At 38.8% G+C, this 143560-nt stretch overlaps 11 protein-coding genes and 1 pseudogene across 15 annotated transcripts in view; 4 read left to right on the top strand and 8 right to left on the bottom strand.

Moving 5' to 3' along the window:
- LOC122641160 (probable lipid-A-disaccharide synthase, mitochondrial) overlaps positions 1-404 on the bottom strand; it is a 4700-nt gene extending 4296 nt beyond the window's left edge. For both annotated transcript variants that reach the window (XM_043834496.1, XM_043834497.1), the window contains exon 1: positions 152-404. In XM_043834496.1, the coding sequence (XP_043690431.1) occupies positions 152-396 (245 nt within the window). In that variant the 5' untranslated portion in view covers positions 397-404. The remainder of the gene's footprint in view (positions 1-151) is intronic.
- Positions 405-10923: 10519 nt separating this feature from the next.
- Positions 10924-23807, top strand: LOC122641049 (GDSL esterase/lipase At4g26790). The gene is made up of 5 exons (XM_043834370.1): positions 10924-11315; positions 11432-11924; positions 13525-13715; positions 18556-18566; positions 23783-23807. The coding sequence occupies exons 1-4, from the start codon at positions 10953-10955 to the stop codon at positions 18556-18558; spliced, it is 1050 nt and encodes a 349-aa protein (XP_043690305.1). The 5' UTR covers positions 10924-10952; the 3' UTR covers positions 18559-18566; positions 23783-23807.
- Positions 23808-25329: 1522 nt separating this feature from the next.
- LOC122641050 lies at positions 25330-26020 on the top strand. The gene has a single exon (XM_043834371.1). The coding sequence runs from the start codon at positions 25370-25372 to the stop codon at positions 25994-25996; it is 627 nt and encodes a 208-aa protein (XP_043690306.1). The 5' UTR covers positions 25330-25369; the 3' UTR covers positions 25997-26020.
- Positions 26021-38443: 12423 nt separating this feature from the next.
- On the bottom strand, positions 38444-44023 carry LOC122641138 (annotated as a pseudogene).
- Positions 44024-46191: 2168 nt separating this feature from the next.
- Positions 46192-54556, bottom strand: LOC122641139 (upstream activation factor subunit UAF30). Its single transcript, XM_043834464.1, has 2 exons — positions 54290-54556; positions 46192-46508 (listed from the first exon to the last, which is right to left on the bottom strand). Exons 1-2 carry the CDS (start codon positions 54461-54463, stop codon positions 46380-46382), a joined length of 303 nt encoding a protein of 100 aa, XP_043690399.1. The 5' UTR covers positions 54464-54556; the 3' UTR covers positions 46192-46379.
- Positions 54557-77033: 22477 nt separating this feature from the next.
- LOC122640687 (uncharacterized membrane protein At1g16860) lies at positions 77034-86065 on the top strand. Its single transcript, XM_043833914.1, has 4 exons — positions 77034-77878; positions 81292-81447; positions 85043-85254; positions 85461-86065. Exons 1-4 carry the CDS (start codon positions 77114-77116, stop codon positions 85651-85653), a joined length of 1326 nt encoding a protein of 441 aa, XP_043689849.1. The 5' UTR covers positions 77034-77113; the 3' UTR covers positions 85654-86065.
- Positions 86066-87126: 1061 nt separating this feature from the next.
- LOC122641118 (EH domain-containing protein 1-like) lies at positions 87127-95899 on the bottom strand. Of its 2 annotated transcripts, none has more exons than XM_043834438.1 (16): positions 95703-95899; positions 95507-95586; positions 94796-94864; positions 94662-94719; positions 94202-94257; positions 94069-94111; positions 93919-93980; positions 90924-91037; positions 90512-90614; positions 90342-90391; positions 89211-89339; positions 88876-89127; positions 88674-88753; positions 87780-87906; positions 87511-87654; positions 87127-87333 (listed from the first exon to the last, which is right to left on the bottom strand). In XM_043834438.1, exons 1-16 carry the CDS (start codon positions 95785-95787, stop codon positions 87148-87150), a joined length of 1638 nt encoding a protein of 545 aa, XP_043690373.1. In that variant the 5' UTR covers positions 95788-95899; the 3' UTR covers positions 87127-87147. The 2 variants fall into 2 exon arrangements, with proteins under 2 accessions (XP_043690373.1, XP_043690374.1); XM_043834439.1 differs by having other exon boundaries at positions 93919-93977.
- A 10776-nt stretch (positions 95900-106675) lies between these two features.
- LOC122639365 (non-specific lipid-transfer protein A-like) lies at positions 106676-107218 on the top strand. The gene is made up of 2 exons (XM_043832200.1): positions 106676-107083; positions 107182-107218. The coding sequence occupies exons 1-2, from the start codon at positions 106713-106715 to the stop codon at positions 107186-107188; spliced, it is 378 nt and encodes a 125-aa protein (XP_043688135.1). The 5' UTR covers positions 106676-106712; the 3' UTR covers positions 107189-107218.
- Positions 107219-108796: 1578 nt separating this feature from the next.
- Positions 108797-112731, bottom strand: LOC122639364. The gene is made up of 4 exons (XM_043832199.1): positions 112301-112731; positions 111291-111740; positions 109538-109856; positions 108797-108933 (listed from the first exon to the last, which is right to left on the bottom strand). Exons 1-4 carry the CDS (start codon positions 112703-112705, stop codon positions 108797-108799), a joined length of 1311 nt encoding a protein of 436 aa, XP_043688134.1. The 5' UTR covers positions 112706-112731.
- Positions 112732-116338: 3607 nt separating this feature from the next.
- On the bottom strand, positions 116339-120233 carry LOC122640090. Its single transcript, XM_043833214.1, has 4 exons — positions 119810-120233; positions 118797-119246; positions 117199-117517; positions 116339-116475 (listed from the first exon to the last, which is right to left on the bottom strand). The coding sequence occupies exons 1-4, from the start codon at positions 120212-120214 to the stop codon at positions 116339-116341; spliced, it is 1311 nt and encodes a 436-aa protein (XP_043689149.1). The 5' UTR covers positions 120215-120233.
- A 4119-nt stretch (positions 120234-124352) lies between these two features.
- On the bottom strand, positions 124353-142880 carry LOC122640091 (protein disulfide isomerase-like 2-3). 3 transcript variants are annotated; one of them, XM_043833216.1, is made up of 10 exons: positions 142863-142880; positions 134472-134608; positions 133554-133712; positions 131912-132025; positions 127986-128143; positions 126574-126673; positions 125400-125576; positions 125164-125309; positions 124800-124946; positions 124353-124711 (listed from the first exon to the last, which is right to left on the bottom strand). In XM_043833216.1, the coding sequence occupies exons 2-10, from the start codon at positions 134598-134600 to the stop codon at positions 124537-124539; spliced, it is 1305 nt and encodes a 434-aa protein (XP_043689151.1). In that variant the 5' UTR covers positions 134601-134608; positions 142863-142880; the 3' UTR covers positions 124353-124536. The 3 variants fall into 3 exon arrangements, with proteins under 3 accessions (XP_043689151.1, XP_043689150.1, XP_043689152.1); XM_043833215.1 differs by lacking the exon at positions 142863-142880 and having other exon boundaries at positions 134472-134654; XM_043833217.1 differs by lacking the exons at positions 125400-125576; positions 142863-142880 and having other exon boundaries at positions 134472-134654.
- On the bottom strand, positions 141388-142911 carry LOC122640092 (ethylene-responsive transcription factor 3-like). Its single transcript, XM_043833218.1, has 2 exons — positions 141553-142911; positions 141388-141512 (listed from the first exon to the last, which is right to left on the bottom strand). Exon 1 carries the CDS (start codon positions 142585-142587, stop codon positions 141844-141846), a length of 744 nt encoding a protein of 247 aa, XP_043689153.1. The 5' UTR covers positions 142588-142911; the 3' UTR covers positions 141388-141512; positions 141553-141843.
- Positions 142912-143560: the final 649 nt, after the last annotated feature.

Here is a 143560-nt window from a genome sequence, read left to right as displayed (position 1 = left end):
TATCATTAGGCAAATTCCACCAAAATCCATACCTATCAATCATAAATTCTCAATTTATTAAACATAGGAAAATAAAGTTCAGACAATCCTAACCATAAGGAAAAGATGAAATTTTGAGATATCCACGCAGTGAGTGTGGATTATTACTTACCCTCCAACACCAAAAAAACGGATAGGAAAGGGAGAGAGCTTTTTAAGAGAAGCCATAAGACGAGAAGCGATGGCATCTCCAGAAACCTCTCCAGAGACAGTGAACACCCTCAGCTCTCCATCTTTAGTGGTTACATCCACTACAGCTTTGCTGCTTGAAACCGAAAGCACTCTGCAAGAGAATCTCAAAGACCTCCCACTGAACTTACTCTCCACCCTCCCAATCCCAATGGCTCTCAACATCATTTTCGAACTTATTTCTCTCTCGTCGAGATCCTGCGGGCTAATAAAGCTAATTGAATCGTCGATGCAGAAGCTCGTCCTTCCCGACCGCTGTTTCGGTCTTTCATACGCCGCCGTGACCTACAAAAGCCCTTGTATGCTCTGACGAGGTAGGGGTGAAACAGGGCCGGGTTGGGCCGGGTTTTTTAAAACCCTAGCCCAACCCTCAGTCCTCTTAGTTCAACTCAAGTCCAACCCAGCCCTAGATTGGGCTTTAGATATCTCAGCCCAGGCCCAACCCTTTTGGGCTCAGCCAGCCCAGCTCGGGCTTGATTGACCCTGATCGGGTCAGGCTGGGCCTGGTTGGCCCTGATTGATCTTGATTTTTGCCAAAGGTTAGATTGGTCTTGACTGACCTTGATTTTTGCTAAGGCCTGGTTGACCTTGACTTCCTTTATGTTTTGCCATTTACGTCGTCCTATGCATTAAAAAAATGAGACACATGTGATTAGGTATTGATTTGTTTCATACTCAATTAACTATTAGGCCTTTCTTTGGGTTAAAAAGCTTAGTCCAATCTTAAAATTGTATATATTTTCGTTCAATAGATAATTAGTCTATTTTTTTTGGGTAAATCAATTTTAATTTTATTTTTTTTGGTAGAAAACCCAATAGATAATTAGATATTAAATAGAAATTGCAAAATGTAAACAATAAATGGTAAAGAATAATCTAACACGGGGTCGGGCTGGCTTTGCCCGAGGCCTCAACCTAGGGCCTGAAAATTTCAACCGTAACTCTCCCTTAGGATTTAAAATCCAGCCCAGGCCCTATTCGGGCTCAAGGCAGGCTTGGGCCGACAGGGCCAAACTTAAACCCTTAGATGAGTCACAATCCAACCTGTCCAACCAGCCCATTACTTGAGTCTCATGTACCAACCCAAAACTTGTCTATAGTAAGGATCTTAGTTAATAAGTTCAGGAACAACAATAAAACAGGTACGGATACGTACGACAATAATACTTTTCAAAAATCCGATGTAATAAAACATATTCGAAAATCATATGATAAGTGTTTAATTCAGTCACTCAATAAACAAAAATACAGACATATATTCACTATGTAACAGACATGCAAGCAATAGTAGGGATTCATGCCAATCACAAGTTAGTGATCTGCTAGAGTATTCAGAAGCAGAAAAACTGTATTTCGTAGATAAGTTCAAGTCAACCTGCTCTGATCCCCCAATTTCTTGTGTATCGATCTTTCTCAATGTTCCTCTCCAATTGGTTCTGATTCACTCCAAGTAGAAGCTATGTAAAAGAAAATTTTGCATGTAAAAAAATCAATATTAAATGTTAGAATTTCACTTGAAATTTTTTCATATAACTTGACTTTGACCCAATAGCAAATAGGACTTTTGAAAGAATTGGTTAATGTATCAGTTTCTGATATTACATGGGTGGTGTATATGGTTTAGGCCCTTATATGTGGTTGATCCACTACCTAACCATGGCTCACATCTATTGGTGAGCCGGCAAAATAGTTGAGATTTTAAATGAAGGAGTACATGTCCTTTTTAACTTGTGCAAGCAAGTTCTTAATTTAGCAAAAAAGTACCCTTACATTGAATTTTGCCAATGTTTGCTATCGGTCATCCTAAATTCGGATAAAGGAGGAGGGCTGGTGTGTTAGGTCGTCAGCAGACATTGAAAAAAACCTCTAGCCAAACCCTTTTAATATCGATTCTAGAACCTTATATTATCAACTTATATTAAGGATTTTTATTATAAAAAAAAAAAAAAAAAAAAAAAAAAAAAAAGAGGCAATTTACACATCACCTTTGAGGTTTAACGAAAATATAATTTTACCCTCCAGTTTTGGATAATTCTGCATACCTCCCGAGGTTTACAAACGTTAACAAATACACCCAATACGTTAGTTCATGACTAACAACATTAAAAATATACTATGAACTGACAGAATTACCCTTACAATAAGGAAAAAAAAAAAAAAAAAACCAAACCTGCAACTCATCTTCCCCAAAATCGATTGGGGAAGATGAGTTGTAGGTATGGGAAATCAATTTACACCTAACCAGCCCTAAACACCACTTCAAGCTGATCAATCTCATCAATTTATAGACATGCACCATACTACCATGGGCAACACAGCAAGTCAGCAATCACCATCAAGGCCTGCTTGTAGTGCAGTGCCATCATCGGGGGCTCGACCCGCGATAGATCCGGCGAGCCTTAGCATGTTTCCATCCAATTGATCCCATCTGGCTGCTCGGATATGATCAATTAGGCCATAGTAGAGCGCCTCCCGATATAGTAGCCTCTCTGGCAGAATTATCCAAAACTGGAAGGTAAAATTATACTTTCGTTAAACCTCAGAGATGGTATGTGTAAATTACCCAAAAAAAACCTTATATTAAGGATGTCTCCCATTAAAATTACACGCCACACACATTTTTTTTTTTGTTGGTAGAACGCGCTACACACTGAGCTATTAAAGAAGAGGGTTGTGTCATTTTCTTTGTTTATGGAATAATATTTAATGGCCGTCCACAGCAACTCGGCAAGAGCAATCAAAAAGAAGTGAAGAACCATTGAAAGCTTTTAGAAAGATAAGTGGGCATGGGAAGGAAAAAAGGCAAAAATTTTCATGCACACAGTCGTGTTGAATTAAATGTAATCAGATTAGTATAAATATCAATCTAAAATGACAATTAGAAGCCTCTACACCCTTTATTTGATAGACTTGATGAAAGAATATATCGTGTACAAATACCTTCCCCAAATATAAATTTGACAAACATTAAGAATACATAAAAGGAGCCGTCATAGTCATTATCCAGGTCTTATAGAATGGTTTGGTTAAAGGAGTCATTAAGGAGATCATGACTTGCCTTAGAATTTAGTAGATATGTAGATGTTTATCTAACTAAAAATAGCATCATCATGGGATACCTTAATGAGGGTTGATGGAACCGTTTCTTAAATATTGGGAAGATAAAGGATAGAGATAGAGAGAGAGAGAGAGAGAGAGGTTGCTAGCATACCCTCCGTCATCAGCTCAGAGATACTTTTCTCATAAATAAAAGGAAATTTTTTCTCCATGTTGGTGGCATAGTAGTTCCTTTGTGTCTTTGACATCAACTCTCTCTCTCTCTCTCTCATTAGTGTGTTTTAGAGGAATCTACAAGTCACTAGCATAGAGAACCTCTCCTAGTAAATAAAGGACAGAACTCCATTGTTCGAGGGTGTGGGATGACATTGTGAGGGATCCCCTTATACGTACTCTAGGGCAACACGGTGAAGGAAAACTTCCTCACGATGCTAGAGGGCAATTTCTCTCATAATAATTTTATTATTATTTTCTCTCTCTTGCTCTGAATATATGAACCCTTGTTGACAATACCTTTTCCAAAACAGCCATTGGTGTGACATTTTGATTTTTCCCACACTAGCATCGTGCAGAACAGAACCCTCTCTAAATAAATAAAAGGAAAAAAGGTTCTTAATTACAGTGTTGATAGTGTGGGATCTTTCCCCAAACCTTCTCACATCTTTTTTTTTTTTATTGGTCTCTCACATCTTAATTGTATGGGATTCACATTGACATTCTCTCGTTTTTCTACAATCATTTGGATCTTCTACATGGTGATTGGTGTGACTTTGAAAGATTCTTTTAACTTTGACACTTGGGAAACCCTCTCCCAGTTACGGAATGAAATAAATATGAATCTTTAAAGGCAAATATATACTAGCTGAGACATAGCACATGCCAAGCCTATCTTGAGGTCCTTTAATTTTAAGGATGGGGTTCGACTGTGGTATAATTCAAACCGAATAGGGTCAGGTATCATATATAGAAAACTTAGGGACAAGGGAAAAGGGTACCAGACCTGCCCCTCCCTCACCTCTCACCATGTGCACCGGCACCGCTTATATCTTATAAGGGAAATTTAGCAGGCCCATGTATGTTAGGAGATTGGACTCAAAGTTGACGATAGTGATGAAGGCATTCATTAGGTATCGTTATGAGCCAACGTCATCAAATTCGGAATCAGAATGTAGATTGGGTCCAGTTGATTTCAATTTCGATTTCAATTATGATTTCCTACGGGGCAGTGCAAGCATCGGAGCTTGACATGTGGAAGATGTGACATCCAACGGTGCTGATGTCGAGAAGGAAAAAAAATGAGTCAATCGAGTTCGAACCGTTGGATGATTAGTGGATCAAATTCCCTTGACGGTATCATTTGCAAAAAGTAAACTAAGGCTCCAACAATCGGCCCTACTCCTAGGGTTGTTTCTTTTTCTTGCGGGTGCTTGGACCTATATTAGGGGTTTTCTAGTATTGCCCAGTACTAGCAGAGGGCATGAGACAGTATGGCTCATAGCTGATAGGATGACAGTCGTCTCATTTCCTACCCACCAGAATACTCATTAGATAGATTAGCTCAGTTGTATGTGGATGAGATAGTCAGAAATCCCAGATTCACTTTACGTTTCTGACCGACTTTACAGAGGGAGATGGGTACATAGCTCAGTTTCAGCATAGCATTCCATCCACAGAAAGATGGTCAGACAGAGAGGGCTATAAAGATGTTAGAGGACATACTGAGAGCATGTAGCTTAGACCTGAAGGGTACTTGGGACAATAATTTACCTTTGATGGAGTTCGCCTATAATAGAAGTTATCAGGCCACCACTGGTATGAGACCCAATGAGGCCCTCTATGGCTGGGAGTGCAGATCCCCCGTGTGTCGAGATGAGGTAGGCGAGACGACACTGCTAGCACCAGAGACGTTGTAGGAGGACATGAGGTCTAGATACCCCAATCTCTTTTATGAATAGCTACGTGTAAATTTCGAGGACAAAATTTTACTAAGGGGGGAGAATGTAATACCCCATACCCAGATTAAACTAATAAAATTCCTTGTTGGTACTGCCAAGTATTGGTGGGTTCGGACTTCGACAGGACCCGGAGATGGGTAAGTTTACCAAGTGTGATTTTAGAAATTTTAATATTTTAGAGATAGCATGGTGTTCAAATGGTTCAAATTTTGAGAAATTTGAAATTTTGATTTAAATGTTGTATTTCATTCAATCGAGCTATAAGTATATTATTTATTTAAAGTTAATAAAAAAAAATAATGGAAATTTCATTTGGAAATATACATAATGAAAGGACAATATCATGATGCTAGAATGGATTCATGGAACTAGAAGGATGAATTTTGGATATGTATATACAAATAGTGACAGGCGGTAGATAGATTTGTTATTTAACAGTGGCCCGCAAAGACCTGCACTCATATCTTACTCGGATTTGAGGGTGTTACAATATGGTGGGCTTGTCAACTAGTATGGTTTCAATAATACGGTACGGTATCAAAAATAGGTACCCAATATCGATACTGTACCGTATCGTTTAGCAATCCTATTTTCAATATCGCAATCGTACCGCTACGGTATGGTTTCGGCATGGTATGAAAACGATATATAAAACGGTATATATATGATATGGTTTCGATACGGTAAGAAAATGACATATATACGATACAAAAAATTGTATAAATTCGATTTTTATAAACGGTATGTATATGAAAATAGTATATAAACAATATGAAAATGGTATGCATACGATACAAAAATGGTACGGTTTCATTTTTGCATGTTTACACCCCAAAACGATACGTTTACGATATAAATTTAGTAAAACAGTACAATTTTGGTACATATCGACGATATGATCGTAAAAACCATTATCATATCATACCGTGATCAATACCGTTTGATCATATCATACCATACCATACCATACCATTTTTGCAATGGTGCGATTCAATACAATTTTGAGTGGATAGTTTTGATTTGGGTAAACGGTTTCACTTCCAGATTGACACCCTTACAACATGGTATCTAAGTCACAATATTATTGTGTACTAGTAATTTAATTCTTTTCCAAGAAACGTGGTGCGGCTGGCCAATTATCATATGAGACGTGTTTGTCTCTTTCTTCACCCACGTGAAGGAATTCCATCACTTTATAACAGTTGGATGGATGAAAATAGGGTGATAATTATGAACCTGATTCCCTCTAGTGTAGGGTGAAGACAAACTTTCTTCTTATTATATTGGATGGATTCAAAGAAAACAAAAAGTTCAGAAATGACTCCAATATTCTAATTGCGAAATAGATATGAAATCTCACTCTGCGTGGAAAAACAAAAGCCAAATCTCAAGTTTTATTCAATAACCAACTAGATCTCTCTTTCTCTCTCTAGGCTGGCTCGAGTTCTCACACGAGAACCATTCTCGCACACCTAAGGGCGCACAGATGGAATTAGGGATGAAATAGGATCGGGTTTTTAAAAACTCTAGTCCAACCTTGGGTCTTCTTAGTTCAACTCAAACCTAATCCGATCTTAGGTCGGGCTGAGATATGTCATTATAGGTCCAATCCTATTGGGCTCAGTCCAGACCAACCTGGCCCTGATTCTCCCTAATCGGGCCAGGTTGGTTCGGGTTGGCCTTGATTGACCTTGATTTTTACTAGGGCTTGATTAATGCTGATTGACCAGTCTCATGTGATTGAGTATTGATTTGTTTCATATTCAATTGACTATTAGACTTTTCTTTGAATTAAAAAATTTACTTCAATTTAAAAATTTTAAATACTTTTGTTCAATAGATAATTAGTTTTTTTTTTAATAAACCAATTGATAATTAGATACTAAACAAAACTTTACAAAATGTAACCAATAAATTGTAAAGCATAACCTAACACTGGGCCAGGTCGGGCTTGGTTTAGCCCGAAACCTCAACCTTGGCCCAACCTGACCTTGACTTCGGGCCTGAAAATTTCAATTCTAACCCACTTTTAGGGCTGAAAATTCCAGTCCAAGCCCTGTTCAGGCTCAGGGCGGACTCGAACCGACAAGACCAAACTTACATCCCTAGATGAAATTCAAGAGAGTCAGTCGCGTACGAGAACCTGAGTTGGTCTCTCTCTCTTTTTCTCTGCCTTGCTTTCTTTATGGGGCCTCATGCCCTCATGGAGGATGGAAGGGAGATAGTTACCGGTTGGAGTTGAAGTGTGAGCCACATTAAAAGAGAGGGAAACTAATGCCTCCGTTATTGTTGCATTCTCTCTCTCTCTCTCTGTCTCTCTCACAGGTCATCTAAGTCGTTTTCCAGGAACTGGGTGGCTTGTGCCCCTAATGAATACAACACCATCTCTTTCGGCGGCATCGGTGGGGGGGAAGTGGATGTTGGACTTGTGGAAGGTCCTTCGATATGTCTATGCCTGCCCTATTCTTTGCGTCTCTTTCCTCTTACTTTCACATCAAATTATACGACCCAACGGTCCAGCCTCTTCTTTTCAGTTAAGCTTTAAAAATCTCTCACCCACACAACAAAAACACATTAAAGAACAAGCTAGGTAATACTACAAATACTCTTTTAAAGGTGCTTTACTTGTCTTCCTCATAGTTTCTTATACTTGCTTTGTTTCCAAGAGTGCAACCATTTTGAATTTGGAGAAGAGACAATACTATTCCAAACAAGGTCTTAGAGATAAAGATATCGGTATGGTATCATCTTCGATGTATGAGTCGATACATATTGATATTGATAGATGACTGATACCGATACGTATCAACTGATCGGTCAAAAATTGGGTTATCTGGGCATTCCTCCTAATTGCAATGGAGGTCACCAACCTAGGCAATGGGCATTCTTGATCATCCATTAACCCCATCTAAATATGTGATATGACATTATATTAGGTATTTGATTTGGGGTTAATTTGACCATTTTAACCATTGGCAGGCATATTAAACAAGGGCCTTGTCACGACTTAATTAGGGTTTGGTACACAATGATAGTTTAAGCTTGAGTCTAGAAATCGCTATAGGTGTGTGTATTTAGAACTTAACTTCTTTTCATTGCCCTTTGCCATATTCTCAAAATTTTTGTAAGTAGGGTAAAAAGAGATTTCAAAATAATTTGAAAGAAAAACGGTTTGATTTTGAAATCGTTTAATAAACAGTTCAATTTTGGCTTCATTATATGAAACCATTTGATAAACGATTTGATTTTGATTTATACGTTTGACATCGTGAATCTAATTGAACTACACCATTTAATCGAAATTGCACCATTTAACACTCTTACTCATATTTACAACCATAACTTAGTTCCTCGTGTGTCGTTAGCAAAATTGCCGTTCACAACGTCCAGAACAACAATTTTGCAGAAGGAAAACAAAGACAGAAAAAAAAGAACAAGCACAAGATAAGATGTATATGGTTCACCCCCAAGAAAGAAGGCGACATCCACGACCGAGCAATAGAACGATTTCAATACTTCTGTGAAGCAAAAATACAAATCCTCAATCTCACATCTCTCAAAGAGATAGCAACATAATATAAGAAAACCCTAACCTAGAAAGTACAGAACTACCCCTAGAGACCCACCCGATTTGATTCAGATCAACCTAAACCAACATATGTCGAAATACACATCAAATCGAAGATCTCGACAAGCTCTAAAGGAGTCAATGCTTACAAAGCTGATGTATGCATTTTTTGGCCATTTTTACGTGTTTCGAAGACAAAACAACCTGCCAAAGAATCACCATAGCACTTTCTGGATTAAGATCAGGCTTCACCAATAACATGTGTTGTCATGATTCCACTCTAAATCGATCCTTCACCAACCTGTTGTAAGATCAACAGCACGTGGTAAAAAATTTGCAATATATGCCTACATAGATGAAAATGGCCACATCTAAAGAAGAAAAAAGTTTTTCCGTCATGGTGGGTAGGGTTGGTTGCAATATTATAGCGTACGTCAAGAATAATTTCTCAACGCAATACCCTTCTCGAAAGATTTAAGAGGTTGGAGGACCCACGTAGCAATATAGATGTGAAACACATTATACGGATCGACAAGATCCTGGTCTTGTGTATTGGACTATTGGGTGATAATATAGAATTCCTTCCCCCAAAAATTAAATAAATTAAGGAGAGAAGTTTCCTAAATGGAACTCAGGGGCCACGCCCAGAAACATTTAGGGCCGGTGGGGGCGAAAATGACTGTCCGGTGACCCACCCCCCATGAATGATGGAATTTTCGCTTCCAATGCATCAGTCAGTGCTTTCATTGACTGCCGTGTGCAAATGGCCCCTGCACTCCCATGCAGATCGAGAACAGTTCCCATAAATTAAACAGGTATAAAACAGTGTATAGGCATTTAAATGCCACAAAAATTAGTTAACCGTGTTACTTTCCAGTTTCCTTGCTTGCTGCTTCTTAATTCTTACCTGTAAAGTAAATGAACTTCATTCAATTTTATTTTTACCAGCTTCATTATTCGTTTCCAAAACTAGTTCCAGAGTTATAAGGTCTTCAGAGTCTCATAAATTAGCTGATTATCTCTCTCTCTCTCTCTCACACATTGATTTAAATCACTGTATCCATATTTTATATACATACTAGTATGGATCAGCCATATTCATCGGGCCCAGACACTTGTGTAGAGACCATGTGATCAAGTAGAGATCTCCTGCCATTTTATTTTATTATTATTATGTTTTTTCTTTTATGAAAGAAAAAATCACATATGGACCATATTGGTCAAACCACATCAGCTCGGTATCAATATCAGCTAGACCCGATATCGATATATACTACTGATAAGTTGATACAATACTGAGATTTATTTTCATGCTCTATCCCATGGTTCCAAGTATCGGTATCGTATTAATATATTGGTCAATACATATCAATATTGTCAGAGCCCGAGACTAATATGATATTGATACGGATCGGGTGCATTGACCAAAAAGTAGTTCCTTTTTGAATTACGCTTGATAGCGGCCTAATGCGGCCCAATTCCAACCGAGCCATATCAATATCGTATTGATATCAGCCAAGATGGATAAAAACACTAATATATATAACCATGGTTATAAATATTGGTATCGGGATCCATATCTGTCTTTGTCGATACTTATAAATATCAGTTGTATTGAACATGTATCGAAATTGAGTATGGCAGATGTAGAAATGGATCGGCCGATACACCCGATGATACAGGATCGAACATGTATCGATATTGAATATGGTGGATACCGATATAGATCGGCCTTATCCGAAACTGATATGTATAATCATGCATTGTCCATCTAGATCTTTATCCCCTCCAGTTCCTTGCCCTGCCTAATTCCCCAATCCCCCAACCAATGGAAATGCAATGACCACCCTACTCCTACCCGAACACTCTACCTGGATGGGGTCCACACCCCCTAATTAGAGGTAATGGGAAAGAGATAATTTTCCCTATCCATCTTTTCATTACTTTTTCTTTTTTTTTCAAAAGGATAAACAATATTATATAACAATACAGCAGCAATTAAAATTCCCAACGAACATCTACTCCATCAGGCCCCAGCTTCTCATTCTCCACCTATCTAACCTAATAATTGATCACAAACTTTTCTTATAGAAATAATGAAGGCAGCAACAAGCTTGGTAGTAGCTTCACCTTCACATAAGAAAATGAATTGTCTCTTTCTCTTTATCTTCTTAGTATTAACAGTATCAGCATTACCAATTAGCAGAGCCAAAGTACCTGCAATAATAGTCTTTGGAGACTCATCAGTGGATTCAGGAAACAATAATCACATCCAAACTATCTTGAAGAGCAATCACAATCCATATGGTCGTGATTTTCAAGGTGGCCAACCCACAGGTCGTTTCTCCAATGGTAGAATCCCTCCTGATTTCATCTCTGAAGCTTTTGGTCTCAAACCCTCCATTCCTGCTTACTTAGATCCAGAATTCACTATAAAGGATTTCGCCACCGGAGTTTGTTTCGCTTCCGCCGGAACCGGCTACGATAATTCCACCTCCAATGTCTTGGTATGTATCCATTTTGTCCCCTCATATACTTGTGATCGAGTTCGAGCTCGAGTTTTTGGGTTGGATATTTATTTACATGGTATCAGAGCAATGATGTTTGTTTTTTGTGTTCACAGAATGTGATACCATTATGGAAGGAGATAATGTACTACAAGGTGTACCAGAGAAGATTGAGGAAATATCTTGGGATGGAGAAGGCGAATTTGATATTAAAGGAAGCATTGTATTTGATAAGTATAGGAACTAATGACTTCCTCGAGAATTACTACACAATCCCCGGCGGCCGGTCATCGCAGTTCAACGTTGGTCAGTACGAGGATTTTTTGATAGGAATTGCAGAGAATTTTGTGAGGGAATTGTATAGGCTTGGAGCAAGGAAGATATCACTAAGTGGGTTAGTTCCTATGGGTTGTTTGCCTTTGGAGAGAACTACGAATGTGATGGCTGGGAATGAGTGCATTGAGAAGTACAATGATGTGGCTAAGGAATTTAATATGAAGCTTCAATGGTTGGTGCTCAGGTTAATTATGGAGCTGCCGGAGATCAAGTTGGTCTTCTCTAACCCTTACGACCTAGTTCTTGAGATCATTCAAAACCCTTCGTTTTTTGGTAACTCTCTCTCTCTCTCTCTCTCTCTCTCTCTCTCTCTCTCTCTCTCTCTGTGGCATTAGAAAAAGTAAGTTCACAGATCACAAGGGTTTGGCTCAGTGAGTCACAATCCCTGCGTGACGGCACCAGAGAGTGCGGTAGCTAGGACTGGGCCATGGCATGAATAACGAGAAGGAATGGAAGGAAAGTGAAATTAGATGACACAAATGTATAACAGTGCCTGTGACCAAAAAAAAATATGTATAATGGTACGGGTACCTATACGGATCGCCAATATTGGGTCAGATCCGGCCAGACCGTTTTGTCTCTCAAAATATTACCATTTTACCTTCTCCTATACAATCGGACTCCTCTACTTTCGTTTGCCACTACTGCCGTGTGTGCTCCACACACAAGCAAGGTGGAATATACTGTCTTACCCCTGCCCGAGTGTTTTGCCCGAACGGGGGTAAGGCGGTACTTTTTGCCACGCTTGTGTGTGGGGCACACGGTAGTATCGGGTAGGCGGAAGTAGAGGAATCGATCCTCCCCTATATGGATACCATTATTATGGGATAAAAATCCTCTATAGTACCGTCGGGTGTGCGGTGCACATCACATGGCACACATGGCCTCTGCTGTGCCTCAAGATGTGCACCGCACACCTGGCGGTACTGCAGAGGATCCTGGTCCCATTATTATGGTATAGTATCGGTATCAAGTATTAGCAATATCAATATATTACCAAAAAAAAATAGTAATACCAATACATATCAGCCGATACAATACCCATACCTCGAACTGCGTATGAAACCTAAAATAGAAACTTTTATAATTGGCAAATTTGTGTTACTAGTGCAAAGAGAGAATCTCTTCATCTATGGTGATTTGATATTATGATTGAACTCCTAAAATGGTAAAATTCATCATTAATTTTCATCCCTATTCATACCTTTATATGGTTGAATTAGGGGGTCACATCACAGGGTTGGAGAGATTCTCTCATCACTACAGGTGAGGAAAATCTTCTTCTTTGTAATTATTACCCAACATATGGCACTATGATTGTTGCTCCATTGCAACCTAGTGGTTGTGGTTTCGAGTTGGTAAACATCCTCTCCTTGAATCGGGGGAAACGTTGTGTATTTTATGACAACCCTCTCCAGACCAGGGTTTTTGGATCGATTTGTATCGGTTTGGATCAGACAGTTTTATCCCTAAATTTCAATAAAATTTGGTTTGAAGTACATTTTTACCCATGGTTAGTGCCCTTGGATCGATATCGTATCAGTATCGATCTATCAATACCAATACAAATCGTCCGACCGGATATCGATTCTAGACCATGTAGTGGCAGGAACCTCGTCCCCCAAGTATGCCACATTTATAATGCACTATGATTGGATTCCTGAAACAATGAGTTTCATCATTAACCTAATTGTTTTGGGTTGAAAATTAACCAGTGATGGTTGAGGGGTACCAACATTTTTCATATCCATCATAGGACTGACTATGCAACTTACATTTTTCACTTCTCTCTCTCTCTCTTTTGATTGTGAAAATAAAATTGTTTCTTTTATGAATGAGTGATCAAAATTGGATATATTTTTTTTTTTGACAGGATTTGAGAATGCAGCAGTGGCGTGCTGTGGAACAGGATTGTTTGAAATGGGATACTTATGTGATAGTTACAACCCCTTCACCTGTGTGGATGCCAACAAATACGTTTTCTGGGATTCCTTCCACCCTACTGAGAGAACTAGTCAAATTGTGTCTGATAATTTAATGAAGACTGTCCTTGCCCCCTTCCTAATATAATTAATTATTTGTTACTTAATAGATACATTATATTCTTATATATTAAGATCAAGGACTAGGACTTTGTCATGTCATTCTCTGTAATGTATGATACTACCCAAATAATATATATTTTGTTTATTCCTCAATGTTCCTTTCTACTCTTATTAATTAACCACAGCTCCATGAAAATTGGGGGGGAGGGGGATAATTATCACCTCCAATTCGCGTACACCTCCAATTCCTCCAATTCCTCTAATACAGGGAAGTGGACCCCACTTTAAGCAGTGTTTTTGGACAGGGGGTAGGGTGGTCATTTCCACCCCCATGTGAGGAATTGGATGGGTGGAGGGGAGGAAAAATAAATATTACTTTAATTGGAATTGGGCAATGGATTGGTCTCGATCGATTCGAAACAGGTAGGAGTTCAGCTAGAGCAAAGGAAAATGAAATGGAAAAGAAGATACATCTCTTCATATCTTAAGATGTTTGGTGTTTTTGTGTAAAGAAACTTGTAGATTTGGGGAAAACAATAAGTTTTCTTTATTTTTTTTTTTTTTTTTTTTTTCTTGTGTTTTGGTGATCCAAAGAAGAAAACAACAACTAGAAAGTGAGATTCTCTTGCCTTTTTTTTTTAATGGTTCCATTTTATTTTTATAAATTCGTCCCGAATCGAACCTCCATCAATTCCAATTTGCAGAGACAGTAATCACTTGAAATTGTAAGAGTTGTTATACCAATTCGTGGGCTATTTATTGGGTCACCACCATTGGGCTCACATGACTGAGCGTGTAAAGTGTGCCATCAAAGCGCCACATTGCTCTCGGACCATCCTCGCAAGTGCACCTTAGAATCTCTTCTAAACATAACATGTTATAAATGACCACTATCACATATAAGCCAAACAAACTCCTTCTTCACAGCCGATGTGGGACTAAAGTCCCACACCAATATTTTGAAAAATTCCAACAGAAGATACACTAGCGCTCTCTCTCTCTCTCTCTCTCTCTTCACCTGAAATGACCTCACTGTCCTCCTATGTACGAAATCGTTCCACCGTACTTCATTGGTGTGCTCCTCTAAACTACTTGCTCAAAGAACCCTCTCCTTTATTTAGAAAGGCCCTTCAAGGGTTGTCGATCCAGCTCTGAAGTAATAACAATTACTGGGCCTGGGCCTGGGCCTGGGCTTCCCTTGGTCAGTCCATTAAAACTTCAGCATCATGCATAAGCCCACAACCCATGCTTTGTTCTCTAGATAAGCAGCACCAACAGAGTCACTTGGTTCTGGTCGCCACAGGTTTAACAGCTTGACCAATTCTGATCCAAATTGGTCGTTCCAATCGATCAGGATTCCAATTTTGTTAATTCCATATTTTTATGAAAAAAAAATGACACTTATAAAGTATTTAGTATTGGGAGTGTGTGAAGAACACTTCTATAGATGTATTATTATCAAAAGGAAGAACACCTTCCTTTAATTACCTTTTGTTTTATTATCAAAAGATTTTTAGGATAGGAGCATAAAAGTGTTTTCTAAAATAAGTTGAAAGCAAAATATTAGACATATCATTATGTTATTATCAAAGGTGGCGTCGTTATGATTATTTTTCGAGCACACATGTGAATTGATACTATTACCCTCATTAAAATAACATGTATCATACTAAAAGGTCAAAAAAAAGTAAGGTTACAAGTTATTTGATAACTTGAGGGATGTTAATAAAAAAATCCCTTTAATTAATATTAAATTAGTAAGACATGAGTTTGTTTTAAAATTTTATGTGTGTATATTGTCATATTTTTGGTCCAGTATTTTTCAAATCTAAACATTTAAAACTCATATCGTTTATTTTCCCTTTTTCTTGTTATTATTGAAATGTTAGACCTTTCCATTCGAATTCTGAGTAGTTTCAAACACACTATACTGAATAGAGTTTTTTTTTTTTTTTTTTTTCTTTTGTTACTCCTGTTTTAACTATGGGTCAGACTTGAAGCGAGAGAAATTTTGGACCGAGACCTCTTGATCTACTGGATTTGATCCACCAATTGGATTAAAAAAAAAGAGAATATTTCGGACCTTCTAAAATAGGGAATGGAACTTAATGATTGCATTCACCATTTAGGAGTTCAATCATAACGTCAAATCATAATTGATGAAAAAATCTCACAAAAAACTTTCTCGAAAGTTCTTCATTGATATCTAGCAATGACAAGAAGTGACATGGAAGTTTATCGGTTGCTTCACTAATCATTAGGGAGTCGGAAATTTTTGTTCTAAAGATCTATCTGCTTCTATGAATAGTTAATTTGAGGGGATATCTTATTCCAACAGTAAAGTCAATGGGTAGTTGTAAGTTATAATTTAGACTTGACATTGAAACCTGTCTTCATCATGCATTATTAAGGTTATGGTTTGGTCCAATGTCTCTAAATTGAAGTAAGGGAAAATGTTCCGGGGGGGGGGGGGGGGGGGCCATATTCAGACAGAGTGGGGATAAGGGGCAAAATGATCATCTCGCCCCCCATAATAGGTGGAAATTCCGTTCCTGAGATGCCAACGGGTGCGTTCTAACTCATTGGCTGCCGTGCACGCATGGCTCCAGGGCTCCCAACAAAGAACGCTGTCCCTAGAAGTAAATAGATAAAGGGTTGCGATTCATTGTAAATTCCATGAAACCCTTGAATGTAGGGAATAGATTTTCTTGGTGAGTAACCTGGTAAACAAATGCTACTGACTAAGGAAATCTCCATTTATCAGCTTGGTTGTTAGTTAAACTTATGCACCTAATGGTGCCTTGAATTTTTTCATTTGGCACATGAAGTAATTTATCTTTAAGCTTTGTCCTTTTTGCAAGTGAAGAAAAATTAATTTAGAAAAAAAAATAATTTTGTAATCATGATTATATAATTAATCTAAAATATGATCAAATATATAAATTGTACTTTTCAAATCAAATCCTCAACCTTCTCATATTTTTCTATTGAATGTCTAAGGAATTTGATTGAAAAAAAAAAGTAAAAATTAGTTGCTTTGTTTAATATGCTTTTAAATTAGTTATACCATCATTAGTAGTAATAATTAAAAATTATTTTATTTTTATTTTAATTTGTCTTACCTTCCCTTCACTTCACTTCCAATAAGGTAGAACCTAATTAAATGTTTCCAACTACTTTCTTTGTTTTGCAAGCAGCAAAATTTTAAAAAATTCGAACTTAATAAATAGGTGGGCCGAACTAAGCCTATGTTTGTAAAATTTGGATCCCACCTAACTTATCACTTGATAGTGTTTCTTCTCCTTCCCCCCCCTCCCCCTCTCTCTTCGTCATCGTTGTTGTCGTCGTTGTCACCATCATCTTCTTCTTATTCTTTTCTCTGTTTCTCCCCGATGATGATAAGGGCATGCTTCATACATGTTCATTGCAGAAACCCTATCTTGCATGTCTATAACTGTCATGAGCTAGGTAGGTTAGCAAACAAAATCAATGGACACTTAGATATCAATTAACTATGTATTAAATTTTGAACTAATTTGTCTTTTTCATGTCGTGTAATATAAACTACTGAAAAAAACAAAGGAAAAAACCTCATATATAGTGAGTCATACTTTAAAATTAAAGTAACTCAATTTGACATATAACATGCCTTTGGAATTTCTTACCTATCCGATATTTAAGATGTCAAATCATATTGCTTGCAAAACCAACTAAGGGTCTTCACTTGTTGAAGTGAGATATTAGGATTAAATCTACCTTCATTAGCCCTGTTTCTTTTGTTATAAAATTTTCTTCTACGTTTGTTTATTTGTTTTTGGTCTTTTATGTGAAAACAAACAGAGTCTTAGTTAAGAAATAATTATTTTAAGAAATTTAATAATAGCTTTGTGCATTATCATCCATCATCTATCTAACTCTATTTTTTAATATTTTTGTGTCCATTGGGTAAGAGCAGGTTTTGGGTTATAAAAGGTAAGTTGGCTTAGATAAAGGCAAAAGTTCCCATGAGAATATGGGTAAGGTAAGGCAGGTAAACATACTAACATCAAACACTTCAAATTATAAACTATACTTATTTCTTGACACTTCATATAAGCCAATGGAAATGCAAGAAATAGTATTTTTATCACGCCCAAGTTGTATCTTTTGTTATGTGTGAGGAATATAGATATGAATTAATGATATTTCAACCAGTAACTTTATATTTTAAATCCAAAAGTTTCAACTAGGATTTCAAAATTTGGCCAGTCTAAATATATCTTTGTTATTTTCATTTTGTTCCTGTTTGTTTCTTTGTAAAATTTTTATCTAAATAAACAAAACAAAATCTAATATTACAAGATTTTTTTTTTCTATTACATGGAAACAAACGGAGTCTTAGTTCTAATTAAAGAGAACTTAAGAGAAAACGAATTAATATCTATTGTTTAAAAGTAATAAAATAAAGTCAAAGTTATGTGCACAATTGTCACTTCAGCTGTTATATAAGTATTGATAAAAGGCAATATGGGATTGAATTTCTATATCTTCATCGAATTGATGCAAGGTGTATGTATATACAAGAGAACAAAATCTCCTAAAGTAAGGCAATTAAAATTTACCTAAAATACAACGAGATAAGCTATACAAGGGAAGGAGATAAGTTATACAAAGGAAGGAAATGATCTCTTGAGATTGCTGGAGATCTATTGAGCTGGTCACGTGTTGTGCAAGGCCAGTGCAAGGCCAGCTCATGCAAGCTGGACGTTGAGACTCCCCCTCAAGTTGGAGCATGGAGGTCCGAAATGCCCAACTTGGACCGTAGAAACCGGAACTGCTCTCAGCTAAGGGATTTCGTGAATAAATCGGCCAACTGTGTGTGAATACAAATTTTGGCCGTTTGAAGAAATCCTTGTTGGATCTTGTCGCAGACCACATGACAGTCAATCTCAATGTGTTTCGTACGCTCATGGAAAACTGGATTGGCTGCAATGTGTAAGGCTGCTTTATTGTCACAATAGAGAGGAATGGGACCTGAATGTGAAACATCAAGATCCTGCATAAGGTAAGAAAGCCAAGTAAGTTCACAAGTTGCAACGGCCATAGCACGGTACTCCACCTTGGGGGAGGAACGTGAAACAGTAGTTTGCTTCTTCGTCTTCCAAGAGATAGGGGCAGAGCCGTTGAAGATGCAATAACCGGTAGTCGATCGACGGGTCATGGGGCAGCTGGCCCAATCAGAGTCGTAGTAGGCCTTCAGAGAAATGTCCGTTTGCTTAGGAAAAAGTATGCATTGACCTGGAGTGCCCTTTAAATAACGCAATAAACGAATGGCAGCATCATACTGTGGTTGGCGAGGTTGGTGCATTAATTGGCTCAAGATGTTGATAGTATGGACAATATCGGGCCGTGTAACAGTGAGATAGATCAAGTGACCAACCAACCGCCGATAAAAGGTATGGTCGGGGAGGGGGTCGCCCATGCTATCAAATAATTTTAAATGCTGCTCCATAAGAAAATCGGCGGGTCTGGACCCTGTCAAGCCACAATCGGTAAGTATATCTAGCGTATACTTACGTTGAGAGATGTAAATACCGCTTTTTGAGTGGGCCATTTCAAGCCCTAAAAAATATTTAGGAGTGTCCAAGTCCTTTCTATGAAAAGTTCGGCAAATGAGATCCTTAGCATGTTGGATGGATTGAACATTGGAGTCGATAATGACAATGTCATCCACATAGACAAGAACAAAAACCGATTTGCCATGTTGGTATTGAAAATATAACGAGTGGTCCGCTTTAGATTGTGTGAAACCGAAATTGACCAAGACCGTGGAAAATTTGGAGAACCAATTTCTCGAGGCTTGCTTCAGACCATATAAGGACTTCTGGAAGCGGAAAACGATGTATTCCCCCTTACGATGATAACCAGGAGGTGGGGTCATATACACTTCTTCATCAAGGTCCCCATACAAGAATGCATTATTGACATCAAGTTGATGTAAGGGCCAACTCCGTGCAGCAGCAAGAGCAAGTAAAGCACGAACAATAACTAATTTTGCAACCGTAGCAAATATATCATGATAGTCAATGCCTTCAATTTGGGTGTACCCCTTGGCAACGAGGCGGGCTTTATAACGATCAATGGAGCCGTTTGGGTGCCTTTTGAGTTTGTATACCCATTTAGACCCAATTGCCCGTTTGCCTGGGGGCAAGGGCACAAGAGACCATGTACCATTGGTTTCGAGAGCGACAATTTCAGCATGCATAGCATTACGCCAATCTGGTGATTTCATAGCTTCAGCAAAAGTAGTAGGTTCACGTATGACCTCTAAAGAGCTGAAAAAGAGAGGTGAGTAGGAGAAAACCGTGTATAGGAGAAAAATTGGGATAAGGGATGGGATGTACCTGAACCAACATTTAACGAAGATTGAACAAGGGCATTAGAAACATAGTAATCCTTTAAATAACTGGGGGGCGCGAGGGCGAGTGGGTAGGAGGGATGGTGGGGACGGTGGTGTAGGGGTGGTGAGAGTTTCAATTAGGCTGGTAGGGTCCTCAAGAGTAGAGGGTATGGGAGGGGTGAGAGGGGAGGGGGATTCAGGTATAGGTGGTTCAAGGGTTGTAAAGGGTGTGGGGATGTTCAAGTCATGGTCCGGTTGTGGTAGAGGGAGAACAGGGCAATGGGAAGTGGATGGGGTGGGTTGGTTAGCATATAGGAATATATGTTCATGAAATAGCACATCACGGGAAACATAAATGGTTTTGTTGGAGAGATAAAAAATACGATAACTTTTTTTACCAGAGGGGTACCCAACAAATATACCTGGGGATGCACGTTGATCAAATTTATGCTTACGCGTGGGATTGCGGCCAAAACAGAGGCAACCGAATTCCCGTAGATGAAACATCATGGGTTTTTTTGTCAAAGAGTATCTCATAGGGAGTTTTGTTTTGAAGAACGAGTGTGGGTAACCTGTTTATGAGATAGGCGGCAGTAAGGATGCAATCGCCCCAACAAAACAATGGCAAATGAGCTTGGAAACGTAATGCATGGGCATTATTGAGCAAGTGACGGTGTTTACGCTCCACAACACCATTTTGTTGTGGAGTGTGAACACAAATTGATTGGTGTATAATTCCAAGAGAATGAAAATATTCAAAATTGGGTGTATTGAAAAATTCTTGTGCATTATCTGAGCGGATCTGGCGGATGTGGGTATTAAATTGTGTTTTTACCATAGCAAGAAAATAATGAAGCAGAGTAGGCACTTCAGATTTGTGATGCATTAAATAAACCCAAGTACTTCTAGAAAAATCATCCACCACAATTAAAAAATCGCGGGCACCAGAAAGAGAGGAGAGATGATAGGGCCCCCAAACATCGAAGTGGATTAATTCAAAACAAAATGTACTAGAAATGTTGCTAAGGGGAAAGGAGAGGCGCAAGTGCTTTGCCAAGGGACAGACCGTGCATGTGCATTTGGTGGAAAAAGAAATATTACTGTCTAAATTCTTTAATTTTGGTGACAATAAAAAGGAAGGGTAGCCAAGGCGCCAATGCCAAAGATCAAAGTGGGAGCCTGGGGGGTGGTGACTGCAAAAGAGTATGGGGACTCCAGAAGGTAAAGTCCACCATGTTTCTTACCCGTTGCAAAAATCTTCATCGTGTGTGGGCCCTAAAATACACAAGTGTCACGAGAGAAAAAAAACAGAACAGTTAGAATTATTGGTGAGTTGGCTTAAAGATAAAAGATTAAATGTGAAAGTGGGAACATGAAACACATTGGTAAGGGTGAGGTTAGAAAAAAGGGAAATGCTACTGACATGAGCGACTTGAGCAGTAGCACCATTAGGTAGGCCAATGGTGATGGGAGAAGGGGCCTTTGTGTAAGAAGAAAAGAGGTCAAGGGTAGAAAGCATATGGTGGGTAGCACCACTATTGATTATCCATTGATTGTGAGAGAGAGTAGAAAGACAAAGTGGAGTACCTGCGAAATTTGTAAGCCATGGTATTACCAGATGGGAATAGTGCTAGCAGTTGTTGAATTTGTTCAGACATGAAACCGGTAGACGAGCTATTGGAAGGTGCAACTGGACCATCTAAAGGAGAGAGGGAAGCATTAGCGTGAGGGGATGGGGACTGGTGAGTAGAAGAACCACATCCACCCTTACCCGATCCACCATGACCACCTTTGAAACTTGGGGGATAACCATGCATCTTAAAGCATTGTGAGTCAGAATGACCATCGATGTTCCAGTGGGAGCAATGATATTTAGGGCGAGTGCTGGATTTTGATGAGCCCGGTGTGCTGGTGCTAAACATGGCTGCATTTTCTGGTTGAGAATGGCGTGACGCGGTCAATGAACGTTGGCGCTCCTCTTGAAGAAGGAGAGAATACGCCTTGTTCACCGAGGGTAAGGGATCCATCAATAAAAGTTGGCTACGAACAACGCTATAAGAGTCGTTGAGTCCTTGAAGGAAATCCATAAGAGCATCCTCATCCAAGAGTATAGTGAGAGGTGCAAGAGCAGAACAGGTGCAAGTTGGCAAAGCGCAATAGGAAGAGAGCTCATCATGCAAGGCTTTGAGGGTAGTGTAGTAGGTAGAGTCCGAGTTGGTGTCTTGGGTGAGGGTAGCAATGGCCCTGCGGATTTCGAAAATGTGGGGAGCATTCTTTTGAGAGAACTGATCAACCAAATCCTTCCAAATCTCAAAGGCATTAGTACACCATAACAGACTGTTTGCAATGGTGGGAATGGTGGAATGTATGATCCAAGAGGTGACCATACTATTGCACCGAAGCCAGGCAAAAGAATCAGGTTCAGTGGTCGGTTTAGTGATGGTTTCATTGATGAAACCAATTTTGTTCTTAGCTTGGAGGGCCATGGTAATGACACGGCTCCATGTAGGATAATTATCCCCGTTAAGAAGTTGAGTAACAAGGAGACTGTCGGGGTGGTCGGATGAGTGGAGAAAATAAGGAGATGAAGAGTCAGAGGTGGGATTGGGATTTGGAGTTTCGCCAGTCATGGTGGGGAAAACGATTCTCACAGGTCAATATTTCTCTGATACCATGATAAAAGGCAATTTGGGATTGAATTTCTATATCTTCATTGAATCGATGCAAGGTGTATTCATATACAAGAGGACAAAATCTCTTAAAGTAAGGCAATTAAAATCTACCTAAAATACAACGAGATAAGCTATACAAGGGAAGGAGATAAGTTATACAAGGGAAGGAAATGATCCCTTGAGATTGCTGGAGATCTGTTGAGCTGGTCATGTGTTGTGCAAGGCCAGCTCATGCAAGCTGGACGTTGAGAAGTATAAAGTACAACATATAATACCATTTGGGAAAATGTTCTCTGCACTAGACACATGGGAGTGGGCAAAATGACCGGCCGCCCTCTTGAATGACTGAAATAGCTGTCCCGTCCCACCCCATGTGTCTGGGCTCAAACTGCACCCCCATGCGATCCCAAGCAAAAAACATCGCCCCATACCAACTTTTACCCCTATTAGACAAATGGTAGATATGCCATATATAATCGAGCATGAAACCTAGATCCATGACATAAAAACCTTACTTGTATTTACTAGGATACCCACTCTTTTTGAGTGTATTGATAAAAAGAGAAAGGATTCTCTGAACGGAAAATTTTCCAACAAATCAGTCAGTAGGAATATTTCTATTGCCCGTAATTGTGTGGGTCGAAATGAAATAATCCCCTTCCCTATGGATTCACAAATGCACCTTTAGGTTTTAATATTTTTCAAAACATCTCTTTTAATTGGAGTGGGAATCCAAAATTCATGTTGCTTAGTAGCTCAGAGAAGCATAAATAGCACACTTTATTTTATTTTCTCATAATAAAAAAATAATAATAATAAAGAGCACACCAATGACAAAAGATAAAATCCTAGTTAGCAAAAATGTGTTTTAAACAATATTTTGCCATTTTTTACTGTTTTAAACACGTGTTCTCGTTTGTTTCTAAACATAAGGTAAAAAATGGCAACCGGCCCCCTTTTTCATTTCAATCGTGTTTACGTTTCTTTTCTTTTTTATGCAAAATTGCTTGTTGTCTGCAGCGACTCGCTTAACTGACCATCTCTCTCTCTCTCTCTCTCTAATTTCGATCAACTTGACTCTTTCATTGATGTAAAGATGACTCGAAAGACTACATTTCTTCTAATATCACTTTCATCTCAAGATCAATGCACGAACCCCGAAATTGAGCTACAAACTGATGCATCTAATGAAAAGGGTGTATTAAGCGATGACTCCCAACTTCAACTAAACATGCATCACTTCATGAGTGTGTTGTTTGTGTTGACAATAATGAACAACACCATAGTCAAACTACATTGCTCAACAAGATTTTGGACATTATGGTGTATGAATTGGAAATTGATATTGAATGATATATTTTGGATAATATTCGATGACATGTCTTGGAACTTAATTTTGGATTTTTTTTTTTGGTAAAGAATTTAATTTTGGATGTTAGAACTCTTTTAAACATTAAAAACAAGTATTCAACAAAAAATTCCTCAATTTATATGAGAATAGTGCTGTTTTTTGGATTCCAAATTTTTTTGAATATACATGTTTAAAATTCGTATTGTCTTTTTTCCATTTTTTACCGTTCTCTGTTTTTATAATCTTTTTATTTGACCGTCCATTTCTTCTTCTTTTTTTAATCGTTCCCGTTTTTGCTACAAATAAAACCATTTTATAGATAAGGGGCAGAAAAGTCATTTCATATAACGTAAAGACAGAATGAAAGTGCTAGTGTACCCTACACAGCCCTTCTGACTTGTTGTACAATCCACCATCCACCATGTATGGGAAGTTGGAACCACCAATGTACTATTTGATACTTCAAATGCGTTTGTTGAGCACTGAAGCGCACTCCGTATTTCAACCAAAAAAACAAAAGCGCACTCCGTATATTATATCCTTCGTTAGCATCTGACACGTCAGAAAAAAAAAAGTATCTAACAACAAAATTTTCTACTTCTACTATTCCTCGTTTGTTTCTCGTCGTTAGGTTGGTCCCCTGCCCTACCCTGCCCTGCCCTGCCCTGCCCTAGAAGCTTTACACTGACGTGTTTCGCTCCCACTTGCCAGTACATGTTACCCTTCTAACTTTATCAAGACGTACATGTACAATGGTACATCCTAGTACTAGAAAGTCAACTCGATGTTCTATCATTTAAACGGTTGAGATGATCTAACCTTTCAAAACTGTGTAATCAACGTAGGAGAGAAACCTCGGGATTCTCGCCTATTTTTTAAGGGATTCCTCCGTTTTTTTAAAAAAAAGAACGGAAGTGGACCCACCACCAACAATGTGGCCCCATTATTTCTTATGTTCACGGTCTTCGCTGAGAAAGATTGAACCGTTCCTATTTTGTTACCTTGGTCCAGCCGTCTAGGTAGAATAGTCTATAGATTTGGTGACCCCACACACGGCTGAGATTTTACGTTCTTTAAAGTGGGACCCTTACAAATGAACAAATCTAAGCCGTACATAAAATATCATTAATTTGTTTATTTATTTGGTAAAACTTGAAAAAATCAAAGAGAGAGATGAAATAAAAAGGCTTCAACTACCCTTCAAGGGTTTACTTCAAACCTGAGAAAAAAGAGAAGAACAGAGAGGAGAGAGATTGAGAGAATCAGCAGTGATGAAGAAGCTCTACAGGAAAGGAAAAATTCATCCATCGCCTCCCATCGTTTCTGATCATCTGGCGTTTTTACCTGCAACTCTTTTGACGCTTACGGTGGCGCTTTCTCCTGAAGAAAGAGAGGTGTTGGCTTATCTCATCTCTTGTACCGGAAACTCGTCGGACGGTAGAAAGAACGGTCAGAACCAGAAGGTTTTTGTTGCTAGTGGTAGCGGTGGTGACCATCCTGCTTCGTTTAACTGCAACTGTTTCAGGTGTTATATGAGTTTCTGGGTTCGATGGGATTCTTCACCTAACCGTCAACTCATTCACGAGATCCTTGATGGCTTCGAAGATCGGTTGCTGCAACAGAGAGTTAACCCTAAGAACAAAAGAGAGAGAAAGAAAAGAGGTGGTCACGGTTGTAACAACGATGTGAAGCATTTTGGGGAAAGTTCGGTTGCCCGGCATGAGATGGTTGAGTTGGAAGCGGTGGAGGGTGAGACTGGCGGTGGTGGTGGTGGTGGTGAGGGTGAGACTTGTGGTGGTGGTGGTGGTTGCGGAGGAGAGGAAGAGGTGGAGAAAGGATCAGTAAGGCGGTTCGTGAGTTTTATTGGGGAGAGGATTTGGGGCGTTTGGAGTCCATGAAAGAAAGAAGAGATGAATTAGATAATAGAAACAAGGTTGGTGGAGCTCTTCTGTGTTCCGTAAAATTGAGGATGTTCTTTTCTTCTTTAAATTTCTCCCAATCTTCAATCTTTCCCCTTTTGTATAGTAATTACCCTTTTTGATCATGTAAAAAAAAAAAAGGGTAATTTTGAATTAATATTAGCTTTTCGTCCAGCTTCCAGAAGGAAGTTATTATCCATGCCTTAATTCATATTTCGAATTGAAACTTGGAATGAAGATGGTCTGGTTCTTGATGCCCTTTGCAATACAATCAATAATCAACCCATCTCGGATGGATTGTTCTTCACTTCTGTTCTAATTTGTTTCTTTCTCCCTTTTTTTTGCTTCTTATTTTCTTTCCATCATATAAAAAGATGGATTTTTTTCTGTTAAAACTCTGTTTTCAGATGAAGCAAAACCTGCAACTAAATTTTTTTTTTCTTCTCCTTCTCCTTCCCCCTCAAGTCCTCAACTTCAACTTTATAAAACTTTGTTAATGGTTAGAGTCGGGAGTTAAAATCCATTTCTCCACGATCTGTGCAACATACGCACAGTTTGATCTTTAAGCTTTTGAAGTTGCCGTTGGAATTTGAAAAAGATGGGTTTGGTTATAGTGCAGTTGTTGGGGATGTTTGGAAAAGTCTGGAGGAGTGGACAGCTTTAGGCTCCATTTCCTATAAACTCCTATTTTGGAGTTCACAGTACAGGCTATGCAGTGGCAGAATCGTCGTGATTTATGATTTGAATTGAGGGCATTTTGTTCGACAAAGTGAAAAAATTAATCCTTTCTGCCTTTCTGGTCCTTGTCGCCATTAACGAGGTAGGCGAAAGAGAGAGTAAGCTCGATTAAAGCGCCACGGATGAGGGAAGTAAAGTCCCACTAAATGTGCTTCCGAGTTCAGACTTTTAAGAGAGCCAGGGACACCAAGGTCTTTTCGTTTTTCGTTTGCTGTTTGGAACTTGGAAGGGAATATACCATTAGGGTTCACTGAGTTTGCGTTTGGATGCCAAGAAAAGAAAAGAAAAGAAAAAAAAGAACAGATAAAAATGATTCAATGTCTAATGATTGTTTTATGTGTCTTATCTCTCTCTCAAATTCTTTTTCTTTTCTTTTCTTGACATCCAAATAGGGCATCAAACCCTTTCAATTAAGAAGGGTATTTTTGACTTTGTATGATAAAAGAGAAAATTTAATGATGAGACAGGAGTAATAAAATTTCTTAACTCCAACCCATCGATGAGTTAAAAGCTTAGGCTACATTAGAAATTTAGAATGCATTCTGTTTCAGAGATGCTAAAAATTAAATGCATACCAAATGCAGTCATAGTCTTAATCTGTTTTCTATTTATAGGAATTCCGGATATGGATATATTCATTATTAGTTCCAATGAACCAACATTAAATTCTGGAACATCACTTTATGGAAATTTTACCTTATTTTGGACTTTTTATTGCTTATTTTGTCAAATTACTGATACATAAATGATTACTAGATACCCAAGGAGAAGCACATGTCTCGTTAGAAATAGGAGCATATGGGCTGATAAGAGAATGGAAGGAAAATCAATTTAAAAATAAATTGTTTTTATAATTATGATTGTATAATTACTTTTAAATTGCCAAATCAAATTCATGCCAACCAAAATCATATGAGGGTAGAAATGTAAAATGATCTTTAAGGGTTGAGGATAGAGTAGCATGATATTGTCTACAATGTGCTTTAGTTTCATTTGTTTGACGGATAAAAAGGGATGTGAAACTTGTGAGGATGAGTCTCATCTGTTGTGGGTTGGGATGATACGGAAAGAAAATAATAGAATATGCATTTTGTAGTGGAGTGAGATTTAGTGGGAGAGAGAAAAAAAAGACATGGGATGAGATTCCATGAGAAAGAAAAGAAATAAGAAGAGGAGAGAAAGGCTCAAAAGTAACTTTTTCATTTGGCAAGACTTTGAAAGTATATGGGGTGGGAAAAAGACGGGTGTCACCTCACCAAACAAGAATAAATACATTTAATGAGCTTGTCTGGAAGTTTTCTCACCACATGTAAGTAAATTGTTACATTTGTGGTAATTTGTGGGAAACAAGTACAAGTTTCTCACCGCTTTTTTCTTTTTCCTCTTTTCTCTGTCAAACAAACATGGCTTAAGTTAAAATTATAGGACTGAGCTTTTCACTAACAGTGAAGAGGGAAATTCAACCACCTTATTTTCACTATTGAATTGGATAAGAGTATTTGGGACCAAATACAATGGGGGTGGGAATTTAGTAATAGAGCTCGATGTTGAGAAGTCCAATCATGAGATCGCATCAACTTATAATATTCACAACTTGTTGAACAATCTTTCTCCAAAATTATAGTTCACTCAAAAAACAATTATTTTTGAAGAGAATATAGAACCTCAAAAGGAAATTGATCAAAGGGTTAGTTTGGTTGGTGAAGTTCTTTTTTTCAAAGGAATGAAAGTGAGACTTGCCCCCTTTACGAAAAAATAGAAAGTGAGAGTTGCCCAACTGCATCGAATTTGTTTACTTGAGTGAAGTGAAGTGACTGATGAGAGGCACAAAATTTCTTTTATACAAGATATGATTTGTCTTTCATCAAACTTTTTAATTCTATCACTTTTTTTTTTTTTTAGTAAATTATTAATGGGAGAAGGTTGGGTATGCTAGCACCTTATGTGTCTATTTCTCTCTTCTCCCTTGAAGGGTAAGAGAGTCATTTCAAAGGGGGCAAATAGAAATACACAAAGGGTGCTAGCATACCCATCTCTCTCCCATTATTAATTCATAACTTTGGTTACAATAAGATTTATACTTAAATAAATGGTATCTATTTGTGGGTTTACCATATATTTAAGTGAAAATTTTATTATAACCAAAGTGGTGAGTGGCGAATTAAGAAATTGTGATCCTTTTTTTTTTTTTTTTTGCCCTCTTAAAATAGCATATTTTTTTTTCCTAATAAAAATAAATCCTATCATTTTACATAAATATTGTAGTAAATAACTTTCAATCTTTTAAAAATCATTTTTTACCTCTACATCAGGGAATAAGACAATAGACAATTAAACAGAATGATACGATTTCTTAATTTGCCACTTTGGCAACAACAAGTTGTACCTTTATATTTAGGGGAAATTATATCTCCCTCCCTTGCATTTTGCCCTAATTACACCTTTCACCCCTTGATTTTGCCCAATTACATACGATTCTCATGTAGTTTCTGATGCAACCTTGGACCTGGACCATGAAGAAGCCGCCACCTAACACCCTAAGGTTCTTTGAAGATCGGTTCGGGCCAAGGAGAGGTATGTCAGGCAAGGCCAGCCCCTGCAGGGATAGTCCATCCATTCTTTATCTTCCCAATAATTTTAAGGAAAGAAGTTGCACCTAAAAGAGGGAAGATTTGGACTGATTTGGGATTATCTCAGTTTCTAAATAAATAATGCCTAAATAAATAAATGATCAATCAACTAACTAGTATATTGGGTTGAATGAAGATTTGATTGAAGATTGGATTGAAGAGTAGATTTCTGATTGAAAGTATATTGGGTTGATTGAAGATTTGACTGAAGATTGGATTCTGATTGAAGTATTTTTGGTTGATTGAAGATTAGAGATTGGAATCTTTTCTTTCTTATCTTTTCTTCCTTATTAATACTCAACTCTAAGTCTATATATGTAATCCTCCATGATTGAATGAAGGCAGATTATGAAGTTTAATGAAAATTGCTCAGTTGAGTATTTGGAACTCTCAATTGGAGTTTTCGTTGCACTTTTGATTTTCCTGTTCGATTGATCAACTCATGGTCACGTAGGGAACGTGATTTCGATTCTCGTGATCCGTAGCTTCCAATGAGGTTGCATTATTTGGTTATCAGAGCCTAGGATTGCGAGAGCGGAAGACTATAATGGCACCTCGATGAGCTACTCGTACAGTCCCCGTTGAGGATATCAATACAAGGGAAGAAAACTTGCGCCTGCAGCAAGAAATTGTTGTCTGCTATGTGAGAATAAAGCTTTGAGAAATGAATCGAGACGTCCGAATCCGAATGAGGAGACGACCGATCCTAACTCACCTTCATCCGATGACGCACAACCTGTCCCGGAGAGGAGGCCTCACTGGAACGGGAACCAACACGGTGGAGAGCGATTAGTTGTAATGACGCCCAGGCATAGAGGTGGTCGTACAATTCCCATGGAGGACATCAACACAAGTGAAATTCATACAACCACGGATGATGTTGCAGACGAACGAATCATTGTTCAAGTCGATTTCAGTAAACCCCCAATAAACCCCCAATTTCGATGAGTACCAGGATGAGTACATCGATGAACACGGTGGTTTCGAAAGTCTTGAACTAGATTACGTTTCGAAAGCACAACATTTCTACCCGCATCACAGTGAGATCACAACCCATGATCTTCTCTCGTTTCAATGGTTCAACATTGCCAGTACGTATGATGATCCGTATTTGGCATTTATCAATTTCACATCTCTATCTCAATTTGTTCGAAATATGAGCGTTACCAAAAATCCATATTTGAACATGTCATTCATTCGAGCCGTGAGTACCTCATTTGATATTATTATCAAATCTAAAGTTGATATGCAAATTTTGTTTAATTCAATTGGAGACTACAACAATGAATTTGCTTGGTTCCAATTTGATCTCGGTGGACGACGAATACCATTTATCGAGGCAAGAGTTTGTCCTCGAACTCTTTTCAACCTAGAGGGAATGATGCAGCTCTGGACCTGGACCATAAAGAAGCAGCCAACTCACACTCTAAGGTTCTTCGAAGATCGGTTCGGGTCAAGGAGAGGCATGCCAGGCAAGGCCAGCCCCTGCAGGGATAGTCCATCCATTTTTTATCTTCCCAATAATTTTAAGGAAAAGTTGCACCTAAAAGATGGAAGATTTGGACTGATTTGGGATTATCTCAGTTTCTAAATAAATAATGCCTAAATAAATAAAAGATCAATCAGCTAGCTAGTATATTGGGTTGAATGAAGATTTGATTGAAGATTGGATTAAAGAGTGGATTTCTGATTGAAAGTATATTGGGTTGATTGAAGATTTGATTGAAGATTGGATTCTGATTGAAGTATTTTTGGTTGATTGAAGATTAGAGATTGGAATCTTTTCTTCTTTATTAATACTCAGCTCTAAGTCTATATATGTAATCCTCCATGATTGAATGAAGCCAGGTTATGAAGTTTAATGAAAATTGCTCAGTTGAGTATTTGGAACTCTCAATTGGAGTTTTCATTGCACTTTTGATTTTCTTGTTCGATTGATCAACTCATGGTCACATAGGGAATGTGATTTCGATTCTCCCAATCCGTAGCTTCCAATGAGGTTGCATTATTTGGTTATCAGAGCCTAGGATTGCGAGAGCAGAATACTATAATGGCACCCCGACGAGCTACTCGTACAGTCCCTGTTGAGGATATCAATGTAAGGGAAGAAAACTTGCGCCTGCAGCAAGAAATTACTGTCTGCGATGTGAGAATAAAGCTTTGAGAAATGAATCGAGACGTTCGAATCCGAATGAGGAGACTACCGATCCTGACTCACCTTCATCCGATGATGCACAACCTATCCCGGAGAGGAGGCCTCACCGAAACGGGAACCAACATGGTGGAGAGCGATTAGTTGTGATGACTCCCAGGCATAGAGGTGGTCATACAATTCCCGTGGAGGACATCAACACAAGTGAAATTCATATGACAACGGATGATGTTGCAGACGAACGAATCATTGTTCAGGTTGATTTCAGTAAATCCCCAATTTTCGATGAGTATCAGGATGAGTACATCGATGAACACGGTGGTTTCGAAAGTCTTGAACTAGATTACGTTTCGAAAGCACAACATTTCTGCCTGCATCACTGTGAGATCACAACCCATGATCTTCTCTCGTTTCAATGGTTTAACATTGCCATTACGTATGATGATCCGTATTTGGCATTTATCAATTTCACATCTCTATTTCAATTTGTTCGAAATATGAACGTTACCAAAAATCCATATTTGAACATGTCATTCATTCGAGCCGTGAGCACCTCATTTGATATCATTGTCAAATCTAAAGTTGATATGCAAATTTTGTTTAATTCAATTGGAGACTACAACAATGAATTTGCTTGGTTCCAATTTGATCCCGGTGGACAACGAATACCATTTATCGGGGCAAGAGTTCGTCCTCAAACTCTTTTCAACCTAGAGGGAATGATGCAGCTCTGGACCTGGACCATAAAGAAGCCACCAACTCACATTCTAAGGTTCTTCGAAGATCGGTTCGGGTCAAAGAGAGGCATGCCAGGCAAGGCCAGCCCCTGTAGGGATAGTCCATCCATTCTTTATCTTCCCAATAATTTTAAGGAAAAGTTGTACCTAAAAGAGGGAAGATTTGGATTGATTTGGGATTATCTCAGTTTCTAAATAAATAATGCCTATATAAATAAAGGATCAATCAGCTAGCTAGTATATTGGGCTGAATGAAAATTTGATTGAAGATTGGATTGAAGAGTGGATTTCTGATTGAGAGTATATTGGGTTGATTGAAGAATTGATTAAAGATTGGATTCTGATTGAAGTATTTTTGGCTGATTGAAGATTAGAGATTGGAAACTTTTCTTTTTTTTTCTTTTCTTCCTTATTCATACTCAGCTCTAAGTCTATATATGTAATCCTCCATGATTGAATGAAGGCAGATTATGAAGTTTAATGAAAATTGCCCAGTTGAGTATTTGGAACTCTCAATTGGAGTTTCCGTTGCAATTTTGATTTTCTGGTTCGATTGATCAACTCCTGGTCACGTAGGGAACGTGATTTCAATTCTCCCAATCCGTAGCTTCCAATGAGGCTGCATTGTAATTTTAATTCTGATGTTTTAGTAAAGGGTAAAATAGTCTTTTCAATACAATAACTAACAGCAGACTAACACTGTTAACCAGATGGGGCCTGGATGTAATCAGGGAAAATCCAAGGGAGAAAGGTGTAATTAGGCCATAGTACAAGGGAGGGGGATGTAATTTTCCCTTATATTTAATTTCTTGGAATAAGGTCTTGCTTTAATGGCTTAGGTGCCACGGTAAGGTTGCTCCATTATGACCAAGTGGTCACGAGTTTTGGAAACAGCCTCTCTAAAAAAGCAAGGGTAAGGTTGCATACATTATGACCCTCTCTTGATCCCGCAGTGGCGGGAGCCTCGTGCATTAGGTACACCCTTTAAAGTCTTGCTTTAATGGCTTTGGGCTTTGTGGTTAACAACTTGGTGATCGGGCAATAAATTGACTCCCTGACAAAAGAATCAAAGTAATGAAGTACCAAGGATGCAAAAGGGGCTCAGGGCTCAAGTCTATGGGAAAATTCGAGTTTCAAAATGTGTTCTAGACCCAAAATCTATTCTGAAAATACGTACCAAACACAACCTTAAAGTGAATATTTTACTTTTTTCCCTCCCGAGGCTACCATTTCAATTCAGTAACTTTAGGGATGTCTCAAATGGTTAGTTCGGTTCAGATCAAAACCAAACCAATAAGGCGATGTTTTTTTTTTTTAAATATGTATCGTTTTTTTTTTTTTTTCTCTCGATCCAAATGGTCGGTCTTATTAGCCAGTCGAAATGGCGGTTTTTATTGATTTTAAAAATCAAAACTAATATCAAACCGATAAAGAGTAAGGTAAATCAGTTTTAGGTTAGTTTCTATCGGTTCAACCGGTCCGGTCTCATTTTTTAAACCCCTAGATAATCTAAAACTCATAACAACATGGCAAACACTTCCTCTTAGGCCCTATTGTTGATTTTTTTTTTTTTTTTTTTTTTTTTTTGTCTCTCTCTTTCTTTTAAACTCCCTTTATATAAAGAAGTAAAGTAAGACCCACTACTAACTCAATAATTAGATCATGTTGTTACCTACTCAATACTCACATAATCTCATTAACAAGTGGGGCACCTTTTTTTTAAGTGCCATAAAGCATAATATATATATATATTTAATCAACTTTATTTATTCTTCCTATGGGGGAGAGGGGGAATTAGTACTACCACCATAGACACTATTATTTCTTAGTCTTTGGATGATTCTGGTTTGGAGAGCTTTTAGTATGGGTCCATGGTCTTTGGTCATTGCAGCTTTGATCAGTTGTAGCTTTACATTGAAAAATTAGCAAAGTAAGACATGACAAAGACTAGAGGACTAAGGACTTTTTCTTTGCTTTTTTTTTTTTTTGTTTTTTTTTTTCTGATTTGGCTTTCATGTCATTATATGTTCAAAGATTTTAGAGCTTGGACTAAAAGTTGAGTAGGCTTACTCATATAATTCCATTTTTGAATTATGAGTATAGCGTGTCTGACTTGGTTGTCTTGGTCTGTTTCTAGGTTTTAAAAAAAAAAGGTATCGGTATCGCATCGACTATTTATGTATCGATGGTATCGATATGATTGGAGGGTAAAATAGTAAAAAACATCAGTGATATCGATATTCTTTTACGTTAGAATGGTCCGAATCAACCTGATATAGCGATCCTATCGATATCGATATTGGCCAAGATCGATACAATATCCGATATCATATACTAAACTTTGAAAGAGATTGAGTCAATAAATACGCCTCACTTGATAAGTGTCAACACTTTGACATTACAAGTCTTATTAGCGTTGCAGACACTCTTGGCCGTCGAACAAGTTGGGCTTTTGATCGATATGAATAAGGTAGAGGGTTCCCACGATGCTAGAGTGAGAAGCTGCACCAATTAGAGGGTAGGAGATTGTTTCTTTCAGTAGGGGACCCACACTTCGTTTGAGAAAAAAGAGTGTCAGTGTCGGTCTCATGACTCATTATGTGAGAGGGCGACAAATAGATTCATTCAATTGGTGGACCCACATTTTATTTGACAAGAGAGTATCAGTGCGGACCCTATGACTCATTATGTGAGAAGGCATGGTGTTTGTGGGGAAATTTTTTTTATTATTTTTTCCTATATGAATAATGGGTTTTCTTCCCCCATTACTATATACTTTATTATTTGCAACATGGTAGTACATGGGTTAGTCAATGTGATAGAGGACGAGGCAAGCATCTCATTGGTGCAATTCCATTATAAATGAGTAGAAAAAATGGCTAAAATTACAAAAGTTTCCATTTTTATTTTATATTCATCTCCATTTGATTTTGAAGGGGCGCTGTTCTCTGTGCCGCAGCGCAGGCTGCGCCCATGCACATGGGGGTGGGCGCAATGACCACCTTGCCCCCCTGAGTGGCAGGCCCATGTGCTTGGGCGTAGCCTGCACTGTGGCACAGAAAACATTCTCCCACTTTTGAATTAGAGTTGGAGCAACTTTCCAGCTTATTATGGACTAAAATTTGGCTACTAAGAAGTATGTGTGGTCCTCTATCATATGGACTCACATGTACTGTCAAATGGCAAATAGTGAAGTATTATACTTCTCTAAGCATACTGACGCCTAGAAGAACCCATAAATAATTAATAGAACTTGACGATTTAGACCCCTATGTAGCTAATATTTTCCAAAAAATACTAAACCAATATCACAATTTTTTAATTAAATGATATAAATGGATGGATCTATATGATAGAGGACCTCACAACCATCTCATTGACAAAATTCCAAATCGAATTATTAAATAGAAAATCTATGTAAAGTTTCATAAAATTACAAGAATTTAATCTCAAAAAGAAAATTTTCAAATCCTTCAAAAAAAAAAAAAAACAAAAAAGCTAGTGCATGTTGCTATCAAACAGTTAAACCCGTAAATTACCAAATAAAACCCAGAAAAGTGATTAGGTTTGAATTTTGACACCTTCATGATTCACCTGAATTAGGAGAGTTATCATTTAGGGGGGGGGGACACTAGATTTTGCTTATCTTATAGATATGATATGTAAGGTTTCAAGTTCTAGTGGGGGTACTTGAATTGGTATAGTTTTGATTTTATCTAAAATTTCTAAAACTAGGAAAAAGGAAAACCCAAGTCCCAATCCTTAGCTTTATCGTTTGACTACCAAAAATAAAATAAAATTTTGAGTCCCATAGTGAGTTGGAGAGAGAACTTTAAGCTATTTGCTTAGAGGGGTTACTGTTTATACATATTTCAAGGTTGGGAATGTCTGGATAAAAATTCTCTGTAGTACCGGTATTTGGCGGTGCATTGTAGTGCGGTCTTGAGAGCTCAATATGTGGAAGAAGCTTTATCCAACGGTGCAAGCTCGATGCAAAGCAGTTTTTTTTTTTTTATCTTCTTGTCTTCCTTCTTGAACTCGGCACCATTGGATGTCGCATCTTCCAGGTTTCGAACTCTCAGGCCCACACTGTAGTGCACTGCATAGGATTTTTTTCTGAGAATGTCTTGGCCAACGTAGTTAGTTCTAGGTTGGCTGCCAACGTACAACCTCTTATGCCAAAACCAATTCAACTGGAAATCTGATTTTGCTTTGTGTGGTCTTTAGGAACGTTTTCAGGGTTTGAGGAATTGGGATCAGATCAGTTGAATATGTTGGGGGTGGGTTTGTCTTGTATTTTGTCGCATGGGTTTGTGGGGTGATTTCAAAGGACTATTAAAATCCTGAAGAGTCCTAGGACTTAAGGCTTAGAGGAATCGGCCCAACTTACGTGTTATCTTCATTATTGGGACCTCAACGAACTGGGGGTCTATGCGGGGGTTAAAATTTTTGTAGGACTTTTATGGGATAATTCAGGAAATTCTTTTTTTGCCTATTATTGCTACGATTGGGGCTATTAGGATTATTGAAAATTCCTTGTAAATACATAGAGGTGTGTAGACACCTTGCCGAACAACATAAATCCTTGTGTTGCAGTTGTGAGTGATTGTTTTCTCTTTTTGTTTGTTGTGTTTTTGGAATGGTGAATAGGTTTCAGTTTCTAGAGAATCGGCCAAGAATGATCCCAATTCCATGTCGATTCAGATCAGGATTTTTGGCTGATTCTTGTTGATACTTGACCGATTCAGGTTAGGGGTGTCAATTGATCAGTTCAGACCAGTTACGGCCACATTGATCCAGTCTTTGGTCTCAAACTGGGCCAAATTGAAGCTGGTCCGATAAGGTGAGAAGATCTGTTTCAGTTGGTTTCGGTTTCAACCCTGTCGGTTTTTCATGGGATTCTATTGAATTTTCTATGAGTTTCAGTTGGTCCATTCGGTTGATTTCTACCGGTTTTCACAATGAGCTCAGACCAAAGCCAGCCCGACGGGGATTTGGTTTAATTTGATCCAGGTAAATCGGTCTATTACAGTCAATCCGGACAGTTCAGGCTGAAATTTAAGACCCCTAATGTGGATCGATTCAGGTCGGAATTGGTGGCGACTGATTCAAGTACCGATTCCGATCTCTAGAACCATGATGGTCTTGATGAATTTCGGTTTGTTAGGTCCATTTCAATGAATAGTTGACAAGAATTGGCATTGAGGGTGAAGACTGAATGGCTACTGTCGATATTAGTTAGAATAAAGTTGAACTCCTGTATTCTATAGAAGCCATTGTTATTAGATGTTAGAGTGAGCCGACGGGTGAATTGGACCAGATCTATGGCCAGTCCACGGTTCAACTGGTTCAATTTTTTGGGCCAGTCCAAACCATGATTCTTGATAACTATGATAGAGACTATTTTACCCTAATGATCATGAATCATTATTACAGGTCTTGGGATAACCCATTGCTCTGTGAATAAACATCCTATATTACCGGCATGATTTGGTGAAATATGAATAAATAAATCAAAATTAAAGAACTCATTATCACGGCCATTTTGATAAGCTTAACAGTCACCTCATTGTTTGGATAAATCACGTGTCAAATTTGAAAATGAAATTCAATCAAACTATCTCTCATGTATTGACATGCATCGCTATGTATATCCATGCACGCCTATGCTACTCTGATCACTACTATTGCTCTACTATAGTATTGCTTTCCAAAACTATGTTTGGGAAAAATTTTAAATATGAGAAGGAACCTTGGGTCTACCTCTCCATAGAATTTGGGCCTCATCTGATCTGCTAGATCATAGATATTTAGGCCACTTTGATAAGGTTTATCAAGTCTGTCCTGAAAACTTTTGTCCAAGTTACAAATGGGAAGAGATTTTCTAATCGGTTAAAAGTAGGAGGCATAATGACTTTTCGATGCACATAGGGACATTACGATAACTTCGTTTAATAGGAGGAGTATTAAATGTTTTTTCCATGATGGATGTCTCCAGACCACGATGTCCTTGGTCATAAACCAAAATACTTTTCTCCTTGTTTTATAAGGGGTTATATTTAACCACACATTACCCTGCGAAAATGAGGTCCAAAGGACTCCATATGATCATCTGATCAGATCCATTAAGTATCCATAAAGACCAGCAAATGTTCACCAGAGTGAGCCCACAAAATAGAACCTTATAAATTCCTCACAATTAGATCAGGTGGTCAAAGAATTGTCAAATATTTACAGTTACAGCCTAATCAATCAACATGATAAACTACAGGATACAAAAGGCCACCTTCTACCCCCCCTACTCCATATTCAGGCATGTACAGTTATGGATGAGTTCATGGAGGAAATACAGCTTCTGAAACGATCAAGAATCACATTCTGGCTTACCAACCTTGAATGGGAAGGAAGTGGCAGGCCGTCCTTGACACACTTATCATACTTATCCAAAGCTGAAACAATGTAGCTGAAATCCGGTCGTTTTGAAGGGTTTGATGACCAGCAGCGCTTTATGAGGTTCGCAAGTGTGGGCCGACAACTACCAGGCAATGGAGGCCTTTCATTCTGCCACAAGATGGAAAAAGTGCCAAAACACAGCTTTTTTTAAGTATCCAAATGGATATAGAACCCAAACCAGGCAAGATTTCTCAATGACTGAGGGAAGAGCATATATTGGATTCCAATGTATATGATTTGTATGTAGAAGTGTGCCATGTACTAAAGGTTCCCATGAAGGAGACTGTATGATCTAGGGCCAACCTGAGCTGATGAATTATAAATGGACTCTTCTAAACAGACATGATGGAACAAGATAACTCCTATCATTCAATCAATATGATATTTTTCCATAGTATATCTCCTAAGTCACTCCCTTATCTTCTAATCCAGGCAACAATCACGAACCTTGCTCTGAGAGTGAGAGAAAGACATGTGGAGATGTGAATCATGGCACAGCACATTACTAAATGTTGATTTTAAACTTTTGATCACCCTTCCCTTGAACCTGAACTGGTAGAGATTTCTTGAAAAGATTTTTCTGGACAGCACAGATATTTTTATTGGGTTTGGAGGTAATATAGCACAAAATTATGTTAAGTAATGCATATTTAGTGGTTCTTTGTCACTGGACTTCTCTGTTTCCCTTTTTTTTTTTTTTTACACAGTAAAAGACCATTCTGTAATCTTGTCACAAGGTTGCTAATGAATTCCATTCATTGAAAAAAAAAAAAAAAGGAAAAAGAAAAAAGATTGATGATAAATTCTGGTCCCTATCAAGCCTCAAACTAACATTTAAGAATGCTCTAGCACTTCAATACTACAACAACAACAACAACAAAAACAATATTAATAATATTGCAATCTTCAAGTTGTGACACATGCTATTTTGTGATTGAGCTTGGAATTGAAAAGCAGTGTAATGCAACCTGATGGAGACAGTACAGAGTTTCCATTCAAAGTGCATATATACATACATCAAATTCTAAGATATTAAGCATAACAGCTAAAAGCAAGAAACAGAAAATGAGTCCTCTTTTCTCCTTTTGAGACGCATACTCTCTGTAAATCTCTAGTTCCTTTTGCTATTTAGAAAATGACATAATTCAAGTGAATACATTGTTGCATAGATTGTTATTATGTTATATGATTTGTTTATGCATTTCTGTTAAGGCAAAATCCAACACTTTCTGAAACATAGTAAGAACCATACTTCTTCCCCACTTATTTTACTTCACATTATCCAAAACATTTTCTTGCTCAGACAGGTCACATTGCAGAATTTTTTGTATTTTCATTGGTAATGGACCATCCAAGTTGTAAGTTGGCAGTTGAGTTATTCAAATGCCAAGGCATATTGGCTTAATCAAAGATGAACACAGCTAGGAGAACATATTGTGGCTACTATACAACTTTACTCTCCTAAAATTTTCCTAACTGAAAATATGTTATTTAGGAAAAGAGCTACACACATGTCAAAATGAGCATGTACTACTTGGCTATGGATGGGTTCAGACGACGTCTACAGGGTGAGGTCCAGACTGTGTATGATATTAGATGATTTTTGCTGATGATAGAGGGATTATTGATGAGACTACTGGGGGCAAATGCCACGTTAGAATTAAAGAGAAACAGATTGAAGAAGATTTTTTTCGCATAGAATTAGAACTGGGTGGATTAAAGGGAAAGGAGCTTTTGGAGTTGAAAATAATGGCATTGCTTTAAGGAGTTTAATGTACACCATGATCATAGCTGAGAAGGGGATGTTGAGATGTATCAGTGGCAAGGCTCTGTGTGAAATTAATGGAAGTGGGAAACTTTGGAGAAGCACCAATTGGTGACAAGATGCAGAAAATCAATTGAGATAGTTTGGCCATTTGCAAAGAAGACTAATGAATGCACCACTGGCAGAAGTTATGAGGTAAAGATCAATGACTCTGATTGATTTGCAGAGAAAATGCATAAGCAATTGAGATATATATATATTTTTTTCGTTTTTACCTTTTCAACCACAGATGCTTTCTGTGGAATTATCTGATGGCTATCAAAACCAATTCTTAAACAAACCATACAGCCAAACAATATAACATATCAGGTCTAAGGAGTCTTACTAATCATCACACCGGATGAAACTTTTCATTTAGCAGCTCAGTCTGAATGAAAAGGCATCAGACCCGAGGTTAACAACCTTCATCTTAAAGAGTAAAGCACAGATTACTTCAATGAGGAACCAATTTCATCTTACCTATCACATTTTATAGATGATAATCTGGATAACCCCCCCCCCCCACCTCACACACACACACACACACACACTGCATACACATCACATGAATAGTTTGATATTCCCAATGGCCAACCTGTCACTAACACAGCGTTATTTCTCCAAATAGTCAAAAACCAAAAAGAAACAAAATTCTGCTTTGCCAAACCAATACAATCCAACAAACAAAGAGGCACAACTAAGGTTTGGTTATTTAAAAATATGGCTGCCTTCTCTGACACAGCAAATGCTGCTTGCACGGGTGTACTTTCCTGGTATATGGTTTCTCCTTAATCATCTCTGAGGCTATCCAATGGTAAGTTCCCATGTTACCTTTCGACGCTTGGCACTGTGTTTCCAGACATGAAGTACCAAAATCTGCCACTTTGACCCGCATCTCAACATTGAGGAGTAAGTTATTGGATTTGAGGTCCCTGTGGATCACCCCTTGGGAATGAAGATACTCCATTTTTCTGGAAATGTCAAGAGCTAATCTCAAAATTGTTTCAGTTGAAAGTGAGTGGCACCTTCTTGTTAAGATACATCCTAAGAGTTCCTTGTGACATGTACTCTGTGATGATGCAGAACACAGGAGGCTTTTTCCAAGCTGCAATGAACTGTTAAGAAAAGTGGAAAGGGTATAAGAAAAGTACAATGGGTGAGGTTTGGGGAAGACGATGGTCATTGGCTTGTTAAGGGTGTTATGCAAGGGTATAAGAGTCATTTCATGTCCAAAGTATACTCTACATCATCACTTAACGTTGAGTTCCTAACGGAATCTTATTTTTTTTAAATCGAGGGGGTGTACAAGGTGGTTATTGGAAACCTCGGGTTTATTATTGTTTTAGGCAAAGTACAGGGGGTGTACACGTAATTTTCCGTTCTAGATATGATTCTGTTACTAATGATCTATTAAGATACTTCTCATAGAAATATTGGTTAAATACATCATTTTACATAATTTATACAAAGTTTTCAATCAATGTTACAAATGTATTCCTGGTCATAGTTAAACTAATTCAGGCTGGATTGTATTTGCCAACTGGAATTATATCGCTTCATTTTGGAGTTCAATAGTTTTTGATACATGAGATATCACTTCAATATGGGTATATTTTTAGTCATGACTAATATGATAATGGATAGATAGAAATAATGTCATATTCGAAATTCCCCTAATACAAACTTAAAAAATTCACCCAATGAACCCAGTTCTATTACATACGCATATTTTGGTGATGATTTGAGATGAGTGCATTCTCAAAAAACAGGTTATGTCCTAACGTATTATACGAACCAAAATGAATGGTCTCATCCCAGGAGGCAGTCCAGCTGCAGCATAAATAATGGAATTTGATATCTTATAATAATTGTATGTATTATGTCTTAAGACATGCTAGGGTTATTAAAAATACAAAAAATTTCTTGCCAAAAATATTAAAGACAGTATTTGCACTTATAATTTCTAGTTGCCATCTTAAGCATTCATATTAGCAAGAAGCAAAAAAAATTACTTGTTGATCAGAGTAGTGGAATTTTTTTTTTTTTTTTTTTTTTGGGGAAGGGGGGGTGTGGGGGAGTAGAGAAATACATAACTATTTCATTGGTTTATCCCAACAATGATTACTCTATAAAATTCTTTTGATGTGTATCACAAAGCTTGAGAGTTACTAAGTTTTAAAGGAATCAAACTTCAGAATTAGATGCTCTGGACAAAGCTATACCAGTTATTACTGAGTAAAAGAAACTACATGTTGGTCAAGCTAAGGCAATACATAAAAAAATTATCCAGTCATTCAAATTCTTCATTAAGATGAATATAACTGATATCTTCGGAGAGCAGCAATGGCAAGCACAGCAACCTACTGAAAGTACTACAAAAAACAGAGAACGACGACTGAAGTTTTCATTTTGGCAGCTTCAGTAACCTCCATAATCAGTACAACATACCCTTCCCCACGCACACACACACACTATGATCAGTTACTGAAAGCACAGCAACCTAATATCTTCAGAGAGCAGCAATGACAAGCACAGCAACCTACTGCAAGTACTACAAAAATCAGCGAACGACGACTGATATTTTCATTTTGGCGGCTTCAGTAATCTCCATAACCAGTACAACATACCCCTTCCCACACACACACAATATGATCAGATACATGATACCTATACTCCCAAACTTTGTTACCCAAGGCATATGCTGGACAATGAGATCAGTCCATGTGGAAACCCCATTAAGCATTTCCAGACTAGTTATTTTGTATAGATGAAAGAAGCAATGGTTAGAAGCAGGACAACGTTGAGAATTTTCCTTATTGTTATGTTAGTATATTCTACAAAAGACAAACACTGTAACATAAGAAATTTTCAGAAAAAAAAAATCAAAATTTTCCCATTCTCTGGAATTGGAGTGAATTCTAACCTGAACAATATTGGGATGGAAAAGACAGGAAAGCAGGGCGACTTCAGAGAGTTGAACTGCTTCTCAAGCAAATCCCGGGTCTCCTCATCCTGAATTGGAATCCTCACCATCTTCACCGCAACTGCTCTCTGTTTGTAAATTCCCCGATAGATCCAACTGGGAGCACCAGAAGCAAATTTGTTGCCAATAAAGAGCTGGGAAAGATCGGCAGTCCATTCCTCCTGGTCCTGCTTTGATGCCTCCAAGGTCTCCAGATTTTCGGAATCCAATAGCATGGACCATGATTCCAGACTATCAAATCTTTTTCTATCCAAATCTTCTGTTTCCGAAGTCAGAGTCTTTGATGAGGTAAGAGATGGGAGGGGTTTACTCCTCTCCTTCCTCAGCCGGTGTGCTCGGAAAAATGATGCTGGCATTTTTCCTGAGGAACTTACAATTTAGTTCCTGGGAATGCTCCTGAAGAATTAATAGGAGCTTCTCATCCGGGAGATTGAATTGTTTCTAGCTGCTCTAGAAACATGGGTTTTGAAGGGAAAGAGAAGTGGGAGATGGGTATTCATGGCTTCTCAGAAAAATGGGGGGAAAAAATGTGAAGTGAAGATACCCATGTAAAAAACAGATATCGATCGATCGAGAGAGAGAGAGATTTATATCCTATCTTTAAAAAAATATAGTAATAAGGAAAGGAGAAGAAATCTAAATGGGTTTTGAGCAGAAGAGATGAACATTTTCAAAATTAAAATGAAAAGGGAGAAGAAGAGATTTGGAGGTTCTTCCTTCTACAGCCTTACTTATGAGAGGTGTTAGTAAGCAGTTTTGAGAAGTGTTTCCCCATGCACCATTCATCCATAAGGATTGAGAAGATGGAGGGGTGGGTAATGAATTAAAAGCAATTGGGTTCAGTGATCTCTTGTGATTGCATGGTTCGAAAGTGTGCGTTTATTACAGAAAGAAGCTTAGAAAGGGACAGAGAGAGAGAGAGAGAGAGAGGAAGTGAAGCACTTTTTAGTATTTATTGGAACCGAATCCTTAGCTTAACTTCTTCTGCATTCGTTGACTGATTCATCCATTAAAAAGGTTTTAGTGGGCAGAGTGGAAAAGGGAGGTAGGATCATAAGCCTTACACTCTGAGCTGTTACCTTTGCCATCACCGGCTTGCTTCTGCTGCAACTGATTCTGATTGATGCCCTTTTTGTTTTCATCGGGGCAGACGAAGATTCATCAAGGAACGAATGGAGGAGAAGGACGAACTGAGTAAGAGAAAGGAAAGAACCAGCAATTCCTCTTTTTTTTTGCCGTAATTCCTTCTCGCCTCTGTTATAATTAACTGCCGTTCTCCCATTGTTTTTTCTCCTAACGGTCTTCTTAAACAGTCAGCCACGTGGCACACCGCTATTGGGAAATAGATGGTGACATGGCAATATATTGGATAATCCAATCATGTCAAATGGAATAGAATATCCATAGGTACTAACTACTAACTACTGAGGAAAGAAAGAGTGCTAGGGGTTTTCAGACTTTACAGTTTAAACTGGTCCCCTGACTGGGCTGACTCCCCCAACTCACAAGGCCACAGGCCCACAACCTAATGTAAATAGGCTTGTCTTGTGGGCCGGGCTAACCTGACCCAGAAATCGGTGACCATATTGGTCACCGCCAATATCGTACCGATACAATACAGATTGGGAAGTATCAGCCCATATCGGACATAAATTTAAAAGAAAAGACACTCCTTGACTGATACGATACCGATACCTTGATCCATGTTTCTGATCATGCTTCAGGCTTGGTTTGGTTTGGTTTGGTTGTTTGGGTTGGAGGAAGATGCAAAGCCAGGGTCTCTCAAGTTGGGTTTGGGCTAAGGATGAATGTTTGTGTAAGCTTCTGGGTGACTTCTTGGGTTTAAAAACATGCTACCAATAGGATTATAATGTTTGAAATCTTGGACTTCTCACGCTTTGTACCTTAAAGATTCAAACACTTTTATTCTATTGATATTGGATTCTTTAATCACAATTTGTGTTGCAGCAGCTCTGGCCTCCAAGCTTCAAGTATATGCTTTCCAAATCCAACTTCAAACCTCAAACTTTTGCTTGAGATTTTCTTTACCTTAGTCTCCAATCACACATTGAGGTAGTTGGACCAAACCATGACACATGGTATCAAAGCTGGACCAGAGGCATTGGGGATGTGGGTCCCCCTTATGCGGGGGCCTCAGAGATTGAACATGGGCACTACAAGACCCACATGGAGGGATGCGGGTCCTACAAGACCCACATGGAGTTGAATATTCATGTGGTAGTTTTACTTTTATCATATCTTTTCATTAAAACTCTGATGCCAACAACAAAGAAATTCAACTGCAACATGCCTTTCACTCTTTTGTGCACAATGCATCAATTGAGCATGGTTATTAGGCTAATACATATTTCACACCCAACCCAATTTTGCAAAGTTGACAACATAAATACATACTATAGCAGATTTCAACCAAAGCAATTCATTTTATTCAGAATTGCCAGAACCAACTGAGACAACCAAAGTGAACTGAAACTAGGAAAAAAAAAAAAACCTTCAATGAAATCTGCCAGACAAACGGTTAGCATTCCCTTGCCCTCTCTCTTTTTTTGCCAAAACAAACAACGAAACTTGCAATTAATTATGAGACTAAACCACCTTCATCAAATTGGAAGGAAGGTTTTAATGTCAAAGTTCACCTACCTATGGTGGTACAACCATACAATCTCTTTTGTTGTTTGTCAGACCAGAAGACAATGTTCCTATAGCAGACTACAAGTTGGTACAGCTCTTTTTGCAGTAATTCCTACCAAAACACACCAAAAGGAAACAAAAAAGTTTCTATAGATGCTTCACTATGGATATGACCTGGGAAAATGAGGTATTTAAATATCATATTAAATACAATCATTTGGGTTCTTTAGGAAAGTGGAGCTTGATCAACATGGGGAGTTCAACCAATTCCACCTGAGCCTTACCCAACAAAATACTCCTCAACTTTTCATCACAATTAACCACATTCCTGTTGTTTGGATCCTGCAATGACCCGCACACATTCCTTGTTAAGGTTTCAGCAAGTTTTAATCAAGATATGTAAGATTCACAAGCCATGAAAGAAGTGCTATAGAAGAAAAAAAAACTGAATTGTAACATTTAGAGGCAATGGAATGCAAAGAGCAACTAAACTGGGCTCCTAAAAATTTGCACAGCAATCCAAATATCATGGGCTATGTTGGACAGTGTGCCAAATCAGAATTTCCATATATCATCAAGGATTAGTTATATACCATTTTTCATCAAGGGTTAGTTACAAAGAAAAATGAACACATGCAAAGTACAGAATTGATAAAGCCAAAACTCAATGTGAACCATAATTTATCGAGTTTGATTCATCAAAGATCAATTTGACCAAAGTTTTTCTGTCATATGCATGGTAGATTTTTTTCTTGACCTACCACGGAATCACAACTGGAGAGAATGGCAGTCCTAGTGAAACCATGAAGCCACAACAGGAGCTAACAGTCGAGCTGCAGTGCCAGAGGTAAATTGAAGCACTAAAGCTATAATAGAAAGGGCCATTACCCAGTGCTGGTCCCACCTATGCGGGTTCCGGGGGGGGGGGGGGGCGAGTTTGAAGTCGATCCTAATATCTAAATATTATAATCATTAAAGCTATAATAATAAATCTCAAATATCTCCGTACTTCAAAAGTTGGGACCAGGCATAGTTGAGTTTAGCTTATTTGAGTATCTTCATACTCCAAAATCCAACATTGCTTTCCAGAAAGTACGAAGATTACCTTTAAACAGCCCTGTTTTGGAAGGGCTTCCTACATGGGCCACCCTTCTATGCCATATGGACCAATGATGTGGCAATTCTGACCGTTGGATAGAGAGAATATTATTTTCATTAGCCACGTGTCAAAATTCAGAGCCTAGTTCAATCAAATACCCTCCCGTGTATTGGCATGCTTCCTCAGGTATGTCCATGCATGTCTATGTAATGCAAACCAGTTTCCAAAATGGAAAACTATCTCACAACAGGATCCAGAACAGAGAAGCAAAACCAGAATTTGGAGAAATTTAATAACAGAACTCAGGAATCTCAGAACAAGCCAAAACTTCATTCAAATAGTCTATTCTACTAACAGAATCAGTCTACAGAATTAGTGACAAGTCTGATCATAGCATAGAAGAATCTAGTGCCACTAGAAGAGAGAATAGCAGAACTAGAACCGGAACCAATTGACTAGAAATCTCATAACTGAAAACAGAATTTCAATAATAATGTAACAGAATCTCAAACCTCAGTTTAGAGTCAAAACAGAACAGCAGCTTGCATGCTATTGCAATCAGAAAAGAGTTGAACCTTGAACAAAAATCAGATGTGTCACAGAGCATAGAGAACAGAAAATTCTAGCCTGTGATCTAGATGAAAGATAGAAAGAGAGAGAACCAGGCTAGAAATCCACCTAAGCCCCACATGGAATCCACCAAGTACGCTACTGAATCCATAGTAGTAACCACAAAATCCACAACAGCCAAAGTTTAATGAAACCGAAAGCTATATTTTATAAATTTGTATGCCTAAATGGCTGGATATATATAATATATAAACTCTGAAAATTTGACTCCCAAGTCCTAACATGATTAGAAATAGCATAAACCAACTAAGAATCAAACTAGCTACTTAATTGACCAAAAAAATATTTAAAAAACCTCATTTCCTAACTAGGATTCCAACTTGAACAAAATAATAAAGTATATCCCGTATTCCTAACTCTTACCCTTATTCTAGGTCTCATTACAATGAAAACCATTGGACGAAACATCCACCATGTAAAGAACCCAACCCAAGGCTTTTCACTAAAATAAACCAACTGTAGTGATGTATCTGCATGAATTCACCTGTATAAAAAAAAAAAAAAAACCTTTACCTTAAGTATTAAAGTGACTTAAAAATAAAAAATTATCATCCTTCAATCTGAAATAAATTTCTGGCTTATCTCGAACAATAAAAATAAGAGCAAATTAAATGCATCTCCCCTCATGTTTAAACCAATTACAGAACCAATCCCCCCCCCCTCCGGTTGTTTGAACATTTACATGGACCTCCCCTGGACTATTGTGGGGCTTACAAGTAAGCCCTGTCCGTTAAGTTGAAACTGTTAGTTGAAGCAAAACATTCATAAATGGCCATATTACCCTTCATTAATGTACTTTTACCCTTTTACCCTTATGTTACAAAACCAAACCTTAATGTACTTTTACATTTTACCCTTATATTACAAAACCCTCTTTTTTCTCCGGCATTCTGCGAACCTCCACTGTCTCTCCGGCGATCTGTGAGGGAGGAGCTCCACTCTCCATTCCGGCGATCTCAAAAAGAAGCACCGCTTCATGGATCCGAACATCAGCTACTCAAGCAAAGCCTCTACAAGTGATAGAGAAGAAAAAGTGGAATGGGAAGAAGAAACCAGGTAGCAGCTGCCAACTCCCGACATCCCTCTGAGCTTGGAAGAACCAGAAATGGCTGCAGCATATTCCCTTCTTCTCCGGTAAGCCCCATCAGATTCTTCTTCTTCTTCTACCCATCCAAAACCATCTAAACCACTTCTCCTTTCCTTCTTCTATCTTCTTTTTGCCATGACCGAACCCTCTCTTCCCCTTTGATTATCATATCCTAAAAGCCCAATTGAAAACCCATTCCCATCTCTCAAGTCTCTAACCTCCTCTCTAACTTTCTCCCAACCGAAACCCAGAATTTGCCATGACCGAACCCTCTCTTAACCTTTGATTATCTTCTCCTAAAAGTCCAATCGAAAACCCATTCCCATCTTTCAAATCTCTACCCTTTTCTATACTTTGTAAAGTTTGCAGTTTTGAGGGAAAAAGGTTTACCCCTGTTTTGATTTTAGGGTTTTATTGGTTGATTTGAGTTGTAACTTTGGACACGAAGGTTATTCTTCCCAGGTAAAATAATACAGCGAATTCAGTTTGATTATATCCTTCTTTGTTCATTCTTCTTTTCTGTTACTCTATTTCTTCACTTTTTCTTTGAAGGGGACATGTTTCAGATGGATTTTAAACTGAAGTGGATTAAGTACGTGTTCCTTTACGCTTTTACTTTCTTGATATCGGGCAATTTTAGTGATGGATTTGTGGAAGACTAACTTCTGAAATGGTCTCTCTCACTCATCTTTTAAACTCGGAATGGGTTCAATACTGACCCAGGTACACCTTTTGCCAGAGAGTTGCTGGGCAATGGGAGGTCCGTTGGAAAATTCTATCTTCTTGACCTTCGCCGGAGATGGTATGTAGCAAACCCTATTTGAAAAACGATTTGGGGATTTTAGGCTTCGAGGATGCAATAAGGGTAAAAATGGTATTAAAATTTTATCATTTTAGTTCATGATATAATAAGGGTAAATATGTCTTACATTTCAAAACTAACACCTCACTAACACCGTCAGCCTTCATGAGTATGGATGTAATTGTTGAAACAACGAGGGGTTTTCTGTTATTGATTCAAACATGAGGGGAGGTGCATGTAATTTGCTCTAAAAACCCTTCTCATTGAAGAAGTGAGCAGGTCACAGGTATTACAGATTCAATGAACCTCTTCAACAGTAGGAACAGCATCGTGATTGTTCATGACTTTATGGTGATCATTGTTTAAGTCGTTCTCAGCCATGACTTCATCTTTCATGTGGTAGATTTGACCCTCAACTTTAAGTACATCATCTTAATATGTTGGATCAGTATCATGTTTGCCACTATCAGTAAGAATCTCGGATTGTTGCTCTGCCTTAAAATCTTCAAGTATTACCTCATCTTTGTCATCCTTCTCTGATTTCTTCATCTTTATCTCCAACTGTAGGCTCTAGCTCTTGAAGTGAAGGAAAATCTTCTGCCATGCAAAGAAATTGATTTTCAACTTGAATCATTGATTCCTCTACAACTATTGTTTCCTCTTCACCTTCACAATACAAATCAAGCTTGTGTAGGAAAATTTGATTCTCCTTTGCCGGCTCATCCAAAGTGATACGCTCCTCCTCTTTAACTATTTCCTTCATTTCTTCCTTTGACAGAGCAAAGTTGAGCTTAGCATGTGCTTTAAGATTGTTGTTGTCAGACTTCCAACACTCTCCAACTTGAAAATTGAACTTTATAGATGGCTGCTTTAAATTCTCTTCAACTCAGAAGGCCTTTTTGTAGTAATCTTGTTGAAGGGAGAGCTTCCTTCACATATGTTCTGGTAGGTACTTGTTCTTCAACTCATGCTTCATCTCTTCCCATTTCCTATGTTCATGTATTCTAACTCTAAGCCTCTCGCTTCATGGATTGCTCACCATTCTTTAGCATGAGCAGTCAACCACATGCAAACAAATCCAAGCTTCCTCTCCTCTGTCAGCTTGTACCAACCAAAATATTACTCTGTACAAGCTAATCAATCAACGAATAACAGTGGGTTCATTTGTCCAATAATGTTAGGAACTTCCGGCTTCACCTACTTTTCAAAGTAGATTTTGTTACTCCCTCTTTGCTCTTTTATAACAGAGACATCTTTGGCCAATTTCAAAACCATCTCAACCAGTTAGTTAATGGAGTTTTAAGGATTACCAATATTATTGTTCCAATTTTCACCATAGTTTGCCATAGCTTTGATACCAAATAATGCAAATCAGTTTCCAATCGGAAAACTAGCTCACAACAAGAACAAAAACAGAGAAGCAAAACCAGAAAACTGAAAGCTATATTTCATAAATATGTGTGGCTAAATGGCTGGCTACATACATACATACATACATATATACATGTATATACATATTAACCCTCAAAATCTGACTCCTAACATGTGACTAAAATAGCTTAAACCAACTAATAATCAAACTACTTACTTGATCAATAAAATACTTAAAACGACTTCTATTCTAACTAGGACTCCAACTTAAACTAAATAACAAAATAAATCCCGTATTTCTAACTCCCATTTAAGTGGTCTATTTGTTAGAAAGTTAGAGAAATCGACTCTCTCTCTCTCTCTCTCTCCATCCTCTTTTCACTCTTGTTATTTTCCTTCATTACTTGAGTTTAGGGGGTATACTTGTCAATACCCTTATTTGTTATTTATATGTATATTAGGGTCTCACGGTTTGATGATTTACCAGAACCATGAGTCCATCTCTTCTCTTTGTCTGGTGGTACAATTTGTCTCTCCGTCCTCTCCTTTTCTCTTCTTCTCTCTCTCACTCTCCTTTTCTCTTGGTACTGATAGCTAGTTTATGATATTGTTCAGGATATCAGAGCGGGCTGATCAGTGAGTGCTACATCATCTCCTCTTTCTGTTTTGAAAAGAGTTTCTTTCTTTTGTGGTGAGCAGCCACCTATGCAGTCGTATTATGTAATGGAACCCTAGTTAATATCATCTTGAAAAACTAGGGTTTCCGTTGCTGTTCATATTTGGATGTTGATGAAGGCAATCGAAGACTCACTATCCTCTCCTGCAGTTGCTGGAATTTATTGAAATCAGGCCCTCTGTCTTCCTCCTGCGCAGAAGTGTTTTCTCTCCACTCTCTTGTGATGGATTTTTATCCCTAGGCTGTAATGTAGTCCTAGGTTTGAATAGTCGAACTAGGAACCAAACCAGGATCTTTTATCAAAAGGTGAATCAGATTTAGGGTAAAACCAGGAGAACAATGGGGCGAGAAATTGTATGAGGCAACCAAGAGAACAATGGGAATCCAAATATATTAGGTTAGGGATGGGAGTAATAAATCATAGATTTTGTTTGCTAAATCAATTTTATCATCAGTCCACTCTTCCAATGTCACAAATAAAACCTTTGAAATATGTTTTCCGATAGTTGATGAAGAGAACCTTGAGATCAGATTGCTTGACTGTAGAACAGCAATGCAGAATTGGAGATGCAAAGAGAACCAAAACAAACCACCCCGGCTTCGCACCGCAAGGTGTCAATCATAGTTGTCAGGGCGATAGGCAAACGAAGGCGGTTGAGGGGTGAAAAAACTTAAGGCACCCCAAAACAAACCGTCTAGGGGACGCCTTAACAACCTTGGTGTCAATCGGATCGAATACTGAATCCGTCAAACTAACTACCCGGACTTCCCACGACAAGGTGTCGATCGGATCAAACACCGATCCCACCAGCCTTGGTCAAATACAAGACAAAAATCTTCAATGGAGAAGAAGAGCAACAAAAAGCTTTTCATTAATATCAAAAATCGTGTCTAATACTTGCTCCCCGTACAACCTTATACAAAAAACTAAAAAATAGACTCCTACACTAAAAGGAAAGGCCTAACCCAATACTTAACCTATCAGGTAACCAAAACTGACTAAGAAACTGAAATAGACTCAAAGCAGAATCCTAATCCAATCTAACTAAACACTTAAAAGAAAAACTACTAAAGTCACTTAAATTGAACCACTGGTTGAACCGGTTCAATTTAAGAACAAAAACACCAAAATAAAACTAAGTATGGAACTAAAACATTTAATCCCGTATGCAACCATATTACCCATACTTTAGGTCCATAAAAGTAACCTATTACATTGACAACCCATGGGATCAAAGGCCCAACATGTATAAAACCCAAACCTAAAATTATTCCTAATAACTTATTTCGGTGATGATTGATGAATCTGCACCAAGACTCTGTCATAAGCTTTATTCAGGTCAAAAAAGATCATATGGAGATCCTTCTTGCAATCTCTAAATCTTTCCATAAGTCTCCTAAATAAGTAAATTGTTTTTGTCGTGGATCTTCTTGTTGGTTGTCCGTAATAGTAGTTTCTTGTCTCAAGTGAGTTTCAATAACCCTCTCCCATAGTTTCATAGTATGACTCTTTAGTTTTATGCATCTATAGTAATTAAAACTCTTAGTATCACTTTTATTTTTGTAAATTAGAACCACAATGCTTCTCCTTCATTCATCTGGCATTTTCCTTGTGCTCATAATCTTATTAAACAGCTTGGTTGGCCAAGATAAACCACATAATTCTAAGCTCTTCGACACTTCTATTGGAACCTCATCTGAGCCTTGTGCCTTACCTACTTTTATCCTCCTCAAAGCTTCTTTAACTTCAGACACCTTAATTTTTTGTATATATCTACAACATTTGGTGTCTTGATGGATAATGCAATCTTCAGGGACACTATTACTCAAAGTGTTTTCATTTAGTAGACTGCAGAAATAATCTTTCCACTCCTTAATGTCCTCATCTCATATTAGTATTTTACCATCTTCACTTTTAATACATCTAACAGGGTCGAAATCTCCACTCTCCCCTTCCCTTCCCTCATTTTAGCTATCTTATAGTGAATGGAATGAGTTATTCTTTCATGGGCAATGATCTCCTTAAGGGAGAGCATAATCCCTTGGGGGTTTCACGGGCATCAATGAATAGAAGTTCCGCAATATTTCAAACTTGGACGAAGAAGGTTAAATTGCAAATACCATTGTCAAAAATAACTCCATTACAATTACGTTAAAAACATGAGAGCCAAAACACATATAGAACACTATAAAGTCTCACCATCTTTTGAACCTGCAAGCCGGACTGTTATAGTTCGGGAGAGAGTTAAATACGAATGATGTCATGCATAAGAACAGAGATATTAAAGGTGGAGGGAGAGAGATGGAGAGCAGATTGATGGAAAAGCTACGGCATTCAACCGTTCGTGGACTGGAAAACAAACGGTCATATCAACGCATCTCCAAATCGTACACTAGATGAGGAAAAAAATTACTTAGCAAATGAAATAGATAGATAGTTTGTGAGAGAGAATGGAACCTGGAGATGGTTGGTCTTGATGTAGGACCAGACGCGCATGAAACAACCCAAACGGGAGATCTGAGACTGACCCACGAACTCTCGAAGTGTCGAAGGTAGATTAACCAGGTCAATGAGATTCCCCACCTTCTTCGGGTTCGCTTGAAGGGCAATTTTGGCGCGCTGCGGCAGCATCTCTCTCCTCCCTTCTGCTTTCTGCAATTTGCGTCGGAGAACGTTGCCTCCCCTTTGGGTGTTTTTGTTTGTCTACACTCTACACTTTAGACGGCGAAAGGGGACCAGCCACGCACCTACAATGCTGCCAAACCTGGACGTCTGGGTGGGCTCCGAACTTGTCACGACTCACGACAGCCTGGTCTGGTCTGATCCAAAGACCTTGTGTGTGTGTTTTTTAATTTTGGGAACTGTGTTTTTTTATTTAAGCGGGGGCAGGCAAGAATCAGTGCTAATTTTGATCCGATTCAACCAGAATCGACAATCCAATTCCAATTCTTACTGGCAAAGCGTTTTACACTGAAGTTTGCTCACATCAAGGGTATCTCTGTTCAGGGGTGTCAATTGATCGGGCTCGATCGGGTCTAACCGGGCTTAATCAAGCTTGAAGACTGCACCGTGACTGTTTATTTAGATAATCGGGCCGGGCTCGGATGGACTCGGTATATAATTTCCCCTACTCTTTAAGGAAGTGAAGGACCTCACAGGCTATGTGAGAAAACTCTTCAAAGAAAGGGTCATAAGCATACCTCTCTTTTGAAGTTGGATTGGAATCAATTTTCTGATGGATCTCATCATTCATTCTATTTCTTTGTCAATTATATGTTCTTTCATGGGATGATGGAATCACAGTATCTCTACTCAAGAGGAAAAGAGAAAGGAAAAGAGTTAAATAAGCACTCTCTCTCTCTCTCTCTCTCTCTCTCTGTTTTCTAACTTTTCAGAATAGTAGTAAGGGCTGTAACCTGTGAAGGGGGAGGAAGGACCAAAAATGGAAAGGAAATAGCTAGGGTTAGGGTTAGTAGTAGTTTAAACTGAAGTACTGGGTAGTACAGAAACAACTAGTAGTAGCTGAGAGACATGGTCTGTGATAGCCTTTTGAACTTGCACTTTGATTGGATGGTCAGTTAACACCAGCATTTGCTAGAAGGGTAGGAGCGGCGCTGTAGTTACCGTAGCGGATAAAACTCCGCCTTTTTTATCTCTCTTTTACTTTTCATTTCGTTACCTTTCCTTTAGGAACTACAATTTAGATACTAAAGGGGTTCCTTGAGTGAATGGTTTTAGGTATCGGGTATCAGCTAGATCGGTGTCAAGTATCAGGTATCAGATCGGATACAGTTGGAATCGGTATAGTATTGGTCACATATGAGATGGTTTTGCCCTCAAAGATTATTTGAATGTATTTTGATAAGTATTCCTTTTGTCCTTATCATTTTCATATCGTTCACTAATCTTGTATAGGTCAGGTATCCTTTTCAAGTCCAATCCAACATTTAAATGTCATGACTTAAGAGATTCTTTCTTTACCGTGGATGAAAAGAAACTCAATTGTGCTTCGGGCAAAAGTTCCTGCATCATTCTCACAATAAGGGGACTGAAATGGCCAAATGCCCCCCCTTCTATTTGACGCATTGTAACCCCTCCCTATTATATGCGGCCGTGCATGAAAACTATCACCCCTCCAATATTGCTACTTTCCTTATTGTCAATGGAAGAAACCCAAGTTTATCGGCCAATTATAACAATTATAATGGATTAGTAACAACGGCAAGGGCAATCTGGCTAAGGATATATCCTATCCAGTCACTGGAGAAAACTGGCTGTGAGAACGTAGAAGTTCAGCTAGATGAATGTGGGCCTGGGCTCCTCCAAAATTTTGTCTCAGCAGTCATCTCCCATGCATGGTCAGAGTTCATGGTATCGGTCTAGACTGATCCGATACTGATCTAAATCGGCATGTATCGATTGGGGGTGGACAATTTTGCCCTTGTTTTGCTTCAAATACGGGATCGATCAAAATCAGTATCGGTGGGTGCCAATACTGATCTTATCAACCGATACGACCGATCTGAGACCCCGATACCTCAAACCAAGCTCTCATGGCCATCCTAATAACCAAATGATGAACAGGGGAACCGATATGATCATAGCCACTATATATGGGAGAAGTATAGTACACCTACAGTCGGGAGTAGATGCAAGGCATAATGTACAAAAGCCATGTACAGAATTAAGTATAGATTTAAGGTTCAGATTAATGAGTAAATTAATGACTAAACGGGAGCAGACATGGTTCCCCCCCCCCCCCCCCGCCAAAAAAAAAATTCTGTGGATCCAGACAATTTAAAATGGTTTCAGTCTCGATTTTTATTATCGATTTGAGATAATAAGTACAAAAATGGTCCTTAAAATTTTCAACGATTCTTAAACAGTTTCAATCTTAGTTTTAAATGGTTTCGATTTTGCTAATTTTGACCATTTGCATTACTTTTTAAATGAGAAAAATAACGCTACCTGGTTGCGTGGCCAAAGTGGCTCATGCAACTAGACACAATACCATCCATAGCCCCGTGGAAAGTACCACCCTAGCCCCATAAAAAAATTAAAAAAATGTTAAAATCCCACCCAGGTCAATGCTTGTGCATGCTCGTTCCCATTGGCCAGTACACACATATCTGCTCTAAAGGCCCAGGCAGTGTTCTCTTGCCTTTTTAAATTTATTTAGGCCTGTTTTGGTATGATTTCTATTTCAATTTCAGGGGGTAATTTCTATTTCTGAAAATGTTTGGTTTGATTTTTACATCTTATTTCAGTGAAATAGAAATCAAGTAAAATAGAAATTCTGAAATAGGTGAGGAGCTGTTTCAGAATTTCTATTTCATTTTATTTAACACTCTTGCTCTTGAATGAGCACATGATTAATTTCATGGGCAAAGTAGTAATTTCATGTTAAAAATAAAACACCACTCTTCTTCTCTAATGGTCTCACCACCGCCACCCCATTCCCACCATTGCCACCGCCACCACTACCACTACAACCCCGTTACCACCACCACTACTACCCCGCTACCACCACCACCACCACTACCCTGCCATCATCACCACTGCCGCTGCCACTACTACCGCCACCAGCACCACCTCCACCTCCACCGCCACCACCATTGCCATTGCCACCACCACCACCGCCACTACTTCCACCACCACCACCACCACCACACCGCCATCGCCACCGCCACCATCCTTCCTAAAGAAATATAGAGAATCGATTCTCAGAATTTGAATTATCAAATGGATTTTTTTTATTCCTAAAATATTTCATATTAATACAACTAAAACAATTTCAATTTTTTGACCAAAAATCTATTTGTTGACTATTTCAAGAAATCAATCCAAAATTGAAATAGAAATCATACCAAATCAGGCCTAAGTTTTGCCGAATTTTGAACAGAAATAGTTTCTAGCCCAATTCCTTGCCCTGGCCTGATATTCACATTCACACTTGACCCATTATAAAGAACATGCCTTTTTGTTCATTAAACAAAAAATGAAAAATGAACCCTATCCCGGAAAAGTGGTTCCTGCACCAATGCCCCAGCTAATGAGAGTGTGTATGCAAGCATCAAATCAAGCAGGAGTACCAACCAACGAGAGTGTGTATGTAAGCATCAAATCAAGAAGGGTGCAATCATCATTTTACAAGCCCCTGTTTCCCTCATCTGTTTCAAAATTTCAAGGATACTTTTGTCTATAAATAAGATAATGCGTCGTCTTCCTCTCTTATAACGAATTCTTCAAAACTTAAAGAGCTCTGCTATGGCGACTACCCTATTCCTCCATTGTCTGAAGCAAGTAACTCGATGTCCACGTTTCCTCCCTTCGACCAATTCTAGAAATTCTAGAACTCGATCCCCTAGGCCCCAATCGATTACAAAGTTGCCCTCAATCGTTGTTTCCGACAGTTTAGTTTTAGCAAGCGGTAAGCTAATCTATTTTTTCCATTCCCGTTTCAATATGTAGTAGTTATTTTTGTTTTAATTGTAGTGTTTGTTATTCCAGTCGGAATACCAAGTGTCCCTATTCCCGGCATGACCGAGAGTATTATGGTGGATTGAAAGCATGACAAAAAGAGGTTAGCATCGATATCCAAAACGAGGAGATCAGCGATGACACAGGGGTTACAATAAGCAAAGATGATAGCCTATAACTGTTGATTTAGTGAATAACCGTGAGGTCAATGTGATAAACATCACCAAGTACGATGTTGAAACCATACTGTCGGAGGACGTTGTTCATCTTATTTTGAGCAAGTAGATTTGAGGGGATTTGATCTAAGTTGTCGGTTTTTGCTATGTTCCGGGGGGATTTTGTTCTTCACTTCAATGTTTGGGTGTTTTTTTTCTGAGGTTCACTCAATGATAATGTGTTAAAAGGGTTTTTGCTATTTTCTACAGGAATCTCTGTTTCGTGAAGGGTTTTTACTATTTTCTACAGTTTTGGGTTGTAAATAGTTTGTTCAAAATGGGAATTTGATGTAGTTTTGGATTTGAATCTTTGTTTCGTGCCTGGTTATTCAGTGTAGAATTGTAGGACTTGTTTAAGGAGTGTCGACCTCCTGGTTTAAATGTTTTTTATACTTTGTAGCATGATGCCAGTGGAGTGACGCCGACGGTGAGGGCTGCTTTGGAGTCGTGGGTGAGAGTTGGGAGGGCGACGGTTCCAGGCAGAGTTTTGGGGGAAGATGAGGACATTTTGGGGATAATATCTACTCACAAGGGCATTGTGGTAATTATGAGTCGATAGTATCTTCAATGTATTTAACCGAATTAAAATTCAACGAACCCTTACTTAACCTGAGTTAAAATTCAACGAAACGGAGCCTTAAAGTGCTACTTCCATGGTTAAAAAACCTGGAATTGGATTCTAGATCGTCAATTACAAATTGATTTTGATCCATTAAAATCAATCAGGGATCGTTGAAGAATCAGTCAGAATTGCCTTCATACTAGAATTTGGAATACGATTGGCCAAACTCCGGATTTTGATCCAAATCAATTGATGGAAATAAGGATTTAGTTCACGGTATCAGTTGTCGGCAAAACCAATGCTAATACCAATATCCATATCAATTAAGTATCAATAGAACCGATCCAATCCGGTTTTTTCAAACCCTAGTTATTTTGATGGGCTTTCATCTAGGCTAGGCATCAACCTGGCTGGATGGTCAAGCCCAAACCAAGGTCTAAGAGGGAAACATAGCCCAAGCCCAAACCTATTTATTGGCTTTGAGATTAATTGTCGACTCTAGTTCAATCGCTAATACCAATCTCTTATAACGAATTCCTCAAAACTCAAAGAGCTCTGCTATGGCAACTACCTTATTCCTCCATTGTCTGAAGCAAGTAGCTCGATATCCACATTTCCTCCTTTCGGCCTATTTTGGATATTCTAGAACTCGATTCCCTAGGCCCCAGCCGATTACAGAGTCATCCCTGATCGTTGTTCCCAACGGTTTAGTTTTAGCAAGCGATAAGTTAATCTACTTTTCTCATTCTCATTTCAATATGTAGTAGTTATTTTTATTTTTATTGTAGTGTTTGTTATTCCAGTCGGAATACCAAGTGTTCATATTCCCAATATGACTGGGAGTATTAGGATGGATTGGAAGCATGATGAAAAAGAGGTTAGCATCAGTATCCAAAATGATGAGATCAGCGATGACACTGGGGTTATAATAAGCGAAGATGATAGCCTCGTAACCGTTGATTTAGTGAACAACCGTGAGGTCAATGTGATAAACACCACCAAGTACAATGTTGAAACCATACCGTCGGAAGGCATTATTAATCTTGCTTTGAGCAAGTAATATTTGAGGGGGTTTGATCTAAGTTGTCGGTTTTTGCTATGTTCTTTCGATGTTTTGTTCTTCGTTTAAATGTTTGGTGTTTTTTGTTCTAATATCAATCTCTTATAACGAATTCCTCAAATCTCAAAGAGCTCTGCTATGACAACTACCCTATTCCTCCATTGTCTAAAGCAAGTAGCTCGATGTCTATGTTTCCTCTCTTCGACCGATTCTGGATATTCTAGAACTCATTCCCCTAGGCCCTAGCCGATTACAGAGTCACCCCCAATCGTTGTTCCCAACGGTTTAGTTTTAGCAAGCGGTAAGCTAATCTACTTTTTTCATTCCCACTTTAATATTTAGTAATTATTTTTGTTTTAATTGTAGTGTTTGTTATTCCAGTCGAAAAACCAAATTTTCCTATTCCTTGCATTATCGGGAGTATTATGGCGGATTGGAAGCATGACGAAAAAAAGGTTATCATCAGTATCCAAAACAAGGAGATCCGCGATGACACTGGGGTTACAATAAGCGATATGATCACCTTATAACCGTTGATTTAGTGAACAACTCTGAGATCACTATGATAAACACCACCAAGTATGATGTTGAAATCATACCCTCGGAGGGCGTTGTTCATCTTACTTTGAACAAGTAGATTTGAGGGGGTTTGATCTAAGTTGTCGATTTTTACTATGTTCATTGGGTGTTTTGTTCTTCACTTAAATGTTTGGGTGTTTTTTATTCTGATACCAATCTCTTATAACGAATTCCTTAAAACTCAAAGATCTCTGATATGGTGACTACCCAATTCCTCCATTGTCTGAAACAAATAACTCGATGTCCATGTTTTCTCCATTCGATCGGTTCTGAATATTTCAGAACTCGGTCCCTTAGACCCTAGTCGATTACAAAGTCATCACCGATGATTTAGTTTTAGTAAGAGGTAAGCTAATCTACTTTTCACATTCTCATTTCAAGATGTAGTAGCTATTTTTATTTTAATTATAGTGTTTGTTATTCCAGTCAAAAAATCAAATGTTCTTATTTTCGACATGACCAGGAGTATTATGGCAGATTTGAAACATGACGAAAAAGAGATTAGCATCGGTATCCAAAACGAGGAGATCAACGATGACACTGGGGTTACAATAAGTAAAAATGATAACCTCGTAACCATTGATTTAGTGAACAACCGTGATGTAAATGTGATAAACAACACTAAGTACGATGTTGAAACCACAACGTCAGAGGACGTTGTTCATCTAACTTTGAGCAAGTAGATTTGAGGGTATTTGATCTAAGTTGTTGGCTTTTGCTATATTCATTGGGTGTTTAATTTTTCGTTTAAATGTTTGGGTATTTTTTGTTCTGATACCAATCTCGTATAACGAATTTCTCAAAACTCAAGGAGCTCTGCTATGGCGACTATCCTATTCCTCAATTGTCTAAAGTAAGTAGCTCGATGTCCATGTTTCCTCCCTTCGACCAGATCTGGATATTCCAGAACTCGGTCCTCTAGGCCCCAGTCGATTATCGAATCACCCTCGATCGTTGTTCCTGACGGTTTAGTTTAGCAAGCCGTAAGCTAATCTACTTGTCCCATTCCTATTTTAATATGTAGTAGTTATTTTTGTTTTAATTGTAGTGTTTGTTATTCCAGTCGTAAAATCAAGTGTTCATACTCCCGGAATGATCGAGAGTATTATGACGGATTGGAAGCATGACGAAAAAGAGATTAACAATGGTATCCAAAATGAGGAGATCAGCAATGACACTAGGGTTACAATAAGCAAAGATGATAGCCTCGTAATCGTTGATTTAGTGAACAATCGTGAAGTCAATGTGATAAACACCACCAAGTACGATATTGAAATCATACCGTCGGAGGGCGTTGTTCATCTTACTTTAAGTAAGTAGATTTGAGGGGGTTAGATCTAAATTGTCGGTTTTTGCTATGTTCATTGGGTGTTTTGTTCTTCGTTTAAATGTTTGGGTGTTTTTTGTTCTGATACCAATATCTTATAACGAATTCCTCAAAACTCAAAAAGCTCTGCTATGACGACTACCCTATTCCTCTATTGTGTGAAGCAAGTAGCTTGATGTCCACGTTTTCTCCCTTTGACCGGTTCTAGATATTCCAGAACTAGGCCCCGTGAGCCCCAGCCTATTATAGAGTCTCCCCCGATCGTTATTCCCGATGGTTTTGTTTTAACAAGTAGTAAGCTAATCTATTTTTTCCATTCCCATTTTAATATTTAGTAGTTACTTTTGTTTTAATTGTAGTGTTTGTTATTCCTGTCAAAAAATCAAGTGTTTCTATTCTCGGCATGATCGGGGAGTATTACGGCGGATTGAAAGCATGATAAAAAAGTGGTTAGCATCGGTATCCAAAACGAGGAGATCAACAACAACATTGGGGTTACAATAAACGAAGATGATAGCCTTGTAACCGTTGATTTAGTGAACAACCGTGAGGTCAATATGATAAACACCACCAAGTATGATGTTGAAACCATACCGTCGGAGGGCGTTGTTCATCTTACTTTGAGCAAGTAGATTTGAGGGGGTTTGATCTAAGTTGTCGATGTTTGCTATGTTCTTTCGATGTTTTGTTCTTCGTTTAAATGTTTGGTGTTTTTTGTTCTAATATCAATCTCTTATAACGAATTCCTCAAAACTCAAAGAGCTCTGCTATGACAACTACCCTATTCCTCCATTGTCTAAAGCAAGTAGCTCGATGTCTATGTTTCCTCCCTTCGACCGATTCTGGATATTCCAGAACTCATTCCCCTAGGCCCTAGCCGATTACAGAGTAGCCCCCGATCGCTGTTCCCGACGATTTAGTTTTAGCAAGCGGTAAGCTAATCTACTTTTTCCATTCTCATTTCAATATGTAGTAGTTATTTTTGTTTTAATTGTAGTGTTTGTTATTCCAGTCAAAAAATTAAGTATTTCTATTCCCGACATGACCGAAAGTATTATGGCGGATTGGAAGCATAACGAAAAAGAGGTTAGCATTGGTATCCAAAACGAGGAGATCAGCGATGACACTAAGGTTACAATAAGCGAAGATGATAGCCTCGTAACTGTTGATTTAGTGAACAACTGTGAGGTCAATGTGATAAACACCACTAAGTACGATGTTGAAACCATACCGTCAGAGGGCATTGTTCATCTTACTTTGAGCAATTAGATTTGAGGGGTTTGATCTAAGTTGTCAGTTTTTGCTATGTTCATTGGGTGTTTTATTTTTCGTTTAAATGTTTGGATGTTTTTTGTTCTGATACCAATCTCTTATGACGAATTCCTCAAAACTCAAAGAGCTCTACTATGACGACTACCCTATTCCTCCATTGTCTGAAGCAAGTAGCTCAATATCCACGTTTCCTTCCTTTGGCCAATTCTGAATATTCCAGAACTCAGTCCACTAGGCCCCAGCCGATCACAAAGTCGTCCCCAATCGTTGTTCCCGACTGTTTAGTTTTAGCAAGCTATAAGTTAATCTATTTTTCTCATTCCCATTTCAGCATGTAGTAGTTATTTTTGTTTTAATTATAGCGTATGTTATTCTAGTCGAAAAATCAAGTGTTCTTATTCTCGGCATGACCAGGAGTATTATGGCAGATTTGAAGCATGACGAAAAAGAGGTTAGCATCGGTATCCAATACGAGGCAATCAGCTATGACACTGGGGTTATAATAAGCGAAGATGATAGCTTCGTAACTGTTGATTTAGTGAACAACCGTGTGGTTAATGTGATAAATACCACCAAGTACGATGTTGAAACCATACCATCGGAGGGCGTTGTTCATCTTACTTTGAGCAAGTAGTTTTGAGGGGGACCACACTGAACCCCAAAAATAGCTCATTGAGCTCAAAAGGTGAAATGAGGGGGACCACACTGTCCATAGTGCCGTGGATAGTGTCCCACGGCCCTGTGGAGGTCCCCCACGATAATGTTGTACGGAGCCACGCTGCCGCAGAGGATTACGACGTCAGCAGGCTGATGTCATTCACGACGTCGTGGTTGTCCTCCACGGTGCTGTGGAGGACCTATCCAGGTCAAAGGAGTGGGACACCCCCTATAAATAAGAGGGTGTCCCTCCCCTCATTTCATGGATTTTCAGGGTAGGAAGACCCTCCTAGTGTGAGATCCACCCCTTTTACCCCTAATTTTCCCTCTAGAGAGTGTCTGTTAAAGCCCGGTTCCTGAGTGTGGGTAGATCCTTCGATTAACCGTTCGATAAGAGAGCAATTTCATTCCCTCCAAGTCGTTATCTCGTTTGTGCGTGGATAACAAGAACCCCCTTATACAGCTGTTGCTCTGCACGAAGTCTGAGTAACGAAACCCATCTCATATAGTCCTTACTCTATCCGACAAGAGAGAGGCAAGCCGATCGTCCATCTCCACTTGAGCCATGGGACATCACATATTTCGTATTTGGTACATTTTCATTTATCTATTGTATTTCTTGACAGGTATCTGTCTCTTTCTTTCTTATTATTTTGGACATAATGTAGACAATTAAAGTAACTCGCTTTAGTATGCATAGTAAATGATTTTTTTTTCTTTGTCATGATTAGTGCATCATAACTTAGCTTTGCATGTTAGTATAGGAAATATTATTAAGAGAGAATATTCGAAAACAAGCATCTAGTGGAAAGACCGGTTTACCCGGGCGAGGTGGGTGCCTAATACCTTCCTACTCTCGTAACTTGACTACTTACCCTGAATTTTTTACCAGACCATATGGAATCACGTAGTCCTTTCCGCTAATCCCGGATGGGGCTACTCCCATTGGGTCCTAGGCCCTAATGCTAGGTGGCAACTCCACTTCTTTATGGCGCATGATCCCAATACCTATGATGATATGTCGGAACAATATGCCGTTATTCATCAAAACCAATCCTTATCGCCATAAGACTGAGGAACCCTCGTCCCGAGGACCGCGGTACTTACAGCTGCAATCACCAACACCTATTTACTCACTTCTAGACTAAAAACCATGGTCTTTCACTTGGTTCTTCTTCCCCTAATAATGAAAGATCATAATAGCAACAAATTACTTAATAAATTTAGAATCTGTACAAAAAATAAAGTATTTCTTTTGATGAAATAATCGTAGTAAACCAGCACTCATGGTAATCCAGCGAGGTAAGGGATTACTACTAATAGGATGTTTCTCAGGTTTTAGCATAAGTGACACTTGAGCATGCTATGTTCCAATACAGTCCAGGGCCAACAAGATCACTGATACTATCTATTTTTGTATGAATAAGTTATGACACAGGATCATCTTCCTAACTTTAATGAAAGAGACAACACTAGCTTTCTCCACTCATTTAAGGATTTGTTCAGAGATTTTGATCCGAACAGCATGCCTTACCATCTTTAGAGCAAATTGAGATCCATTAACAAGATGGTAGATTTAATACCCATTCACTATTGAACCCATCTGGGTTTAAAGGTGAACAAAGCAGGATTTGTTGAATGTTTTAACCCATCTGTACTACGCGAAGTAACTAGAACAAAGCAGGATTTTCAAACAGTTTCAAAAATGCACAAGAAAAACAGAGCAAGAGAGAGAGAGGCGAGAAACAAAGATAGAGATGAATAGATAGGGGTTTAACCCATCGTTCTCCCAAACGAGGGTTCATAGCAATAGTCGAGTCTCTGTCCTGGGGTGCTGTAATCGGTACAAGGTTTTAAATTCTTATTGTTGACATCTAAGGTTTTATAGCAGTAGGTTTTCTTTTTACAAGAAAACCTGTTCGTTCCACCATGAATGAGAGAGACAGAGAAAGAGAGAGAGAGAGATTTACCTTGAAGTAGGGAGGGACAGCAGCAGAGCTCCTCGAGCTTGAGGTGAGGACGATGACTTCAAGTGCCAACTAGAGCAATGGAGCTTCAGCGTGTGCTAAAGAGAGAGATGAGCGAGAGAGAGAGAGAGAGAGAGAGAGAGTTAGAGCTTGGGGATTTTTAGGGTTTGTTGATCGTGTGCTAAAGAGAGAGGTAGGTTGGAGTGAGCGAGAGAAGGAGATAGTAAAGAGATATCGGGTAATAGTTTTGAGTAATTGGTCCAACAAATGTAAAAACAATAAATTGTTGTTATTACAAAAATATTTTTAAGTTCAAAAATGGGTATAAATTTCAATTTTTGTTATAAAAAATTAGTGAAACAAAACAGATTTCTCAAATGTGTTTTCTGTGCTAATTGTGTTTTTGAAACATTAATAGCACAGAAACAAAACAAAATGTTGTCAAATGGTACCTCAGTTGTCGATTTTTGCTATGTTCATTGGGTGTTTTATTTTTCATTTAAATGTTTGGGTGTTTTTTGTTCTGATACCAATCTCTTATGACAAATTCCTCAAAACTCAAAGAGCTTTACTATGGCGACTACCCTATTCCTCCATTGTCTGAAGTAGGGGTGTCAATACTCAACCCGAACAAGCCCGGACCACATCGGACCGATCTCTTATTGGTTTGGATTCGGTTTGTGGATACAGAGAGCAAACGATTTTGGTTCGGTTCGGGCTAGCCCGATGGTGCACCGTTGATCTGAATCATTGGGTCCGAACCCAAACTGAATCGACCCAACCCGATAAATGAGTAAATCTAATGCCCCATTGCCCCCTAAATGCCCTAATCATAAAACTTGGAAGTTGGAAGTTGGAACCACATGGGAAAACACTTGTCAGTTTCTATTGTTTTTATTGTTCTTCTGCAATTGGATTTGGAGGCTTGTGAGCAGCTAGTAGTTGGTGAGATTCTAATTGTAAAACAACTAAGAAGAAACAAAGAGAAATCAGCAGAGAAAAGAAAAATCGCTTGTTTTTCAGAAAACTAACATAATCTGCTAATCAGGGACTCAGGGTATGAAGGGAGAGAGATCTATACCCAAAAGTCCAAAACCATAAACCCTAGTCTAGAGAGAGTTATCTAACAAAAATCCTAAGCTAAGAAGAGAGAGAGAGAGAGAGAGAGAGAGAGAGACTTACCTGCCAATGACCGTAGACTACAACAGAGATGTCGATCAACAAACTCTCCCGACTCCCTCTCTTGACAGAAGAAGGAAACGAAACAGAGTTTAGAGTGAAGACTGAGAAGGCCCTTTTTTACTCTTTTAACTTTATTTTATTAGCCTTTTAAGGATTTAGCAAATTTTTGTTTTCCCTACTTTTGATAGAATTATAGGTTTTAGCAATTAATCAGTTGGTCTTAAGTATGTCTTAACTAGTTAACTCTTAAGTATTTCAACAAAAAAAAAAAAAAATAACTCTTAAGTATGTTCAATTAACACTTAACAATATGGGCGGTTCAACAAAAAAAAAAAAAAAAAAAGGGGTACCGAACCAAATCCAAATCGATATCAATCAGTTATCATAAACCAAAACTGACATAAAAATCAAACCGCACCAAAATCAAAACCACACCGAAACCGAACATTTCTTAATGGTTTGGTTTCGATTTCTGTAAAAGTCACACCGAAATCGAAAAGCCCAAACCGAAATCGGACCGAACCGACCCATTGACACCCCTAGTCTGAAGCAAGTAGCTCGATGTCCACGTTTCCTCCCTTCGGCCAATTCTGGATATTTCAGAACTCGGTCCGCTAGGCCCCAGCCGATTACAGAGTCGCCCCCGATCGTTGTTCCCGACGGTTTAATTTTGGCAAGCGGTAAGCTAATCTACTTTTTCCATTCCCATTTCAATATGTAGTAGTTATTTTTATTTTAATTGTAGTGTTTATTATTCCAGTCGAAAAACCAAGTGTTCTTATTCCCAGCATGATCGGGAGTATTATGACGGATTGAAAGCATGACAAAAAAGAGGTTAGCATCGATATCCAAAATGTGGAGATCAGCTATGACACTGGAGTTACAATAAGCGAAGATGATAGCCTCGTAACCGTTGATTTAGTGAACAATCGTGGGGTAAATGTGATAAACACCACCAAGTACAATGTTGAAACCATACCATTGGAGGGCGTTGTTCATCTTACTTTGAGCAAGTAGATTTGTGGGGGTTTGATCTAAGTTGTCGATTTTTGCTATGTTCATTGGGTGTTTTGTTTTTCGTTTAAATGTTTGGGTATTTTTTGTTCTGATACCAATCTCTTATAACGAATTCCTCAAAACTCAAAGAGCTCTGCTATGACGACTACTTTATTCCTCCATTGTCTGAAGCAAGTAGCTCGATATCCACATTTACTCCCTTCAGATGGTTCTGGATATTCCAAAACTCGGTCCCTTAGGCCCCAGTCGATTACAGAGTCGTCCATTATCGTTGTTTCCACCGGTTTAGTTTTAGTAAGCAGTAAGCTAATCTACTTTTCCCATTCTCATTTCAATATGTAATAGTTATTTTTATTTTAATTGTAGTGTTTGTTATTCCAATCGAAAAACCAAGTGTTCCTATTCCCGACATAGCCAGGAGTATTATGGTGAATTGAAAGTATGACGAAAAAGAGGTTAGCATCGGTATCCAAAATGAGGAGATCAACGATGACACTGAGGTTACAATAAGCGAAGATGATAGCCTCGTAACCGTTGATTTAGTGAACAACCGTGAGGTCAATGTGATAAACACCACCAAGTACGATATTGAAACCATACCTTCGGAGGGCGTTGTTCATCTTACGTTGAGCAAATAGATTTGAGGGGGTTTGATCTAAGTTGTCGATTTTTGCTATGTTCAGGAGTGGTTTTATTCTTCGCTTAAATGTTTGGGTGTTTTTTGTTTGAGTTTCGCTCAATGATAATGTATTAAAAGGGTTTTTGCTATTTTTTATAGAAATCTCTGTTTATGAAGGGTTTTTACTATTTTCTACAGTTTTGGGTTGTAAATAGTTTGTTCAAAATGGGAATTTGATGTAGTTTTAGGTTTGAATCTCTGTTTCGAGCCTAGTTATTCAATGTAGAATTGCAGGATTTGTTTAAGGAGTGCCGACCTCCTGGTTTAAGTGTTTTTTATACTTTATAGCACGATGCCGGTGGAGTAACACTGGCGGTGAGGGCTGCTCTGGAGCCATGGGTGAGAGTTGGGAGGGCGACGATTCCAAGTTTTGGGGGAAGACGAGGGCATTTTGGGGATAATATCTACTCATAAGGGCATTGTGGTAATTATGAGTAGATAGCATCTTCAATGTATTTAACCAATTTAAAATTCAATGAACCCTTACTTAACCTGAGTTAAAATTCAACGAAAGGGAGCCTTAAAGTGGTACTTTCATGGTTAAAAAACCTGGAATTGGATTCTAGATCATCATTTACAAATTGATTTTGATCTATTGAAATCAATCAGGGATTGTTGAAGAATCAGTCAGCATTGCCTTCATATTAGAATTTGAAATACGATTGGCCAAACTCCGGATTTTGATCCAAATCAATTGATGAAAATAAGTATTTAGTTCACGGTATCGGTTGCCGGCAAAACCAATACTGATACCAATATCCATGTTAATTTAGTATCAATAGAATCGATCCAATCCGGTTTTTTCAAACTCTAGTTATTTTGATGGGCTTTCATTTAGGCTAGGCATCAACCCGGCTGGGTGGTCAAGCCCAAACCCAGGTCTAAGAGGGAAACATAGCCCAAGCCCAAATCTATTTATTGGCTTTGAGATTAATTGTCTGCTCTAGTCCAATCTCTGATACTAATCTCTTATAACGAATTCCTCAAAACTCAAAGAGCTCTGCTAGGGCGATTACCTTATTCCTCCATTGTCTGAAGTAAGTAGCTCAATGTCCACGTTTTCTCCCTTCGGACGATTTTGGATATTCCAGAACTCGGTCCCCTAGACCCCAATCGATTACAGAGTCACCCCCGATCGTTGTTCCGGACGGTTTAGTTTTAGCCAGCGGTAAGCTAATCTACTTTTCTCATTCCCATTTCAATATGTAGTAGTTATTTTTGTTTTAATTGTAGTGTTTGTTATTCCAGTCAGAATACCCAGTGTTCCTATTCCCGGCATGATCGAGAATACTATGACGGATTGGAAGCATGACGAAAAAGAGGTTAGCATCGGTATCCAAAATGAGGAGATCAGCGATGACATTGGATTTACAATAAGCAAAGATGATAGCCTCGTAACCGTTGATTTAGTGAACAACCGTGAGATCAATGTGATAAACACCAAGTATGATGTTGAAACCATACCGTCGGAGGAAGTTGTTCATCTTACTTTGAGCAAGTAGATTTGAAGGGGTTTGATCTAAGTTGTCGATTTTTGCTATGTTCAAGGGGGGATTTGTTATTTGCTTAAATGTTTGGGCGTTTTTGTATGAGGTTCGCTCAATGATAATGTGTTAAAAGGGTTTTTGCTATTTTCTACAGTTTTGGGTTGTAAATAGTTTGCTCGAAATGAAAATTTGATGTAGTTCTGGGTTTGAATCTCTGTTTCGTGCCTAGTTATTCAATGTAGAATTGCAGAATTTGTTTAAGGAGTGCCGACCTCCGGGTTTAAGTGTTTTTTATACATTGCAGCACGATGCCAATGGAGTGACGTCGGTGGTGAGGGCTGCTCTGGAGCCGTGGGTGAGAGTTAGGAGGGTGACGGTTCTAGCCAAAGTTTTGAGGGAAGACGAGGGCACTTTAGGGATAATATCTACTCATAAGGGCATTATGGTAATTATGAGTAGATAGTATCTTCAATGTATTTAACCAAGTTAGAATTCAACGAAACGGAGCCTTAAAGTGCTATTTCCATGGTTAAAAAAACTGGAATTGGATTCTAGATCATCCGTTACAAATTGATTTTGATCCATTGAAATCAATCAGGGATCTTTGAAGATTTCGATCCAAATCAATTGATGAAAATAAAGATTTAGTTTACGGTATCAGTTGTCGGCAAAACCAATACTGATACCAATATCCATATCAATTAAGTATCAATAGAACCAATCCAATCCGGGTTTTTCAAACCCTAGTTATTTTGATGGGCTTTCATCTAGGCTAGGCATCAACCCGGCTGGGTGGTCAAGCCCAAACCAAAGTCTAAGAGGGAAACATAGCCCAAGCCCAAACCTATTTATTGGCTTTGAGATTAATTGCCGGCTCTGGTCCAATCTGAGCAAACTTTTCAATCCCTCCAATGGGCTTGGGCCTTATCATGCTGGGATTGTTTCAATTGGATTTATTCGATGCATTGAGGGTTATCACAATAAAATAAAAAAATAAAAACAGATGAGGGAAACAGGGGCTTGTAAAATGACGATTGCACCCTTCTTGATTTGATGCCTACATACACACTCTCATTGGCTGGTACTCCCTTCTTGATTTGATGTTTGCATATACACACTCTCATTAGCTGGGGCATTGGTGCAGGAACCACTTGTCCAGGATAGAGTTCATTTTTCATTTTTTGTTTTAAAAAAAAGAGCAAATTATATGCACCCCCGGTGTTTGAAACAATAATAAAACACCCCCATGTTTAACATTTTACGTATCAGTCCCTGATGGCTTATGGTGTTAGTGGACTGTTAGTTTTTTAAATGAAAAGACCATTTTACCTCTTTATGTTAGTGACTTATTTTTAAGACCATTTTACCCTTTAATACCCTTCTTCTTCTCCAAACGTGAAAATCCCCTTCAAGTTAGGGTTTTGTTACACCGAAAAGGTCTCTGAAGGTGTAGAAGTTGCTGCCCATCTCCGGCGAACTTCCCCTGGCACCGTCACCCTCTGGAGAACTTCCCCTAGCCCAGGCACCGTCCGGCGAAGGTATGATTTACTATTTTGATCAGTCCCCCATCTCTATCTCTCTCTCTCTCTCTCTGTTCTTATTGTTGATTCAATTGTAGAATGGCATCGTTGGACTGTAGAATACACAAATGAACTCATTATTTGGGGATTTTTATGCCATTGTTTGATTGTGAATATAAAGAGTGCTATCTGGGAGTGTGTGTGGTGCTCAGCCCCTGCACCCAGACACAGGGGCATGCGAAATGACAACTACACCTCCATGGAAAGACGGAAATTCCCATGGGTGTGGTGGTCATTTCACGTGCCCCTATGTCTAAGTGCAGGGTCAGCGCATGCACCTAGGTAGTGTTCTCTTTCCCATGATTTATTATATTGTTTTTGAGAAAAATATCGCTACCCAATTATAGTTCTTGCGTCTAGACACAAGATTGTGCAAAATTACCTCTAAGCCCCCAATGAACTAAAAAATCTCATTCAATTAAATGCTCCTGCATGCAATCTTAATGGCCCCTATGTTGGTGAATGCGCTATACGATCAAACAACGATCTTTTGCCCATTGTTTTCATAAAGAGAGAGAGAGAGATAATGATTTTTTTTAAATAAAAAAAACAATGTGAGAGGATGTAGAGTACTCTGCTTGCTCAGAAAACCCTCTCCCATAGTATTATTAAGTCATTGTCACACATTGTTCAAAGTAGTATTATATTTTCATTGGACAAGGATTTCCTACGTTGGCAATGTGAAAGGATAGAAGATACATTCATTCAATAGGGGACCCAGATTTTGACTGAGGAGAGAGGATATCAACGTGGATCCACATCTCATTACATGAGAAGGGGGGAATGAATCCCCACTCTGATATCGTCCAAATCTTTTTGCCATCATCATTTTGTGAAATTTTTTGTTACACAAGGTTAAAATAGAATCTCTTCATCCACCGTGATTTAAACTTCTTTAATCAATCAATCTTAAAGAGATTCTCTATCTTACCTATAGGTGAAGGAAATAGACACACACCTACCACACTTGTACGAAAACCTTGGAAAGCGATGAGAAATACTCTCTCATATGTTATGCATGTTAACAACTTATCCGTATGGGCCCTCTTGAGTTTTGAATGAACAAAGAAGAATGATGATGGCGATAATGATCAGTTGCTAACCACTCAGTCCCAGTCACTCACGAGGTCATACAATAATAAAACACCCACTCTAAACTTAAAAACATTTTGAGAGAGAGATATCTGTTAGGGAGAATGTTCTCTGTGCAGCAATGTAGGCTACGTTCAGGCACATGGACAGTCTGTGCAGGGGGTAGGGTGATCATTGCACCCACCCCCATGTGCCGAATTCAGATCTGTTATCCACATGGGGACGGGTGGGGACAGATCTAAACCCTCCATGGGGGTGGGACCCACACCCCATGGAGGGGTAAGATCTATCACCACCCATCCCCATATGGGTAGCTGATCCGGACACCATGTGCTTGGGCGCAGCCTACACTGCAACACAGAGAACAACGTTTAACTCCTTGATTGATACGCTACATACTACATGCTCTTACTTCAAGAGAAAATCAAAGATATCAAGCCATGATTCTTGTAGTTTCTATAATCATATAAGACCCATATATAAATTAAGCCCCAAACATATTTATTATAAAATTTAATAAAAAAATTCTCTATGCAAGCAGTGGAGAATTAATCTTCCTCATATAATTAATTTAAAATGATGCTTGAAAAATTTCTCTGAGCAAGCAACGAAGAAATAACCTTCCTCATATAATTTATTCCTATGCCTCTTATTTAAAATGATGCGTTCTCCGGGCAAGAGATGTAGGATAGAAGTCTATCTCACTCTCCCCTCTCCGCCCCTATTTATGAACTACTTTGCTTTTCTCTTGCGTATCATACTTTCCTTGCTTAGAGGACTCTCTTTCGTAAACAAATTGAGGATGACGAAGGTCGTGGCCCACAAAGTTGCTATTTTTTTTTCAACTAATAAAATGATAAAAAATTGTTTGGGGAAAATGATGATCACACTGGTGGTATGATACGCCCTCTAATACACTCTCTACCCTAACGTTTAGCCTCCCTATATGAAGTATGAATTGGGAAACATCCCCCTCCCGTGCTCCCATTAGTTTGGCTCAAGAGATTCCATCTTACACCACCTAACGTATTTATTCATATTGTTTCATTATTTTTTGATAGAGGGTTCTCTAAGCAAGCAGCATAGAGGAATACATCATTGAAGTGCATTGGAAAGCATGCATAGAAGGGTAGCGATGTCATTTCATGTGAGGAGCACTATTTCAAAACTCGAAATTGAATTGATTGAATGTGATGGATCTTGATTCTGAATGTTCCACAACAGCCGATTCAAGGGTTTTTGCCCTTTTGGGATTAGATCGCTGAGTTTTCAAATCTATTGGGAGCGATTTTGATCGATTTTGATTTGATTCAAATTTAAATAAGCAAGGACCAATTCGATATCCAGTTCCAGGTTTGAAATCCTTGATGCAGTGGAAGAGAAAGAGAAGATGCTAGTGTCCCCATGGTTGCTTGAGAACATTTTCCTTCCTTCTTTTTTTAAAAGCTTGGTGAGAGTTGTCCTCTCTCTCTCTCTCTCTCTCTGTGATACAAGGATACTTTCGTCCTTATGTGGCACCTTGTCCACCTTATTTATTCCAAGCCATCTTCTTTTCATCACCGACTTGCAATCTGAATTTCCCATCATACCCTTCTATTAATAATTGACGCAGCAAAGTTGTTAATGGGGTTGTCCCACCTAGAAAAATTGGGATTTACAAAATAAGGGTCCACACTCCACACTAATCGTGTTTAGTTTGGGATTCTAGATCTAAGCAATTTTCTTTGACATTGGTCTTCAATTCTACTTTATTTACGTGATTTTTATGTCCTCCCTCTCATAGGATTTATTTAGTGGGTCCAATTGGTAGAGAGCAAGGTATCAGGTATCAAGTATCGGTATTGATATTGGTATCTATATTTGTCTCGGTCAATGTCAATACAGATTGGTTTTATCGAACTTTTTTGTGTCTAAAAATATCAATACCTTTATTTTTTCGAACCATTTTACCTTTCTTTGTAACACTACTATGGTATCAATATCATGTTGGTATTGAGAATCGATGATATTGATATGATCGATACAGCTGATACAATACCAATACCTTGAACTATGATAGAGACCCAACTTAGTTATCATATTTGTAATATGAACATACTTTTCCATATAGTTGATGAAACTTTGAAGGAATTTTATTTTTTATTCAAAAATCAATATAAGTACATCACATAAGGAGATAAATGGTTTAGAACCTTCAGGCACTTAGCTAGTTATCACACTTGATGTGTGGCCAAGGAAAATGCTAGCATATATCTTAAGATCCCAACCATACTATGGGCCCTATGTAGATGAAACTGTATTTACCCAACATTTGAAGGGCATGGCCCCTATCTTGTCATTGAAGAAGACAGGTTGGACATATTTTTTTGGTGTAGGGGGGGGGGGGTGGGGTGGGTTCCTTCCAATGGGTCCCACGCCCATTCTCTCAATCTCTCCTTTCATCTATTTTTTTTTCCCCTCTCTGTCTCTCACCATTCCTCTTCATTTAGGTCCACACCCACATATGGATTTTTTACATCTCTTCTGATCAAGTCCATGTAAGTAAAATGTTTTTTGGAACACAAGTTTTGTGCAACTGATTTGATTCTTTTGTTTTTGAATTAAGTGTCTAAATCATTTGATTAGTGCATTCAAAGCCTTGCTTTTTTATGAAGAAGGATTAAAGAATTTTTTTTTTTTAAAAAAAGAGGAAGGTTGGCTTCTGGTTCCAACAAGGTTGAAATGGCTTCCAATCTGGCACAACTATAATAATTGATTGTCACATGATAGTTATGTTAATACTCAAATTGTGGGTATTTTATGTATGTTATTATATAATGATATTTTTTAATGCTATCCACTGACATATGTTTCAAAAAAAATTGTTTTAATACCATTTCTTATTGGAGAGTAAGCCATTAAATTAAATTTGAGATGTTGTTTATGCAAATAATCTCATGCACATCCAATGGTTAAGACTAGAATGAATGTATTAGAAAATGGATAATTATAGAGAATGACCATATTAGACTGAGTATGGGATCAATTCTTTTAACCTTGTACAATAAAGGGTGGAAGCATTGTTTCAGGTATCAGACAAATATCGGATTGATCGCCCTGATTAATCCCATTTCTAGATGTCAAGGAGAAGCTGATTCTATAGTTTTAGGATTGGATCGATGGATTTTTCTTATATGAAGGGCTGATTCTAAGGTTTTTGGGAATCGATTCTAAGGTTTTTAATGATCGTAATAATGGATTTTCAAATTTGCAGAGCTGATTCTAAGGTTTTTAATGATCGAAATAATAAGTTCACATATGAGGGGTTGGTTCCAAGGTTTTAAGGATCGATTATGATAGACATGACTGAATCAACTGTGGATTCCAAGTTTAATAATGTGGGGTGGGAGTTAATGATAATATAGGAGTCCAATCAAATTGCCACATCATCCATGGGGAAGAGATTTCTCCACTCCACTATACTGATAAAAAAACACTTAGTATTATAGAAAGATAAAAGAATGCTACCTGGTTTCGTGTATCCTGCACCCAGATACAGCCCCCTTGAAATGACCACTCTACCCCTTATAAAATATAGAATCCCCTTAATAGATAGATACCCTTGCAATGTTCCCTCATTGGCTCTCATGCTGATTCTAGGTTTGAAAATCACTTATTCTTTCAACAAACTAAAAAGAAAAAAGAAAAAAAAAAAAAAAACAGAACAAGGATAAATCTGGTAATTTGAACAAATCCGCTTTCGATGTTAACAACTTAACACCTCCTCTGAGTCCCAATCGCATAGTTCGTTACAGAGTGAAAACACACAAATAGGCATTGAGTGACAAAAACTGTTACTGTTCCATCGTTTCGAGACAGAGAGACACATGCCATTATCACACAATCTGAAGCCCGTTTGCGTCATTTAGATTCTCTCTCGCTCTCTCTTCTTTCTTTCTCTTTCATTCTTTACCATCACCACCTCTCTTCCTCCTCCTGTCCTCCACCTCCTCCACCATCACAGTCACTCCCGCTCACACTTCACTCACTCACTCACTCACTCACTCACTCACTCACTTCCACAGTCTTCGCTTTCCTCTCTTTGACTCACTCTCTGCAACGACTGTGTTTTTCTAAAACTTTCTAATGGGGACTCGAATCCCATCTCACCAGCTGAGCAGTGGCTTGTACGTCTCAGGCCCACCAGAACAACACAAGGAACGCCAACCCACAATGGGGTCAAGAGCCGTACCGTATACCGGCGGCGACGTCAAGAAATCAGGCGAACTAGGCAAAATGTTCGACATAGCAGTGGTGGATTCCTCTTCCAACGCCGGTACTTCGTCTGGGTTACCTCCATCAAGGCCTTCCCGTCACTCCTCCTTCCAACACAACAGTGGATCCCTCCGATCCGCCTCCAATTCAGGTCCCATCTCCAAATCCTCTACCGGTTCAGGGCCCTTGCATCCCCAGAAGAAGTCGTCCGGTCCTATGCCTTTGCAGCCTACCGGGCTTATCACCTCCGGTCCCCTTGGGTCTTCCGGTGGAAGCACTGCTGCCGCTCGCCGCTCGGGTCAATTGGAGCCCTCCGCTTCCATGACCAAGGCTGTATACGGTGCGGCTGTCACCAATCTCACCGACGATGTGAAATTTGGGTTTAAAGTATCCAAGGCCGTAATGTGGGTTTTCGCGGTGGTGATTGCCATGGGGCTTTTAGTTGGTGGTTTTATGTGGGTTACCATTAAGAAGCCTGTGATTTTGCTGGTGGTTGCCGCCATTGTGGCCCCAGTTCTGCTCCTCTTTGTGTGGAATTATGCTCGGGGAAAGAGAGGCCTCTTGAAGTACTTGAACAGCTACCCTGATGCAGAGCTTAGAGGTGCTAAAGATGGACAGTATGTCAAGGTCACTGGGGTAAATTCTTTTTTCCCCCATGAGATTTATTTCTTTTGGTCCCAAAACAACTCGTTAAACCTGATTTTAATCTTATTCCCACGCCCCCTTGGTTAGGATCTTTATTGTTTTGCTATCTAGTATGTTTTTTTTTTTTGGTGGAATATTCTATTGTGATTTTAGTTGTCGCTACCGTCCTTGCCATTGCTTAGAGATTATAATATTTCTACTTATTGGTGTCGCTATCAATCGTGGTAGTGTTGATGTAATATAGTCTGGCTTCGTAAACAACACATAGTATGTTCACCGATTCAAAATTAGCTGTGATTGTCTCACTCTGCAATTGAGTTCCATTTTAAGGCGTTTCTTAATGCTTGCATTTCAGTGATTGTTTGATTCCAACCTTACGCAATTCAGTAAGTATTTACTGAATTGAGTTCATACCCCAACCTAAAATAATATAGTGTAAAGCGATTTAGGGAAATAAGATTTCTCTGAGTAACCCAAATACTTTCATAGGAATGTTGCTTAAGAGGTTTAGTTATTGCTTTGGATTTAGTTTGAAAACTGTAAAGGTGTTAAGTTTTGAACTTGGAAGCAGAACTGCCTCTGGTTGGATTATTTTTATATCCTTACTTTGTTACCTGCACTTATTCACATACATTTGGTGATGCTTGGTTTGTTTGTTAGTCGTTACTGAATCATAGTGAAGGTTTGGGCCCCAATGATCCACTGGTTTGTGTATCCAAAAAAATGATGCAATTCCATAGCTTGAAAATGAGGCAATAGAGCACGAATCCTGCCGCTGTGCTTCCTAAGGACATATAGTTTTGTTTTGATGATGATGAGTAGCTATCCATGAATCTGACAAAACTGCCACTTTTTGACATAAGTTTAGCTTGAAGGAACAATAACCTTTCCTGAATCACCAACAGTCCACAAGCAACATAGAAACATATTTGCATAACCCAGAATGGCAATGCTTCCATATCCATTGTGCAGTTGTAAGCCAGTAACCAATCCATTCATTGTTGTCAAGGCGTCGCCTAGGAATTCAGGTGCCTTGTGGGCGTCACCTGGCATTCAGCTCCCCACTCCAATGCCTTGGGTTGCCTAGACGCCATGACAACTATAATATCCATCACAAGTAAACGAAATGAAACTGATATGTGGATTCTACCAAATGCAGGTTTTGGGTGGGGCTTGAGTACATTTAATGTTCAAACCACATTCAGTCTTGTATCAAAATTAAAAACAGTGAAGGGTGTCAATGTAGATGTCTAGGATTCTTCCATTAATTACCAGCAAATTTATTCTATATTAATGCTCTAAAATTTTATCGCCTCAAAGGTTATGCTTGGTTTTGTTACATGTTTTGTTATGGTTACTAGAAAGTGAAGAAGAGTTCCTTTTGAATTTTCAGAACACATACTGTTATCTGCGAAAAATTAGATTTGTTTGAAGAATGGAAAGTCAAGTGACACCACAATTCGTGTGTTTTTTTTGGTTCACCCAATCCTTTTAAGAAATTATAATTTTCAAATTCCTAGCATCAGTTTTTTGGATGAGTATTAGGAATTGAATTGGTAAACTATGCTGCACTGCCACAATGCCTCATTCCCCTTGTGATGAAAACTCTTCACCTAACCCCTTCTTCCAGTTGCTTGGGAGTGAGAAACCAATTTTCTTCTTCAACAACAAAATCAACTATGCATATCTTTTGCTGAGGTCTTTTCCTTAAGAAGGGGTCTGTGGTATAGGGTTTTGGGACCCTACCTTTGGCTAGGGTGAAAGTTTTCGATTGATGGGTCTGTAAATTAAAAGGCTTCAGGTGATTAGATTTTGATAACCGGAACTCTAAAATATATTAATTCTCTCAAAGAATGATATGGCTAATATTGGGCATGGAACGAGGTCTCGCCGAGATCTCCGAGATATCTCGATTTTTTGAAGGTCCGAGACGAGTCAGAGGACGAGTTAAGGAAACAGCATCACTCGAGATCTCGGTATTATCTCAGTATCTCGGCGAGATCTCGGTATTTACATTAATTGTATGCTCTCTACTACTAAATTATGTGTAGAATAGGGCCTATTAGTACGTTGTAGCCTATCAACCTCGGGTCCGAAGTCAAACTCCTATTTGGACTGTGATATTTCAAAATCTGATAGTGCCATTGTGTTTAAATGGTCCAAAATAAGTTGTATACCAAGTTTCATGATCTAACTAGGTCAAAACCACCGAAACCTGGCTTCGAGTTCAAAAAAAAAAAAGCGCTCCAACTTGCCAAGATCGAGATCTCAGCCCAACTTGGTTTTCTGCCTGGCCAAAACCAAGCCCAAAACCAAGACCTTGAACCATGATATTGGGCCTCTATTCTAAATGATATCAGATTCATGAGATTTTGGGTTTCCTTGGGAGGTAATTTGAAGTAGTAGAAAAAAAAAAGGTAATCTAAAACATTTGTTGAATGATGCCAAAACTCAAGCAAAATGGGAAGTTTTGACCCCTGAAAATAAGGTTTGATGGAAAGTGATCAGAATGGTGTCTAAACTCAGGTGACTAAAATAAAAATAAACACAGCTCACTGTGGAGTTTAAACATTAGAGATGAACCTAAAATTGTATAACTAGACTGGAATAGGGCATACCCAGTGCACAAGGCTCCCGCCACTGCAGGGTCTGGGTAGGGTCATAATGTACGCAGCCTTACCCCTACTTTTGCAGAGAGGCTGTTTCCAGACTCGAACTCATGACCACTTGGTCACAATGGAGCAACCTTACTGTTGCACCAAGGCCCACCCTCTGTAAATATTGATTGTACTCTAGTATAGAAATGAAATAAATGTTAAGTCTAAAATGTGAAAGATACAACTTTAACCTCAGATGAGAAGATATGTCCGGAAAACTTGATGGTAGAATATTATTGAAAATTCCAATCGTTTGGTCTTCTACTGTTTTCACACCCTAGAGATCAGGGGTCTATCTTAGGACAACCAAGGTTCAAATAAACCCAAGCATGCACATTGGATTTGAAGTTGGATTTTGAGACAAGGTTTAGAGAGAATTACGCTTTTTTATTTTTTTTGGGTGGGGGGGGGGTGTGTGTGTGCAAGGGAGGAGTTTGAATTTCATTAGAAAACTATGGAGGAAATGTTTGAAGTCAAATTGGATTTAAAGGAACTTATCGAGAGGGGTGGAAAAGGATTGAAAGGAACGCTTCAATGATGACTGGTTGGTTGTCTTTGTAGTTCAAATTCTCATATTTATGCAGGAATTAACATCCTGAAGAAAACATGAACCGTCTTTACAGGGTCATTCTAAAACCAATATCTAGGCGCGAAGGTCAAGTTCTCTTTGTTGCTCTTAGTTTTGTATTCTTTCATATCAATTACAGCTCTTCTGTCCCTAGTAATGCATTGTATTTCTTTTTGTAGGTTGTTACTTGTGGCAGTATTCCCTTGGAGTCTTCTTATCAAAAGGAGTCTAGGTGTGTATATGTTTCCACAGAATTGTGTGAATATAGAGGATGGGGTGGAAAGTCTGCAAGATCAAAACATTGTCTCTTCTCGTGGGGAGTGAGGCATTTAGAGGTTAGTTCTGATGAATTACTTATGTCAAATATCTTTTTGTTTACTTAATTATAATATCTTGTTCGGGATTGGAACTATGTTGAATTATTGTATTGAGCTGAACTTTGATTGCAGAAAAACACAACTGTGCAGATTTAACCATACAACAAAGAAAATGCTTAGAAAGCAAGTATGTGCTTTGGTGGAAGAGTTATTTAACTGATCAACAATTCCAGAATTGGGTTTGATGTATGGCTTGTTGACTAGCCATCACAAGCTCTTAGATTGTGAATATGCTCACATATCAGCAGTTGAAACATGCATTTAATTGTTTCTTTTGCCTATGGAATTCTTGTGATAACACATGACATCTGTGGTTTTTTGTTGCATGGTAAAGAGCCTCCAACTCCCCCCCCCCTTAAAAAAAAAAAAAAGAACCACTGTGTGAAAGATTTAATGGCCACTTACATCGGTATAGTTGCAGAATTTCATGGTTTGCGTTTCTTATTGAAGCAATCGTTGTAATTGCTCTGGCCTGTCTTTTATTACTTTTGTCTGTGTTCTCTTCTGGTTGCTGTGGTTTGTTAGATGTTAGATTGGGATATATATTATATTAATTAGGCTGTGGCTCAATTATTTGTAATACATCATACACATATTTGTGTGACAGTGTTTTTGGCATAGTTGTTTGGATGTTGGGACACTTTTGGATTGCATAAAAAGCTAGAGATGGATTGCATAAAAAGCTAGAGATCTCACCTCTTTCTGGTCTTATCATTTTGGGGTTAGTGACGCCCAACATCTAAGAGTTTTGACTGATGGACGGGGCTACTATCCCTTGGAACTTTCTGCATTTTTATATATTTTTACAGGTTCATAGCAAATCATTTGTGAACAGTAAGGCTAAAAAAAGGCTGTAACACGGTGCAAGTCCTAGTTTCGCAGGATCTTGGGAAGGGTGGATTTGAGAGTAGGGGTTTTCAATGTGATATGCCACTTTAATGGGCCTAAAATATGGTAGGAGGTAGAAATATGGGATTTATTAATTACTTAAGCTGTTGGGTTTTTTAGAAGTTATTTTCTTTTTTTTTTAAATTGTAAAGCCTATCTTGGCTTGGGATCATGCTTGGGATTATCTTATTCCAAGTTAAGTTGGCTCCTCTTTTCTTATTGGTTGTTACTGTATTAGGTTAGTTTGGAGCTTTTCTATTGGTTAGATAATGGAAGCTCTTATTTTCTATTGGGTGAAATGATGTAAGCTCTCTCCTAAACCAACCACATGCTTTTGGAGTAGCTATAAATATAAAACCTCTAGGCCATCACTTTAATTTGAAGAAATAAATATGTTTGGCTTCTGAGTTTTGGTTCTGTGGATTCAGTGTTGTCACCTGGAGGATTCTGGATGTACTTGGTGGATTCCAAGTGAAGACTAAGGTGGATTCCTTAGTGGAAGAGTAGATTCTTAGCCTGAGGTTTAGGTTGATCTTAACTTTTTTTTATCCTTCTATCTGTTCTTTCTATCTATCAAAGCTACAGGTCATATATATATATATATATATATATATTTAACCTTTTACACCCTAGCCGAGCCTTTTTTATTCCTCAGTTTCAGATCTGTTTTGTTATTGATATCAGTTTCTTATGTGGCTTATAGAACCTATATTCTGATCTGTTATTCTGCACATTGATAGCTGCTGAAAGTCTGAATTGGTTTCTGGTTTTGGTAGCTGATTTGCTGCAATTCTGTTCTTGCCTTCATTCTTTCTTAGTGGCAGTAGGATTACTCCAAAACACAAGATTGCTGAGCTAACCCATTGACCATAATTTTGGACCCATCTAATTTGCATTGCTTAAGTTATTTGCTTTTCTCTGTTTCTGTCATAAGCCACCTTGTGATACTGTTTGAGCTAAATTCCGACTGGATTTTCCTGGTTCGAGTTTCTTCATAAAAGGCCCTCAGACTCGTACCACCTGGCAGCCAAAGCTTTTGCCATCACAGCAAGCGATGTTCCCTTGTAAAAATAGTAAGGCTTGGCTCGCCCATGAATGTTCTTTTCCTTCCCCAGGTGCTCACACCCTCCTTCCTCCCTCAGCAAAATATCTTTGACTCATAAATAAAGGAAAAAAGGAAAAGAAAGTTATGATTTATGAAAGATATATATCTAGTATTACAAGGCTATTTATGTGTCCACTTGATGAGAAGGAAGATTTTGCTTTAAGCCTCAAAGAGTTCGAATTTGTCTGGAGATATTTTTAATCCAAGATCAGGAGGGAGACAAATGATTTGACCAATGAGTGTCTAGGTTAAGAGTCCTCTATTGAGTTTCTAATTTTCAAGAGGAGTTATTTGGTGGGGGCTTAGGTGGAAAATGTGAGCTTCAACATTATAATCGTACAAACAGCACCCTAATGCTGTTGCTTTTTTTCCCCTTCTCATTTTTGGATAGCTAACAGTGAATTTTTATTGACAAAAAGTAGCTTGAGTACGAAGCATAATATAGAACAAGAAAGGCCAAAGCCTACATCACAATCAAGAGTCTTTGCTATTGGACAAGTCCTACATACAAGGAATCCCTTTTAACCTAATATTGTTATTGTGGTGTTTTTTTTCTTCAATTGATTGTATTTTAATCTTCTTGGCAGATCACTAATCAAGCTCTTAATAATTGATTATGGTAGGATGATTGCATGTAGAACCTTATATGCAATGACACAAAAAGACTCCTTATAATTTTTTAAACATGTCTAGATGTGTTTTACATGCATCAATGGACATTTTTTTTCTTTGGTGAAAAATGATTGGGGAGGGGGAAGTGACAGATTGTCAAATGGAAAAGAAAAAAAAAGAAGGGAAAAATTATATAATGATATGTACTCATGTGTGACAAGATTTAATTATACTTGCACCTAGGTGATTGCCTACTGGGAAGACAACAACAACAAAACAGCAACAAACTCAGCCTTATCCCAACTTAATGGGGTTGGCTACATGGATCCAACAACACAAAGTAAGGAAACAGATGTCTAAGCAAGAAAAGGGGGATGAAGAGATGGCCAAAATAGGGATGGGGGATGAGATGAGAAATGAGAAAAAGGGAAAATCATTAAAAAAAATGAAAGATGGAAGTAAGAGGAAGGAGGCACAGCCCTACTGGGAAGACGATAATTGTAATTTCATACGTACATATATATGCACATATGCGTATCATACACATACATTTCCTTATATCATGCATATAGATTTCCTCAAAATTATCAGTTTATTGCTCGAAAGTGAAAAAGGGCATTTGCTTTTTTCACTTCTCTTTTCCATCCATTTTTGTAATGCATTGGACGTGCCTACATTTTGCTATAATATCAGAAGCTATCTCAAAAGCTGTGTTAAGAGCCAAAGATTATTGTATTGCTGTTCTGTCAACATATAATTTAGTTACAAAATTTTGTTGCCAGGGATAAAATCTTCCAGGTATAAACTGGTTGTGTTCTGTGTAATTTCTTTTGGGGATTTTTTTAACTATGGAACAATTTTATCAAATCATGTGTATATATTGCTGCCACTAATTATTATCTCTGCAATTTTGGGGATCTTGACCAGTTTCTAATTCTCTTTAAACAGAAACATGTGGCTGATTTCTATATATCAGACTTCCAATCAGGGTTAAGAGCACTCGTGAAAGCTGGTTATGGGGCAAAGGTTGCTCCATTTGTTAAACCTGCCACTGTGGTTGATATAAAGAAGGAAAGTCAAGAGCTGTCTCCAAATTTTCTGCAATGGCTGGCTGAGCGTAACCTCTCTAGTGATGACCGCATCATGCGTCTCAAAGAAGGGTAAATTATTAGTTTTTTTTTTGTTTTTTTTTGCAATTGCAGGGTTGCAACTTGCAAGGTCTTGTCAGCACTTAAGAATAAGAACAAAAAGATTACAAAAACCATCAAATTGCTTTTCTAGTATTTTTTACCTTCCCTTTTGAGGTATCTATGCTTCCTTGCTGGTATGACTGTCTTAAATAAAGCAAGAGAATGTTCTTTGTCAGGTATATCAAAGAAGGGAATACTGTAAGTGTGATGGGAGTGGTTCAACGCCACGATAACGTGCTTATGATCATTCCACCAGCAGAGCCTATCTCCACAGGATGTCAATGGGTTCGCTGCCTTCTACCTAGCTACATAGAGGGTCTCATTTTGATGTGTGAAGAAAGTCAAAATGCTGATGTAATTCCTGTGTAAATAATTTGCTTGGCTACATATATGCCACTACAGGTGTTATCTCATCAAAAGACAGGTGGGAAACCATGCTGCCACACCACCCTGTTATCATCCATTCAGGTTTTAAGTGTATGTACAATGACCTGAAGATGCATGGCAGGAAGTCGGACCAGAATAAACGAGGACAATGTAGACAATGACTGAATATGAGAATATGGAGACTAGAAAAGAGAGAAAGTGTGAGTAGGTTCTCTTGTATTTGAACATCAGCATGCCTTTTGATTGGGTTGATTTTATGTAAAATAGATGCAGAGATGCCCAAAAGAGTTCCTCTTGTGCCAATAGTTGGTTCTGTTTCTTTTGTGACCAAAGAAAGAGGATACTCAGAAATTTTCAATTCTGGAATTGCATTGCGAAAAATTATTATTGTGATTTCTCTTGCCAGTGTTCTGAAAGAGAGGATAACTAATGGTTATATATACAAGAGGAGTGGGTTATCTGACCAAGCAGCGCAAGAGAATACATCAATGAAGTATGACAAAATGGTATCTAGAGGGTGGGGGAAAATTTACATGAATGCAGCCTCTAGTTATCGATTTAGTTTTGTTTCATAAAATTATGTGTTGATCAATTATTCGAAATATATAGGGTATTCATTTCATTTTGAGAAGATAATGTTTTTCAAAAATTTTAGTATAATTTTTGCCAAAAGAGATAGGAAACCCACCAGATGTAGCTAATGGGGCCACAGTTTAAAGGGGGAGGTTTTCATACAAGGCAGCATATGGCTGTCAAACCATATGAATCAAATAGGAGGGGTGGGAGGCATTTGAGAAGATAAAGTTTTCCAAAAATTTTAGTATAATTTTTGCCAAAAGAGATAGGAAACCCACCAGATGTAGCTAATGGGGCCACAGTTTGAAGGGGGAGGTTTTCATACAAGGCAGCTGGCTGTCAAACCATATGAATCAAATAGGAGGGGTGGGAGGCATTTGGTTATTTTGACCCCTTTTGTAAGTGGGGGGCATGATCATGCAAGCGTGTCTGGAACTTTTGCCCTAATTTGAAAGTGCATATGTGCACATCCGTACATCTACATACACTTTTCAATTATTTTTTGAAAATAAAACAAAGCAATCAAAAGAAGGTTACATACAACTCATCAATACACCACTTCGGTTACAACAAGATGCACCTATTGATAAAACACTGCACTGGAAGCTCTTGAGAAGAGAGCACCAATGTTGCATTAGATACAAAGCCACTTTAAACTTAATCTATGAGACTTAACCCATTCCCTTTTACTTTCACTGAGATATATGTAGTCATATAGACAATGCCACTCACAACATTGACTTCTAACCAGGTCCTCGGAAGTAGGTAGAAAATACACATTTGGGTAGCAAAAAACTCTAAATATACAGGACAGGAATCGACTATAGAAGCCTGTTATGGCATGAAGTTGCAGCCTTTCTCCTTTCTCTCCTTCCTCTAATCCGTTTTAACAAAAATTACTCAGCTATAGGGGTTTCTAAAGTTTTTGAGGAGGTCTGGAATGTCATAGGCCAGCATATCGTCAACGGCTTGAATCATCTTAGGCTTCAATTTCTCAAACTTATCGATATTATAACCACTCAAGGCCTCCCTGAATTGCTCAACACTTGGGAAATCTCCAGCTGGTAGATGAAACCCTCTTTGGACCTGCTTAAATAGAACACAAAGTGTAATCGAAAAACATAAAACACAAAAGAAATCAAGCACAGAATGCAACAATATAAATCGTAGATGCATCCAAGGCATGATAGCCTTGACAGTGCATGCACATGATAGACACAAACACATGTATATGGGGGTAGGATGGGGGAGAGATTTTCAGACCTTTCCAAATTCATCTTCGAGACGATCGATTAGTTTCTGTTGGGCCTTGGCTTTGCCCATCATTGCAGGCATTTCCTTTTTAAGATGGCTGATTATGTAGGCATGAATTTTAACAGCTCTCGCACGTTTTACAAATTCATTGATCTGAAATTAATTGATAGCACTACATCTCAGTTGGATTGTAAAGTAACAAAGTGACAAGAAACAGTCATATGTTTCTTCCATTTCGCAACTGAAACCACATCAAAATAAGAAAACAGGGAACATACCCGGCGATCACAAGACTTCTTCGGAATATCTTTCAAGTCCGAGAGAAGGTCATCCTGTTCTTTCTCAAAAAGTTCTGTACCGGTTGGACCAGCAACTGCTTCATTAATTGGTTTGTCATTGAATGAGCTGTTAATGCCAGTAGTTGCTAACATTAACCTTTGCATAATTTTGTTAAATAAAATCCAGGTTAAGGTGAACTCCTAATCCTTTGAAGCAGATCTTAAGAACTATTCAATCAATCTCCTTCAACAGAAACATAAGATGATAAAGAAAGTAATCCTAGTAACAGAAACATGGACTATAGAACAGTCATATGACTAGCTATGATGTATGATGCGGAATGTTGGGCAATTAAGACGCATTATACAGATAAACTCAATGTAACAAAGATTAGGATGTTGAGATGGATGAGAGGTAAAGTAAAGAATGATCATATTAGAGCTGATTTGGGAGTAGCTACAATACATGATAAGCTATGAGAAAATAGTTTGAGGTAACATGGCCATGTTCAACGGAGGCCTTTGGATGCTCCAGTACAGAGTGATTTGATTCAGATTAAAGAACTAAAAGGGCTAGGGGCAAACCTAAAATGAACTTAGGAGAAGTGGTGAGGAAAGACTTGCATAGCTTAAGTCTTGTATCAAGTATGACCTCGAATAGAGCTGATTGGAGGGTAAGGATCCATGTAGCCAACCCCATTTAGTTGGGATAAGGCTAAGTTGTTGTTGTCACCCATTAAGCAGGTTCTTCCTACTTCATTCTAGAGCTCTATAGATTGTAACAAGAGCCATGTATACTTCCCAAAAGCTGGAAATTTCCATATAACTGTGGGAACAAAGATTAATTGAATCTATTAAACATAAAATAATCTTAATGAGAGATTAAGAGCATACCCTATATAAACACGCATGACCTCAGGAGTATTCAAAACTTTACCCAATGACCACATCAACGCACCATAAACTCTCATTAGCTACAACATAGTACCATGATACAATCCAGTGATGATGTTAGAACGTTTCTACCAAGGACAACTATAGGAAAGTAACTGCCTGTCATTAAATCTGAAAAAGAATAGCAGCTAAGATGCCTTACTTGTTGAGTATCAACTTGATCTGCCTTGTTTAAAACCACACGTATCTTGTCATCATGGCCACGTAGAGATCCAATTACACGCTTGAACTCATCACTGATGTCGAGCTTATGGGGATCGAATAAAAGAAGAATCAGGTCACACTTGGAAGCAAACCATGATGTAACACCAGTAAAATCATAACTGCGTTGTGTTCTTTGCTTTTCTCCAGACAGAACTCCCGGGGTATCCACAAATGTAATGTGATCTAGTAGCTTATAACATATAAAAGAAATGTAAGTTTCTAATACAACATAAAGAAAATGTAAATAATGAGAAGTTAATAATAATAACTCACTGGATGTGGCATTTGGGAACATTGCAATTTTGATAAGAATGCGGTTCCAAATGTTGTGAGACCACTAAATGGCATATCTGCTTGAACAGCAACAGTGTTACCCGGAATAGTTCTTTCATCAGGACCTGACTGTGTTTACAAATAAAATAAGCTAATGAACAATAAAGATGTGAGCAAATTTGGCATATATATAAAATTATAATTGAAAAGGAGGGGAGGGGAGGGGAGGGGAGGGGGGGGGGGGGAGAGACATTGAAAACATTAGCTATTGCAAATCAGAAAACCATTTCAGATTTCTAACTCAAACCAGTTATACTCATTAATTTTGAAAGACTTACAAACATATTTGCACCAAGAGATTACACCCCATAAGCTCAGATGTTAAAGGAGATCACATTGGAAGAGAAACTGATGCACAGCTAAATCACCTATATGGGCTTACGTTATCAGAAATAAGCTTTGGGTTGGGTTATGTACGTGTTGGACCTTTGATCCAATGTGTTTTCATTGCAGTGGACCACTTTAATGGGCCTATAATATGGGTAGAGGCTAGGCATACGGAATTAGTTAAGTATCTTTATTTTAATTGTTGTTAAGTGTTGAGTCCCCCTAGGAGCGGGCAGGTTTTAAAAAATTATTTATCCACCCGTGTCCCCCTTTGGATAGTCCGCCGTGTTAGAGCGCCCTTGTATGATATACATATTGTTTCCTCCCTTTACTACAAGGTCGGCCTTGTAGAGGAAGAGGTTCCAACATTAACATCCTTCTTTTTTCTTTCAATGCAACAGCTCAACATCCCTAATTGAGCAATACTTGTAATTTGTTTCTCTGCTTTTTTCTTTATTACCAACATTCAGGTCCATAAACGTTACTGATCTGATAAAATTCCTTCTAGTTTTAATAGTATAGATCAGTCAAATGACACTTCACAAATCACCCTGCTCTAATTTTATTAACATCTTCAGTTCTGTTAGAGGAAGTTACCCCGCTTAAACACACACAAAGAGTGGTAAAAATAAATAAATAAGTTGAATTTTTAATCATATTGAAACAGAAAAAATATAAAATTTCTCCAATTTGAAACTTGGTAGATTAGGGATAAAAGCAATAGAGAAGTAAATTTTACGATACCATAACAACAACAAATCTGTCGGTTGTAGGCTCAGGCCCAATGTGAGCTCCTGTCAGAATTAAGGAAATGTTAAGTACAATAACTTCATTTCTTGCCCTATTCAAAGTGAAAAAGAAAAACTGAAAACTAAGAAGAAGAAAAGATGGAAAAAGTAACAAGTTTAACTTACCTGGATAACTACTTTTGAGCAAATGCTTTATAAATGTGGTTTTTCCAGTGGAATATTGACCCAAAAGCATGACCATGGGCTTAGCATCAAAATCACTATTTGTCTGCAAGTTGGATAATCAAAAGCAATTCATATAATTGATTGAAGCTTCAAAGTATAAAATATATATCTCAGCCACAAAAACATCTACCTCTTCCTCTTCCCTGAAAGGAAGACGAAAAATATAATCCTAACATCTAACTAAACAAGGACAACATGCATCTCAAAATGGCAATGGCATAGGTTGCAGCCATGCAGTGGGTCCCATGCCAATGATGGACGCATCCATAGCAAGGCTGTAATCCATGCCATTGTAATATTACATGCACAAGCTAGCATTTCCTACTAAACAAAAGAATAATAGTCCACTCACCAACAAAGGAGATACAAAATCAGAAAACCTATATGTAACCTCCAATGGCTTCAGCTTTTCAACATACAACCGCTTCAAGCCATCAGTTATTGATGTAACAGCACTTAAAGGAACCTAGACATGCATAAGGGTAACAAGAAGAGGAGGAAAAGTAAACTTCACTAAAATTAGAATAACAATAGGGAAAATGGCAACTGGAGGCAAAAATCAATCATAAGGTATGAATGAAGAAAGAATAAAGGAAACATATTTTGCTAAATGTTAAATAAAGCGAACAACTAGCTGCAAAAGCAAAGGTTATTCCTTACATGATAGAATACTGCTACAATCAAGTGTGTGATTGCCATTGTAGAGAGAAGAAACAAAGTGCATTCAAAGGGCTAGATTAGTTTAAAGAACTTCACAATCAGGTCCCAAAAAAATATAACACCAAATTCTTCATTTAATGCAAGCACACATGTTAGTAAGGTTACCACATCCTAGACAACTCCTTAGTATTGAAGAAACCATAAACCACTAAAAAGAACCAAGAACTAAGGGTGTTCATCAGTTTGGTTCTAGTTTGACAGTTCGGTTCGATTTGGTTCTTGTTGTAATTGACAGAAACCAAAACCGAACCAAAATTATTAAACATTTCAAGTTCACAAATCGAAACCGATAATTACTCAGTTTGTAACAGGTTCCGATTGTACAGTTTGTTACCGGTTCGTTGCAATTTGTTGTTGCTTTTCTGTTACACTGCTCATAATTGGTTAAATCGATTCGGTTATTCATTTTGTTCGTTTTAATCGTTTTATTCTGTTCATGATCCGTTATTTGGTTTAACAGTTTGGTTATTCGGTTTACCTGTTTTAAACCATTCTAAACAATATGAGCACAAAGGAAGGGGAAAAAGCTATTTATTGATGGCTAAAGTGAGGGAAAGGAAGAGTAGAGATCTCGGCCATGTTAAATAAAACTTAAAAGTGAAGATGGTAAAGTACTAGTAAGGATCAAGACACCACATGTCGTAGATATATACAAAAAATTAGCGTGTCTAGAGTAAAAGAAGCTTTAATGAGGATGAAAGTAGGCAAGGCACAAGGCCCAGATGAGATCCCAATAGAAGTGCGGAAGAGGCTTAGGAATCTGTAATTTATCATGGCTAACCAAGCTGTTTAATAAAGTTATGTTAACAAAGAAAATGTCAGATGAATGGAGGAGAAGCATAAGGTGATATTCAGAGTTGCAATAACTATGGAAGCATAAAACTAATGAGTCATACTATGAAATTATGAGATAGGGTTATTGAAACCCACGTGAGACAATAAACTAGTATTACAAAGAACCAATTTGGTTTTATGCCAGGAAGATCCACGACGTAAGCTATTTAACTAATTAAGAGACTTATTGAAAAATTTAGAGATTGTAAGAAGGATCTCCGAGTGGTCTTTATTGACCTAGAAAAAGCTTATGATAGAGTCCTTAGAAAGTTAATCTGGCAAGTACTTGAGAAGAAAAGTGTTTCAAGTAAATATGTGGACATAATTAAAGATATGTATAATGGTGCGGTGACAAGTATAAGAATTGTGGGGGGCCAACGTAATGAATTCCCAATTACAATTGGGTTACATCAAGGATCAACTTTAAACCCTTATTTCTTTGCGCTTATCATGGATGATTTAACCAGAGAAATTCAAGATGAGGTTCCTTGGTGTATGATTTTTGTTGATGATATTGTTTTGGTGGATGAAACAAAAGCAGGTATTAACGCCAAGTTAGAGTTATGGAGATTAACCTTGGAATCAAAAGGTTTTAAGATACGTAGAACGAAGACGGAATATACAGTGTGTAACTTTGGTTACACTAGGACGGATAATAAGGTGGTGAAAATTGATGAGAGGGAGATTCCGCAAAGTGATTATTTTAGGTATCTAGGCTCAATCATAAATAAAGAAGGTGATATAGAGGATGATATTTCACAGAGAATTAAAATAGGATGCGTGAAGTGGAGAAATGCATCCAAAGTGTTGTATGATCAGCATATTCCTTTAAAACTTAAAAGAAAATTTTATATGATAGTCATACGATTGGCTATGATGTATGGTGCGAAAAATTTTGCAGTTAAGAAGCATCATATAGATAAACTCAGAGTAGCGGAGATGAGGATGTTGAGATGGATGACTGGCAAAACTAGGAAGGATAAAGTAAAGACTGATCATATTAGAGCTAGTCTGGGAGTAGCTCCGATACATGATAAGCTACAAGAAAGTCATTTAAGGTGGCATGACTGTGTTCAACGGAGGCCTTTGGATGCTCTAGTTCGGAAGAGTGATTTGATTCAAATTAAAAGAACTAAAAGAACCAGGGGCAGACCTAAAATGACCTTAGGAGAAGTGGCGAGGAAAGACATGCATGGCATAGTTATCAAGGTGACCATGGCATTTGAGTCTTGGAGAGGGTCCAAAATCAAGGCGTCACCAACAAGGCGGACCAAGGCGTCCAATGAGCCTGAACGCATAGTTGACGCCTTGATAATTATGATGCATAGCTTTGGCCTTGTATCAACTATGGCCTCGAAAAGAACTGATCGGAGCGCAAAGATCCATGTAGCCAAAAGGGTGTACCCAATGCACAAGGCTCCCACCACTGCAGGGTCTGGAGAGGGTCATAATGTAGCCAACCCCATTTAATTGAAATAAGGCTGAGTTGTTGTTTTTATTGTATCTAACTCTGTAATCAAGCATCCTTGTTAGCTGATGAAACCAGTTTTGACATTCTCTACATTCTCTAAAAAATGGCATGATGTAGCATTATCCAAGAAGAGTTTTCAAGATTCCTAGTGAGAAAAAATTAGAGAGGAACTGTAAATTGGGGGTCTACGATTAAGTACAGGAACTGTAAGGAAACAGATATATAATCAAAAGAATGTAATAACAAAAGAGAGAAAAATAAAAAAATGAGACATCTGGAACATGACCTCATTTAGACCATTGATGACATGATGAAACCTTACCTTTTTGGAATATTTTGAATTAAACCAATGAGCCGTCTGTGATGGTTGCGGTGGAACGCCTACTGCATTTGTACCAGCTTGCAAACTTAGAACCAAAGATTGAAAAACACAATACCTCTTATATTTATGAAACATGAGAAAGTTTCTTACCATATACTTCAAGCTCTGCTTTTTTGGGTGAATGCCTACTTTTCTGGGGCACAAAAATTGAGAAAATAAGTTAGAAAATTCAATTATCACCTAACTTGGCATAACCTATGAACATATAAAACTTCAAACATACAGCTAGTAACACATCCAACCCTTCCATAACCGGAGGTTCTATATTCTCTGGGTCAACTGTAAAAGAAGAAGAACAAAATAAGCCATGTCCAAATAATAAACAAAGATTTAAAGAGAAATCCAGCTTAAAAAACTAAATTATTAAAAGGGCGTACCCAGTGCACAAGGCTCCGACCACTGTGGGGTCTGGGGAGGGTCATATTGTACAAAGCCTTACCCCTGCTTTCACAGAGAGGCTGTTTCCAGACTTAAACTCATGACCACTTGGTCACAATGGAGCAACCTTTACCGTTGCACCAAGGCCCGCCCTCTTAAATCTAAATTATTAACACACAAAAAACATTTTTATAACGGTCTTCAATTCAAATAAAACACTAATGCCCGATATCATTTTTTTCCTTCTTTTGATAATTTAATGCTCAATATCAATGGACAAAGCCAAAATATGCTCTTCTGTTTACCTTCTTTGCGAAGAATATCTTGTTTAATTTCATTCCCTGCTTGTGCTAATGCAATTAGCTGTTCATGACAGGAAGTTAGTAAACAATAGCTTCTGTGAAAATGCTAAAATATAAATAGTTAAGTATGATATTACCTGCATTGCAATAATAAATTCATTAAAACCAAGGAATCCTTGACGTTTGGAATCAGCAATTGCCCACACCTATGAAGTAATTAAAAAGAAGATATCAGCTAAATATAAAGCAATTACAACCAAATCACTGACAGACATGGCAACCACAATAGAAACATCCATCATATAATTCCCTTTGAGTACAGCAAACAGACAATCAACATCCTAGGCATCTAAATGGCAATAAATGAATACAAAAACAGGCACTTGTAAGGAAACTCAGCGATGCAACAAGATCATTTGGTTACTATATATAAAGTAAACTATTATCTAGTCCCTTCCCTATATAAATTCACATCTAAAGTGAGCATCTGGACTGACTCTGCAACTTCTGGGGGGAAAAAGTTATTGAATTATAATTTCACAAAGCTCATCCGAGATATAGAACAAGAGTAGCCGTTGAGGCATAGGTAAATACAAAATGTAACTTAATACTTGTTATGTGAAACCAAAATAGTTCAGAAGCTTCAGAGGGATCATGTAAAATACACCCTTTTGGTCCATACTCCATAGCATCACAATCTAGAGTTCCATAAGTTTTAAAGAGTATACGGAAGAATAAGCAAAAGGAAGTAGAAATTCATCTAGAAGACACAAAACAGGAGGACAAATCATTAACCTCTCAATGAACAACATGAGAAAGTTAATAAGTTAAAAAATGAAGAAAGAAACCTGCTTGAGTTCCGGTCGAGATAAATTGGACATAGCCAAGAACTTGGTCACATCATTCCCCGTGATGCGGCCATCACTATCTGAAGAAGAAATGAACACAAAAATAGGTTGAAATTAATATTTTGATGATTTAAGAGAGATAGATTCATTAATTACAGAAATATTACAGGAAAAAAAAGGAATCGGGAGGATATACCTGAGTCCGCGAAGTTAAACCATTCCAGGTATATCTTCTGATTCTCCTTTGAACAAAAACTGATCGGACTCGAAAGAATTTCCATAAAAGAAGAACTGATAATCTAAAAGCTAAAGCACTTCTGTTTTTGATTTGCAAATTTTGAAAACAAGAAATTTTGATTCGAAATTCGAAGAGGGAGAGAGAAAGAGAGTGATATTCGAGGGTATGAGGTTTTTAATTGTCTTCGCGCTTTTGTAAAGGACAAGGCCGATGATATGTTGTAGAGTGTACCCACCGAACTATAGTGTAGCTTATTTACAGCCGACCGATCTTTTTTATTGGACGGTTCTGTCAATATTGACTTTAGCCCTGAGGGCCCATTCGTTTAATGGCCGGGATAACGATGAGTTAGGGAACACGAAAAGTATAGAACTTGGTGATGCAGTGCATGACACGATACTTTCTCCCTGAAATTCTCTGAAATCCATGATCATGGTAGAGTGCATGGTGAAGTGTTTTTTTGTGTTTTTTTTTAACGAAGATTGTGGTGTGTCAAGGCCCATGGACTTTGTTTAGTACTCTCTCTCTCTCTCTCTGTGCTTTTTGTTTTTTTTTAATGAAGATTGCGATGTATTAAGGCCCATGGACCTCTCTCTCTCTCTCTCTCTCTCTCTCTCTCTCTATAGATGTGTGTGTCACGCTAGCCAATGGTGTGTGTTTTTTGGGCAAGAGAACGCTCCTTGGGTCTCTAGAGTCTCTACAACACACTGGTCAATGAGAGTGAGCACGCAACCATCAACCTGAGTGGGATGTCCACCTTTCTATGGGGGCAGTATGGTATTTTTCATAGAGGAAGGATGATACTGTGTCTAGGCACAAGAGCCATGCTAGCCACGCGACCAAGTAGCATTCTTCCCCTCCCCCTTTTTTTTGATAGATTCGACTTGTGTGTGTTGATTCTTGAACTCGAGCAAATGTTTAAAAACAAGAAATCTGGAATTGAATCAGCATTGGCCGATTTCGATCCAAATGCTTCACCAGTCACAACTGATTCTGATTTAATTGGCCAGTTTGGCTGATTTGATTCTAATTTTTGAAACCATGGCTCGAGCACAAATCACATACGGTCCTTTAGTGACATGTTCTTTTCTTGTCATGCATGGAGGGGTATTTATGGCAACAAAAAGAACACATGTCACTACTCAATCGTACGTGAAGCGTATAAGTATGGGTAGGTGATCTAGACTCCTTAAGCGGATATCACGTATAGAAAAAATGTGGGGTGTCAAAAAATCGGTTCAAGGAGTCCAGAATCCAGATCACTTACCCATACTGTGGCGGAGAGGAATCACGTCCCTGGGGTGGAGGAGTTCACAGCACATTTTAAGAATTAAAATAAAGTCTTAAACTTCCGTTGGAGGTTTATAGGCATTATAATCCAAAACATATTTATTTTAATGAAACCCTTAAATTAAAATATATATATATTTTTTGAATAGGCAGCTTAAATATAATTTTCTTTAAGGGAGGAGGGATGTGGAGGGGGAGGGTAACAAGAGACTTGAACTCGAGATCTCCTGGTGGACATGGGCATGAAGCGCACCATAGCTCACCAATTACGGTAGGCAGCTGTTGTTAAATTATGGTGTTTATGCACATGGGAAAAGTTTATGTAAGTAGACCCAATTAGATAAGCTTATCTAGTAGGGCCAAGAATCTGGCACACGACATATCAGATGGGCCCAATTTGTGCATAGATAGCCCCATAGTTCTTTTTGCCCACAGCTAAAGTATTAGCACATTCATTACCAAAAAAAAAACAAAAAGTATTAGCACATTAGAGTTGTAAAATGGAGCTTTGAAAATCCATAATCATGGTAGAGTGAATGGTGTTGTGGATCTTTATCATCTCCATTTATCTACTCTTCCATTTCCTTTCATAGCGGGGGTGGAAATGACCACACTACCCCTTGCCCGGGTGGGGTCCACTCCCCCCTATTAGATGAAATGGAGGGGCAGATAAATGGAGACGATAATTTCCCATGGTATTGGTTGGACTATTGTAAGCATGCATTGACATACATTGAAATGTATACTAATACATGGGGGAATATATATTAGTCTTTTTTATTTTTTTCGATACAGAAGAAATTTTATTGAAGATGTCTCATCTTTTCACCAAATATAAAAAAAAGATGTCTCATCTCACGAGGGAGGGCAGAATTCAACTATCATATAATAGAGCTTGGGAGAAAAAGCGGGATAGGTTTCAGTATATAAAATGACAATGACTAGGGCCGAAATTGGCCAAGAGATCAACAGTTGAATTTTCCTGATGATGGACATGCACAAACCGCACCGATCGAAAGTGGGTACACAATGATAGACAATCTTGAACAATGTTAGCAATTCTCCAAGGGACCGAATGAGAATTTTTTTTTTTTGGAATAGGGAGCTTTATATATATTTTGTATAGAGGGGGGGGGATCGAACCGGGGAGGGGATAAGGTACCAACCAGGAGACTCGAACTCGAGACCTCCTGGTGAGCATGGGCATGAAGCGCACCACAGATCACCAACTGAGCTAGGCAGTACCAACTGAATGAGAATTTTGATTAAGAAGGTTTATCACCATAAGACAATTGCTCTAGATGATGATTACATGGATACTCCTTCAAATAGCCAGTTGTAGAGCCAACCTAATCACAAGTGCCTCAGCCACAAAGGCAAATGTAACTCCAACATAATCAACAAATCTACAAATGAATAACACATCCACTCTTGAGAAAAATAGAAGTAACATTGCTTAAGTCCATCCTTAAAGAAGATTGAGATAGTTAAACCATAAGTTCCAAAGGAGAATCAGTTGTGCCACACACATCTTGGCGCACGCCTAGAGATATGTACGGTACAACCCAAAGGCTAGCAGCACCCGGGTGTGCTGGGCTCTCTGGAGACGAGCTAAATTCTCCAAAAGATGATAGCCATAAGAACACATGTCCAATCTATCTTCAGTTGTTGGACTAGTCAAATCATTCTATCGTGTGATAAAATTTTGTGGACCATAAGATAAACAATACACCTTTGTGGTTTAATGCCCATTGGCAGTCTGCCCTGGACAAGTGCTCGACAAGTGACATGTTAATCATAGATGTTAATTAAACGGGTTAGTGAGTCTTCCTATACGGCGTGGATCATGATAAATTCAAATTGTGAGCTGAAATGCAAGTGCTCTTCTCAACTTTCGACATAATTAATTAAAGAGTGTGATGCCATGTATCTCTCTCTCTCTTCTTCTTCTTCTCTCCTCTGGATTCAACCACGTGGATCAGTCATTACCCTCAACTCCTAGGCCACCACGTGGATCCCATGTCAATTCAATAATTAATATTATACGAGTTCAATTCAAAATTCAAAAATGGCAAACCATCAAAGTTCTTGTCTATCAACCATTGACTCGACATGAAATCTATGTGACGGTTTGTGAATTAAGCCTGACATGATGGTTGCTAACCCCAAACCGTAGACGAGCTCGATCCTACATTTTGGCTTTGTCCTTTTTAATTGATATTGAGCATTAAATTATCAAAAGAGGGGGTAGGGGCAAAAATGGTATTCGACATTAGTGTTTGACTTGAATTGAGGACTGTTATGAGAATGCTTTTTGTGTATTAATAATTTAGACTTTTTAAGTTGGATTTCGATCTCTATAAATCTGTGTTTATTATATTTGGACATGGCTTATTTCACTCTTCTTCTTTTAGTTACAGTTGACCCAGAGAATATAAAACCTCTGGTTATGGAAGGGTTACATACCTACATGTGACTTTGACTCCAAAGTTTAACAACTACTCTATCGAGACCGTTCATTATCTATCGATAATTAGTCGTTGGACTTGTCACATCATTCTACCATGTGACAAAATTTTATTGATCAAAAAAAAATAATGGAAAAAGTTTTCATATACTGTGGCTAAAGGGTCAACCCCTAGATGAAGTGACTACTAATACCCCAGGTCATGTGCAATATTCTTTCTCGCATTCGAATCTCTTGATTGCTGCTGAAGGAAAACTCACTCTACACCTTTGTAGTTAATCTCATTCCGGACAAATGCTCAATAAGTGACATGTGAATCAAAGAGATTTTGCCCTAACCCTAATTTTGGGATGTGGATTGATCGCTTCAACTTGGCTCTGGCCGTAGAGTCAATTTTGATCCATTTTGATCAATTCGATTGATCTAATTTCAATCCTTGGAATCATAGTGTTAAGAAAACAATGCCCAGAAGTGGCGATTTACAGAAGAAAATGAAAAATAGAGAAGATGCACATTGCACAACACACAGGATTTACGTGGTTCATCTCTCCAAATGGAAAGCTACGTCCACGACTGAGCAACAGAACAGATTTCACTATCTTTGAAATGTTGCAAACCCTTACATCAGTCCTCCCAGAGAAAAGAACAATATATAGAGAAGCACTAACCCATAAAGTACAGAAATGTCTCCAGACCCCAAAAAAATTGTCAAACCGGACAGGATCGGACCAAAACATAACATATATTAAAAAATATACCGTTTTGAAGGCGGTGACGTACACCTTTTTTCGGCCATCCGAGGTTGTTTTGAGACCGAAACAACCCTCGGAAGATCCTCTGTACCATTTTCTAAATCAAAATCAAGCTTCACCAATAACACAGATCCAACCAATTCCAATCGGATTGGAATCAACGATCAAATTCCAATTCTTAAAACCTTATCCACACTACCCAAAGGCCAAAACCTAACTTGTGGCCAACCTAAAGTGTATTATTTGCGGAATGGATGATCCAGACTCCAGAGTCCAGACCTAGCAACCATATAACATTTTCATTTATTGTACCCAAAAATTTGTAGAACATACAAGTCTCCCGGAAAGAAATGTTGATGATCCAAAGTAGGGATGTAAATGGATAAGAAATCCGAATCCGATGCATCCGATTCGTTAGGGCATCCGTATTCGTTAGAGATATCCAAAAAATCGAATACTCGATTAAAATCCAAGTTCTAGAATATGATGAAAGAGAATCATGATCTAAGAGATAGGATTGGGAGAGAATTGTATCCGCAGGGGAGAGTCGGTTACACAAGGCGGATATAACGGATGGTGAAAATCGAATCGATCCGCATCGAATCCGTTAGAGTATCATTCGCATATCATCACATCCGATCCGATCCGATCCGAATCCGATCCGTTACATCCCTAATCCAAAGCTAGCCTAGCCATGATATCAGATTCAGTTCTCACAAAGACGAGTTGGCTCCTAAGCTTTATTTTCAAGCACCACTAACCCTCAATAGAACCCATATATATCTGCACTGTTTTGAGAAATCCATTTCGTTGGGGCTTTAGTGACGATGTCCACATCAAGCCTCGCTGTACGTATCATTGTTAGCCTGTTAGGTATCAGTTTAAATGCCTCTCCTTCTTGACTCCACCACCACAACCACCTCCCTAATGGAAGGTGGTGGTTGCAGGTTTTGGTGCACGATGATACTTATCCGACCGTATTGGGCCCAAATTGATCGGTAAGGTAAAATAAAACACTTTTTTCATCAACGTTCGTCGCTGCATAATTTCTTGAGGCTACTCGCCTGAGGCTCACTAGGGCCCAGAATCTCTCGGTTTAAGCGTGACGTGGGGATCATGTACGAGCCCAGGGAGGATTTAGTTGACCTAAAGTCAGATACCCCTCCTGTCTCCAAAAAAAAAAAACACTTTTTTCATCGATGCCATCGATATGTATTGGTATTAGTATTAGTCACCACCAACACTGATTCAGGGAACCCAATCATCCATTAGAATTTGGGGGTTTCGGAGGGGTTTGTAATCTACTTTGAATTGGTATTCTATAGTCTTTTTCTTTTGGTAATCACACAAATCACGAATCGTTATTGTCTACGGTTCCCTAACTGGTGCGGTTCCCTAGTGCCTCTCACATAGGGGTGTCAATAAAGCCCGGCTGGCCCGAACCCTCCCAAACCCGCCCTGAGCCCGGCCCGGGCCCGACCCTGATTTTTCGACCCTGAGAGCAGGTTTGGGTTTAGTTATAGTCTGACCCTGGTAGGGTCGGGTCAGGTCAAGGTTGAGATCCTGGGCCTAGCCCGGCCCGACCCGACCCTGTATTAATTATAGGTATATAATATTACATATATATATATATATTATATACTTAATATAAGTATTTTCTTGACAAAAAAAAAACAGAAGAGAATTGTACAGAGATAACTACTAGCTTTGTCATCATCATGAAGTGGGAACTCATAAAAAGAGTAGATCATCTACTATTTTGATCAGGATCATAAAAAGAGTCACTGACATGATTGTTATTTAGTTGTAACCCCTATAAGCTTCCAGGCCTATTGAGGGGACACCGTTACAATTGTAGAGAGAGAGTTTTTATACACACGCCATTTTTTTCAACATATTTATTAGCTGTCCCATAGGTTGAGATCCTATGTTACAAAAACATGGTCTAATGAGACACGTGGACGGTGCCATAAATCAGGACCAACTCGACCGGCCGACCACTGGTGGTCGGTGCCAGGTCGAAGTTTCTTGACCCGGCCAGTCGGGCGGGTTGGGTCAAGGTCGAGTTAAGGCCTCTAGGGTCGGGTCGGGGTTTAGGGCAGGCCCGGCCCAGCCCGACCCATTGACACCCCTACTCTCACAAGAGGGGGTGGGACCCACCCGGGACACTTGACCGATGACTGCCCTGGTGGGATCCACCCTCCTCTTGTGAGAGGCACTAGGGAACCGCATGGAAAAAAAATTCCACAAACCACACACCAATCCCAAAAGGTTAACTAACTCTTGGAACCACATAATGGATTGGTGGGTACGCTGTAGTTAATTAGATGATGCCATGAATACTACTATGATCATCACCAATTCTGATTTCTAAAGGTTAACTAACTTTTTGGACCACGGAATGGATCGATATCCTGTAATTAATTAGATGATACCATGACTACTAATCTACTACTGCTATGACCATCACCAATTCTGATTTCTAACATAGATAAAGGGAGAAGGTTCTTGAGCAACAACAAAACGGTTTCTTATATGGGAGAATAGCAATGTCATTTTATGAGAGAGAGAGAGAGAGAGAGAGAGAGAGGTCCTACTGTACCCTTGCCCTTGATAGCTCAAAGAACTTTTTCTCTAGATAAATAAATATTATTTTTATTTTGATAATAAATAAACATTACATTGTATCAAAATAATAATAATAATAATAAAGAAAAGAGATCGTTGAATGGGTCTCTAGAGCCTGCATGCGCATGCTGAGGGTAATTAGTGGGACAGTAGGCACGGTAACCTTTTCTTCTTTCTGTTTTCTATTTGTTTTTTGCACCGCGCATAGGATTTTATTTCTACAGAGACTTGGATGATGATGATGATAACAAGGGGAAAAAATCCCCACCACATTGGAAAAGGAAGGAATCTGCTTGTTCTCTCACATAAACGACCCATGAATCCATACATACACTTTATCTGTTTGTTTGTTTGTTTTTTTAAATAAATGCCTTTCTAAACACTCTTAATGGCAGCATGAAAGGACATTCATGAAAGCAAAAAAGTATGTGACCACGAAGGCATTCACATAGGGGTGATCCAGACTCCAAATTAATTGCTTTGCTATAATCATGTTACGTAATTTCATTTTCAATATCTCCTTGATGTTCCATCTTCAAAGTACTCTAATAAATGGGAGATAGAAAATGATTAGGTCATCTCATTGCCCTGTAACACGGGAAAAGGTTGGGCATGCCGCTAAGGTGCCCAACATGTGTCATCGTCTGTCCTCCTCTTTTGAAAAAGACCTTACAGTTGTATGTTTAGCCATGTGATTGGTGCATGCTGTTAGCTTATCAAAAGCTGACAGCTTGCCCAACTCTCTCCTCTGTAATATATGGTCATGCCGTATACATTGGCCACGAAAGACTCCACATGTTCACCAATATCTAACCCACTCTCTCCTCTTTATAAGTATAAAAAGAAAAGGAGAGGGTTCCCCATGCTGCCTGTATAGGAGGAATCTCCCACGCCACACCAATGGTAACGTGCAAAGGGAACCCAAGATGATAAGATAGATGAGCGAGACTGAATAAAAAAAATCCTATGAGAGGGTGTACCTTAAGTGGACAGCAAACCCGGATGAGCTCTCCATATGTGAAGGCTTCATGTGCAATTTTGTGATTATACGTGTCGTTTTACTTCCATAAATGCCTCTACATCTGTTGCCATTAAGAGTGTTTAGAGAGGACCATTTATGGAAGAAAAAAGACACTTATTGTCACGAAACCATACGTAAAGAATCATTACTTCCATGTGCGGAACTCCCGAACAGTGTGAAAATCTTTTTCCGAAAATGAAACTGTAACAACCTGCAGGTCTGCCTGTTTGTTTGGCCTTTAAACTTCAAGGTCCTAATAGGCATCACTATCCCTAGTGAAATATAACATTTCACTATTTTTCATTTGGTAGTACAAGGATTAGTCCATGTGATAGACGACCCCACGTACATCTCAATGGTCAAATTAGAGTCCAAAATGAGCAAGGAAAGTGACTCAAACTCTAATTCATGTTTTAGCAGAATTACCAAAATGTCATCAAATAGACATAAATATAAAATAAAAAATGATATCTTTTGTAACTTTAGCTACTTCCTTTACTTGTTTTAAGATGAAATTGTACCAATGGGATGATTACATGATCATCTATCATATATACTAACCCTTGTGTTGCCATGTGGCAAATAGTGAAGCATTATACTTCATAGGCATAGTTACGGGGAAAAAAACCCAAACCTTAAACACAAGGCCATCAATGTTGATAGTCTAATTTTTTTGTTTTTTTGGGCGGTTAATCTAGCTTGTGTACCACGACATTCCTCATGAGTATTGTTAGAAATTCGAACATGACATTTTTTGTAAGAATAAATCTGGAACACGTTGTCTTTGCGCCTTTACATAGGGACATGAGAAATGATCATCACACCCTTATCATTTTTTTGAAGTTTAAGGAGGTGCAACGGTCATTTTGCACACCCTTGTATCTGGGTGCAGGGACGGCATACGCACTGGGAGGCGTTCTCTTTCCCTAATAAGCGGTTGCCTCCTCTTTAATTTAAACGGCAGAAGTAATGTTGTTTTTTTTTTTGATAAAAAGTAATGTTTAATCTACCATATTAATTAGGGAGAGAGAGAGAGAGAGTGGACCTCTTCCTTTTGTTGTCTTATTATCACAGTAACAAATAACAACTAACAACAGAAAAAGAATAAAGAAGGCTAAATTTGGCAATTAATTTCCCAAAGAGATCTTTTCTACGTCAGCCCATTATGGATTGGTTGATGAGAAAAGGGCAAACCCATTAAATAGAAGGGGCCCAGCTCACCTGTACGTATATGCATATTATAATAATTAATTAATATCCAACTATACAGTCTTTTGAATGTCTTTTCATATCTACGCTTATTTTGGCTAAACTCAAATATTGCGTAGAGGGCCCAATGAAGACTATTTTCAATGTCTTTTCACATCTACTCTTATTTTGGCTAAACTCAAATATTGGGTAAAGGGCCCAATGAAGACTATTTGTTCAAGGTCACAAACTTGAATCCGGATCCTCTCCAACGAGAAGATCGTCCAATGATTGTCCAAAGAGACATCCAATGGTTAGATTGGTTGGCACACATCCCAGTATATGTCCAGTCAATACACCTATCCAAGTCAGATGTTGGATGCTCATTGGGCATTTCCTGGGCGATGCGCTCGTTGGAGAGAATCTTCAATCCCCCAAACTTAACCTATGAGGATTATTGTTGAAATTTTTTTAGGGTTATATGGGTATTTCAATAAATTACCTATATAAGGTTTGATTATAAATTTCTAGTGAGGATTCTTTATTTGTAATCAATCTGAGAAGTTTGAGAATGAACGATTGTAACCCTATTTTTCATGGATAATGAAACAAATCTCATCTAACCGTAGACGTAGGAAATCTTGTCGAACCACATACATAAATCTTCTTTTGTACATTGTGTGGTTATTTATTCATGATTTTCATTCGTATCTGCATCATTATAGGTTCATGTTTTTTTACAACTTCATATACTAGTTGAGCCCCTCCAGGATTCGGATCCTCTGTTGTTGCTTGCCTGTGCGGTTGGCGTGCAACTTCACACAGGCAGGGCTGAAATGACCGCCCTACTTACCTGCCCAAACACCCTTCCCGGGTGGAATCCACACCCTGCCTGTGTGAGGCTGCACGCCGGCCACACAGGCAGTGGCAGGAGAGGATCCAAATTAACCCCTCCACCTTATAAATCAAGCTTTTAGATTAAAAACATTTATATCAATATAAAAATGGAAAGGAAGTGATGCAGCCGCGTAAGTAAAGTACCAAGGAAATTAATTTTTTACTTAACATCCAAGTCATTACAAGTAAGTGGAAAGTGGAGTTGGGACCCAAAAGTTCATGTTCATATGTACTATCATGCAAGTGGGATCGGATCCCATGTATATTTTAGGGGGAAAAGAACTGGAAATTTTTTTGTTTATGTTCCTGCTACAAGCTTGGCAGTCAAAGAAATGGAATAATTCACTTCCCCTTTGGCCCCTTTGGGTTCATAAATACCTTTCTAGGTTTTTGTATTTTCTAAAATACCCTTTAAGATCCCATTTCCTTGGCTCCCAGCCTTGTAACAGGAACATTCCTGCTACTAGTGTATTAGCAAAATTTCATTCAAAAGAACTTGCGTGCGAGGTGCGTGGTTCTTGCGCCTAGACACACTGTCGTACAAAATAACTATCGCAATCCTATGGAAAAACAAAAATTCCTGAGGATACGCCAGTCATTTTATCAATTACCGTCTGTGGCTAAAGCCTTAGTTGCTCATCTATATAAGACGACCCTCCTGATCAGTTTTTCAATCCACACTTAGTTTGAGTCTCAGAGAAGAGTAGTAGATAGAGGTAGCTAGAATGAAGAAAATGGGTAGTGGTGGTGGAGGGGGAGGTTCTGTGTGGGGGTTGAGCCTTTTGATTCTGGTTTTAATGATGATGGTGAGCCAAGAGGTCAATTGCATCTCGTGTGGAGATGCAGTATCTGCTTTGATCCCTTGTGGATCTTTCTTGTTGGGAGAGGGAACTCCCAAGCCCAGTGCTCAGTGTTGCTCAAGTGCACAGTCACTCAATAAGTTAGCTTCAACTCATGCAAGCCGTGTTGCTGTGTGCGAGTGCTTAAAATCTTCTGCACCTTCTTTTGGGGTGAAAACTGCAAGAGCCAAGCTACTCCCCTCGCTCTGCAAGCTCAAACTCAACATAGCCATTAACTCAAATACCAACTGCAAAAAGTAATTACAATCTCTCTCTCTCTCTCTCTCTCTCTAATATGGCTTCTTAGGCTTTATTTGAAGCAAAATCTGACAAATTTCATTTCTGTGAGTTGCAGTGTATGATTCGGAGATGGTGCAGAGGGCAGAGCAGTGGGGTATTATAATTTGATATTATATTCTATGTATGCTGTCATTGGCTTATCTATTTGGTCTAAGGGTAAAGACTATATGTGTTGGAACTTTACCATATTAGCAATTTGAAAAAGTTACTGTGAGTCTATGGTTTATAGATTTGTGTGATTATGAGAATGAAATTTAAGGTTTGAGGTGTGAAGTCTGGTTGAAAATTTTGGATCTCTCTCTCTCTCTCTCAATATCCCATGGCTCATGCCCACCACTGGGTGGGTCATACAGTCCTACCTACCAGCATAGGTGCTTTGGCATGTTGTGTGGATTTCATTTGTGCGCCTAACAGCGTACGAGAGACTGGTTCTTGTACGAGGACCTGATCCGGACTTTGAGAGATATGATCCTAATTTATCATTTATTCGTGACGATTTTCTTAATCTTAGGAAGCTCTAACCTGAGACTTCGGGGTAGGATAGGCTTTACCGCACCAAACCCTACCAACTGTAGTAACAATTCTCCTCCAACTTACTACTTGGTATTGATATTTAGGTGGGTCCGTGTTAAAAAACAAGGCTCTTCAGCCATTTCATTGATCAAATTTCAATAGAATATTTCAACATGAGAATGTTAGCTGTGTTAAAAATGCATTGGAAATTCTACAAAATTACAAACATGTCAATAATTTCTATTTTAATCACAGTTGAATTCAACTTTGAGACACTTCTTTTGCTTCTTTTGGGTCTCAAGTTTGATGATTGAGGTGGGTGTGAAGTCTATTGTTGTGTTTGATATGTATTCTATTTTGATTTCACATTCTCGGACGTCTAAAACAACTATTTTTATCATCTGAGAATGCAAAATCGATTTAGAATGTATTCCAAAAATACTTACCAAACACTGCCATACCATGGGGCAAATCATGGCAAGTCAAAATGTTGTTGCAAGCCATGGTGGCATATAAACAACCATTTTAGTTATGTGTTCACTTTAGAAGAAGATTTTTAATCCTCTACCAGGGACTATGGATGCTAACAATATCAGTACAGATCGGTGTATCAGGCTGATACAGTTGATATGTATCGGTACCGGCCATTAGTATGAGTCTCCAATAATACCGGTCTATACTATACTACTGATACAATACCGATACTTCAAACCCTGGTGAAGAGGCAACTTCTTGGAATGGGTGGGAAGTAAGATCTCTTAAGAAGGATCCACGGTGGCCAAAGGCCTAAAACTGCACTTGAGAAGATGAAAGAATCTACATACAATAAAAGAATAGACCTCTGACATGACCAAAAAAGAAGAACAAAAGAAACTCAGGAAATCAAACACAAACATGATACTGGACATCTCTGATCCCCCATTCTCTCTCTCTCTCTAGGAAAATATTAGCAAAGAAGAAATTTTCATCCAAAAAAGGGAAAATAATTAAGAAGGAAAAAAGATCTCTACTTGGTGGTGTTTCCTATGCCCTCTCAAAGGGCACTATGAGATGATACTTCTGTCCCCTAGTCGGGTAAATACCCGGCCGATATGCTCATCCATTGGCCCAAATGCTTGGATAGAAATCATGCGACCAAGTAGAGATCTCTTGCCCGATTAAGAAATAGAGATGACCTTGCCAAGTAACCAGAGGACGAGAGAAAACTCGACTCCAAAGATGATATTGAGTGTAGACCTGTCCAGCATGAACCCGAATATTGAAAACCCTGCTTCGTTGTTCTGAAAATACGTCACTGCTCACCACCACCACCACCAAAATGCAAATTAGTATCATTCAATTAGTTCCTAAAGCAGATCTTATATAATTTTTTGGTAATAATTAAACGGCCAAAGATTTCATACACGGCCATGCAAGCATGCACGGTCGTGTCCCCTCTCACAAAGAATTGGAAAAGTCATAAACCCCCACCCATATGTAATACCTCAAAACTCTCACCCTCTCACATGCACTGTTTACATAGCCATGTATGAAAACTGTCCCCTCAATAAAACTCAAACAAAATTTTTTTTTGGAAATTTTGGCTCATTTAAAGGACATTTACAGCCCATTTAAGAGCCATTTATAGCCGGATTGTCAAAACATTCTTAAGTTGGATTTTTTTTATTTTTTTATATTGATTTGGAAGTAGATTTGGTTATGTTTTCAGTTTTGGTCGGGCCAAATTTTTTTTACCGATCTCTAAAAAAATCTAACCAAAAACAACGCCTTAGAAGTTCTCTTTTGGTTCAGTCCAATTTTGTTTGATCGATTCAGATCGATCCAACCAGTTCGGTTCAGGTTGGATTTTGACAATCCGGCTTTGACAAACAAGAAGGGTTGGGTTGGGTGGTGCTCACCTAGTGCCTGTCTCTTGTGGAAAGAGATGGTGCGGGCATAAATAGGCATCATGAAATTTGTGTTGTCGAGATCGTCATCTCCATCTGCAGTCTCATCGTCTTCCCATTCTCCATTGGCATTGATGGGGAAATCACGTACGTGAGGTCGAGCCGGCTGATCTGTCACAGGTGTCTCACTATCTGTACCATCGAAAGAATCGATCGTGGCACATACATGCCACTTGGCAGCAAGGCCTGCCACTGACTGTGCCTTGTGTGTAATCTTTGTGGCGCTCCGTAGGCAGATTAATAGCCCCGTCAGCAATGTGATAGAGCATAACTGCCACCAATCAACAATACTTCAATCAGCATTAAACGTGACAGTTCTTGGTAATTAGGAAATGGACAAAAGATCTCTACTTATGGTGTCTACATCTTCAAAAGTTCCTAACAGTTCTGGTTCTTTATTGGTCTTTTGGTTCTGGGGTGGGTTGGTTCTGAATCCATTGGGATTTGGAAAACCTATCTCAGAACCATCCTATCCCATTTAAGGGAAAATGAATGTTATTTCCTATTTGGTTGTATGATTATTGCACGCTTGCGCTTAGACATAGGAGCGTGCAAAATCATTACTCCACTGCCAATGAAATCTAAAATTCGATGCCGTTGTACGACCAGACAACGATTCCCCCCACCCTAAAAACATCTCATTTAGTTGATTATAGGTTTTAGCGGGCAAGCCCGCAGTGTAGCTATTCCGATCCAGAATTAACACCTTTACTTTAAATAAGAGTATTTAAGAGGAAAATTATCCTATCTAATTCCTTAAAGTGTGGTAGTGCGATAGCGCTAGGTGGAGATGTTGACACCTAGCAGCTGCTGCATCTAACAATCCATATCAATGACTTCGGACCGTTGGATGTGGCAACTACTAGATGTTGACATCTCCACCTAGCACTGCCGCATTGCCATACTTTAGGAATTAGAGAGGATAATAATCCGTAATTAAGACTAGTATCAACCACCACCAATACCAATACTAACATTGACACCGATACAGATTGGCCGATCATACACTTTTTTTCCCTCAACATTCTAAAGCAGGCTTTTTTCTCACTATTTTTCCCTTCCCTGTTTCAATGCCACCGTTCCAATACGGGTAGGTATCCACAACCAATCCGAACCAATACCCATGGGTTGAGGTATCGGTATCAAATCGCTCGATTCAACCAATAGTGCATAGTTTTGAAGGTGGCCGATACTATATTGGTGAACCGGTTTGGACAAGGAGTAAAATAGTAAAAGGGAGAAAGTTCTCTGTCCGAGAGTGCTGCTCCCATGAGTCTATCTCTCTCCTTCCCTTATGAAAAGACATCTCTACCCCTTGTTTTGAGGAGGAGAGAGATAGAAACATGGGAATGTTGGCGTAGGCCACTCTCTTAGATAGAGAACTACAAGTGAGAGGAATGTGAGCGTAAGTGAACAACTCATCGTCATTTAGATGGAATCTATTTTGTGGGAATGTTCCATCTGAATGACTGTGAATCGTTCACGCATGCTCACATATGTGAATATTCATCCCCCTCGAGAACAACTTCCCCAAAAAAAAATCTATTTTTAAGAAAAATCAGGGGTAAACTTGTTCAATACGGTCGATAGATGTCAATACCATGTCCGCATCGTATGGGGCTTGAATGTAAATAATACCCAATCCGATGCCGATACCTAAAGCCAAGCAAAGAGAGATCATCTCACTCGGAGAGAGAGAGCTTACAGCTAATTCACCAGCATTGAAGATATTATTGACTGCACTGGAGCGGGTGGTCGTAAGCAACGAAGCAAGCTGACTCGCAGTGATGAACAGCAGAGCAAACAAAATAAAAGCTCGGTATCGATGGCTTATGATCCGAAGATGCCTCCTTATCCTCAAGTGCTCCTTCAACGCTGACGCTACATCACATTCCAGTAGGAAAACTAGGGCAAAATCTTGCAGCCGGAGTATTTGCAGAGAACAGAGTATCCGGAACAAGACGCACATCAAGAAGAAGATGGACGTCCGGTACAACCATGAGCACAGCTCCAAGGTACATGCCACCGCATCGCTCACAGCCGCGTTTCCCAAGAAAGGAATCCGACTTGCCCCGGAGCTGTACCACCATATCTTGTAGGCGCTTTCCGCAACAAAACAAGGAAGGACGAACACAAGGAGTAGCTTCCATGATCTCTGCAGACACCATGTCAGGTATTCTCGTCTCAGTTTTCATAAAAGAAAGGAAAATCACCCATCTGAGCAAATGAAATCTTGGATTACAGCTTACAGGGGGGAGTTCAACTCCTATTCAATCAAATTGGGATAGAAACATAGAGGGTTTTACATTAAATGGGATTTGGGGATTTGATTTCTTCTTCTTCTCTGTTTTGCTAGAGTGAAGTCAATTGACACACAAGAGACCTCGCTTTTGCAGGTCTGTCAATACTACCCAGACCCATAATCACCAAATGTTTGATATTGAAATGTTATGATCGAATACTAAATAAGCAGATAGGAGGAACCCAGATACCAAAATCATTTCTTCTTCCAAGTAAAAAAAGAGTTTCAGTCAAATTGGAATTCGAAATCGAATTCAGGAAGAAGAAGAGGAAGATATAACCAAAATTCCCTCTTTTTGAGCGAAAGAGCTCCAATACATTGAAGGTGAAAACTAAACAATAAACGATTTGGAATTGAATTGAAAAAAAAAAAAGTTAATCAGAATAAAGAGGATCGCAGAAGAAAGAACTCACATTGAGTTGCTCTCTATATCCAAATCCAACCTGCTCGCTTTCCTCGCGAAGCTTATCAAGAAAGAGGAACCGACGAAGACCGTACTTACGAACAAAGCTGGAGAGACAGAAGAAGGAGAGGGTAGCGACGGCGGTGAGAGACAATTGGATGACAGTGTCATAAGGGCGGTAATGTCTGGCGTCGCAGTTTGAGCAGGCGAGGACGAAATGAGACACAAGCGGAACGACGATCGACAGAAGGAGGAATAGAGACCAGGAAAGACAAGCTCTCCATATACTAGACTGATCCACACACATCCATCGAAGGCACGACCTGAAGCTGCGTAACTCATCTCCTGCGTGAGAAATGCATCTGTTGAAGTCCTTTTTAGACTTTCTTATTAGAATTTCTCCTTCATCCCCCATTATCAATCTGTGACCGTGATTGCGATTGCGATCTACCAAATAGCTGGCTCTGCAAAATTTGGGGTTGGACTCAGAGATCCAAGGAGAGAAGATCCTCCTTTTGGGATTGGTGTGTGGTTTGTGTGATTACACTTTCATCAAAAAAAGGAGAGAAGATCCTCTGAAATAGGAGGACTAAGAAATGGAAATTCTTTTCTTAGAGCTAAAGGGTCTTCATTGCTGCCTTTAGATTCGTCCACCATGATCAGACTGGGCTCATAAAGTAAATTCTAATGGTTTTCATTATAGCTAATTAAGCTGCAATCTACTTTAATTATACATGTTTGGGTCTGTTAAAAAAAAATCGAAATTGGCCAAGGCCAATCCTTATTCCTCATATTTTGGAACAGTTGATTCACACTCTGTTAGGTACTTGATCGATACGTTAAAAGCTTCAAAGCTGATGTCAAACGCTGATGGAACGTGTTAAATCGAACCCTTTAACTTATGCCATACTAGGTTGGTCCAATTTAACGCACATACATTAGAGTGAGCACCATTAGGAACATAACACATTCCATTTCTAGGGTTCAAATGGAACCTGACTAATTCCAGTCGATTCAGAACAGAATCAAATCGAAATTGACTGGCCCTTTGTAACTGACCTCAACCCCTTAGGGCTTTTGTTCCCCCCAAAAAAAAATAAAAATTTACCGTTAACCATGAAGTTAGGAGCATTTCTGATTTGGGAAAAGTAGCTTGGGTAAATTTTGATTTAGATAAAACCATATTTTTAGTGGAAAAAATGCTGGGTCTAGTGAAGGAAGTACAAAATAGTTTTAACACATCATATGTTGCCACAATATCATGAGATTAGGTGGCTAAATCACAGGGCTTCCCTCTCTGTCAATCCAAATGTATGAATAGTCAAAATCATCAATATTCCATATGACACCAATTAATTGGGGGAATCCACCAAACTTTAGAATCTATGGGGTGTGGGGTGATGATGAATGAGAGCATGTGCCTTCCCATGTGTATGGTATCTAACAGCTTGAGACCCCCAATAGTTTATTAATCTAGAATGATCCATTGTTTGCCATTATCTCAAGCTAATGAGAGAGGGGGAGAGATGATGATCGAAAGATGAAGAAGCGTGATTTATGCATTGAGAAAGATATAAATAAGAAAGAATGATGAGACAAGTGTCCTATAAAGAGGGATCAATAAAGCTTTGGTTCATATAGAAAAGGGATTCGGTGTCAAACATGAAGGCCCACGCCCCACAGCCAAACCAACTAATTCTTTAAAGGGAAAATTAAAGAATAAAAAGAAAATTCACAGAAGAGTGAGAGTGAAAAAATAGAGGGAGACAAGTCTTATGGGCCATCATGGATTAAGGTTATTCGATCACAGCCTCGCAGGTGCGGTTGCGGTGGCGGTGGTTGTTGGTAGTGGGGACTCGGATCTTCCAAGTGTTTGTCCGGCTACGTGTTTACTCGAAGCGCTGCTTACGGCGCCGGAACCAACCGGCACTTTGCCACAGGAGGACTCAACATAGGTTTCATATTCTATTATAGAATCCTACTTACTATGTGGAAATTGAATCCCTCTCTCTCTCTCTCTTCATCTTAAAATAATTGCAATCATATGGAAGTCTTTAATCTTCTCAAAACTATTGATGGGTGAAGTCAACGATTTGGGTTGTGTTTTCAGTCCAACCTGTCCAGGTGCGCCATTATCTCAGACCCAACAAACCCGCCACAGCAGTATCTCTCTCTCAGCAACACAGGCTTGCAGCTTAATTAAGCAAACAGTCAAAAAGGAAAAGAGTTCTACCAAAACAAAAGTCAAAAAAGAAAAGAGACCCAATTAACAAAGGCTTTTCTCTGAGTTTTTATTTTTTTTATTTTTTATGAAACAAAGTGTAATCACACAAACGACACACTAATCCCAAAAGGTTAATCGATTTTTTGAACCGTGGAATGGCAGATATACACAATACATACCACACACACACCCGATGTGGGACTAAACCCACACTTTTCTCTGAGTCTTTGAATTTTTAATTTCGTTCTCTTTTCCAGGGTCACCGGAGCCCATTACTCTTTCTTAAACTTCTCCAGTGTCATTGGAGCCAATTACTTTACCCCACACACGCAGAGTTAACACATTGAAAGATCCTTGATGTGCATTATTGCTGTGTAGGAGATTTGGTCTAAGGGTACAGACTATATGTGTTGGAACTTTACCATATTAGCAATTTAAAAAAGTTACTGTGACTCTATGGTTTATAGATTTGTGTCCTTAGCGACACCTAGTCTACATTTAATTGTCATTAATTTCTTTCCAAGAAGTGGAGCCTTTGGGTACCATATTTGACCCCTTGTGAGTCCCCTCATTGCCTCCTTGTGGGGTCCTGTTGAGGTTGGTGCCTAGCAACATACGAGAGACTGGTTCTTGTACGAGGACCTGATCTGGACTTTGAGAGATATGATCTTAATTTATCATTTATTCGTGACGATTTTTTAACAATTCCTGAGACTCCTCCCAACTGCACTAACAATTCTCCTCAACTTACTACTTGGTATTGATATTTAGGTGGGTCCGTGTTAAAAAGGGTTCTTCACCCATTTCATTGATCAAATTTCAATAGAATATTGCAACATGAGAATGTTAGCTGGGTTAACAATGCATTTGAAATTCTACAAAATTACAAACATGTCACTAATTTCTATTTTAATCATAGTTGAATTCACTTTTGAGACACTTCTTTTGCTTCTTTGGGTCTCAAGTTTGATGATTGAGGTGGGTGTGAAGTCTATTATTGTGTTTGGTATGTATTCTATTTTGATTTCACATTCTTGGACGATTAAAACAATTATTTTTATCATCTGGGAATGCAAAATCGACTTGAAATTCATTCCAAGAATGTATACTTTGGAATGCATACCAAACACTGCCATACCGTAGGGCAAATTATGGCAAGTCAAAATGTTGTTGCAAGCCAGGGTGGCATATAAACAACCATTAATTATGTGTTCACTGTGAGAAGAAGATTTTTAATCCTCTACTTCGGACCACGGATGGTAACAATATCAGTACAGATCGGTTGTATCAGGCAGATACAGTTGATATGTATCGGTACCACCCATATTAGTATGAGTCTCCAACAATACCGGTCTATAATACTGATGCAATACCGATACTTCAAACCCTGATGAAGAGGCAACTTACATGGAATGGGTGGGAAGTAAGATCTCTTAAGAAGCATCCAGGATGGCCAAAGGCCTAAAACTGCACTTGAGAAGATGAAAGAATCTACATGCAATAAAAGAATAGACCTCTGACATGACCTAAAAAAGAAGAACAAAACAAACTCAGGAAATCACACACACACAAACATGATACTGAACTTCTCTGATCCCCCATTCTCTCTCTCTCTCTCTCTAGGAAAATATTAGGAAGGAAGAAATTTTCACCCAAAAAAGGGAAAAAGATCTCTACTTGGTAGTGTTTTCTATGTCCTCTCAAAGGGCACCGTGAGATGACACCTCTACCCCCTGGTCAGGTATCTACTCGGCCGACGTGGTCATCCATTGGCCCAAACGTTTGTGTAGAAATCATGAGACCAAATAGAGATCTCTTGCCCAATTAAGAAATAGAGATGACCTTGCCAAGTAACCAGAGGACGAGAGAAAACTCGACTCCAAAGATGATATTGAGTGTAGACCTGTCCAACATGAACCCGAATACTGAAAACCCTGCTCCGTTGTTTTGAAAATACGTCACTGTTCACCACCACCAAAATACAAATTAGTAACCATTCAATTAGTTCCTAAAGCAGTTCTTATAAATTTTTTCGGTAATAATTAAAAGGTCAAAGATTTCATACACGGCCGTGCAAGCATGCATGGTCGTGTCCCCTCTCACAAAGAATTAGAAAAGTCATAAACCCCACCCATGTTTAATGCCTCAAAACTCTCACCCACTCACATGCACGGCTTACACAGCCATGTATGAAAACTATCCCCTAATTAAAATTCCAATTAATGATTTCTTTGAATTCTTCTAGAGTAACAAGATTTTTTTTTTTTTTTTGTAGAAATTTTTACTCATTTAAGGGACATTTATAGCCCATTTAAGAGCCATTTATAGCCCGATTACCATGAACTCGTGATGAACTAGTAACTGATGGATCAAATAGAAGCATGTCCATGCCCTAGACTACAAGGCCCAATTATCTAAACAGTTGGTAACGATACAGAGCTTTAAATTGGATTTTTTTTATATTGATTTGGAATCAGGTTTGGTTATGTTTTCAGTTTTGGTCAGGCCAAATTTTTTTTATCGATTTCTAAAAAACCTAACCTGAAACTGTCCCATAGAAGTTCTCTTTTGGTTCAGTCCAATTTTGTTTGATCGATTCAGATCGATCCAACCAGTTTGGTTCAGGTTGGATTTTGCCAATCCGGCCTTCACAAACAAGGAGGGTTGGGTTGGGTGGTGCTCACCTAGTGCCTGTCTCTTGTGGAAAGAGATGGTGCGGGCATAAATAGGCATCATGAAATTTGTGTTGTCGAGATCGTCATCTCCATCTGCAGTCTCATCGTCTTCCCATTCTCCATTGGCATTGATGGGGAAATCACGTACGTGAGGTCGAGCCGGCTGATCTGTCACAGGTGTCTCACTATCTGTACCATCGAAAGAATCGATCGTGGCACATACATGCCACTTGGCAGCAAGGCCTGCCACTGACTGTGCCTTGTGTGTAATCTTTGTGGCGCTCCGTAGGCAGATTAATAGCCCCGTCAGCAATGTGATAGAGCATAACTGTCACCAATCAACAATACTTCAATCACCATTATACGTTTCAACCAAAAAAAAAAAAAAAAAAATCACCATTATACGTGACAGTTCTTGGTAATTAGGAAATGGAAAAAAGATCTCTAGCTACTTGGTGGTGTCTATAAGTAAATATACATCTTCAAAGGTTCCTAATAGTTCTGGTTCTTTATTGGTCTTTTGGTTCTGGACCCATTGAGATTTGGGAAACCTATCTCAAGAACCATCCTATCCCATTTAAGGGAAAATGAATGCTATTTGGTCCCTTGATTATTGCGTGGTTGCGCTTAGACATAGGAGCGTGCAAAATTATTACCCCACTTCCAATGAAATCTAAAATTCGATGCCCTTGTAGGACCAGACAATGATTCCCCCCACCCCAAAAACATCTCATTTAGTTGATTATAGGTTTTAGCAGGTCGGTCCGCACTGTAGCTATTCCGATCTTGAATTAACACCTTTACTTTAAATCACAGTATTTAAGAGGAAAATTATCCTCTCTAATTCCTTAAAGTGTGGTAGTGCGATAGCGCTAGGTGGAGATGTCGACACCTGACAGTTGCTGCATCCAACGGTCCATATCAATGAGATCAGACCATTGGATGTGGTAACTACTAGATGTCGACATCTCCACCTAGCACTGCCGCATTGCCATACTTTAGGAATTAGAGAGAATAATAATCCGTATTTAAGACTGGAATCGACCACCATCAATACCAATACTGATATTGATACCGATACAGATTGGCCGGATCATACCCTTTTTTTCCCTCAACATTTTGAAGCAGGGTTTTTTCCACTATTTTTCCCTTCCCTGTTTCAATGCCACCATTCCAATACGGGTAGGCAGCTACAACCAATCCGAACAAATACCCATGGGTTGAGGTATTGGTATCAGATTGCCTGATACGACCAATAGTGCATAGTTTTGAAGGTGGCAGATACCGTATTGGTGAACCGATTTGGACAAGCTCTGTTCAAGAGTGTTGTTCCCATGAGTCTATGAAAAGACATCTCTACCCTTATTTTGAGGAGAGAGATAGACACATGGGAGTGTTGGCGTAGGCCACACTCTCAGACAGAAAAATACTTTCCAAAAAAAACCTATTTTTAAGGAAAATCAAGGGTAAACTTGTTCAATACGGTCAATCCATACCGATACTATATCAATATCGGATTTAAATGTAAATCATATCCAATCCGATGCCGTTACCTAAAACCAAGCAAGAGAGATCTTCTCACTTGGAGAGAGAGAGAGAGAGCTCACAGCTAATTCACCAGCATTGAAGATATTATTGACTGCGCTGGAGCGGGTGGTCATAAGTAACGAAGCAAGCTGACTCGCAGTGATGAACAGCAGAGCAAACAAAATAAAAGCTCGGTACCGATGGCTTATGATCCGAAGATGCCTCCTTATCCTCAAGTGCTCCTTCAACGCTGACGCTACATCACATTCCACTAGGAAAACTAGGGCAAAATCTTGCAGCCGGAGTATTTGCAGAGAGCAGAGCATCCGGAACAAGACGCACATCAAGAAGAAGATGGACGTCCGGTACAACCATGAGCACAGTTCCAAGGTACATGCCACTGCATCGCTCACCGCCGCGTTTCCCAAGAAAGGAATCCGACTTGCCCCGGAGCTGTACCACCATATCTTGTAGGCGCTTTCCGCAACAAAACAAGGAAGGACGAACACTAGGAGTAGCTTCCATGATCTCTGCAGACACCATGTCAGGTATTCTCGTCTCAGTTTTCATAAAAGAAAGGAAAATCACCCATCTGAGCAAATGAAATCTTGGATTACAGCTTACAAGTGGGAGTTCAACCGCTATTCAATCAAATTGGGATGGAAACATAGAGGGTTTTACATTAAATGGGATTTGGGGATTTGATTTCTTCATCTTCTCTGTTTTGCTAGAGTGAAGTGAATTGATACACAAGAGACCTCGCTTTTGCAGGTCTGTCAATACTATCCAGACCCATAATCACCAAATGTTTGATATTGAAATGTTATGATCGAATACTAAATAAGCAGATAGCGGGAACCCAGATACCAAAATCATTTCTTTTTTCAAGTAAAAAAAGAGTTTCAGTCAAATTGGAATTCGAAATAGAATTCAGGAAGAAGAAGAGGAAGAGATATAACCAAAATTTCCTCTTTTGAGCGAAAGAGCTCCAACACATTGAAGTTGAAAACTAAACAATAAACGATTTGGAATTGAATTGATAAAAAAAAAAAAGTTAATCAGAATAAAGAGGATCGCAGAAGAAAGAACTCACATTGAGTTGCTCTATATATCCAAATCCAACCTGCTCGCTTTCCTCGCGAAGCTTATCAAGAAAGAGGAACCGACGAAGACCGTACTTACGAACAAAGCGGGAGAGACAGAAGAAGGAGAGGGTAGCGACGGCGGTGAGAGACAATTGGATGACAGTGTCATAAGGGCGGTAATGTCTGGCGTCGCAGTTTGAGCAGGCGAGGACGAAATGAGACAGAAGCGGAACGACGATCGACAGAAGGAGGAATAGAGACCAGGAAAGACAAGCTCTCCATATACTAGACTGATCCACACACATCCATCGAAGGCATGACCTGAAGCTGCATAACTCATCTCCTGCGTGAGAAATGCATCTGTTGAAGTCCTTTTTAGACTTTCTTATTAGAACTTCTCTTTCATCCCCCATTATCAATCTGTGACTGTGATTGCGATTGCGATCTACCAAATAGCTGGCTCTGCAAAATTTGGGGTTGGACTCAGAGATCCAAGGAGAGAAGATCCTCTGAAATTGGAAAGAACATGGAAACTATATATATGAGTATACGACAGCCTAAAGGGTAAAGTAGGGGTGGTAGATCCTCTGAGTGACTAAGAAATGGAAATTCTTTTCTTAGAGCTAAAGGGTCTTCATTGCTGCCTTTAGATTCTTCCACCATGATCAGACTGGGCTCATAAAGTAAATTCTAATGGTTTTCATTATAGCTAATTAAGCTGCAATCTACTTTAATTATACATGTTTGGGTCTGTTCAAAAAATCGGAATCGGCCAAGGCCAATCCTGATTTCTCCTATTTCAGAACAGTTGATTCATACTCCGTTAGGTACTTGATCGATACATCAAAAGCTTCAAAGCTGATGGAACACGTTAAATCAAACCATTTAACCTATCCCATATTAAGCTAGTCCAATCTAGCGTCCATACACTAGAGTGGGCACCATTAGAAACATAACACACTCTATTTCTAGGGTTTAGGTGGAATCTGACTAATTCCAGCCGATTCAGAACAGAATCGCATCGAAACTGACTGGCCCTTTGTAACTGACCTCAAACCCTTGGGGGTTTGGTTCCAAAAAAAATTACTGTTAACCATGAAGTTAGGAGCATTTCTGATTTGGGAAAAGTAGCTTGGGTAAATTTTGATTTAGATAAAACCATATTTTGAGTGAAAAAAATGCTGGGTCTAGTGAAGGAAGAACAAAATAAGACTATGTGTAGAGATATATCAAGTTTAATAATAAGTACATTACATATAAATAGGTTTAACACATCATATGTTGCCACAATATCATGAGATTAGGTGGCTAAATCACAGGGCTTCCCTCTGTGTCAATCCAAATGTATGAATAGTCAAAATCAATATTCCATATGACACCCATTAATTGGGCAATCCACCAAACTTTAGAACATATGGGGTCTGGGGTGATGGTGAATGACAGCATGTGCCGTCCCATGTGTATTGTATCTAACAGCTTGAGATCCCCAATAGTATATTAATCTAGAATGATCCATTGTTTGCCATTATCTCAAGCTAATGAGAGAGGGAGAGAGGGAGAGAGGGAGAGTGGGAGAGAGATGATGAAAGATGAAGAAGCGTGATTTATGCACTGAGAAAGATATATAAATAAGAAAGAATGATGAGACAAGTGTCCTATAAAGAGAGATCAGCAAAGCTTTGGTTGATATAAAAAGGGTTACGGTGTCTAACATGAAGGCCCACAAGTCACAAAATAGTGAGAAGAGGGAGGCAAGTCTTATGGGCCATGGCTTAAGGTTATTCTATCACAGCCTCGCAGGTTTGGGTGTGGTGGCGGTGGTAGTTGGTGCTGCGGACTCGATCTTTCAAATGTTTGTCAGCTACGTGTTTGCTTGAAGCGCTGCTTACGGCGTTGGAACCAATTGGCACTTTGCCACAGGAGGACTCGACATCGGTGGTTTCATATTCTATTTCCATCATTGCCTTCGCTAACGTGCCTTCATAGAATCCTTCTTAAAATAATTACAATCATATGGAAGTCTTTAAATCTTCTTAAAAACGAGTGATGGGTGAGTCAACGATTTGGGTTGTGTGTTCAAACCTAATAGGTCGACCGATGTATGCCACCGGAAGGATTTCTTCCTCCAATTATGTGTTTGTCGTTTTAATCAGATCAGTCCAACCTGTCTAGTTGCGCCATTGACCCAACAAACCCGCCACAGCAGTTAGTAGTTCTCTCTTAGTAACACAGGCTTGCAGCTTAATTAAGTAATTAAACAGTAAAAAAGGAAAAGAGACCAATTAACAAAGGCTTTTCTCTGAGTCTTTGAGTTCTTTCTTTCTCTTTTCCATGGTCACCGGAGCCAATTACTTTTTCTTTCTCTTCTCCAGTGTCATTGGAGCCAATTACTTTAACTTTACCCCTACACACACAGAGTTAACACAGTCAAAGATACTTGATGTGCATTATTACTGTGTAGGCACTAGGCACTAGGCACTAGGCACTAGGCACTAGGCACTAGGCAGGTAGACATAGCCCTCAAGTCTCATCCGTCGCTGAATACAAACCTTGTTTGTATGGCACAGGTGTTGAACCATCAACCAAGAGTCCAAGACCTTTTGATGTCGTGTTTTTTTTTCCAAAATTCTCAGATTGGTTTTAGAAAAGAATGAAATGGATAGAGTTATGGATTTAGTTTAGGCTATTGGATCGGGTATTTGTCATTTGGGAAAAAATTTTGCTGTTATACTTGTAGCAGGATTGTTACTTGTTACAAGGTTGACTGGCAAGGAAATGAGATCTTAAAGAGTATTTTAGGAAATACAAAAACAATAAAATTTTTTCTATCATCTAAGAAATCGATATGATATCAATTCAGATTGGCATTGGATTGTGTCAGATGGTTTTGTCCCTGGTTTTCGAATTTGGCTCTCCTCCAAATGTGGCGGGAGTTGGAGGATCCAGCCCACCAACGCAAGAGGTGTTTGGGTCATTTAACTAGTGGGTCCCATGTTGGGCCCCATTGTGAAATGACCAAACCATTCCCCTGTTTTTGTTGGGTTGGATCTTCCAACTCTTGCCATGACTGGAGAAAACCCAAGTCCCTTGTTTTCTTAAAAAAAATTAGGTTTTTTTTGACAATTTCACCCCTGGTTTATACTGTTTCATCAATATGAGATCGACTAATTATCGGGATCAGTGGTTAGCGATAATCTGATCCCAATATCTCAAACCGTAGATAGGGTTCTATAAAAAAAAGACTCACTATACTCTCTTTATCTCCAGTGATTTGGGGGTTATTCATACATGCTTGGGGTTACAATATCTTCATTTTTGGAAGCGGCCATACTCAAATTCCGTAAAAGCTTTACCAATGTTGAATAATGTTTTTTAGATGTCGAGTGTTGTTTCTCCAAGCCAAGTTCAAATAAGCGGAATCTGTCAAAAATCGACCTGGAATCATTCAAATTCCGGAATCAGTCTGAAACCTAGAAGCCTTTTTTGGCTCGACCGATTCAGATTGGTAGGGATCAGGATTGGGCTCTGCTGATTCCAATTCTAACCTGCTAACTCGATTGATCCAGATTGGTAGGAATCGGGATTGGGCTTTGCAGTGGCCAATGAGGATGAGTGCATGGTGGATCTGATGGAATGGAATTTTTAATTTCATTGGGGTGTTGTGATAAATTCACACATTCCTATGTTTGGATGGGTGCAAGAGCCACACAACCAATTAACATTCTTTTTTCTTGATTGTATTAACTAGTTAAATTTCTTATCATAAATAGTAATGATAGATTTTAGTGTAATTTTTATTTCACTTTTCAAATCCAAGGGATTTAAATGCAAAGTAAAGTACAATTTAATAACAAAAAAAAAATTAAAATGAAATTTAACAACCGAAGTATGGAAAGATTTGCATTTAATGACATAACCATGTGGGTAATGATTACAAAAGTTTCTTTATTTGACTTGAAATTTTCACTTCCTTACCCTTCAGTTTCCCTTGCAATCAAACACATGATACATTTTAGAAAGTAATTTTTATTTTATTTTTCAAATCCAAGGGATTTAGATGCAAAGTAAAGTAAAATTTAATAACAAAAAAAAAAAAGTAAAATGAAATTTAATAAACCAAATATGAAAAGATTGCATTTAGTGATATAACCATGTGGGTAATGACTACAAAAGTTTTTTTATTTGACTTGAAAATTTTACTTTCTTACCCTTCAATTTCCCTTGCAACCAAACGCATCAAACGCATCAGATAACAAAAATTTCTGCAGATCACATATGTTGACTTCTAACATAAAATGTGTTGATTATACTTTTTGGCTATTTTCACTCCTTTTTTAAAAAAAAAAATTCACATCTAATAAACAGGACCTAAGATATTATCAAAAATATATATGCAGTGTTAAATTGGTTAGGGAAACATAAACATGGAGATTGCATGATGCCCAACACAAACAAAAAAACAAAAAAAAAAACACTCGAATTGTTTTACAAACATTAATCTTCTCTATCAATGCATTACTTACAATAATAGAGATTGAATTATGATAAAAATTATTCTAGACAAACATTAACAATCTCCATCAGTGCACTGCTTAAAATAAAGAGATTGATTCATGATACTAGCCTCTTCACTCTGGACAACACCAAAAACACTCTTCCACTGCTCCCGCTGTTACTCCTACATTTTTCTGTCCCTATTGTTTTCCCTCTCATTCCTTTAGGTTCTCTGTACAGTTCACAATTCTTTCTTGCTGACATTGTCATCCCCCATGAGTTCCTCAAGCGAAAACTCGTCTTCTTCAAGTATTTCACCATCTTTACCATCCCAAGGTTCAGTTTCCATGACCACAGGGGCATTCTCAAGAGGTAGAGTTCCCTTGCCACCACGCCCAGCTTCCCTCACAAACTCCCTGCAAAACAACCCAATTATGCTTATTTTCATTCTTTCTCACCAAGTTCCCACATTCAACCTGAAGGTATAAAGTGAAGTAAAATTACGTGATTTGGTCGAACTCAAAGGCACTCCTGAGTGGGGCATAAGCGCGTTTCTTCACATTCAGAGCTACCAAAGCTGGGAAACCATACCCACCAACACCTACTTGCTTCTCTAGATCTGGTTGCTTACCAGCAGCTGCCCAGACATAGCTGCACAAGAAACACAGTTTGTTAGAACAATAGTCATTCAAAATATGTTGGCTGACATAAAAAGCTATAGAGATCTCATTTTTCCACAAATAAACTGGAGATATTTAAGAATTCAATGCAGGTCCTGACTTAGTCTCTGACAGATACATGTTCGGAAACCTTGACTTGATTCGAAGGACCTTGTACTAAAGTGATAATGAACCTCACTGGAACTTGCCTGTAAGGACTTTTCTTGAATCTCTCTGCAACTGATAACAAGAGCTCAAGGTACTTGTTCCTCCCCTCTGCCTTCGAGTCCAAAATGTCAGGGACGAAAGCAACAAAACAGATGGCAGCTGAGCTGCATTTCTCTTCCATCACATCCTACACATCACCAGGACATGTTACTTCCATCAACAAACGCATAAACTCAATGATTACCATAAACCTGTGGAGGCAAAGAGCATTTCTTACAGGGCCAGTCAGTTCAGTCACTTCAGGGGGTGCTACATTCATCTCCAGCTGTTCTAATGCAAATGCTTCAATAGCTGAGGCAGCTCGTGCACCTTCATATGGGACGGGGCTGTCTTTGTCAGCACCAAAAACCATAATGGTAGGGAATCCTTGTACATTAAACCTGCTCATTAGAGACTGGTGACCCACCCCATTAGATACAAGACTAAAGAATGAGCACTACTCTTATGAGCTTTCACACATGCGCACAAACAAGGCCCAGACATTAAGGGAGAGTTTGCAAAGTATTTTTAGATTTTTCAGTTTGTGAGTTAATCACTAGAATCTCTTTTTCAAACCAAAATACTTCAGACTTGGAATCCTCCCCCAATACATAACAACTCTTTATTAATCGCTCACCCACAACAAGTAAATGGCTCCCATAACTAATTTAGACTAGAATTTTTCTTGTAATTTTTTTTGGATAAAAGGCAGCTGCCTGGGCCTCTAGAGCCTGCACATGCATGCAGGCCAATGGGAGTGCACGCACAAGCATCCACCTGGGCAGGATTTTCACCTTTCCATGGGGGCAGGGCAGTATTGTGTCTAGCCGCAGGAGCCACGCTGGTCATGCGACCAGGTAGCGTTCTTTTTCCCCCTTTTTTTATTTTTTACCACTGCATGTTATTTACTGATTAATTATCAGTTGTAGACCACCTAGCGAAAATAATTATAAGCAGATAGGGTCCTATTTCATAAGAACTGTTGAACAGATCAGGGACATTCATAATATTATACATTCCTCAGAGGACCAGGATTGCCATTAATCAAGTCCAACCTCTGGATTCCCAAGGACAAAAAAACAGCAAGATCCATGGGGGCTATTCCATGGTCAGAAGACCCAAGAAATTGAAATGATCAGAAATGAGACCAACTACAGCAGCATAACTCTAATACTCATCAACATAGACAGTTAGGTTGCCAGCTTCAGAGAGGAGCATAAAGCTAAATTTCAGGCAGGTCATAACTCTGCAAGTTCCAAGCTAGAGCTAAAACCCATGCCCAATTAAAGTTCACACACCTATGAATTAACTAACTGGTAGCATAAACTATCTCTTTGTTGGGGAAAGGATGGGTGGGCAAGGGAGGGGAGTCTCGAAACAGAAACCAATGAACACCAAAGTCTTGAAGTTACCTTTTCTGAATCACAATCGACATGACCCAGCTTCACCTTCCCCTTCAAGTTGTTTGCAGCTTTCTTCCACTCTGGTGCCAGCTTCTTACAGTGTCCACACCTTGTCGAGGGAATGAAAGGGTGAGGGAAATAGAGCCAAATAAAATTAAAATCTAAAACCGAAAAATACAAATGAGAAGAGTTCAAATTTACAAACAAAATTCAACTCCTACAATTGCTGTGTATGTAAAAGAAAATACGACAGGGAAAAATATTGCTGTGTTAGTTGGGACTCTCTCTCTTTTTCAACTAGTAATTGTTCCTTCATAATTAAAAAAAAAGGATACAAGAAGTCTTTAAAAGGTGGCAATGTCATAACTGGTAGAACCATCCAAAAGCAGAAAGCTTGTCTCACAAAGGAATGTTAGTTTCAATTCTTACAGTCATATATTGAACTATTGGTATCCTTGTGCTTTCTGCCAAGCTCTCTCAGGATGTACAAGCATCACAAAACACAGTTATAACTATTTCCAACTTGTACCAACTAATAGTTTTACGGCTGAATTCTGTTGGACAGTGTACAATACATCTCATCTCCAAAAAAATCTCAGAAACAGAGATGGCACGTTATCAAAAGGTGAATGATGAACCTATCTAAAAACATTTTGGACAATTCATTTTATGGTGTCTAACCCGTCAAGCTCTTACAGACTTAGCACACTTTCATGTTTCTCATATTAGAACTACTTAATTTTGCAGCTCATTAGCAAATTAAAGGGCTTCCACCTATTTGATTATCATATGCTTCACTAAGATGAAGTGGAATGGCACAAGTGCAATCACTTTCTTTTCTTTTGGAGACGATCTTCGTTTTGTTTGTCTCACATTTCACAACATAATGGATCCACCACACCTGAAATCTCTTGTTATTCTATAGCTTGAGTGCATTTTGAAGGACACACAGTCCCCTCTACTTAAATGGCAAGTTTGAGTTGAAAAGCACTATGCAATGTGGCAAAATAAAAAATGCCCTCTCCTCTGGTGTGTATGACCTAGAGTCTGTCTTCTTTTTTTCTTTTTCTTTTTTGGGAAAGCTCAAGTCACAAAAAATCAATTACATGGTGAGCATTACAGTTTATGTGAGGTACAAAAACAATCAGATAGATAGGTTTGATCACATCTATATGTCGGTTTTTTTTTAAAGTTAGTATATAGTTTGGTTATGAAATCCTCTATTAGCAAAGATTCAGCTTTCCTTAGTACTCAGTTTTATTTTTTTTATTTCACCCCAACATCCCCGGGTGGCAAGAGGTGGGTTGTCAGCTAGTTATTAATATACAACAATCTGATGAAGATATAGCTCAGTAGCTCTCACCTTATGTGCACTAAAGAAGTCATTACATAATATGCAATGATAGGGATTTAAAACTTACCATGGTGCAAAGAACTCAACAATCCAAAGATCTTTACTTTTAAGTACCATTTCGTCAAAGTTACGAGACGTCAGTTCTAATGATGCATTAGGTTCAGATTTCTCATTTGATCCTCCTGCTGCCTTTCCATCTAAACGTTCTTTCAAAAGACCCTTAATCTGCAAGCAATTAAAACCTCTGAGTGTTTATGCACATAGTGAACTTATGAGGGAAGAGGCTATGCATAAGTAGAGAACTATGCAACCAAGAAACAAGACACAAACAACTTCCCGAATGGAAGTTAGGGTCTGTTTGGCAACGTTCTTAAATATTTCTGTTGTTCTTCGGTTCTTTTGGAACAGAAAAGAACAGAATTGTGTTTGGCAACACCGGTTCGCTTTTCTGTTCTTTTGGAACGAACCAGGTAAAAAGAATACAAACGTTGATGAAAAAAAGAACAAACTTAAAATCTGTTTTTCTGGAAAAGAACAAAAGTAAAGGCTGGCCCCCCGACATTCAACACCCGTCAACCCCTTCCCCTCACACCACCTTCAACTTCTGCAACACTACTGCCCCTCTCCCTATCTCTCTCGTCTCTCGTCCCTTTACTTGGATCTCTATGATTGTGGATGGGAGAGAGAAGAGGAAGAGTAGGAGGGATTGACGTGGAAGTCCTCTGCCGCAGCCATTGAAAGAGAAGAAGCCCTCTGCACCTAATCCCCCCTTTCACGATTTTGACAAAGAGAGATCAGTGGGTGGGCTAGGTATCAGTAAGGAATTTCTTTTGGGGGTGGGGGCTAGAATTCGTCGAGAGAAAATAGGGGTTTTCGGGGGTGGGTTATCAGATGGGAGGGGTTTTCGAAGGGTGGGTTGCAGGGTCACATGTGTGCGGGAGGAGGGGTTTTGCAGAGAAGAAGAAAGGCGCAAGTGGGTTGGTGTGTTGCAGGGGAGTAGCAAGGGCAAGGGAAGTGGGTTGCAAGGAGGGTGTTGGGTGATGCGCAGGGGCAGGGGTTGCAGCAGGGTCAATTTAGGTTCAGGGGTGCAGTTGGGTTCAGGGCATGCAGTGGGGGTGTGATGCATAGGAGTGGGGTGGTTCTGAGAGATACACGGGCACAACATTGGGGTGGCAGGGTATGGTCAATGCACAAGGGTACGGTGCTACAGCTGGTCATGCAATTTAGGTGTTCGGGGATGTTCAGAGGCAATGCGATTTGGGTGTTGGCCGATGCACAGGGGCATCGCGATGTGAGTTTTGGACGATGCACAGGAGTGCTGTAGTGCTGGTCGTAGAGTTGGGGAAGAGAGGCAGAGTTTGGGGGGGGGACTTTTTTTTTTTTTTTTTTTTTTTTGTGTACCAAACATATTACTAACTTGCAGAAGAACTTTTAATAAAAGAAACAAAAATTCCAACAGCTGACTAAAAAGTACTTATTTGGAACAGAAACATTGCCAAACAGACACTTAGTAGAGCCAAGAAAAAGGACTTTTGAAATGGACCAAATACTAGTTTACAGAGGCGACAGAGATAACTACCACATATAAGTAAATTTGAAGTCGGAACATATCTATTCAAATGTGCTCCAATTAAGCATAAAGAACAAAATGATCCCAGATGATCTATATGTAGGATCAATATTGATTTTGCATGGACATGGATCCTCATGCATCAATCTGGGATTCATCTAGATCCAGATTGGATCTGAAAATTCAGATGATTTGGAAGTGTATGGATCCAATGCAGACCCAATCTCTGTCATACAATACCAACAGCTTTTGCATTCTAGACTTGGGAATGTTGTTGCAATAAAAGGAATCATACCAAAAGAAGAAGTCTAAGGAGCAAAGATTCACATGGAAAGTGCAATTTTTTTTAGTTTGTAATAAAATTTAGGGGGCTAATTCTTTTGCTTCACATTCTGTTAAGGAAGGCCTCCTGCAATGCTATAGATCTCCCTTTGGCAGCTTAATACTGGTGCTCAAAGCTTTGTTGTGAAAGCTTTCCAACAAGTCCAAAATGGCTTAAATCTGATTTATATTGAAAGAGTTATGTTCCAGTCAAACTTAATTTGGTGTGCGCGAATGCCATCACAAATCGTTTTGAATGAAAATATTTTGGGGAATTTACTTGGACACCCCATAGACTATTGCTCTTTTTTTACTATCCCCCTTTTTCAAACAATTACTTGAACACCCCCTGCATTTTACCATTTCTTTCAAGTAGGTCCTGTCAGTCAGTCAATCACCATTTAGTGATGACGTCATGGCTTAGAAAAATCCTAAATGCCCAATTCGTCATTCTTCTTCTTCTTCTTCTTCTTCTTCTTCTTCTTCTTCCCGCAACACAAAAACTAGCAAAGGTGACTAATACCTGTTCAATAGGAAAAACTAGTGGATTTAAGCTCCAGGAAAAACCAGCAATTGAAAATCCAAAACCCTAGGGTTTCACTTTACCGTTTACTGGCACCATGGTGTAGCTGGGTAAGGCAACTTTAGCCTTTTGAGGTTAGGAAGATCCGACGATTCTCTCTCTCTCTTCTCCGGCATTGACCCTCTTCATCTCTGTTTTAACCTCTTTGATTTGATTTTTTTAGGATTTTCCAAGGTTAAAATATGTAAAGGGCAAGTTTGTAATTTACACTTAACATGTTTCAAAAGAAATGGTTATAAGGGTAAAATGGACATTTCCATTTAAACATTGACAACAAACTAACATTGTTAGGTTTCAGGGGGTGTCAAGTAATTGTTTGAAAAGTTGGGTATTGTAAGAAAATGGGCAATAGTCTAGGGGGTGTCCAACTAATTTTCCCAAATATTTTTTTAGACATCAAAACAAATGAATATTTTACCGCACTTATGGTTTTTAGCAATGTTTTACCATATTAAGATTTATGAATTTTTTAGATTTGAAAAACCCTAGCATTAGAAAGTTGAAAATTTCACCGACCATCGAAAATCCAGTTTTTGTTCTTGAATTGGGAGGTTGACTTTTTATCCTTTTAGAATTTATTTTTTAACTATTTTTGTTGGATTCAAATAGAGGGTATTTGTGTATTTATGAATAATATCTTAAGTAAATGAAATAACACTTAAATGACATTTGACATAAATAAGTGTCTGTCCTGGTTTCCAACCAGGTTTCCTCAAGTTTCGATGGTGATAAGTGACACTTATATAGGTATTCAGGTTGAAACTACCGAAATATGGTCGAAACTGGTCGAAACCCGTGGAAACCCCGTACTTTTTAAACTCCCACCATAACTCGTCTCGGTTTCTTCCGAAACCGAGATATCTCGGTGGTTTCGGTTGGTTTCGACCGAGATCTCTTTCCATGGAGATACCACAAATCAAGGGGGGTGTACTACCTAATGGTGAGTTTGACCAGATGAGCCTGTCACATGGCTCAAAATGGTGGATCCTAAAGGCTTCATGAGTCCATGTAATGACCTTTTCTCTAACATTTAATTTGCATTTAGTTCTTTGTTCTTTACTCATTGTATTTAGGAGTCGCAAAAAAAAAGGTTGCTTCTCTTTTTCGACACCTGGGTATTTTAATGCACAAAAAAGAAGCAAATATAGCTGGAAATAAGAGAAGGATCCTGTTGTTGTATGTCAATATACATTGTTGTGGCCCTAACTTAACAACTCGAACTTTTAGGATAAGCGGTTGTAATATGATATCAGAGCAAGTAGGTCAAGTGTTCGATCCCTGGGAAGTGGCCCCCCCTTGATGCTAAATGATGATTTCAAGTGCAGAGCCGTGTGTATGGGCCTGCATGTGAGGGGGTGTTGTTGTGTGTTGATATATATTGTTGTGGCTCCTTACTTAACAGCTTCAGCTTTTAGGATAAGTAGTTGTAGAAGATCCAATAGTAAAAAAAAGAGGGGTGGGGGAGACAAAAAAGAACATCTCGGCAAGAATATTCAAATTTCAATCCACTACAACAAACCTGCTTGGTTGCAAATTCTGCTATGGGTTTGACATCCCTTGCTCCTTGGTAATCTACTGGAGGCTTGCCAGGTGCAAACACCTTTATGGTTGGAAACCCTCTAATTCCATACTCCTACATGAAACAGAAGATAAATCATTAAAGGTGATAAATCATGGTTATAAAATCTTCTAAGAATGGGTTATTAGATTGAATGGGCACAAAAAGTTAGAGAACAAGGACAAAATACAAGTTACACTAAAAACATGTTTACATTATATACAGTTAAATTAGTACAAATGACACTTCCTAACAATAAACAATGTTATAACCTAAAGATATCTTTCTGGTAACCCAATTCTTTTCTACCTTTAGCATGCTATACATATTTAACCATGCAGGATGGCCAATCAATATCTACCTAGTTTAAGCTACAAGATGGAAATCACATTTACACTGAGAAGCCCATAGTCTGTTAAACTTGCTTTTAGGATTAATTGTATACCTTCATTAAAATTTTGAAAATCACCAATAAATCTCCAGACAGACAAATTCAGAGATGTTGCAGGCACTAGGCAGGCTTTGATCCATAAATGGATAGTTAAAACCTAGGCAACAAGCCCGTTACTGTTTTCTATTTCAAGACTCAGGTCAAGGACTAAAGAATCAGAATCGGATTGTCGGATTCAGATTGGAATTGGACAAGACTGATCCCAACTCTGCCCAATGATTCCCTTCCAAAATTTAAGGTTAGAGTATGGTCGATTCCGGCCGAGATCGATCCAGATCCCGGTTCCGGGTTTTTAATCCTTGACTCAGGTTGAGTGAAGAAATTGTTGTAGACATTATACATTTTGTTTTCCTCAAAAAGAGAGGGAGGGAGAGCAAGATTGCCTGCAAAACAAAAGCGTATTAACTAAAGCTGTTTTCTATTTTAGAGTTGCCAAGTCAAGCACTAAGGCACATATCCACATCCTTGTTACATAAGGCTTAAAGCGATAAATGTGTGTCACATGAAGGGTAGAAGCATAGGATAACCACATTACTCCCTGTGTTTATGCAAATGTGGTTCAATAAAGCATAAGATAATTAGGGGAGAGAAAAGATGTTTAATGATGCCCATCTACCAAAAAAGATCCTTTAGAAAGAAAATAAGGTAATACAGATCTCTCTCTCTCTCTCTCTCTTCACCAAATGCTAGATTGTTAGGTCAAGATGAGGATTGAATGAAAAAGAATATTCAAGAGAATGAGAAACAAATACCATGTGCACAGGCCTTTTAGGTTAAAAATATAATATGAGCTCTGTAAGCTGCTATTCTTGTTCCCCTCCTTTCTTGCTTATATTAATTTAAAAAGATATTATGAGCTCTGTAAGCTACTATTCTTTTTCCTGGATCTTTTCCTGCCGGTAGGATATCCTGACACTTCGACTAAAGGGATCGACAATTATACCCAAATCAACGACAATATACTAGGATTATGCAAATATTTGTATGAAAAATTGAAAAGGAGTGTATTAACATTTTTTCTCCATTACTCCATCATCATCAACCAGTTCGGAATCTCATTTGACAAATAAGAGAAAGAATCGTCACAAATTGATGTTTCTAAGTAAAATTTTGCAGTCAACAGAAGTCAAGAAAAGGATCAATGTAGTACACCTGAGCAAGAGCCTGATGTGCATCAGCATCAAGAGCTGCCACAGTAGCAATACCCTTCAACACGGTGGCTGCCTTCTCCCATATAGGCGTCAGAGCTTTACAATGACCGCACCATGGCGCAAAGAACTCAACAAGAACAACCCCATTTGAATTTAAAACCTGAGATAATTCCCAAACACTATTAGAAGCTGACATACGAATGAAGAAATTTGATTTGTTCCCACAAATTAGCCAGTCTCAATGTTCTAGACAAGCAGTTAGGTTAGATAAGAAACCTGAAAGTGTATCTAGATATTCTATATTAATTTTTCTCAAATATATTTTATAAGTTTCTGAAACTAAAAGAAAGCTCTAGCCTGATCAAGTGATCAACAAATCAATACTGAACTGCTGTAAACCTGGGTGATCTTATTAAAACACAGAAGTTGCTAGATGAGCCCACAGGAATCGAGAATGGCAAAACTTGCAGCAGGACCACTCCATACCAAGCACTTTCCTTGCTCATAAACAACAACATGACTACAAAGGGGAATTGACATTTTATTTTTGAACGGTTTTGGCGGGGGGGACCAGAGGATATTGTACTTCCAATTTCTCAATATAGCCACAAAAGTAGATTGAGTTGAAGATTTGCAGTCCATAATAGAAATCCATGATCCGATCACTAAAACCAAAACCCAGATCTTGAATCTGACCAAAGAAAGCTTGTTGCTTGAAATCAGTTAACTAATTGGTCTCTGCACCCACTCGACTGGGTATTGCATTACACATTTGAGAAAAGCAAACTAGCAAAGCAATTGATCCAATGGGCAGTATTTATTTGTGATTTTGTGGGCTTGAATGTGTTTTCAATTGTGAAAGTCGATGGAGTATCTGAAAACACAGGAGGGCAAAATGGAAATGGTAGATCGAGATTACCTTGGACTTGAAGTTTGATGGATTAATTTGAAGCACAGGAGACGAGGGCCCGTAGAGTGCACAAACGCTACCTCCGAGCTGAAGAAATAATAAGAGAAAAGCGATCCAAGTTACCGACGACGAAGACATTCTCTCTCCCCCTCTCTCGCCCAAAAGAACAGAAATTTTTTATAAACCACTTGAAACTCTCGGATTTTGGCTCTCATAGCTCTGGGTTCGAGCAAGAGCAGCGAGACACGTATAGAATCCAATGGTAAATTGCCACGTGTCTCATAAGGTATTCATTGCCTTTTATAAACGGTAATGGAATAACGGTAAGGGGCCTGATATGGGTATTTATGGTATAAGGGCCCATCAAGCCCAGACTCAGACTGGCCCAGAATCTAGGTTACGAAGTTCAGGCCCAGGCCCTCCCTATCTACAGAAGCCGGTAAGGGCCTTGGCCAGTCACACTAGTGCTATTTTGGTTGCAACTTCAATGTTGAGCTCAAGATGCATGTTAAAGTTTCAAATTTGATTGTGCATTGTATGGTTCACTTAATTTGGTAAAATTTGGAATCTTTTACCTTGAGTGGAGAAAATAAATTTATTAAAAACGAGAAAAATATTATAGCCATGACATCAGAATATTATTTCTCTCTCACATTGGATTCTTTATATTTTTTTTATGTCTCTTGATCTGACCATGTGGGTCTCGTATACAATGATATCATTCTCCGCACCGCCATTGATGTGTCGTGCAGATTCTTTCCCACACTATCATCATAGATGATCTAATATTAAATTTGCATTGTTTAACTAAAAATTAGGAGAAATCAATTATTGGTTACTCAATGGCCCAAAAGAGGGGTCTTATATTTGAAAACCGATAACTTTCACAACCTCAAATCCAAGCCGATTTGTTTCAATTTAAACTGGTTTAATTCTGTTCATATACTATTTCAATAATTCAGTTCAAACTCGGTTTAATTTTGAAACAAATAAAGTAGGGAAGGAAATTACAATCTCATGAAAATTTAGTCTTATTGTGTGAAATCCGGTACATTTCAATCCTTTTTACACAACTCCCCCAAAAAATCCATGATTGTAGGGTTTAGTATATTTAGATTTGATTCGGATTTAGTTATACGGGATTACATTTCATTCAGTTCGGTTTGATTCAAGTCAATGGTTTCAATCTAAAGCCAAAACCAAATAAAAAATCACTTTCTACAACCAAAACCGGACCAAAATTCTTCAATCCTGTTCGGTTATAAACAGCTATTTTCGGTTTTGGTTTCTTAATCGACACTGTTACCTCTTTTGGGTTCCAAGTTCATCCTCCTTGACTGGTTTTGCAGGTGTCAAAAACAAAAAGGGAACAAGTTAAACCCAGTCTAACGAAGCTAAACCAAACCAAACTGATTTCCTATTGGATTGATTTCAGTTTATGGTATTATGAAACCGGTCGAAAACCCAAAAAAAAACATGTTTTCCTTGAGTGTTTACAATATATACATGGTAAACCAAAGTCAAACCGGACCGGAACCGATATCAAAACCGGTTAAAGCCCAAAAAGAAAACCTAAATACACCAAAATCAAATCGAACCGAAAAATGAGCCTTCCCTTATCGGGGCAGCTTGAGTTTGGCCCAATATAGCCTGAACCGATGGTTTGACAACCCTAAGTGGTACATTGGTATTCACCAAAAAAAATTTCATAAGCACAAGACACTTAGACAGCAGTTTATTGTAAGGGTATCAATCTGACCCCGCCAATCCGAGCCTGCCCTGAGCCCGAACAAGACTTGTGTTGAGCTTTCAACCCACAGGGCGGGCCTGGGTTGAGTTTGGCCCTACCCAATCCAATCCAATCCTATGTATTGTGTATGTAATAATTCTCTTCTCCTCGTTGATGGATATCTCATTTGTACACTATCTGCTCTTTGTTTTCCATTTATAAATAACCAATAAATAAAATTATGGGCGCAGGCTATATATACCTAGAAACATGGGTGGGGTTTGGGTCATTGAGAGTGGGTGGAGGGGGGGGGGGGGCTGGTCATTTCACCCACCCCCATGTGTCTGGGCGTATGCGCCACAGTGGAGAGAACTTTATCCCTCAAATTATAAATGAGTAGTTACATGGAAGGTATTATGTACACTCTTTCATTGATTGATTCATGTTTTTTTTCCAAGCCATCCTAAAGAACTTATTTCCCTCCCCCCCCCCCCCCCTCCCCTCCCCTCCATTCCCCTTAGTGCATATAGGGACACTTATGAAAAAAATATGGGCACCCTGGGTCAATCAGGTCCAGCCCATTCCTGAAATGACAAAAATTAAGGGTTGAAATGGCCAACCAGGCCCAACCCATCCCAGCCCAACCCAATTAGAGTCAATCAGGGCCGGGCCGCATTGGGCTGAGACATCCTAGCCTGATGTAGGGCTAGGATGGGCTTGGGCTGAATTAAGAGAACTTGAAGTTTAATTGGGTTTTTGGAAAACCGGGCCCAACTCGGCCCATTGACACCCCTAGGACGTTATTACCTTTTTTAACAGTTCTCAGAGAACAGGGTTATAGGTATCCGCTGATACTAGCCGATATGGTATCAGTGAATCAGCTAAAATGCCAAAGATTTTAGGTTAAAAAAATGGTGTTTTTATTTAGAATCGTTCTGATGTGGACCGATTCGATATCGACATTAGTTGGGAATGATACCAGTCGGATTAAAATCCTCTCCAATTCCTTGATCCCCAAGTGCGGTGCAGTTCAGGGTTGAGAGGTTGACACCAGACAGGTGCGACATTCAATGATCCAAGGTTGATTGAGTCATTTTTTTTTGTCTTTCTTCTCGAGCTCGGCACCGTTAGATGTCGCGTTTGCTAGGTGTCAAGCTCTCAGGCCCTAACTACACCGCACTGCACTTTTACGGATATGAAAAGGATTTTTTTCCACAGGAGTCCCGATATCAATAACTAAACCCCTACCACAGAAGCCAGAAGGGAAAGAAAAGTTGATCAAATTATTAACTATAGTTTCCTGGTGGTTCAGGAGGGAAAAAAATTAGAGGATAGCTGAACCACCAACCATGTTTTAAGTATTGAACCAGACAATCAGGTATTTGGGGAAGACGTGCTTCAAGAATCATTGCTTATAAATAAACCCATGATCCATGGCTCTCTCTCTCTCATTCTTGCCATTCGCCTTATGCACTTATGCCTTTCCCATGGTTGCTATTATTATTCTTCATTATTTCCTCTGTTTTTTGGTCTTTTGGTGTAGATTCAGTGTATTTTGGGTCAGATCATGTCTCATGACAATTATAGGTTCAAAGCATTGCCACATTAGAGGGGTTTTTTTTCTTTTGGGGGGGGCGGGGAAGAGATCAATTCAGATCGTCTACGGCGCAGTTGCCCGTGGCGGTCTGTGCGGCGCAGACTGGGCTGCACATGCAATGACCGCCTTACCCCTGCTCGGGTAAGACGTTTGGGCAAGGGTAAAGCAGTCTTTGCGCGTGCAACTCAGTCTATGCCGCTTAGGCCGCTATGGGCAACACGCCGTAGAGGATCTGGATCAGGGAGAGAGATAATGATTCAGAAAGCTCATTTCATTCCAAATGAAATAAATGTCAATTTTGAAGGATGGATGAAAGGTTTGATAATTTGTTTTTACCTTTAATCATTTTTGGTTGTTAGTGGGCAAAGCCAAACGCGTTAGATAAGTTTAAGCCCCGACTTTCAACTTTCTGGTGTTGATGGTATATGGCACCTACACACACCTCTCCACATGATCATGAGAATTGAAAACTACCCAACATGCCCACCTCTATTAGTCTAGGCTATTCAAGGTTATTAAACTCGGAATTGGGATCAGGATCGGTTCCAGCCGATTCCGATCTGATTTCATCCTTGAATCATCTGCCCTATGAATCGGCCGAGGAAGGGAGAGAAAACTTCCACTCTCGAAGGTGAAAATAGAATATCTTCATTCAAGGCTGACGCTATGATTGGACTCTTGGAATAATAAATATCAGTATTGACTCCCACCTCCTATTTACAAATGCGGTTAGATCTTATGGGTTAAGAGGTTCTCTCTTCACCGTGGATAAAAGGAAACTCGGTTAGGATTTGTTCTAGATTTCTAAAGTTAAAATAGTTGAATTATTTGCCTACCATTTGTGTCATTTATCGACTATTTGTTGTTGGCTTGTTGAAAATCATCTTTACTCAGTTAAGGCATGGAAATCGATTTGTGCTCACCTATTTGATGTTTTGTTTTCGGTTTCCTAACTCTATTTGTTCGCAATTTGATTCCATCAATGCTCGTTTCCTGAATTTCTTGGTCACACATTTGTAACCTTAGGACTTCCGGAGGATTGGGTTTTTACTCTTAGTTATAAATTCAAAAGAGGTTCTTGGGTTTGGAATAATATCTCTAGTATTATACCACTTCGATGAAAAATTGTCTATTGGAAGGTAGGCATTGGAGAGTCTATTAACCTATGGAATGATTTTTGAATACCTATAAATGGGATCTTCTGTATATTAGATGTACGATGCTTTCTATCCGACCTTTTTCAAAGGTCTATGAGCTATTGAACACAAAAAGTGGAACTCTCTCTTTTCTGTTCACTTTTCTGTTCACTAAAAGACTATGGACAGCAAGGGGTGTTAGGCGGCCTACAACCAGAATCTCTCGAGGCCTCTTCAATCTTTGATTTGTTTACCCAATTTCTTGTTTCCCCACATTAGTCCGATACAAGATAAATGTCTTTTCTTTTAGAGCTTACTCACCCCTGACCTTGCAACAATAGTAAGTGATGGGAGTTTTCTTCAAGCGTCAAATCAAGCCAGATGAGAGTATTATTATGTCAGACAACTGTTTTGTTGCAGTTTGGCTTGATCTTTTCGAATCATTTAAATCGACATCTGGACTGATTGTGAAGATCTAGTTTTATAGATATGGTAGAATTCCTGCGAATGACCTTGGGAGGTCCATTTTGAGATGTTGCTATTTCTTCGCATCACTCCTACTCATCATCTTATTATCTTAGCTAGGGGAAGTAAATGTAAATCAAACATAGTATATGATGTAATCTTTGTTATTTCCTTTTAATTATTTTCTCTCACCCAAAAAAAACTATTTGTTGCTCAACTTCATTATCATACAAATATCTAATTAAGTTGTAACCATTTCAAAACATAGAAGTTATAGCCAAAAAAGAAACTAATTGAACTCAACTCAACTTAATTTAGTCTTATACCAACTAGATGAGATAGGCTACGTGGATCCTTTTTTTCCATTCGACTCTATTCAAATCCATATTGGTTACTAGTCTTATGTCATGAATGTTTGTCCTCATCATTTCTCTTACGAGTTATTTTAGGCTTACCCTTGGTTATTTTAGCTCTTTCAACTTGATATCACCACTCCATAATTTTATTAAACAAAGTAATTAGCCGAATTATTCCACTAATTGCTAGTTCATCCCCTCCTCTATTGGAATAACATTTGGACCTATTGTTGTACCTATTTTCATCTTTTTTTAAAAATTTTACTTCAGACACCCTAATTTTTCGTATACAATTGAGGCTTTTGATTTCTAAAAATCATTCTAACCTTTAAAACACTATTACTTGTATTTTTTTTTCTGGTAAGTTATAGAAATAGTATTTATATTTCTCTTTAGGGAGAGAGTTATTAAATTATTAGAAAGAATAGACTTTATTTATACCTTTTTAAATCTTACTTAATTTTATACTAAGTTTTAAAACTAGATTTCTCAATCTTAATAGAAATTTGAACTTCATCATTCCACCACCAAGTTTCCCTAAATGAATCAAAGGAAATGGTTCTCTGAATAAACGCAGCATAGAGGAACACACCAACGAGCTATATCAAAGAATCGTTATCACCTTCACTTCCTACCCGCTCCAATTCCTCACATAAGAAAAAAAATGACCACCTTACCCCCTACCCGAACACACTGCCCAAGGTGGAATAGGGTGGTCATTTCTGATACTATATGAGGGATTGGAGAGAATTGGAGCGGGCAGCAAATTGGAGATGATAAAAATTTAGTTTACCCTACCCCAATTAATTAAACTACTGGCTCAAAATTTTAAGTAGCAATGTGTAATAAAAATAGAATTAGATTTAGATTTCTAAAAGTTAAAAGTGTTGACTACCAAAACCTCATCTACCAGGTACCAGAAGCTCTACAACAAGATCTAATAGCTATAAATTATAGAGACATGTGAAGTACTTCTCACAGACCAAGGCCAGCGCCAGCCCATAGGCCACGCCATTGGCATATGTTGCAGCAAAGACGCAACTCATGGAAATACGTAACAAACAATTACTTGGGAAGCTAATAATCACACAACATGATCACAGATTCACACACACCACCACCACCACCACCATGTGCAATTATAAATGGTTGCTCATCAAAAGAAACATCTACGGAAATGTCCAATCGCTAAACTGTAACCTTGCAATCTCTGCAATGGGCTCACGATTCATGCACAATCACATATACACTCAGAGAGAGAGAGAGAGAGAGAGACAGAGAGAAGATTTCTGGGTTTGGCTTGAATCGTTTGTTAAAGGTGCCATCTACCTTGCACATTCTGAAAAGCTATTTATGACTATGGTCCCCTGTTCTTACTTCCTAGAGCAAGGAATCTGAACCCATTACCCTCTAAAGAAGGGTTACCCAATTACATTGGCTCCTTGATTGCCTGAGAAGTTCTCAAAGATACTGCAATGTGGTGGTCCAAAGAAAGATACTCAAATCTCCACATTTCAAACCAAAAGCAAGGAAGAAAATTACCCATCCTTGTTCTTCTCAAATCGTTGCTTCAGAATTACAAATAATAATATACATGAGAAATCAGAGAGAGATCGAGAGAGGGGAGGGTGAAGTTGCCAAATAGAGATTGCAATTTCTCTCTCATTCATTGAATTAGAATTTTCTCTGTTCTTTTGTACAATAAAAAAAGATGGGTAAGATACAACAGATCGGCAGACCAAAACTCCAGTCCAGATCCAACCCCCCCTCCCCCCCCCCCCCCCACCGCCACCACCACCACCACCACCACCACCACCTTAACTTCAACAATAGAGACGAGATTTCAAGCCCATGAAGTTGAAGAAAGCTCCAGATCGCAGAGCTTATACAATAATCGATATATAATCTAGCAAAGAAAAAAGTGGGGGAAAAACCCCCCAAACCAAGCGAGTGATTCATTACCAAGATAATTATCTTCATTAACTATCTTTTTTCGATTAAGTGAGAGGGAGAAGGGAGAGTGGTAGAGTTGAAAAAAGGAAAAATGAAAGAAGAAAAAGAATTTAAGCAGACCCAGATGCAGAAATACATAGAAGCATCAGAGGCATAAAGCAGTGCACTGGAAATCATCACTGGTAACGACGTCGACATCCAACGGTGGTAGATTGAGGTCGAAAGGCAAAGGTCTATGCAAGGAAGAGGAGGCGATATCACCGTCACCATCAATAACCGAGGAATTCGAATCACAGTCGCTGTGGCAATCCTCAGGAAGAACGGGCGGTGACGGAAGGAGCTGGCGGCGGTGGTGCGACCTAGCACTGGCAGTAGCAACCAGAGTAGACGAAGAAAGCTTAGGCCCGCTAAAGGATTCGACAGTGCTGCTTAGATTGCTAGTCGTAGGCCTCTGAGGCGGTGGGTGTTGATGCTGGTTGTGCAATTGTGGGTGAGGAGGGTAGTTAAGGTCGTTGGGGTTGTTTTGTTGAAACGCAAGAGAGTTGCGGTGGAGATGGGGAGGAGCAGCGGCAGAAGCAGGAGGGTGAGGAGATGAGGAAGAAAGAGGGTCGAAAGGGAAGTTAGTCTTAGCCTTTGGACCACGGAGAGTTCTGGCGGCCGCGTCGTAAGCACGAGCAGCGTCTTCGGCAGAGTCAAAGGTACCGAGCCACACACGTGTCTTCTTCCATGGGTCTCTGATCTCCGCTGCAAATCTCCCCCACGGTCTCTTCCGTACCCCTCTGAATCTCATCTCTTTCCCTACGTTCTTTGACCCTCCTCCACCTGATCCGATCGTCACCGCCGCCGCGGCCGTTCCCGTCGCCGCTATGGTACCTCTCCCTCTCCCCATGGTCTCGGCAAAGGGGGCGCCGGTAGAAAAGCAAGAGATTCAGACAAGTTGATTATTGGAAAGGAGATTAAATCTGCTCTTCACAAAAAGAGAGAGAGAGAGAGAGAGAGAGAACAGAGGAGGCGTTTGGAGGATGAAGGTTGAAGGGAGGATTGAAATGGGTTGTGGGTGAGGAGGTTTGAGGGGAATCCGTGCCTTGAAATCTGGCCTCCACCCTCTTAACAACTCTCTCTCTCTCTCTCTTCCTTGCTCCTTCCTTTCTCTCTCTCTGTCTCTCTATCTCTCTATCTCTCTATCTACCTTCCTCCTTCCTTCTTCTTTCCTCTTTTCTTTCTCGATTTCTATACCCTATTCACGCCCCCACACAGACCGACCTGATTGCTTCTCTGTTTGCTTTATTTCTTTTTGTTTCGTTATTATTTTTAATGAAAGTGAAATGACAAAAACACCTTCACTGTTATTTTCTCTTTCTTTTTTTTTTTTCAAACAAAACCTTTTTCTTTTTGTCGTTTGGCGCTAGTGCCGTGGAAGGGAAGAGGATATATATTTTTACCAAAAAAGAAAAGGATCTATGTGGTTTCTAAGGTCATCTTCATCGTTGAATAGAAACCTTCCTTTTAGATTTTGTTGTTTTTGGGTAAAAAAATGCTGCCTGGTTGCATAGAGTCTACCTCCTATGTATAAAATTGCTGTCTCGTTCTTGTAAAATAAAAAATCTTATCGATATTGATACATTTATGTGCATTTTCATAGGTCCACGTTTGAGTAAACTCTATGTGAGGCAACGAAATCTTATCCTTTTTTAGTGAAAAAAATATGAGAGATGGATAGACATATCAAGGATGGCACCAATGGGAGCACAGGATGATACATCATACAAGAGGGGCAGAGGAATCCTTTCAAAGGACAAGGGAAGAGAGAGATAGATACAGTAGGCGCTAGCTTGCGATATACTAGCAATATGTCCAACCTT

Source organism: Telopea speciosissima, chromosome 9 (genome assembly GCF_018873765.1).
Source record: "Telopea speciosissima isolate NSW1024214 ecotype Mountain lineage chromosome 9, Tspe_v1, whole genome shotgun sequence".
Lineage (NCBI taxonomy): Eukaryota > Viridiplantae > Streptophyta > Magnoliopsida > Proteales > Proteaceae > Telopea > Telopea speciosissima.
Note: the sequence above shows the minus strand (reverse complement) of the source record. Positions and strands in the feature narration are given on the sequence as shown.

Excerpts from the sequence above, each read along its gene's own strand:
- LOC122641050 (XM_043834371.1), top strand. The coding sequence starts at position 25,370 with ATGAAGAAGCTCTACAGGAAAGGAAAAATTCATCCATCGCCTCCCATC.
- LOC122639365 (XM_043832200.1), top strand. The coding sequence starts at position 106,713 with ATGAAGAAAATGGGTAGTGGTGGTGGAGGGGGAGGTTCTGTGTGGGGG.
- LOC122640092 (XM_043833218.1), bottom strand. The coding sequence starts at position 142,587 with ATGGGGAGAGGGAGAGGTACCATAGCGGCGACGGGAACGGCCGCGGCG.
- LOC122640091 (XM_043833216.1), bottom strand. The coding sequence starts at position 134,600 with ATGTCTTCGTCGTCGGTAACTTGGATCGCTTTTCTCTTATTATTTCTT. Across the intron at positions 126,674-127,985 it reads GTTGAGTTCTTTGCACCATG|GTGTGGACACTGTAAGAAGC; the intron begins GTAAGTTTTAAA and ends TCCCTCGACAAG. Across the intron at positions 124,712-124,799 it reads TTTGAGTTCGACCAAATCAC|GGAGTTTGTGAGGGAAGCTG; the intron begins GTAATTTTACTT and ends GTTGTTTTGCAG.
- LOC122641118 (XM_043834438.1), bottom strand. The coding sequence starts at position 95,787 with ATGGAAATTCTTTCGAGTCCGATCAGTTTTTGTTCAAAGGAGAATCAG. Across the intron at positions 94,865-95,506 it reads CTCGACCGGAACTCAAGCAG|GTGTGGGCAATTGCTGATTC; the intron begins GTTTCTTTCTTC and ends ATTACTTCATAG. Across the intron at positions 94,720-94,795 it reads AATTTATTATTGCAATGCAG|CTAATTGCATTAGCACAAGC; the intron begins GTAATATCATAC and ends TGTCATGAACAG.
- LOC122641049 (XM_043834370.1), top strand. The coding sequence starts at position 10,953 with ATGAATTGTCTCTTTCTCTTTATCTTCTTAGTATTAACAGTATCAGCA. Across the intron at positions 11,316-11,431 it reads ATTCCACCTCCAATGTCTTG|AATGTGATACCATTATGGAA; the intron begins GTATGTATCCAT and ends TTGTGTTCACAG. Across the intron at positions 11,925-13,524 it reads TCAAAACCCTTCGTTTTTTG|GATTTGAGAATGCAGCAGTG; the intron begins GTAACTCTCTCT and ends TTTTTTTGACAG.
- LOC122640090 (XM_043833214.1), bottom strand. The coding sequence starts at position 120,214 with ATGGGGGATGAAAGAGAAGTTCTAATAAGAAAGTCTAAAAAGGACTTC. Across the intron at positions 119,247-119,809 it reads GATATATAGAGCAACTCAAT|AGATCATGGAAGCTACTCCT; the intron begins GTGAGTTCTTTC and ends TGGTGTCTGCAG. Across the intron at positions 116,476-117,198 it reads CCACAAGAGACAGGCACTAG|TGACGTATTTTCAAAACAAC; the intron begins GTGAGCACCACC and ends GGTGGTGAACAG.
- LOC122639364 (XM_043832199.1), bottom strand. The coding sequence starts at position 112,705 with ATGGGGGATGAAGGAGAAATTCTAATAAGAAAGTCTAAAAAGGACTTC. Across the intron at positions 109,857-111,290 it reads TCAATGCTGGTGAATTAGCT|TTATGCTCTATCACATTGCT; the intron begins GTAAGCTCTCTC and ends GATTGGTGGCAG. Across the intron at positions 108,934-109,537 it reads CCACAAGAGACAGGCACTAG|TGACGTATTTTCAGAACAAC; the intron begins GTGAGCACCACC and ends GGTGGTGAGCAG.
- LOC122640687 (XM_043833914.1), top strand. The coding sequence starts at position 77,114 with ATGGGGACTCGAATCCCATCTCACCAGCTGAGCAGTGGCTTGTACGTC. Across the intron at positions 81,448-85,042 it reads GGGGAGTGAGGCATTTAGAG|AAACATGTGGCTGATTTCTA; the intron begins GTTAGTTCTGAT and ends CTCTTTAAACAG. Across the intron at positions 85,255-85,460 it reads ATCATGCGTCTCAAAGAAGG|GTATATCAAAGAAGGGAATA; the intron begins GTAAATTATTAG and ends GTTCTTTGTCAG.
- LOC122641139 (XM_043834464.1), bottom strand. The coding sequence starts at position 54,463 with ATGCTGCCGCAGCGCGCCAAAATTGCCCTTCAAGCGAACCCGAAGAAG. Across the intron at positions 46,509-54,289 it reads TCAAGACCAACCATCTCCAG|GATCCAAACAACAGGAATGT; the intron begins GTTCCATTCTCT and ends GGGTCATTGCAG.